Source organism: Lissotriton helveticus, chromosome 7, assembly GCF_964261635.1.
Source record: "Lissotriton helveticus chromosome 7, aLisHel1.1, whole genome shotgun sequence".
In the NCBI taxonomy this organism is placed as follows: domain Eukaryota; kingdom Metazoa; phylum Chordata; class Amphibia; order Caudata; family Salamandridae; genus Lissotriton; species Lissotriton helveticus.
In genome coordinates, this window is record NC_136068.1 from 72,667,977 (window position 1) to 72,795,700 (window position 127,724).

Sequence of the window (127,724 nt, forward strand, 5' to 3'; positions counted from 1 at the left end):
TAACACGAATTTGCAAAACCTGCTCAGCGTGAGCCATTTATTGTGCTTGCTATATTTTGGCATATTGCCGTATTTGTTCTAGCTGGATCCGATTTAGAGCCCTTCAGTGTGATAGCGGACAGTCAGACAACAGAGTCATCCATTGTTCATAATAAAACCAGAAGTCTATATTTTAATGCCTAAATTGGTTATAAGTTGGAAACATGGTTTACGGATGTCATTGATTTAAAATCGTAAATCATAAAATGTTTGTAAATTAGCACAGTTGTTAATCCATCTTTATTTATTTTTACGGCGCTCTACAAACAGTTTGCCTCTAGGCGCCGATGGTAAAAGGAGTAATTATTCTAGGCCATAACCATCACAACAACCAGGCTCACCACCTTGCTTCGATTACACTAATTTATCATATGTGCTTTTCTATTTCCCCGCTGGGGGACTTTCTGCAAAGGGGCCATTTTGGTGTACTATTCCTGTGATGTCCTCTTCTCGACATGCTACAAAACGCGCTCTCTCATAGTGCCAATATCGGCAACACTCCCCACCCCTCCCACAGCAATACCCTGGAGAAATAATCAGACACAACACATTTTTAGTGGAGAAAACTGCTGCAGGTTTATTTGCATAACAAATATGCCAACATGGTGGGTTATCTTACGGGTGATCCCAGGGCAGGCCGCCCCTCGCCGCCTGCCCACCTGATGAGCCAAAATACCCGGTGGCCCTCGCCAACCGGTGTTTGTCGATTTGGGGGAGGGGATAGCCCCTCCGACCGGCGGACCGCCAGTCCACCCCCTTACTCATGCCCCTCCCAGCTCAGGGGGGCGGTGCGTTGCAGGCAACTCCCGGTTGCTCAGCTCCACAACCGCCCAAAGGACTAACGGGGCGCAGTCGCTCCTCCGGGGTGCAACGTGAGGACCTCCCTGGGGATTTTTGGCTTTCACACCCTTACTGTGATCCTGCAGAGGGTACCCTTCTGTACCTTACAGCCTCGGGATCGCCTTGTAACTCCGCCACAGCACTGGGTGTGGCCACCGTCACCCCAGGGACCCCACCACTATAGACCTAGTTACCTACACCCTGCTGATTCCAAGGCCACCCTCAGATCAAGCAAAAACAGGTCCTTTCCCACTCTGGACAGCTGTGCTGCACAGCAACCACAAGCCCCTATCAGTTCTGCCGCTCGACAGGCCTGTGATCTTGTATCCCCGGTCTGGCTTCTGGCCTCCTTACCCTTACTTAGACAAAAGACCATATATACATAGTGACTGTCCCTGCTCAGAACAGCGCTAGTGGCCAGGAGTAATGGATGTCTATGGTCATGAAAACATCATACACCCCGCAATGAACCATAGACCTACCTAAATGTCTGAGGTGAAGCCATTAGATGACCCTGGAGAGGCAACATGCCCGAGACATCGGATGCCCCAAGCAGCCCTCAAGTTTCAAAAGGCCCATCAGCTCCAAAAACTGCACCTGAGAGGCAAACCAAGCTGGCCCCAAAATCAGCTTCTACCTGGTCCTGAACTGAAACGGCTGCATCCCCTTTGGGATTACGATCTAAGTGTTTCAAATTTGCCGCTTTACTCTAAGTGTGCCCAGTTCGTACACTGGCCCTTCTTTACATTTTCATTTCTTCCTGACTGCAAAATGTCAGAGATTGGAAGCACCAGTCCCAAAGTTCAAACTAAAATGAAAGAAGATCTTATCCAGGGACCTAGCCTCACATTCAAACCCCCTTCTTAGAGTTAAAAGCCCCTTCGTTTAACTTGAGCTTAGATGCACCAGTACTAACTGCTCCTATTACCTGGAAATGTATGGTGCGCCCCCTAGCTGGAATGATTCTGGGTGTGCACAGACACAATGCCTGAAACATATATAGAGCCTAAGCTGTTTTAGCAGTTCTTCCTGCATAACCCAGACAAGAAGTCCTGCCAGAACGCTCTGTGTCCCTTTACATGGTTTCTGAATAGCCCTGCCACTTACGGATAATCAGTGGCCAATTCGGTCTCTGAACTTAACCCATGTTGCACTGGCTTGGTTGCGACCCCTCAAGATCCCTTCCATAGCCCTAAACCACTTCTCACTCTAAGGACAAACACTGGTGGCCCATAGAAGGGCACTGGTGGGTGCTGCCTACCCATTCTAAACAAGGTTGAACACAAGTCCCTAACATTTCTGCCACTCCACAGGCCTGTGAACATTGTATCCCAGGGCTGACTTTTGGCACCTGACCCTTACTTGGACATGCCCGAGCTAGAAACCTACATCTAGAAGGCCTGCCAGCCGGCTGACCACCTCCAACCCCAGAGTGTCACGCCGCCCGTCCGTAGCCCGGAGCTAAACCATATATAGATGTATCGGAAGACCCAACTCTTGGCGCATGCCTGCCACACACACATTTCACTGCGTATCCTAGTCTGTTAAAACCAGGGTGCAAGGTGGCCTGCAGAGCTAAGCCCTCAAAGAAATCATCTGCCCCTGCGTGCAGACCAAGGATCCCTTACTCACCAGCCAGACTTAACAGCCTCCAATCCCCATCCTACTGAGGGTTATGACTGATGATGCGTACCTGTACTGGTGCACACCCTGGTTATGCTGAGGGACGATCCCGTTAACTGGCCACAGGTTGGCCCCTCCCCTGGATTGTTGCTACAACTGCTGCAGCAATGTTGCTACATGGTCCGGTACCCATGAAGAATTGTCTTTTGTGCCTGCCCAAGTCAGTCCCCTGCCTGTTTGACCCTGATCCAATACTTGTACTATTACCTACTAATTGGGATGATCGTTAGATAGGCCCGACAGGGAGCGATCCAGTGAAAAGAGGTAGGGACCACCCCCACCAGGTGAATCGGTCCAGGTTACTTTGCCAAGACCCCTCCTATGCCCTTAGGAATCACCATAAACAGCCTGCAAGTGGTCATGTGGCAGGCACCCAGCGGGACCTGCTAGTCCTTTTCCCTCATCTCCTTGCCGCATAGCGGCAATCACTGCTGCAGGTGTTTAGTTGCAAACCAATCTTTCACCGTAAAGTTAAAAGTTGCTTAAGATTTTGTCCGCAGCTGCCCAACTACTGGTGCGTCCACCTTAGTGAAAACCTGTCACAATTAAAGTCAGAGGTGCAGAAAATTTACGTCGGAATCTAACCTGTGCAGTTTCATGTCCTGGTGCAATCCCCAAATATGGGATTCCACCGGATACCTATGCCTGCTGTGTGTGACCTAGGTACCTAGTCCAGCTCGGAGATGGCCTGCTTGTACTACAATCACTTACTATATCCTAGCGTACTGCAACCGTCTCCTGGTGCCCGGCTGGATGGCCCGCACTTCTATGTGAATCCCGTACCCATTGTGCAATCCCTACGTCTAGCCTAGGGTGAATACGCAGGAGAGCTAAACTCCCAGGAGTTAAAAGAAGGCTTAGGTTGATTCCTTCAAGTAGCGCCAGACAGAAAGCTTGGTGCACTGTAGCTGCCCCAAACCCCTGATTTGATGACATGACGTGGTTGCCAGGCACTTGAAAAGGGTCCCCCAACAGATCTTTCCTAGGTATAGGCAACCGATGGGGAACTGTACCCAAAAGCCCAAACATCTATGTTCCACCTCCGGCCATCTTGCAACTTCACTTGCGTGGTTAATGAGGGCTGGAGGACGGAAGAGACCCAGAGCACCTAATAGATGAGATAAAAGCATGTCTCTACAACTGGCTACCTGCCGGTAAGAGATCGTCCTGACATGGCCCTCGTGGTCTGATGATTCTGACCCCCCAAACATCTGCTCTGTCTTGGTCCTTGAATATAGAGCCACTGTGCTCAAATCTTATGTGTGACCCATGTACTAGCATTCTATGTAATGTAACTGGTCATATATCACTGCTCTTGACACCCACCGGTGGGGTTTGCATTAAATGGAAGCGCAAAAATGACCGATGGTTGGATTACCTACCCAGTACGGTAATGCCATGTGAAAGTTCCCCGCCTGACGCCCAACCACAGAGCTGCTCGAATACGTCCCACACTGTAGGGCACCCGGACGTCTACCACGCTGTCCAACAGGCGCTGCAATGCGTCCTGCTGTTCTTACACTATGTTACACTTTCTGGAGGGTGCTAAAGTGGCGTGTACTCTGAGTTCTTAGCTTGTCCCCTCTGCGGACATTGCCTCAAGCTCCCTACTACAAGGAACTCACTGGGAACATCCTTTACAATGCAACTTTTACAACGAAGTGCCTTTAAAACGCAACCATTACAACGCAACTTTTACAACGACTTGCGCTGGGGGGCGCTCTAGGATAGGGAATAGTTTCCAACACCTTCCCTACTATCCACGGGGACTGGAGTTGGAATAGTAAATTATACTATTCACTATCCAGCGCCCCCCAACGCAAGTCGTTGCAACGACTTGCGTTGTAAAACTTCCGTCGTAAAGGCATGCGTTGTAATAGCATGCGTTGTAACATCATACATCCGGAACTCACACCTGCATGCCAGCCTTAATGGGTGATTATTGCTCAAGCCAATAATACCTACTGACTCCTGAGGCTCAAAAATGTGCATAGCTCCCTGTGCTGCCCACAGGCGATATGCGGCCTCTGACCTGGCACACGCTACATACTTCAATTGCTTTTTAGCACGTCTGTGCACCAAGCGTAGATGACTTACAGAAGCAAAAACATTCAAGCAATAGCCCCCCGTCGCAACTGCCTGGCCCGGCCGACAATAGTGATTGTCCCGATATATTCAAACGTAACATTACACCAACAGCAAGCCAGGACTATTCTCATTGTCAATGGTTGTTCGAGCAGGAGTTAAATAAGTACTATGGCTTTGTTGTGAGAATATTTAAAAGGCTTCCAAGACAGATTTCAAGCACCAAACCAGTGACAAGCACCAGGCGGGTAAATCACCGGCTCAGAGCTCGCCTCAAAAACACCGAAGCTTTCAGCAGACACCCGAGCGTAACGCGATGCAACACAAGCCAAAGCCCTGGACAACGCGTACTACATTCTCAATATATCAGCAGGCAACCACAATCCCGCGCACATCCTCGACCGCGCAATGGCGAAAACATCATAGGGACGCAAATAGTGTTCCCGCGCAAGCTCCCTGGCATACGTCACACTCCTCGCCCTGGGGACGGGGATTGGAAGCTGGGGGTGTCAGAACATGCAATCAACACAACACGACCGCCGAGGAGGAGCACAATAAAGGCCATGCCACAAGTACGCCATCCCGTCCAACAGCACAACCTGCCCCATGAGGCCAGCGGCTCCCGGGGGGAGGAGGGGTCAAAGTGGCCAGCATGATCTGCCTGCCACAAGGAGCGCTGATATTGGAAAACAAGGGAACCCGAAGGTAATGCACTAGGGACCTTGGGCGTTAACTTTTTACAAAAAACAGTGGGCCCTAGTATTTGAGAGATTAGCGAAAAAATAGACATATACTAGATAGTTAGTATACTGTCCAGCCGGACAGGAATTTATTTTGGAAAATACATATAATTAGCAGTAAATCTTAAGGTAATGTCAAGTGGGCACAGCCGAAAACTTAGATACATGGCATCATCTTCAGGCTGAAGATAATGCCATGTATCTAAGTTCGTTGACACATTAGTACCATATGTTTCTCAAATGTCCTCTATTGTTCTGTACAATGGTACCTTAAACGAAATCAAGTCTGTTCACTGATTACTAGCACACAGACCGCTTTGTTCGCTCTTGCCTGAAATCTTTTGTTCTGTCTTGTTCCTTGTGAGTCACAGGCTGTGCCCACTTGACATTACCTTAAGATTAACTGCTAATTATATGTATTTTCCAAAATAAATTCCTGTCCGGCTGGACAAAGGACATACTAACTATCTAGTATATGTCTATTTTTTCGCTAATAAAGCCCCAAGGGGCCGAGATTAAGCGCGTCGCAAGGCACGCTGCCACCACAAATCCAAAACCCCTTCCCATCGGCTGCATCGCCTCTTCCATGCCCTCAAGGCATACAAGCATGCCAAGATATGGGTTGTGATCCATTCGGTGATTGTACCTCACAAATTGGCTTTGCTAGCACCATTTGCTAAGCAACTGGCCTGACCCTCTCCGATACGTTCATCCCAGGGCACCAGCTGACTCCACAGGCCGCCCTGGTCTCCCGCAAACCTGTTGGTCCCGGGCCTTGCCAAGCCACGGACCCACAATAAACAGCTCTCCTGTCCTCCGCATAAACCAGGAAATCAGGCAGCACACTGACGCCCCAACTGCCGGATTGGCCCAGTATCTCTCAACAAACGGGTCAGGGAACCCAGGCACCCACAACAAGGAGACTAATCGGCCCAAATTTAGGCCCCTCTTGGCCCGCATTCACTGCCCAAGACTACTGAGTGCTCCTTCCCCATAGCGCATGGCGAGGCACAACCCCACGGTGCCCGGAGGCAGGAGTCACTGGCCACGTTGGCGCTGCACAGGTCCTACAGCAAGAAACAACACTACACAACCCACAACAAAGTGCGACCTCCCGCCGACCCGTGTGCCTTTTCGACGACCGGAGGCATATTAGGTCACACACCCAATGCACGGTAAAGTTTTTAATAAGCAAAATCACACCTCCGTTAGACCTCATTGGCTACACTTCTGCCACTGTGTATAGCTACCTTCAAATCGCCATAGTGGGGTCTCCGTCGCACTGAAGCTGCAACCACCCCAGAGCAGTTAGACTTTACCATTCATAATCACGGGAGGGGCAAAAGTTGCGAACTTCTGAAAGGTGGGTATTAGATTGCACACCCGAAGAGAAAAGAATGCCAAGGCTGCCCGGGGGGCCCCGTAGGGGACCCTCCAACAGGGCGACCGCTTTGGTGCCACAGGAAGGCACAGAAGTTGGCTGCCCAGGCTCCCTGGGCGTGAGGCCAAAGGGGCCTGCTGGCCGCGTCACTTGTGGGAGGGGGACAGGGGTACAAAACGTTTCCCCCGCCCACTGGGCACTCTCTTGTTGGCATTTTGGTTATGCAAATAAACCTGCAGCAAATTTCTCCACTAAGAAGGTGTTGTGTGGTTTATTTATGTATGTTGCTGTATGAGAACGGATGAATGTTGCCGATATTGGCATTAGAACACATTGGGCTTGCAGTAACTTCATGGTGACAAATGGTGTTAAAGGTGGTTGGAGGCACCAAAGACTGAGTGCTCCGAGATGCTCCGCATGGAATCGGAGGATAGTACAGCCTCCACCGCACATTCTCGGTGTGCGGCCACAGACCAGGCAACCGACGACTGGGAAACTGCTACTTTAAATGTCAAAACGAAACCTATCAGCTACTGCAAATAGTCTTAATGAGCACTGCACTGGATGCAGACCCTTCCTGTCGCCCCCTCCTGGACAATAACCCAGCACCCAAACCTACGGACCATTTGCTAGACTGATCCCAATTGAGGAAGGTGGGTGCCCCAAACAACTGCCCCCCCCCATGTGCCGATCCGCAAATCCACTCAATCCCGGAACCAAAACAGACCCCACGCAGCAATGCCCCGAAAAGTGACTGCATGTGCCACAAGACAACTCCTAGGATGGGAACAACCTCAGTCTACCATGCCCTGCATACCACGGGACGATATGAGGCCCACGACCCAATGAAGGATAAGGGCCAGTCACAAAACAAGCATTTGCAATGCAATAGGTCTCGCATTAGGAAAGTTTGATCTTTTGGTATTGTAAATGATCTTTTTTTTATTTTTGTTTTTTAATTGTGAAAATATAGAAATTAATAGCTTTGTCTTTTACAATGCCAATAGTTTTAATTTTTTCAAATGTGACACCTTTTGCAATTGTAATACAATATGTGTTGTTTGTACGTGACTTAGATGTATTGATATTTCAAATAACAATGGTTTTTAATGAAATGTAATAATTAATTTTTCAATAAAAGTTATTGTAATGTATAATGGCAATTGGTAAAACTTTTGCAAATAACTTGTGTGAAGAATATGTTTAGTGTATTTTATTTTCACGAAAATCCAAGAACATAATGGAAATATTAACACTTTTTTTGACATTTGTAATAAAGTTTGCAACATTGAGAGAACATATTTGAACCAGTTGTTGTCGGATTGTTGCACAGATTTCTGCTGTGGTGTCGCTGAGTGATGTTGTGGTGGCGCCAAGTGATGCTGTGGTGTTCAGTGATGGTGTTGTAGGGCATAGTTATGTTGTGGTGCCCCTTAGTGATGCTGTTGTGCCCCTGAGTGATGCTGTTGTTGTGCGATAGATAGAGTGAGTGCGATAGATAGCTAGAGGGTGGGCGATAGATTTCTAGAGTGAGGGTGATAGATTTATAGAGTGAGGGTGATAGATAGAGTGAGGGCGATAAAGTGAGGGCGATAGACAGATTTAGGGCTATAGATAGTTGAGGGCGATAGAGTGAGTGCGATAGATAGAGTGAGTGCGATAGATAGAGTGAGTGCGATAGATGGAGTGAGGGCGAAAGATAGAGTGAGGGCGATAGATAGACTGAGGGCGATAGATAGATTGAGTGCGATAGATAGAGTGAGTGCGATAGATAGAGTGAGGGAGATAGATACTGGACGATAGATAGAGTGAGTGCGACAGATAGATAGAGTGAGTGCGATATTTTAATAGACTGAGGGTGCTAGATCGATCGAGTGATGGCGATGTGTGTGTAGTTGTATGTGTGTTGTTGTTTGTGTGTATTTGTGTTGTTGTATGTATGTGCGTGGTGGTGCTGAGTGATGCTGTGGTGGTGCTGAGTGATGCTGGGGTGGCGCTGAGTGATGCTGTGGTGGTGCTGAGTGGTGCTGTGGTGGTGCTGAGTGGTGCTGTGGTGGTGCTGAGTGGTGCTGTGGTGGTGCTGAGTGGTGCTGTGGTGGTCCTGAGTGATGCTGTGGTGGTGCTGGGTGGTGCTGTGATGGTGCTGAGTGATGCTGTTGTGCTGAGTGAAGCTGTGGTGGTCATGAGTGATGCAGTGGTGGTGCTGTGGTGGTGCTGGGTGGTGTTGAGTGATGCTGGGCATTTGCTGAGTGGTGCTGTGGTGGTGCTGAGCGATAATGTGGTGGTGCTGAGGGATACTGTGGTGGTGCTGAGTGGTGCTGAGTGTTGCTGTGGTGGTGCTGAGTGATGCTGTGGTGGTGCTTAGTGATGCGGTGGTGGTGCCGAGTGGTGCTGTGGTGGTACTGAGTGATAATGTGGTGGTGCTGATTGATAATGTGGTGGTGCTGATTGATAATGTGGTGGTGTTGAGTGATGCTGAGGTAGCGCTGAGTGATGATGTGGTGATGCTTGTAGCGATGAGTGATGATGTGGTGATGCTGAGTGGTGCTGTGGTGGTGCTGAGTGGTGCGGTGGTGGTGCTGAGTGATAATGTGGTGGTGCTGATTGATAATGTGGTGGTGCTGAGTGATGCTGGAGTAGCGCTGAGTGATGATGTGGTGATGCTGAGTGGTGCTATGGTGGTACTGAGTGATGCTGGGGTGGCGCTGAGTGGTGCTGTGGTGGCGCTGAGTGATGCTGTGGTGGTGCTGAGTGGTGCTGTGGTGGTGCTGAGTGGTGCCGAGGTGGTGCTGAGTGGTGCTGTGGTGGTGCTGAGTGATAATGTGGTGGTGCTGAGTGATAATGTGGTGGGTGGTGCTGTGGTGGTGCTGAGTGATGCTGGGGTTGCGCTGAGTGATGCTGGGGTTGCGCTGAGTGATGCAGGGGTTGCGCTGAGTGATGCAGGGGTTGCACTGAGTGATGCAGGGGTTGCGCTGAGTGATGCTGGGGTTGCGCTGAGTGATGCTGGGGTTGCAAGGGGCAGGGGGGAAGCACAGGGACAAAAATGAGAGCAACTTGTAGTCCTTTCAGTCATGCTTCACCGTAGCTGTACAACATAACCTGGCTAATACACATTAACGGAGCCAATAACTATTTTGCGCTGATTCACTGCCCATCTAACAAAAAGACATTTCAACAGTCTTCAAAATTTCCTGCTTTTCCACTGTTTAGTAAAGTGTAGTAGGGAGCTCTGTTTCATCACCAATTGTGATAAACAGCATGGAGCGTCTTGGAGCTCTAATACTACATGAAAAGATCGAGAATTTCAGCATGAGTGTGCGCAGAGAAGCGCACATTGCCACTCGATTAATTCCTGACATCACTTGACAAGCATACATATTCAGCACTGGGCTCCTTCAAAAAGGTTACCAGGTTACCTGGCTAGCAAGAACCACAAGCTTTAATACTGGGTTTTCGTTAAACAACTTAATGGATTCTCTGAGTATGGCTCACTTCAGTGAAGGGTAGCTGAACTGACCCACCTGAAAATAGTGATTTAATTTTTCTTAATTAAAAAAAATAATAATAATAGTTATAGCGGAGTTAAGAAAGGCAAATCAAGAAAAGATACCAAGCGATACAGTATGCCACCTCGAGGTAAGAAGAAAAGAAGCCATGTACACGAAATTACAAAACAAGCGACACAGAGTGCGGCAGGGGGAAGGACTCGGAGGGTGTGGGGGTGGATTTCTGAGGGCCTGGGTGGGGGAGGTACGGGGGGACAAACAGATGTGAGAGCACAACCTGGAACTGGGCAAGAGCGAAAGAAGAACACTGGCAAATAGGCAATGGGGATAGGCATACAAGGACATCATTGAGGAGGGTGGTAGGCAGCGTGGAAGAGGGGGAGAATTACACGAGGGAGACTAATGGAAAACAAATGGTTCTAGTATGCTTAACAAAAAGCAAAAATGCGAGACACGGCCTGGCTGCCGTGAAAGTGAAAGTACCGCAGGCCGTGGGCCGTGAATAATTAGGGGAGGAGAATCCCTTTGCACCTGAAAATAGCGATTTAATTTTTCTTGTTTAAAAAAAAAATGAATAATTATAGCGGAGTTAAGAAAGGAAAATCAATAAAAGATACCAAGCGATACAGTATGCCTCCTCGAGGTAAGAAGAAAAGAAGCCATGTACACGAAATTACAAAACAAGCGACACAGAGTGCGGCGGGGGAAGGACTCGGAGGGGGTGGGGGAAAGGAACAAAGAGAACGAGGAAACTGGGGGGAGGGGTGCGGGGGGACAAACAGATGTGAGAGCACAACCTGGAACTGGGCAAGAGCGAAAGAAGAACACGGGCAAATAGGCAATGGGGATAGGCATACAAGGACATCATTGAGGAGGGTGGTAGGCAGCGTGGAAGAGGGGGAGAATTACACGAGGGAGACTAATGGAAAACATCAGGGTTGCAAGGGGCAGCGGGGGAAGCACACGGACAAAAATGAGAGCAACTTGTAGTCCTTTTAGTCATGCTTCACCGTAGCTGTACAACATAACCTGGCTAAAACACATTAACGGAGCCAATAACTATTTTGCGCTGATTAACTGCCCATCTAACAAGAAGACATTCCAACAGTCTTCAAAATTCCCTGCTTTTCCACTGTTTAGTAAAGTGTAGTAGGGAGCTCTGTTTCATCACCAATTGTGATAAACAGCATGGAGCGTCTTGGAGCTCTAATACTACATGAAAAGATCGAGAATTTCAGCATGAGTGTGCACAGAGAAGCGCACATTGCCACTCGATTAATTCCTGACATCACTTGACAAGCATACATATTCAGCACTGGGCTCCTTCAATAAGGTTACCAGGTTACCTGGCTAGCAAGAACCACAAGCTTTAATACTGGGTTTTCATTAAACAACTTAATGGATTCTCTGAGTATGGCTCACTTCAGTGAAGGGTAACTAAACTGACCCACCTGAAAATAGCGATTTAATTTTTCTTGTTTTAAAAAAAAATGAATAATTATAGCGGAGTTAAGAAAGGCAAATCAAGAAAAGATACCAAGCGATACAGTATGCCACCTCGAGGTAAGAAGAAAAGAAGCCATGTACATGAAATTACAAAACAAGCGACACAGAGTGCGGCAGGGGGAAGGACTCGGAGGTGTGGAAGTGGATTTCTGAGGGCCTGGGTGGGGGAAAGGAAGACAGAGAACGAGGAAACTGGGGGGGGTGCGGGGGGGACAAACAGATGGCTGCCTGTGGGAGGGAGGCTGATGATGTGATGACAGTCAGAAATGAGAAGCGGCCGTGAAGCAGGGGGCGGGGCAGCGAAACCCTTTGATGTAGCTCACAGCCTGGTGGCCGTGAAAGTGCAAGCAATTAGGGGGGAGGAGAAGTGAGGCCAGCGCACACTGCACACGCTGGGGAAGCCTGTGGGAGGGAGGCTGATGGCTTTGATGTGGGGAAATGCACGTGCTTGTGTTCACGTGAACTGTTTGAAATCCGCCCGATGGTTTTAGAACTTTTTTGCCCACTAAAATTCTCCCCTATCCATTCCTGTGGAATGGGATAGGCTCGACCTAAAAAAGGCCCAAGGGGCTATCCCATAACCCACCACGACACACACCAGTCGTTTGAGACCGGGGATGTAACCGGCACACCCCCGGCGCCAAACCAGAAATGCGTGCCATGATCTGCCCGCGTGGTAAAGGTTTGTAAAAAACCTCCATCGCATTATTACCAAGTTGCAGTTAGCACCCGTCCCTGAAAGAGCAGTACTGCTCCATTCCTGCAGGACAAACCGCATAACTCAATCAGCCCGAAAAACAATCAAAGCCCATCTAAACAGGGCACCCGCCTCTAGGGATGGGCAAGGGGAGAACCCCAAGGGGCGCTCACCTCGCCACCCCCAACACTGCAACCACAAGCAAAAGAACTGCCCTGACTCACCGTACAAACACCGACTCGACCTGAGGCACGATGCTATCCGACCCTGGAGCCTACCTATCGCACGACCAAATGGCGTCAGGGTAGCAAGAGAAAGAGGGTGATCAGTGGGCTGGAGAGGTATAAGTACCTCTCCCCCCGCCCTCTCCTACCTGGAAGTGACACAGGCCTGGGGGACCTTCGAGAGTCCCCCAACACTGGGATGCTAACAGTGTGCCATACTGAGGCACTAAGGGGGCAGGGGCAGCCCTGCAGTGTCTCCATAAAGTGTTACTGAGACCATGTTATTTTGAAATCATCACAGACCTAAGAAGGCCTTTTAAAGCATTTGTCCAAAACGATTAAAATCAGGAGCCAGAATATTCCAGTTCTAAAGATAAATGTTGTTCAAGAATCAAACTGACCATGACCATGAGGCAGCTGCATATGAAACAAGTGGTATTGTGTATTTTGAAAGGTGGGGAGCACAGAAAAACAAATCATTTTTTGAAATGAGAAGTCGCTTCCATACTTTCTCAAGGTGCACTCAGTGCAAATGTTCAGAGTGACCTGCAGGTGAAACAAGGTTTGTGTTCTTTCAAATGCCTGAGCTACAGTAACAGGGAATGTGAAAGCAAACAAGCATGCATTCACAGCATCATTTCCCCATACTTGTCTGTAGCCTCCTAGCTGCTTGCCTCAGAGGTCGCTCTCCGGTCCGGTGGTGTGGAATGTGGCTGCAAAGCAGCCCCGCCCACTTCAGGGGAGTGGAACCTTGGCTTTGGGAAACATCCTTTACAACGCAACTTTTACCACGCAGTGCCTTTACGACGCAACTTTTACAACGCAAACCATTACAACGCATTGCGCTGGGGGGCGCTCTAGGATAGGGAATAGATTTAATTTACTATCCAACACCTTCCCTACTATCCACGGGGACTGGAGTTGGAATAGTAAATTAAACTATTCACTATCCAGCGCCCCAATACACTATGCGTTGTAAAGGTATTCGTTGTAAATACCACATTGTAAAGGCATGCGTGGTAAAAGCATGCGTTGTAATGTCATACATCCTTGGATTTAGCAGACAGAAGCAGCAGCGCATCGAGCCACTGCTAGGAATGTGCCCATCGCTCTGGGCACGGGGACACTCTGAAAGGGTCTGAATAAAGTGCTTAACTTTTCCATTTGAATGCACAGTTATGAACAATAATAATGAAGTTGCCAAAAGTTGCACATGAGCACGTTCTGAGTTGCACAACTTAAAACAAGCAGTAACTAAAAAAAGCAGCCGATGTCTGCACAGGTGGGGGGGGGGGGTTTGCGTAATGAAGGAGGGGGAGGAAGGTAATGGAGAAGGGCAGGGACTAAAGACGTAAAGAACGGATGATGTAGGAGGACAGATTGGCTACGTGCTCTACATGAAACGTGGCTACCGAAGTGATAAAGCGCGGCAGCAGTCAAGCTGATTAGACTAAAAATGTACTCCTTTGAAAATGCAAACATGGCATCCCTGAACCGAGCGCCATGCTAATACACAAGCCCGAGGCAGACCCCCCCCCCAAAAAAAATAGTGCACGGAGGAAGGTAAACTACAAAAAGTGTAAGACCACATGTAGCAGGGGCAGTCTGTTGGGTGGGTCTGAAATGCCAAAAGGCAGGACCGATTAAGCATGATGTCCAAACACAAGCAGGCATTTATGAAGGGCAGCAACAAATGGAAAAGATGGGAGGTGCTTCAAGCCACAGTGTAGATTACAAACCAACAAAATGTGCCCCCTCACTCAATCACTTAAATATTATTTCAGGACCAAATAGACATGGACGTTAAATCTGGTCCGGTATCTTTATTTATACCTTTTATGACTAATTATTTCAAAAAATATTTCATATGGCAACAGGAGAATACAACAAACACAATTATTTACAAATAACGCTAGAACTACATTAACACGATACTACTGACACACTCTGTGAACAATATTTAAATGTGACATCCCAATGACAATACTGAACTATAACCATCACCACTAGACAGTTTTATACAGCCAAATCAAAATTACAGACAAATCAAAAAACATGGAAAGAGCCAATTCAATACAAGAGAAAAAGCGTGAGGCAGGTATAATTCATAATACACAATCAATGGATATCATTAACTCTTGCTGGATTGCCGACGCGTTTCAAGTTTGGGCTTGAAGTTTCCAAAACTATCATCAGGGCTCTTGTGATTTTTCTGTTGGAATGTAAAAAACAACCTGTTTTAATACAACCAAATGGCCTCTTCTGTGAAAGAAGAACCGTTTGAATGGGATTAAAAGTACCTGAACGTTAGTGATCGGTTGGCCTGTATGGGTTTCTATAAAACCATACAGGCCTGTATGGGTTTCTATAAAACCATACAGGCCAACCGATCACTAACGTTCAGGTACTTTTAATCCCATTCAAACGGTTCTTCTTTCACAGAAGAGGCCATTTGGTTGTATTAAAACAGGTTGTTTTTTACATTCCAACAGAAAAATCACAAGAGCCCTGATGATAGTTTGGAAACTTCACGCCCAAACTTGAAACGCGTCGGCAATCCAGCAAGAGTTAATGATATACATTGATTGTGTATTATGAATTATACCTGCCTCACGCTTTTTCTCTTGTATTGTATTGAATTGGCTCTTTCCATGTTTTTTGATTTGTCTGTAATTTTGATTTGGCTGTATAAAACTGTCTAGTGGTGATGGTTATAGTTCAGTATTGTCATTGGGATGTCACATTTAAATATTGTTCACAGAGTGTGTCAGTAGTATCGTGTTAATGTAGTTCTAGCGTTATTTGTAAATAATTGTGTTTGTTGTATTCTCCTGTTGCCATATGAAAATATTTTTTGAAATAATTAGTCATAAAAGGTATAAATAAAGATACCGGACCAGATTTAACGTCCATGTCTATTTGGTCCTGAAATAATATTTAAGTGATTGAGTGAGGGGGCAAATTTTGATGGTTTGCAATATATAGGGTCCAGCCCTCCCTCAGCCCCGCAAAGGACCTAACTCCTTTCTGTTCACAGTGTAGATTACAGCATGCATCACAGAGCAGCGCATGCGGTACTCAGGCTCGATCTAAAAAAAAATTATGAATAGGAGCCCTGCTATCTGGCCACTGGATTGACTGCATTACTTCAGGTACTTTTCAGGCCCCAAAATTTGAAGCACGGCTGTTCCATCTGTTGGGTTTTCCGCATTTTACAAGGTGGCCAAACATCCAGGATTTGTTGGGCCAATTTTGTGTTTTTGCTATATATACTATTACATTTCAGTACGTTTAGCAAGTTCCAGCCTTGAGAGAGGGTGGACTGAACGGAGAGGGGGAGAATATACATATGTCCTAGTGCAGAATTGGCTCAGTTTTCTTTATCAATACAGAATTTCAGTTCTACTTCTCTGTTTGTAGAATGTCCCATACTTTGGATTTCAATATCTGGTCACACTAGCAATCAATCAATCAATCAGAGTACTTGTAAAGCACGCTACTTACCCGTGAGGGTCTCAAGGCGCTATGGGGAGGGGGGGGGGGGTACTGCTACTGCTCGAAGAGCCAGGTCTTGAGGAGTCTTCTGAAGGCGAGGAGGTCTTGGGTCTGCCGTATGTGGGACAGGGAGGGTGTTCCAGGTCTTGGCGGCCAGGTAGGAGAAGGATCTATCCTAAGCACCCCACACGCTTTGTTCACAAGCTTGTGTAGTACAGTAAGATATGACGCATATGATTATTTTCCCATTCATCTTGAGGGTGTGAGAATGGTATGAGTCATGCTTGGAACACAAACCAAAATTACAACATCTGCCTTCATGCTGATTATGCAAACTCACAGGAAGTCAGATGGGAGCAGACACGCCTCCAGGGCTCTGGAGCAGGGAGGAGGCCTGCAGCACTGCTTACTGTCCCACATGAACATTTTGTACCTAGAGAGAACCACTGAAATATTTGCTTGCCCAGCCCACAAACCGCAGATAAAGGAGGGATGGAGACACACAGCTTCCCTCTGTTTTTGGGTCAATCAGGTTGAGAAGAACGATCCTTGTCACTCACGAGGATGAGGCCAATCCCCCGTCGGAGATATTGTCATATTTATAGCCACGGCGGTACAAAATGGGGTGGTGATGGACAGAGCATCTGACCCAATCAAGCACTCACACCCAGTCAACAGATCTGGGTTTAATCCATCACCGTTCTTTAGCCCACTCTGCCACCCCAGTTCAGACATGGCCATATGCAAATCAGTCTGACCCTGTGCCTCATGGGAACAGTCCAGCCCGAACTGCCAAGCCATGCCTTCCCTGGACGGAAACAAGCTTCCTAGGACCGGTTTCTGGCATTTCAGCCGTCTTCAGCCGGGCTTTCTTGATTCCAGTGGGAAAGTGTTTATAGCCACATCATCCGGCAGGACAACAATTAAAGTGCTTGGATTCGCAACCACCCCCCACGTCATTTTAACTTTACCTTCCTTGTCCTCTATGCGGAGGCAGGCCTGTGTTTGAAAGAGAATACAGCAAATCTGTAGAGCGCTAAGTACTAATGAAAAAGAAACTATTAATGAACGGAATGCTGGACAATGCAAACATTCACCCCCAGTCACAAGGATCTGGGTTTAATCCATCATTCTTTTGCTCACCACCCCAGTTTGGACCCAGCAATATGCAAATCTGTCTTGACCTTGTTCCTTGTGTGAACAGTCCAGCCCGAACTGCCAAGCCAGGGCCTCCCTTGACTGGAAACAAGCATCCTAGGACCGGTTTCAGGGCAGAGTGGGACGGGTATGCTCAGACGTGGGTCCTGTGCTCTCCATGCCACTGGAGTCAAGCTATCCTGGCTGAAGAGGGGTGAAACCCCGAAACCGGTCCTAGGATGCTTGTTTCCGGTCCAGGGAAGACCTGGCTTGGCAGTTCGGGCTGGACTGTTCCCATGGGGCACAGGGTCAAGACTGATTTGCATGGTCATGAGCACACATGGTCGCGTCATAAGCACACAAGGGGTTAAACAAAAGCGGGTACAGTAAAAGGGATTTTTCACTGCAAACAATGACCTTATCACCGGCTTTCCAACCAAATAATCACAGTGTAAAGAAGAGGTGCTAGTGTGCACAGTCGTCTTATAAAACAAGCAGCTGAGCAGGCTCCATGCCGCCATTCGCAAGTGAAATGTAAACATTCAGAGAAGCGTTACCTATGTGCCTCAGGCACGCTCGCTCCGGTTCTCGCTCCTACAAAAAAAAATATTTGCAATGCCATAGGTCTCACATTTAAATGCGAGATCTATGGCATTGTAAACAAGCGGCCGCCATTTTCCCACGCCTAATGTAAGCAAAGCACGTCGTCGTGCCTGAAGTAGGAGAAACTCAATAAAGAAAACAGGACTAAATAACAAATGCCGTGTAACAACCGAAGTAAAGGGGCCAGTCGCCATGGAAGTACAAATGAAGACAAGGCGGTACTAAGGAGGACTAACAAGCCTATTAACGAATCAGTAGCCAGCATTTATGAAGGACAATGGCACAAGCCAATTACAAATATGGGCGGTGAGTGGGCGGGACTTCTATTCCATACTACACTAGAACAAGTCTCGCAGAGTAACGTATGTGCACTGACTCTAGGCTCGACCTAAAAATGTGGGTGAGCTGACATACAATCTGACTCCTCCTTTTTCAAATCTTCCTTCAATTATATAAAAAAACTTTTTGGTTTCTGGCCCCCAAACTTGGCTATGATCAGGACATAAACTGAATCAAAGCATTTCCACTGCTCTTGTGATATATTTTATCTACAGTACTGATTGTGATCACCAATAACACCTCAAGGAGATATTTCTACGTATCTGTCTTGAGGGTGTTCTCCTTGATACTTCATCCAGCAAGAACAGGGATGTCCCTCAAGTTGATTGCCCGCTAAACAAGGGAGTTGAAAGAAAACCCAGTCACAGGTTCCAGGGACACTTATATTATCTCCCATCATAAGTCTGATTAAAGAAGCCATGCTGAACCCTGGTGATCCTGTGGACTCTGCACCCACCTCCCTTCTTTCATCTCCTGCAGTAGCACAGTGCAATTTTATTCCAATTAGGGTACTAAAAACTGCCCTTATGCGTGCACAACAAAGAAAGAAAACTGAAAAAAGATAACAATTTTCTGCTACAACACTACTCCATCGCCCTGGCGTTAGCACCTAAATGTAGGTTAGGCAGTCTTCAATGACTTCAGAATCGCTTTAGGTGGCGGTGGTGTCAGAGCTCGGGTACTTTCTTAACCAATTGGTAGCATTCAAGACCTTGGGCGCTCCTTTTCATCTCCAGGTTACAATCAGGAGCGAATCGATTTGGGATGGATAAAATCATTTCTGATTCATCGTACCAGGTCAGTTATTTTAACCAGTGCTAAATTTGTAAAAGCAGAAGTGCCAGGGCCTTCCTCAGGAGGTCACTTCAGCTTGCACCACCCACTGCCCCTGCCAGCGCGGACAATGATTGTACCAACACAACTACTATCCATCACACTCCTACAAGTGTAACAATTCAGACTATTCCAGGCCCCCAAAGCTATAAGAAAGGTTTGGGCGAAGGTATTGGTCATTTTTAGGGTGTCTTGAATAAATAATCAACTATTGTTGTGATCAACTCTACATAAGGCAAACAGCACCACCATGTGGCAGACAGTCATAGGTGCCGGTGTTGACAATTAAGTGCCAGTGCCAAGCACCGGAAACCACAGGCTCAAATTAAGCACTCATTTCAACGCATTTTTGTCCTCTACTAACTATATGGATTGAGGTGTCCCCCAAGGGTCAGCACTTTTTTGTCTTCTTTTTAATTGTTTCTAGTTCTGATTCTCTGTATACCACAACATTTCTTCATGCAGCCTGATGGTGAATTTGTACACCTTTTAATAAGTTTGAAAGATTTCCCTCTCTAGGAGACCAGACAAAGACCATTTTCCATGGGAATCTGACTTGTTCCAGAACTAATGATCCAAAATCTAGGTATTCTATGCAATGAGGATGTATCTTTAAGACCACTGGTCTCCCTTTTAATCATCCCACCTTTTGGGTGTCTCTAGGAATGAAACGTGACCTTTAGAAATAAATGTGGACCCTTCACTGTCAGGAGGTCTGTCCTTGCCTTTACTAGGCACAGTTCCAAATGTTTGCACTGACTTTGCACAAACATGTCTGGGGCTCTTTTACTTGACGTGTGCTACGTGGCATGGCTGTGGAGATTCATGACAAGAGGGCCTCTTGGGGACACCTTTATCCTTTTCGATGTGTCGGACGGCCCCCGGCCGTCTGACGTCACAGTGGGCGTGTGCGTCGTTGGCCAGGGGCTATCCGAGCTGCGCACGCGTAAGATTCGGTCGCACCCCGGCGGAATGTCCGCCGCGGCGAAGAGGTTAAATGACTTTTATATGTGCCATTAGGGAAGTCAAAGAGTTAACATAACACACCATTGCTAAGACATTTTGACCCCCTTTATTGCACCTTTCTCTGTGCCATTATCTAGAACTAGATCTCAGAAGCATATTTTCCATTGATCCGAATTAGTCTTCGGGCGAAACTTGCAGGGCTGTGATAGACCCACCTCACCCGCGAACTCGTCTTAATCTCCGTTCATAATTGATTATCGGTCCTGAGGTCAGGGAAAGGGGAATGTCTACACCAGGTAATTTCCTTTCATGGCTGAACCTGAAAGAAAATAGATGAATCACTTTAGTGAAACATCTATGAACAATAACAGCTCTATGAGGTAAAATGAATCACAAATCAATCCTGGCCAATCTTTGAGTTTGAAAGGATCAGGCTATGTTGTTGCTGTTGATGGGCAGGGTTTTCTTATGAGAGTCCAGCCTCCAGGGTAGACACACACCAACATTCTATTACATCACTTGGGGGCATATGTAGGTAATTTCCATTTTGCGATTCTCAAATTGCGATTTTTAAGGAATCACTATTTGAGAATTGCAAAATGGAATGTATGTAATAAATCGCAATTATTTTGCGAATCTCTAAAATTCCTTAATTGTAATTAGCAAACTGCGAATCGCAATTAAGGAATGAGTGTCCCATTCATTCCTATGGACCAAGAGGCCCGTAGGAATGAATGGGGATTCATTCTCAAATTGCGATTTTCTATGAGAAAATTGCAATTTGAGAATCGCAATTCCAAGGGTGCCAGGGTGTCCAAAGGACACCTGTTGCACCCCTGGAATGTGCCTGTAAGTACATGTGGCGCACATACATGCCCTAAGGGCATGTCTGTGCGCCACATGGCACTTTGAATTTTTTTAAATAATGCATTTTGACAGGAAATCGCAAAATACCATCTACTTGGAGTAGGTGGTATTTTGTGATTCCTTAAGCCAAAATCGCAATTTTCAAGTCACCCCTACATAGCATTTACAGAATCGTAAAATTGCGATTCCTTAAATGCTTGAGCAAAATAAGGAATCGCAAATTTTGCGATTCCTTATTTTGCTATGTGGCCCATACATACCAAAACGCCGTTAGCGATTCGCAAACGCCGGAATTTTGCAAATTCCGGCATTTGCGAATCGCAAACAGCTTCCTACATATGCCCCTTAATCTTTGCGTTCCAGGTCCCAGCTCATACATGGAACGGGGAGAACCATGAGACTACGTATGTTCTTCTCAATTGTATAGGACATACGATGAATCTCCTAGTGACTACCCTACAAGAGGAGGTCAAAGGATTAATAACTAATCTCCTCACACTGTTAAACTTCTCAACTTACAAGTTCATGTTTGATATTTCCCCTTTCAAACTACTGAGATGATCATCAAATCTTCACCGTAGTAAATTCCATTGAACTACCAACCCAAAAATACCTTATCCTAAGGTACACGCAAAAGAAGAATAACTCCTTAAGGTCCAATTTGACACAACAAGTCACCACACTAAAAAATGGAAATAAACTGAGGATTAACTTTAGCTAAGTTACCCAGTATGAATATCTTGCATGAGAAGGCTAAAAAGTATGGCAAAATATACCTTTCTCTGCTTGTTACCCAATTTGCACAGGTCGCTGCAGAGCGGCTAAAACTACCACAGAAAATCAGTGATTCATCTCAGGAACCCAAGCATCACTGCGGCAGTCAAAGCAGAAATCTGGCCACAACACCGGTAGGAACAAATCGCAAGCGAATCCTACATCTGTAAACATGAGTTTTACAGATCTTTGCACAATATGATTTCCAATTGGTATTTTGAGTTGAACACAAGAGGTAACAAGCAAAGAATCAACATTTGTGTATGAAAGTAACTTCTAAATGCTGTCGAGAAGCACCAAAATACACAAAGGTTAGTTGGGGACAGTACGCGACCAAACCGTCTACTACCGTCAGGTCTAATTTGCAGTGCCCCGGGGGGCACCTGTGCTAGACTGAAGAAAGAAGAAACCCTCAGAAGAAAGTACAGAGTGTGACATTGTACAAAAAAAAATCCACCAGACAGTCTGAGGGAAGAAAGACTTCACAGTGGTGAGTTTAGTGAGTGAGACAATATATATTTTAAGATTATGGTCTGGTGCCAAACTTGGACCTTCATGAATTAATGCATTTTCCCATAGACATAGATTGGGTAAGATACGCCAGGTCGTGGTAACTTGGCAGAGCACAAAAACTACATTTTAAAGGTGTGCCATGCTATCTCATAAAAATGTGAGGAGAAAGAGGAGTCTTTTGGGGCACGCCGCCACCCAAACAAGAGGTTAGCAGGCAAGGGAAAAGTAAGGAGGAGCATAAGGAAGAAGAAGAAAGTAGCTGCATCAAGCAACTAAAAAATAAGCAAAAGAGAAGAAAGGGAAAGGGGCTTGGAGAGTAAAATACCCACCTCGCAAAACTAAACAAGCATTGGCATAGGCAATAGGTCTCGCATTTGGGGCCTTATAAGTGTTTAGCCATGCAACAGTTGGTGTTGTTGCACCAAGGATATTCTGCTGCATAACTAAATACTTATGGGGTCCAAAAAGCGAGACCTATTGGCTATGCCAATACTTGTTTTTATTTTTTTGATGTTTTGTTTAAGTTGCCAGATCTACAATACCTGGACATGGTTTTTGTTAACAGTTCTTTGCATCAAATGAACTAGTTTCCATTGCTCTGAATGTTGTTTCCATTCTGGTTGTAGAAAGCAGTCATTACCGGGGGTGTGGGGGCTGCCTAGCTGTGCGCACGCGCCGAACTTTGCAAATGAGAAAAAGACTGGTGCAGGTGCAATTTACAAGTGTGGAGTGAGTGAGCCCCAGGCAGCATGACTCACTCACACAGGAGTTCATGCACTGCACCTGTATACTCAGCATGGTTTAAGGAAACCCGACCCACTCCCTCCCAGGCATCAAACACATATTTACCAAGAAACTCTGAGAAAAGCCTGTCTGCTGCCCTGACGGCTGGTGGTGTGTGTGACTGGTGAAAGTGTGCACTGACAGCTGGTGGTGTGTGTGCCCAGTGGAAGCATGCACTGACGGTTGGTGGTGTGTGTGCCTGGTGGAAGCATGCACCGACGGCTGGTAGTGTGTGACAGCTGGTAGTGTGTGTGCCTGGTGAAAGTGTGCACTAACGGCTGGTGGTGTGTGTGCCTGGTGGAAGTGTGCATTGACGGCTGGTGGTGTATGTGCCTGGTGAAAGTGTGCACTGACAGCTGGTGGTGTGTGTGCCCGGTGGAAGCATGCACTGACGGTTGGTGGTGTGTGTACCTGGTGGAAGCGTGCACTGACGACTGGTGGTGTGTGTGCCTGGTGGAAGCGTGAACTGACGGCTGGTGGTGTGTGTGCCTGGTGGAGGCGTGGACTGACGGCAGGGGGTGTGTGCCTGGTGAAAGTGTGCACTGATGGCTGGTGGTGTGTGTGTGACCGGTGAAAGCGTTGACCGGCGGCTGGTGGTGTGTGTGTGCCCGGTGAAAGCGTGCACTGATGGCTGGGGGTGTGTGTGCCTGGTGGAAGCATGCACCGACGGCTGGCAGTGTGTGACAGCTGGTAGTGTGTGTGCCTGGTGAAAGTGTGCACTAACGGCTGGTGGTGTGTGTGCCTGGTGGAAGCGTGCACTGACGGCTGGTGGTGTGTGTGCCTCGTGGAAGTGTGCACTGATGGCTGGTGGTGTGTGCCCGGTGAAAGCGTGCACTGACGGCTGGTGGTGTGTGTGCCCGGTAAAAGCGTGCACTGACAGCTGGTGGTGTGTGTGCATGGAGGAAGCGTGCACTGACGGCTGGTGGTGTGTGTGTGCCCGGTGGAAGCGTGCACTGACGGCTGGTGGTGTGTGTGCCTGGTGGAAGCGTGCACTGACGACTGTTGGTGTGTGTGCCTGGTGGAAGCAGGTTGGTGCAAAAAGGGGTGGTGATGGACGGAGCATCTGAACCAATCAAACACTCACACCCAGTCAACAGATCAGTCTGACCCTGTGCCTCATGGGAACAGTCTAGCCCGAACTGCCAAGCCATGCCTTCCCTGGACCGGAAACAAGCTTCCGAGGACTGGTTTCTGGCATTACTGCCGTCTTCAGCCCGGCTTGCTTGACTCCAGTGGCAAAGTGAGCAAGGGACTCATGTCTGAGCATACCCTGCCAACTTATGGTGAACAAAGTGGTACAAAAGGGGGTGGTGATGAACGGAGCATCTGAACCAATCAAACACCCATGAGGCTCAGGGTCAGACTGATTTGCATATGGCCATGTCTGAACTGGGGTGGCAGAGTGGGCTAAAGAACAGTGATGCATTAAACCCAGATCTGTTGACTGGGTGTGAGTGTTTGATTGGTTCAGATTCGCCGTCCATCACCACCCCCTGTTGCACCCTGGTGGAAGCAGGAGCATTCACAGTGCTAGAAGACACAAATGAAACTGTCGAAGAGGAGGGGGAGGAGGGGGAAAAGGGAGGGTGAGTGCGAGCAGAGGAGTTTGATTACAGCAATAAAAACACAGATGGCAGCTGTGCACGTGCACAAGTTCGTATACGCAAGCTGTAGGACAGCAAAAGCCTCTGGTGGCACTTTTAAAAGCTACTTACTATATGTCTCGAAAAGACAGCACAAAAGGCGAGTTTGAGGAAGATGGGCAGAACTAACAGTGTGGTGCTGAAAAAGAGACATGAAATAGAGCATTTGTCACTAACATTTTAAAAAAATTGAAGGAAAGGTTTAGATGAAATGGTTTAGTCAAAACAGAGTTTATCCGTTTTGATTTTCACCAAAATCACATACGACTATGTGCAGGATTACACATTCACCAGCCAGTGGTCCATGACTGCAAATAGCAGGGCGCAGGCACAACAACAGACCATTGGCCCCATTGGACCTGGTATTCAACTAGGAGGCTAACACCTCTAGCCCTAGTAGCAAGCAATATTCCAGCACAAACTCCAGCAGAAGGCATCAAAAAATTCCAAATATAGCACATCTTTAACAAGGGTAGGTGAATAGTCTTCTCCAAAACTTGAACAAGGCGTGTGGATCCATGAAAGCATTTAACTGGTCTTAGGCTGGGGGCAACTAAAGAAATCCATAGCTGCTCTGATGAGAATCACAACTTTACCACATTGTAGTGCCAGTCTGTGAGAGTTGACTTCAATTTTGGGACATAGATTGACTACTTTATCCCTCATCCAACATGGAAGAGTACTCTCTTGGAGCGCAGAACCACTGTCTTCAATCGATGACTGTTCCAACTCATCACTTGTGTCTTCCACCATTCACGAGAACAGAAATCCCATTTAGGCCTGGGTAACGCCAAGCCCCTCAAGAGCCAGGGAAGATAAAGAAGACTTCACAGAACACTTCTTCTGCTAGCAGAATGTGACAGGAGGTGTGAAGTGCACTTGCACTTAAAGACAACCCCAGGGCAGGAAAGCTGTTTCAAGAAGAAAGGTAGGTGCCTTCCATGGGGCACATCTGCTTTGATAATTCAATTTTCACTCCCAACATTGCATTGATATTACGGGCTTGGTTTAGAGTTTGGCAGAGAGGGTACTCTGTTGCAAAGGTGTAGGAAAGAAAACGTTTAAAAGGCCTTGAAATGCATATGTCTGCTTTCAATTAATTAAACTCGATTCAAATATAATGCATCATATCAAACATTTATAATAAGTAAAAAATAGTAATGTTTCAGCAATGTTTTATTTTACACAAAACTAATTAATGTTAACAATGGCCTAGAGCCACAATTTTCAACATCCAGATATGTAAATTACTCCTAAAAATCATTTTGTGTTTCTTGCGGTCTGTGATCATTATGGTCTGTACTATCACATTTGTAAGTTTCAGCTTCCTAACTAATTTTATCGCGTAATTCCACAGTAATCTGTTCATGGTGCATTTCAATGAAAGGCACTAGAAATGCTAAGCCAAGTCATTAAAAATCAGTCTCATTAGTAAATGAATTATAAAGCATCATTTCATAAGTAATCTTGCTACGAAAGCCTATTAGTAAACATTATAACCAGTTAGCAATACATTTCTTTTTTTCTAACACTTTTCAAGCACGCTTTTAGGGTGCTGTTACGTATCTCAAAGTGCTGTCTAACTTCATTTAATCAGATCCCGAGGATATTGCGGCATAGATTTTCAAATTTAGCGGCACAAAAATTGAAATTGAAATTTAGCGGCATTATTGCGGCACTTTGTTTGACTCGTAATCATTCCTTTTCAGTATTACAATGGAAACTATTTTAGCAGAGTATTCCACTTTCAAATAGGCAAGTTTACAGTGTCTGAGAGTATTTGTTTGCTTTTCTATGTCTCAGAGTTAATTTTTCTTATGTTACTGGCAGCCAATCAGAGAACCTGTGGGACTCTGACTTCCACAGGAGTGATATGGCCCAAGATAAATAAAGATCCCAGGGCCAATCATAACTCTCTACTTCTAAATTGGTGTGCCTGCAAAGAGTCTAAGGCACTCTTGCAAGCCTAAATGCACCCCTGCTTGGTTCCGAAACAAGAAGACAGGGGATGCGTTGGTGCCCAATGCTGCGCCCCTCTTCCTGTCTAATCTCGCACCCAAAACAGAATATAATACATTCCAGGCTAGATGGGATCAACACCCTCTAAGTATCTTCCCAAGTTTTCATAAATTTCAAAAGTATGTTCACATTCACTAAAACCTACAAAAATCATGTTAATAATTGATCTTTTTTATATATACAAAGTTTATCTTTATGTTGCCAGTCTAAAGCTAATCAAGCCATTCCTTATAATATTTTATTCTCTTCTTGCAGTAGTTTGAAAGGAGTTAAAATAGCCAATGCATTAGTATTTATTGTTATATTATCTACTTTAGAGCTTTGCAGAGAGGTTACTCTGTTGCAGAGGCAACGGAGTACCCTCTCTGCTAAACTGAAGGTCTGCCTGCCTCATTTAGAGTTGGGCAGACGTGCACGTTGTCGACAGCGGGGACTAGTCCATCTCTGCCACCAACACACCTTATACAGTTGGAGGGTGGGCCATTTGTCCACCCACCGTAGTTAGAATGGGCAAACAAATGGCAAGGTTTTACTTTCACTTATTGCCATCCAAAACGTGCCCATAACTGAAAGTAAAAAACATTTTAATAACCCTAACACAATGGGAGATACCTCCCATGGTGAGGAGGCAATTTTTTTTTAATTTTAAAAACGAAATGACTTATCTGGAATTTGTTTTTGAAAATAAAATAAAAACATTGAAAGTGTGCCATACAGGTGCACCATGTTGCTAGAGCCTTCTATCAAACTTCCAATGCATTGGCAGGAACCAACATCACAGCAATCAATCAATCAATCAATCAATCAGTCATTTATAAAGCGCAGTACATACCTGCGAGGGTCTCAAGGCGCTGGGGGAGTTGGGGGCCGCTACTGATCAAACAGCCAGGTCTTGAGTGTCCTCCTGAAGGTCAGCAGATCTTGAGTCTGTAGTAGGCTCGGTGGGAGGGAGTTCCATTTCTTGGCGGCGAGGTGGGAGAAGGATCTCCCGCCGGTGGTTGTTCTTCGGATGCGCGGGACGGTGGCGAGTGAGAGGTCGGCGGACCGTAGCTGGCGGTTGGGGGTGGAGAAGGAAAGTCATCTGTTGAGGTAGGCTGGGTCGGTCTTGTGAAGTGTCTTGTGTGCGTGGATGAGGAGTTTGAAAGATATCCTCTTGTTGACGGGGAGCCAGTGAAGGTTTCTCAGGTGGGGGGTGATGTGGCCGTGGCTTGGTACGTCGAGGATCAGTCGTGCCGAGGCGTTTTGGATGCGTTGTAGTCGTTTGATGAGCTTGGTCGGGGCTCCCACGTAGAGGGTGTTTCCGTAGTCGAGTCTGCTGCTGACGAGGGCCAGGGTGACAGTCTTTCTTGTATCTGTCGGGATCAATCTGTAGATCTTGCGGAGCATGCGGAGGGTGTTGAAGCAGGAGGAGGAGACTGCGTTGACTTGCTTGGTCATTGAGAGTGTGGAGTCGAGGATGATTCCCAGGTTGCGTGCAAGACATAGCCGCTGTGCCAGTGGACATCCCTAAATTTGGCGGTCAGTACTCCCTCTGGGCAGCAGAGTACCTTATTCTGTTGCTTTGATGAAGTAAATCCCATCTGTCAAAGTTTATATCAGGCCCTTTGTCTTTTCAGCCAGTGGATGGCTACAATACTAAACACATTTAACCTCTTAAACCGAAATTTGCAAATCAGATATTTTACTTATGGTTTATTTATTCAGAGTTTGAGTACAAAATAGGTGCTGCTTCAGAAACGGGAGGTAATAACTAACAGGCTTCAGCAGTTATACATTATAGGCAATATTCTTTTTTGAGAGTCTTATCTGTGGTTCTGTCTGTCCAACAGCCTTGAGACTGGCTAAATAACACAAAAACAATTTACACCATGAGGAAAATTGTAGCCATCAAGTTTCACAGCACCAGTGGCATAATGCAAAAGGATGGCTCCGCCTACCTTCATCGATGTGATGTGGCCCCTAAGCTTCCCATATCTCACAAATACTCATTGGCTTTGGGCTGGATGGGCCCCCGAGGGATTAGGGCCCCGCTAAACTAGAGGGGCTGCTTTGGTCTGCGTTAAGCCCATGGACGTGGATTCACCAACCACGTGAATTGAATTGAAATCAAATATCCTTTGACCTTAAAGATTACAGGAAGTGACATCGTATGACCTTTGACCCTAAATGTTTAGAGGAAGTGGTGTCATAGAAACCACTTTATTAAGGTGCTGACATGATCTTTGAAATGTGAGAGATGTAACACTTACCCTCAATTGTAGTAAGCCAGCCGCCCTCGGGGTGGGCTCAGGTGTGCCGGAGATTTCCCTCGAGAATATTTTTTTAACAATGGCAGCAAATAGCGTATTTAAAAGCACAAGTTTCCCCTAAATTGCTAAAAAAGGCATAGACATATTCAAGTCCTTTCTTCGAGGTGAACAAGCGAATGAAACCTGAAACTCTCAAGAAGTTCACACAATTGTATTCTACAATGTTCTATGCCAGGGATACCTCCTTTTGCCAAAAATGCCCTCCATTGGGCCAGGTAAGCATTTGTCATGGGTGTCTGTAGGAAGCTGGCTCTTTATGGGCTATATCAATAATCTGATACACCATGTCAAGAGTCCAAGGGTTCTCTTACTAGTGGACGGGGGATTGCTAAGCAATCCAAAGTGCTCTAATAAGGGGTAGTGTGGTCGAACAACCTTAGGCTTAACACAGAGGAATGCAAGACATTTGCAAAATGCAAATATTGACTAATAAATAACAACATGACTCAAGAAGGAGATCCACACCATTTTATAAAAAATATCACATATATTTATATATGTTTAGGCACCAGAGAAAAATCGTTCAGGTAAGTACATTTTCACTTTATAAAGTGGACACAGTGCAATTTCTGAGTTCTCCAATCTTATCCTATGGATTGAAGAACAAGTTCTGCAAACGGGTACAGTACTTCAACTTACAGGACCAATCTCCAGAAGTTAGGTTTGAGTGGTGGGCAAGGTCCAAAGCAGCACCAGCAGTACACCACCAGTGGCATGAGGCCGGCCGGGTGCAGGGTGCACAACAGCGTTGGATGCCAAATAGGTTTCAATGGAGATCAGTCACTTCAAAAAGTGACTGCAGAATCTGGCTAGGAAGTCAGTTGGGCTGAACCAGCAAGTTGGTTCAGGCCTTGCAATGCTCGGGGGCACTTTTGGTCCTCTGCTCCAAGGCGCAGGGGCGACGGGTGCAGAATTGTCTTTAGGCGTTTGGTTTTCCTTACCGGAGCATTTACGGTAGAGGGGGCCTGGGTGCAGGGGCTGCAGGCAACGTCGGGGAGTCTTGGAGGGGTGAACCCATGATGGACTCAGGCTCTGAAGGGCTGGAGAACCACTGGCACTCATCAGTTCGGGCCGGAGGCGACAAGGGCAGTGGTTGCTCCAGGTGTCAAGTTTTTTCGGTCGCATAGGCCCCAGAGTCTTCTCCTTTGGAGTTCTACAGTACACGTTGGTTGTTCATGGGAGGTCTTAAGCCTTTTTTCAAGGCAGGCAGTCCTCCCACTGTTGTGTAGTCTCAGCTGCAGACAAGACGACTTTAGCGCAATTTTTGACAAGGGATGCAGACAGGCCAGCAGGGGTGGTACCACGTCAGCTGCTTCTTCTCTCTTCTTGGCTTTTGTGGCTCTTCAATGTCCTCTCTCTTAGGTCATCAGGGTCTCCTTCTCTGGTGCCAGGGGCTCCCCTAAATACTGAATTTAGGGGCAGTAGGGGAGTGCAGGGTATTAGCCAATGGGCTCCCGACACTTGCAGTCCCTACGCCCCCTATATGACCACTTCCTGTGAGAAGTGGGCATAACCCTGTCCCAGAATTACTAGGTATGCTTTCACAAAGATGGCTACTTTTGAAAAAGTGTGTACACCTTGCAGTAGCCCATTGTAGGGGTGGTACTAGGCCAGAGGTAACATGCCTACCTGACTAGCTCATTTTTCAGCCTGTCCTGGTGCCAAGGGGGTTCTGGACGGCGGTGGGGGGGCTGTCTTCCTCTTTTGTGAGGGAAGCCAGATTCGCTTTTCAAAGGCAGCAGCTGCTTTGAAGTTCGCCAGCTACAGGAGGCTAATCAGCAGGTGATCCTTTGGGAGGGAGTGTTACACCCTCCTCCGAGACAGGCCTTTGTCTAGGCCTCCTAAGAGCAAAGGCTCTCCCCCTAGATCAGAACAGTGTCTGGTGTTTGGCAGGCTGGCAGAATCCAGTCAGCAAGCACACCAGAGGCTGGTAGATTTTCAGGGGGCACCTCTAATGTGCCCTCTGGGTGCATGTATTGATAAATCCAGCACCGGCATCACTGTGGATTTACTAATACGAGGTGCTTGATACCAAGCATTCCTATTTTCAGTGAAGCCATCATGTAGCTGGGGAACCTATTTTCACCAGTGTCCAGCACATGTTTTAAAATGTTTTCCCTGGTCACTTGTACTGGCAGTAATAGGACTCATGCAGGTATGTCCTCACATGTATTGTTAAGTACTATGGCTTAGGGCGGTCAGGCCTTCTGTAGGCATGACTTACAAATATTCCATGCAGTGTTAGGGACATGGCACACAGGGATATGTGACATGTTGTATTTTCCCATTTTTCTGCATCAAGACTCGCAGCCTGCAATGGTGGCCTTGCATGTGCTTGGTGAGGGGTCCTTTAGGGTGCACAAGTCATGCTGCCGACCTTAGCGGCCCTCGTCAGTACCTTAGACCCTAGGTACCAGGGTACCATTTACTAGGGACTTACAGAGGGCGTTAAAGGTTTTGCCAATTGTGGGAACACTTGTACAGTTTTGGGAAAGAGCTGTGGCACTGGGGACCCAGTCAGCAGGAACCCAGTGCACTTTCAGTCTAAATCATACCATGTAGCAGGCAAAAAGTGGGGTTAACCATGTCAAAAAGGGGCACTTTCCTACAGTGTCCATCACATGTCATGGGTGCCCCCTTATGCCAGAAATTATCTTCAATATCCCAGAGTCCGAATCTTAAAGTTAATGCTTTTATATACCTTGGGTTACCTGTATATCAAATTACCTCTTGTACAACAGGGTCAGTATTTTATCATAGTTGCCCCCTCCCATATGACGGAGTTCTCCTCCATAATGCCAAGAAATAGCTCCATTGAGCTAGCTCCTGAATTCTGGCAACGGTGCCCAATGCCAACAATTTCCTTATTTGTGCCAGTGGCAGCATTTTTCCATGGGTACCCATTATGCCAAGAATTACCTCTAGCATACCAGTACCAGTATTTTTCACAGGTTTGTGTCATGCGAATAATTGCTCCAGTATGCCAATGGCAGTATTTTTCAATGGGTATTTCTATCAGCCACAAATTGCGTTCAGAATACCAGGGCTGATGGCAGATTAGCAATCATAACCACACATTCTCACCCATGCTCACTTACATTCACTCACTCACACTCCATCACTCATTCTCACATGCACTCATATATTATATTTTATTGTAATTTCATTTATATAGCGCTTACTACCCCTGACAAGGTGTTGAAGCGCTTTATCAGCGAGTAGCATGATACTCCGGAACCAAAAAAAGGATTAGTGGTGAACTAGTGTAGTGAAATATGAAATTAATTTGAGGCGTGGATATGTTAGACTGTTATTTGGATTGAAAAGGATGGGTGGAGGGATGGAAGGGTTTGCAATTATATAGCGCTTGCTCCCCTGATGATCTGCTGTTGCACTTTCTGTGAGTAGCATGCTACTCTGGACCCCAAAAAGGATTAGTGGGGAATTAGTGTAGGGAAATATGAAATTATTTTGAGCGGTGGACATGTCAGTCTGTTATTTGGATTGTAAAAGGAATAGTGAAGAGATAGAAAAAGGAAGGGTCTAGAAAGTTTTGTTTTTTTGTTCATGGCAATAGGAGGGGGTTTGGGAGGAGTAAAGGGGAGGGGGAGGAGTCAGAGGGAAGGGTTTAGAAAGGCTTGATTGGGAGATTTGAATAGTAAAAGAGGTATGAGATGATGCGAGGAGGGAAGAGTCTAGAAAGCGTTATTTTGGGGATCACAGTAGTGGCATGGGGTTTGGAATAAATGGGAGAGTTGAGGAAGAGGATATATTGATAGAGGTATAGGGTGAGAAATAGGGTAGTGCATTGGAATGAGTAGTGGAATGAGGTTTGAGATGAGTCAGAGTGGAGGTAGAAGATATATTGTGAGAGACAAAGAGTGAGCTATAGGGGAGTGCACTGGATATGCTGAATTAGAAGCAAAGTAGCGCATGTAAAGATACACAAGTACATGGAAGGTATATCATAAGTACATGGAAGGTATGTATACATGAATGAGAAGGTAATATATGTAGAATATATGTAGAATAATGCTGCATTTAATAAAGTCAGAATTTCAAGTGTACTTTAAATTAATTTATTTGCATTTTTTGTAATTCATTAGTGAAGAAATTGTAGATAAATAGTTATTTATTATGCAGTCACGTACACATGTTGAACATAGAATAATATAACTATAAGTAATATGTACATATGTTAAGCAGAACTAGCAAATATATCTACATTTATAAACATAATTATTATACACGTTTATACAAAGCAATACACATACATATGTAGGTACACATCTATATTTCAAATAAATGCTTATATACTGAGGGATATGCTGTATATTTATGTTTGAGTACAATGGTTATGTGGGGAATAGCCAATTCTTGCGTAGTCTTCTGAAGATAAGGTGGTCATCCTTGGATCTTATGTTTCGAGGTAAAGAGCTCCATAGTTTGGCTGCTTGAACAGAGAAGGGTGTGGCATCCATGTTTTTTTTTCGTATCTTGGGATTTTGAGGGGAGGTGCCACTCTAGAGCAGAGGTTCCTTTGTAGAATGTATTTGGTGATTTTATTCCTGATGAAGAGCGGTCCTCTTTGTGGGTGATACAAAGCTGCTTGAATGTGGATCTTCAGGCAACAGGTAGCCACTCACAGCCTTGCACTCACTAACATTCATTCTTACTCTCAATCATACTTATACTCACTTGCAGTCGCTATGTACTTCTCACTTACACCCACTTATTCTAACACACCCTTACTCATTCCCTCTCCTTCATTCATGCTCACTCTCACTTTCACTCACTCATACTTTCTCAGACATTCAATATCACTTCTGTTGTCACTCATTCGGACTCACTGCACAGCACAAGTGTACAGACAGGGTTGGACTAAGGGCTGTGCTACTGGTGAAGTCACACATACCTCTGACTTTAGGGGGAGGTTGCGGGGGGAGGTGCTGTGTTTAAAAATAACATGATTTTAAAAGCAGGTGCTGCAGAGTTCCTTGTGTGTCCAGCAGTTGTTTAAGCCACAATTAAAAGGTTAAGCTAACTCTGGTGATTAATGTTCCTACTGCAGAGAGATCGGGGTTTCGTTTAGTGGCAGTTTTGACTTATCTAAAAGTAGGTTAATGTACTGTGAGTGAACTATGAGTAGTGCTATAATAAATGAAATGCATTTGATGGAGACGCTATTGAGAGACGAGGGGCACTTTTTTTTAACCCCTTGTGTGCTGTTGACGAGCTCAGCTGGTCATGAGGGACGGTTGAGCTGCCCTCATGACGAGCTGAGCTCGTCACAGCCGTTGGAACGTTCGCACGCGGGGATAATTTCCCCGCTGTGCTGAACGTTCTAAAAACGGGTGTGGTGTGACGAGCTCAGCTCGTCACGAGGGCAGCTCTGCTGTGCCTCATGACGAGTCAAGCTCGTCAACAGCACAGCGGCGCCGCGCGCGGCCCCCTTCCCCCTGCACAGCGGGGGTAGGAGGGGGGGAACACCCCACAGCCAAGGGGTTAAGGGAGGCAGTGAGGGAATTCGTCATTGGGGGTGGGTGCCAAAAAAGACCGTTGCATCGGGCGCCACCAGCCTAAAGCCGGCTCTGTGTACAAATTACCACACATGACAACCTCACACAAGGGTTATCAACATTTCACAGTGCAGTGCAAATTAATAACTGCACCTCACAGTCACAGGCTTGTCGCGTGTCAGGCCTGTCCCGCAGGGCTTTAAGTGGGCCGGATCTCACCGGGTCTGAGCACCAGCAGTTTTTTTAAGGGGGCCACGAAACAGGTCTCCATCGGGCTCTATTTTGTGCGCGTGGTGAGCATTGTAGGGGAAGGGAAATCCTTTAAAGAGAGTCATTTTCTCTGGATTTCCCTTCTCTTTTTGAATCTCAGAAGCAGCAACATTGTCGTGGTGTCACCCATACTTTAAGTGGAAGTTTTTTCAATATTATATACAAGCCACAGTTGCTGCTTATTTATCTTCTGCAACTATCAACCATTGACAAAGCCAATAGTCCTGACTTATATCATATATCTGGACGTAATGACAGGAACAGCAAAATGCAAGTTGGGCGGCACTCTGTGCTAAACACAGATATGTTATGCTTGCGTGTTTCGAAGCCACGCCCTTAATTACATTGGCCACGCCCCTTTGAGAGACCCCCTCGGTTTTTTTCATCACACTTAAATCCCTGCTGTCCGGTCTTAATAAGGATTGCCCCAGACGGAAGGTTAAACCTTTTTAAAACAAGTCTATATGGTCTGAGGGCGCCCTACAGGATTTATACCAAAGTGGTCCAATGGCAGATGACGTACAGAAGCAATGAATCCGAGAAGAATCCACTGGGAGGCACAGAGAGACAGGGAGCGAGAGAGAACGAGACAAGAGAGAGGATCCAGTCTATTGGAACTTTTCAATTGGCAAATTGAATCAAGAGGAACACAACTGTTTTTTGGAAACCTATTTCACACCGATCTTCAGTCGCTAACGCCACAAAGCCCCTCTCTACATTTCAGACCGTGCATTTTATATAGTGGGTATCAAGCGCCACCTGCAGGCTAAAACATAACTAAGGAAAACGTAAAAAAGAACAAGAGAAAGAAAGGTGTAGAATGGAAATTAGGAAATCACGAGTTCACAAGGTACAAAAAGATGGCAAGGAAAGGAAAAACCAGAAAAGGCAGAAGAAGTAAAATAAACAGAATTTTAAAAAAAAACGTCAAAGGGAGAGGAAAGGAAAAGAGTGGGGACAAAAAGATAAAGAAAATAAAAAAAACTGAGCAAGGAAAGATGCAAAAAATTATTGATAGGACGAGAAATAAAGAAGGCAAGAAAGAAGTTATTGGGACGACAGTGCTATGTGTGGCTTGTCAAGCGGAAGATGAAGGGCTACAATGACAGAATATTCAACAAACTGAAGGTAGGCAACACGGAGAAAGAGAAACATTGGAATGTTGGCACAGACAGACTATATCAGCCATTTTTGCCCCAGGGCCACTCCATTTTCTTTAAGGGGTCATTCAGTAGACCAATGTTCTAACAGAGAGAAATAGGCATTGGTGTGCATAGTTCATGGCAAATAGTCTTTGCAGAGGAGAAAGAAAAAGGCACCATGGCCGCATTACAATAAGTGCCCCGGGGGCACGACAGGCTTTTGCGCCTGGTTTGCACACCCCCGGGGCACTCTGGTATTACAAAAGGGGGCGCAGACGCTTGTGCATCCCCTTCATAAATACCGATACCGCTGACGCACTTCAAAAGCGCCAGCGCTACCATCAGGGGGCGTTCCCTCAAGTCCTTAGGGGCGTGCCCTATGCTAATGAGGGAATTCCTTTGCCTCCTTGCCTGCACCATATTACAGATGCAGGCGCAGAGGCAAAGAAGCTCTCAGTGAGCGCACGGACAGTGCCCCACCTTCTAGGTGGTGCACTGTGAGTGCGCCTCTTGAGAGCAGCCCTCTGGAGGGGAGAAAGGGGGTCCTAGGGGCCACCCAGACATATCCTTGCAGGAGGGTGCATCTCTAATCCCTATTAAAATTGCAGGCGGATTGCCGCCTGCACTGTGAAAACACACAGCGGCTGTCCTGGGTGCAGCGCATTCAAAATATTGGGCGCATTGTCATTGTTTGCACCTGCCGTACTTTTAACCCCTTTACTGCGCTGAACGTTCCGCGCTAGTGCGGAACGTTCTATTGTGCGGGCAGGGCCGCGACATCCAACGGACGTGCACAGCACTACCGAGGTAGTGCATGCGACGTGCGCTGGACGTCGCCAGCAGCAATGAGGTTAAAAGGTACGCTAGGCACAAAGAAGGCCCATGAGTAACGAGGGCCCTTGTCAGCGTGTTACCAGCTGAAGCGATGTCAATCATCGGGCGTGCTTAGATTGGACCCGCTGAGTTGCACTCCTAAATGATGCCAACTCCTGAGAGGATAGTGGAGAAGTCCACCCTATCTCATGGCTGGAAGCAGAGGGACACCCAAAATATTCAACTATGTAATTGTGGAGAAGCTTTCCAATCAGATCAGGTTTCGTAAATCCGTATTTGTAAAGCGCGAACTGCTCACCCTTACGGGTCTCAAGGTGCTTGGGGCCGTTGTGGAAATAAAGTGAGTTATTGCCTAGAGTCACATGGTGCTGAGCTGAGCTGCCGCCGGAGCCAGGAATCGAACCGTGAGCCTTGTGCTCCGAAGTCAGCTGCACCACACCTTCGGGTGTTCTCCTTTCTCAGGCTTGCCATTCTTTCCTAACATTGTATATACTAAGGAGAATCCCAAAGCTTAGAGCGACAGTTCCTTGATTTGAGGGTTATCTCCGACACAAGTATACCTGTCAACGGATGGTCATTGGTGTTAAAGTGGTCTAGCTGTACATCTTCTATTTGGTATTTCCCTCTGTAGAAAAACTCGGCCTAAGGCATCTAGACTAGTTAAATGACTTTTCGGGACTTTATTCTTTTTATCGATGGCCAAAGTTCTCATAGCATTTGATTATGAGAACATTTTGCTTTTAATTGATTTAGAATAAAATAAAACATTTTACCCACTACCACTATCCAGAATCTCACCTATGTCTATGTAATGAGAGTGTCTATCCTTTAACTGGAGACTTAGGCTCATTAAGTAAAGAATATCACTTTTATCTTCTTTGAATCATAATTTACCATTTTCTGTATCACGACAGGATGCAGACAAGTGCATTTTTAGAGAAACAATTTCTTTAATTTTTATAAAGTATATATGCAGTTTTCACACATACCTCTTTACTTCCTAAATGCACAATTTTCTCCAGGCGTTGGTCCTCTTTTCAGAAAGATCTTTTGAGGGACATAGTCACTCTTTTCCCCTCTGTCCCATTTGTTCTCAATCTCAATGTTGTTTTCCCTTGGGTTATGGCCTATGTACACCACTAGGAACTTCCTAGAACCCTTGCCTGATCCCAGACCATTGCTATTACTCTATGCACCACTGATCACTGATTCTGACAATGTCTGGATCTGATAGACTAGTCTAGGTTTCCATAGGGGCCAAGCTTTAAACTTTCTCTTGCATACACAGTTCAAACTATTTGCACATTGTGCGGGATGCATGTAGGTTTTCAAGGTTCGCTCCTCGATAAACTGCGAGCGAGTTACCAACATGATCCGTAATCTACTTTCGCCAACTATGGGAACCTTCTCAGGGGGACAATATTGTCTGTATGGATGCGTGCATGAATTAACTATAGTTATCACAAATGACAAATTCTGAGATTCTATAGGGTAGGAGGAATATTCGGTCAACAGGACTTTATCCCTCTAGCCTTCGTACTAGTATGAATCAAGCTTGCGGACCATTGGAGTCAGAAGTTCTTACTCGCCTAGTTGACCATCACCAAGGCGTGTATTGATCGTTGAGAACTATCATCACCCTCATTCCAGTCTAGCAGCTGACACCACGCGCTAGAGAAAATAGTCAGGAAACTGCAGAGTATTAACCCTGCTTTACTCCGTAGCTCTTTTTTACTACTTCTTAAATTTGATTTATGCTAAATATCTTATCTATTAAAGGCTTTTTTTAACACGTTGTGAGTGGAGAGTTGGATTAGAAATGGAAATAATTCACTCAATCAATAGAATGTTTTTTTAATTAAGTCTAGGCATTTTTAACATACTTTTTTGGTGTTTGAGCCTGTGTTTGTTGGAATAGGTATGCGTTAACTGCCCTCTCCTTCGGCATATCTATAGTACATACTTTTCCTATTATCAGAGAGCGATTAGACGCACTTCAGAACTTACTACAACTGCTGATTGCACAAGATATCCTTTTAGCTCACAGTGGACGATGAAGAGCTACACACAGCCTAGAAAACTTCCAGCACTCCAATAAGGAAGTCACTCAAAGGCAACTACATTCAAGTTGTGACTATATTTTAGGACAAAACCACAGCCTATATTCCAGAAAGAAAAAATTAAACCATTTGTTCAAGCTTACAAATTAACAGGAGTACCTTGTACTTGGTCAACATTTAGACTTCGGTTACTGGTGTGGTCCCTCAGCGGGTTGTCAATAATGTAGATGATCTTTGTGTGTTGACACAACACATCACGGCACGCATACGTGTTGCGGGCAACCTTCAACAGTCTTGAAACTTCGCGACTGCACACAGGTGCTGTCTTCACCCCGCTCTTTTGCCGGTAGGTAGAGAGGCACAGTCCACACACTGATACATTTCACAACTCAACAAAGTACAGTGTGGGTTTCTTGGAAGTGCCCCAGCAGAGGGCATGCATTTAGGCACTTTTGGGCCCCTTCATCCACCCCAAGGTGTTGGATGCTGGCCTCCTCTCCAGCTGCTTCCCAAAGGTCCACTCACCTGGATCCTGCGGAGACAAGTCTCCTTGGTGACATCAGGTACAGGTGCCTCCATTGACCTAGTCTGAAGTCCAGGTGGTGAGATGTACCCACATAGAGTGGAGTGGAGGGGATGAAGTACCACTGTGCCTATCTGCCCTTAGTTTCCACTTTCTGGGTGACCTAACCCTGCATTTTCCTCCACTGGACTCAACAGATGTGTCATCTGGGTTACTCCAAGAGGTTTGTGTTGTTCAGCTGTGAGCACAGGGCTTTACTGGATAGCTAAAGTGAACCCACATTCATTGTAGAGGGAGGCTGAGGGCTATGGGAATAGTCTACGGACCCTGCCCCGTTAAAATGAAAGCAGCCGTCTATAACTGGGTGAGGTCCCCCTCTTCCACACGTGTGCATTTTGTGTTTGGACAGATGTGTTGTGTGCACGGAGATTGAGTAGTAGGGGAAGGTGCCCTCTGTGAAGAACAGGGTCGGCCCTAGGGTTAGCTGCCCTAGGTGAAGGTTTCCAATAACTCCAGACTCCCCCCCCCCTTTTTTCAGACCCTTGACTTGTTGGAGGTCCAATCCATCTCTTGCACTCATCCCTGGACTACCCCCATCCCCCATTCTGATCCACTAAAGATTGTCTGGAAATGTTATGTTTGGTAGATCATTTACAAAGAGTTTATTCACCCACAATCCATCCAATATAAAGGCCAGGTGTACGACCCATTTTGCGAGTCACAAATTGCGTCATTTTGGCGACTCGCAAAATAGAATGTACAACAGTGTCTCAGACACGGTTTGTGATTCCCAATGGGGTCGTAAACAACCTGCCTCATTAATATTCATTAGGCAGGTCGCAATTTGCAACCCTAGTGGGAATGGCCAGCACTCACAGGGACGGCCGCCTGCTGGGGTCAGCAGACCACCATGTCTGCGACTGCTTTATAAATAAAGCATTTTTTTTTAAATGCAGCCCGTTTGCCTTAAAGGGAAATGGGATGCATTAAAAAAGAAAAATGAAACTTTTTTTTACATTTTTTTTTAAAAGAGTAGGCAATAGTCAGTGGGACAGTTGCCTGCTCTTAAAAAATATTTTCACTTCCTGTCACAAAGGGGGAAGGGGTCCCCGGGCGACCCCTTTTCGTTTGCAAGTGGCTCCCCACCTTTTTGAAATAGGTGGTAAACTGCGAGTGTTTTGCGACCGCAATCGCAAAACAATTGTACATTGAAGTGTGACTCGATATTAGGAAGGGACGCCTTTGGCACACCCCTTCCAAATAGCTAGTCGTAAACCCTATTTTGAGTCAGTAATAGGTTACTGACTCGCAAAATAGGGTTTGTAGATTTCACAGACCTTTTTTGTGGGTGCAAACAGGCCGATTTCCCGTTTGCGCCCGCAAAAAATGGTTGTACGTCTGGCCCTAAATGTTTTCTTACTTTTTCATTGACCCTTGCTACAAAGGGTTTACATTTCACTAAGTTTGAGTCCGAGCAGCTGAAAACCTGATAAAAGAAAAAATTTTCAAGTATCCGGAAAACTTACCAGCGCTAAATCGAACTTAGTGACCAGTTAAAGGGGGTACTGGCCTCCTGCAATCAGCGATCAAGTACTCCTCCAGCTTATCCTGAAAGTCTCAAACAGAGGCACTAATGGTGATGGAAATGGCTACCCACAGTAGTTCACCTTGGGATACCAAAGTTCTAGGACCTGTGCCACCTACACAGATGCTCTTGGCTAAAAATGTCATGTGGTGGTGTGGGCCGCCTTTGTATCCATCAACCTCATCGTCCTAGTAAATTATCTTCAGACTATAGGGATAAGGCTACTGCGCTTCTTTTTATGTGACAGAGTCCCAACAGTTGCATTGTCCCTTTTGAACAACCAATCCAAACTCTCTGATGTGGAGGGTTCCCCATTCTCCTCCCAGTACCCCAACCATCTCAAGATATACATCAAGCCCCTGGCTTACATCTTCGAGTCCCACAGCCTCCACTTTGCTACCTACACCGCCCTCCAAACTGGACAGGAACCTGGAGCTCAAACTTTCAATAATGCACAGTGGAGCCCAAGGACTGGGCGGGAAGTCTGCGGTTAAAGCTAAACTGCGGATAGAGTTGTTGATAGCGAGGATAAAGGGCTCTCACCAGAAAAAGACATTTTGACTATTAAAATTTTGAGTTTGCAACAATCTAGTAACAGTAAAGTGGATTCTTTGCTATACGTCACCTCTCAAATCTCAGCGTTAACCTTTTCCTGATGCTTTATCCTAAAGCTGTGAAGAATTTTGCCTGGCCTGATTAGTTATGGCCATAGTGCACAGCTGTGGTGCAATGTTTGACTTTCACCTAGATTATATCTATGGATGACCTTGGCTCTTCCTGGCCTTTGCATGTTACACAGAACGCGTCAGCTCACCTCTGACCGGTATAGAGCAAGTGACCCCTGAAAGTACTTTTTCTAAGCAAACTCAGTGTTACCTGGTTGGTCAATGATTACCTTTAATTCAATGTGTAGGTTTCATCACCCTCTCTACAGCCTCTTACCAGAGTTTCTTGTGTGCAACGTGGCCACGTAAATCCTCGCCAGGTGCAAAGGTTGACAAAGCATGCATGGATATAAACCCTCTGCTTGAAGAAAACGCAGGTGGACAGCAAGGCGTGCACAGTAGTGGCTGCAGAGATCCGGTTTGGCAAGTTGTCACTGGCACAAGACAGTAAAAAAAGCTAGAGGCATGAGAACTGAGACCTGAGTGCTTCAGAATACAACCATGGACTCCTGATCCTGTCCTAGATAGGATGATATTGTGCATAAGCCCTAAATCTTAAGCGGAGTATAGCGCCTTCAATACTATGTGCAATAAACAGGTCTAGAGTGTTATCTTAGAGCTAGATACGTCTAGTTTGTTTTTGCAGATCACATGTGTAACTGCCCACAGCACTATAATCTACTTCAAGATCAACTATTTTAAAAAGTTGCATCTCGAAATGAACAGTAAGTTTACTGTATAGGTTAACAGAGTTATATTGTATTAGAACATTGGAATGTTGGGAGCTCCATTGAAAACAATGGAGTGCTCTGGGCTTATAATGGCTGGTATAAGCCTGGAGCTCCGACATTCCAATGTTTCTTTGTTCACAGCTCTGGCTGTGAACAAAGGCTTCAGGGAGCCTGAGGGGATTCCAATCCCCTCGCGCTCCCTTAAGGCTTTGTTTTCGGCGAGGGCCTTTAACAAGGGAGAGGGACTTTAATAGCGGTATAGCCCAGCTACGAAGGGCTATAAGGCTATATTAGAGTTTCAAACCTCCGACTAAGGTTAAGCCTTTTATGCTTAACCTAGCATCTTTTGGAGTTGAGTGTACAAAAGAATACAAAATCCATTGAATTTCAACAGTACCAAAGGTCCCAAGGTTGAACCTACTTCATCATATCCTGGGGGATCCCGTGGGGTACTTAACATCTATAGAGTTGAGGGGTCCGTGAGGCTGCGACCAACGGTCTCTGCAGGACATGCTTCATTTTGTTCTGTTGTGCCCCTACTATGCGCACCCCAGGAAGTTATTCTTAAAACGCATCCTAAAAAATGCTAGGTTTAAACAGGCAAAGGTGGTCCTATTGTTTCTAAAACTGTCCGCAGAGGTTTTGACACTTTTTTGTACTGTCAATTTTTTAAGGACGGCTGCGAGACTTAGAAACACAAAAGGTGATGGATGAATGGACTTGACGTAATCTCCCTCGCGTTAGCATTTATGCTGATTTAAATAATGAATTATGGGGGAGGTGGGTTCACCCCCCAGCATGTCTGAATTATACACTTGTGCCCCAATCCCGACAGATCTTAAATGTAACTGTTCTTAAATCTCTGATGTTCCATTGTAATTGAGGTTAATTTATATAAGTCTAAAGATAAATTTTATAGACATTTGTTCAATATTTCTGAATCGTTTGTATATGTATTCTGAATTAGGCCCTAATCTTTGTTGTCTTTTAATTTTATTGTACTTTTATGGTATTGTTGTATACCGAATAAAGTAATTTTGGTGATGATAGTACCCAAGGTCAGAGGATCTAATTGTAAAGGAAAATGTATAAAGATACCACTGGCTGCCCCCATGGCCCAGAAAAGACCTGCCTGATGTTATGCTGCGTCGGCTCAAGAGACAAGTGTAGGAACAGTGCGACCCGCATGCCTTGGAGCGGAGTGTACCTTGGCACATGATTGGCATGCTGGGGTGTGTGTGCCAATGCCACCTGCCCTCCAGCTGATTTATTTTCATCTGTGTCAAAAATGAAATCCTGTGCCAGCCGCTTAAAAGGCGTTTGCCGCTCAAACGCAGGGAATCCACCAGGGCAGAAAACACTGGTTTCTCAGAGGAGACACAAACTGCACCCCAAGTGTGGGCCTGTGCACCAGAATAGCACTTTGTACATAGTCATTCTATGCCACCTGTACTACCACCGATTCTCAGAATCCAAAGCACAAAAGTCTTCAGTACCCAGGCGCAGTTTCATCTGAGGACATTAGGTCGCTCTTTTTTTAACCCCTTCGCTGCAGCGGTTAATTTCCCGCTGTGCTGGGGGGTGGGGGGTGCGCACGTCGCCCGCATGCTCATGACGAGCTCAGCATATCATGAGCCACGCACTCCGGTGCTTATGACGAGCACAGCTCGTCACAGGTGCATTACCTGCCGTGGAACGCTCAGCACAGCAGGGGATTTATCCCCGCATGCGAGCATTCCACGGCTCATGACGAGCTGAGCTCGTCATGAGCACCAAAGCACCGTGGCTCATGATGAGCTCAGCTCGTCATGAGCATGGAAGAGGTTAAGGTTGGTGAATTGGGAAATCGCCAATGTTTCTCGAGGTCTTGCAGTGTTTTTCTGTCTTGATCGCTATTTGCTTCTGAACTCGATGGTGGAAAATAGAAGCGGGCGAAGGAGGGTACGTTGTGAGTTACCTCGGGTTTCTGGTAGACATCAGCAGGAGGTATGCTCTAAATGCTTGCATTATTATCAAGAAGATATATTTCCTAGCCTGACTAGTAGACGGCAGGTCAATGCACAACTGTGGAATCCAGAATAAGTTCACAATGACAAACAAGATACAATCACACAAGCCCATGTTTTCTGAATTAGGCCCTAATCTTTGTTGTCTTTTAATTTTATTGTACTTTTATGGTATTGTTGTATACCGAATAAAGTAATTTTGATGATGATAGTGCCCAAGGTCAGAGGATCTAATTGCAAAGGAAAATGTATAAAGATACCACTCGTTGCCCCCATGGCCCAGAAAAGACCTGCCTGATGTTATGCTGAGTCGGCTCAAGCGTCAATAGCAGGAACAGTGTGAGCCGCATGCCTTGGAGAGGAGTGTACCTTGGCACATGATTGGCATGCTGGGGTGTGTGTGCCAATGCCACCTGCCCTCCAGCTGATTTATTTTCATCTGTGTCAAAAATGAAATCCTGTGCCAGCCGCTTACAAGGCGTTTGCCGCTCAAACGCAGGGAATCCACCAAGGCAGAAAACACTTGTTTCTCAGAGGAGACACAAACTGCACCCCAAGTGTGGACCTGTGCACCAGAATAGCACTGTGTGCATAGTCATTCTGTGCCACCTGTACTACCACCGATTTTCAGAATCCAAAGCACAAATGTCTCCAGGACCCAGGCGCAGCTTCATCCGAGGACATTAGGTCGCTCTTTTTTTAAGGTTGGAGAATTGGGAAATCGCCAATGTTTCTCGAGGTCTTGCAGTGTTTTTCTGTCTTGGTCGCGATTTGCTTCTGAACTCGATGGTGGAAAATAGAAGCGGGCGAAGGAGGGTACGTTGTGAGTTACCTCGGGTTTCTGGTAGACATCAGCAAGAGGCATGCTCTAAATGCTTGCATTATTATCAAGAAGATATATTTCCTAGTCTGACTACTAGCCGCATCGATGCGGCGCATTTTCCCGCTGTGCGCTAAGCGCAAACGGAAACCTATGCGTTCATGACGAGAGCGTACGAGAGGTGTACCTCATGACGAGCTGAGCTCGTCATCAGCGTCGAAGAGGTTAAATGGCAGGTCAATGCACACCATGGGAATCCATAATAAGTTATCAATGACAAACAAGGGACAATCACACAATCCCACTATCACATTTACTTCTGGCCCAACAGGTCTGAAATCAGACACTTCACTTTCCTGATGTTCCTGCCAACCTGCTGGAGACTGTGGTGCCTCAAGTATCCCTGGCACGTTTTAGGTGCCGGGGGGTCTTGTCTAGTCCCCCAAGGTCTTGACCAGTTCTATCGACCCCTGGACAGGAACCCACGACTTGGCATCCAGCTGTGAGCCAACCCCATGGAGAAGAGTCTTTTATGTGCCATCTCTCACCCAAATTCATTGATAGGACAAAAAGGGTGACTCGACATGTGTCGCTCACTTAGTCCCTACTGAGAGTCTAGTGGGTCTGTGCTCCAGGATCCTGTCGGCTGCTCTTCGCGCAGAGATTGCCCTATGCTACCAAGATGGGGTCAGAGATGTCCTCCAGGAACCTGCTAGTCAGGGGCTCCAAACAGTCTAGTGTTTGCCCTTTCTGTCCATGGTTTCAGAGCGTACTTACTGTCCCTTCTCCTAGAGACATAGCTCCAAGGTTCAGGACCATCAGGAGAAACCATTCTCCCCCCCCCCCTACAAAAGTGGTGCAAGGCTGAACCCCCGCGCCTTTCCATATGCCATGTTCACTAGAACTTTGGCTCTAAAGCTCCCCGTGGAACATTCTGACATCATCCAGACACAGCAGACAGACAACCAATCAAACCCTAGAGGTGCTTCACTCACACTCCCTCTCAGAAGCACAGTAGCTGCAGCACACCCTAAAAGACCTGAGCATCACACTCCCAAAGACCAGACCAAACAGAAGACCTACTCCAGAAACTCTTTCTGACCTCCCGAGGCAAGAGAAATCTACACCACATGCAAACAATACAGGCAGCCAGCTTTCAAAACCCGTTTAAAGCAGACTCACCAATGGCGAGGGGATTTAGACTAGTGAGAAAATAAGCAGAATTCCTCTTCAGCTATTTTTATTCACAATTTAGGATCTATCATTTCAACTTTTGGCTCCTCAATTACAAATCGTTGCTTAGATATCAACATTTTATTAGGTGGGAATTTACTTCTAGGGAAAAACTAATTTTTAGTCTGATTAAAATTCACATTTTCGAATTTTAGCTTTGTGAGACAGAAGTTTTTGAACTTTGAAATTGGGATTTTATATTTCCAAACGTGAAAATACCGAGTGCTCCTATAGTTGAAATTAGCTGACAAAAGTAATTGTGCTATTGCGCGTTTCTGAAGTGCCTCGACCGGCGTTGGTCCTGGTGGTTTTCTTATGAAGGCCTGCCTTCAGATCTAAAGGCTACTGGGAAGGTGAGCATTCATGAAGGCTGCACTCCTGTTTTTACTAAGAGTCCTTGGCACTTCTACCCAGATTGCTGTGCCTTCTCACCACAAAGGCTGCAGTTGCAAATATACAATTTTATTTTGATGCAATTCTTTGGATTCCTAAACTATTTTCCCAACAATTTTGGTTTCATTTATTTTCAAGTCAGGTAAGTTTTAACTCCCCCATTCCCAAATAACACATTACTCTGTCGGCCAACTTGGAATGGGAACAAATGTGGAAACCATCTTGAAAGCGGTTATTTTCTTTAGTGTATATACCCACTGCACAATCTTTTGAAAATCTTCTGGTAATTTTAGAGCAAAGGCGGAAGGCAGGGGGTCAAGGATAGGCATCGATCTTAAGACCCCTGCACTTTATATGAGTCTCCAGCATTCTAAGGGAGTCTTCGGCCTCCTTGGAGGGTGAGTATCCTACAAACTGGTAGCGCTTAGCAATACTGTCCCTTAACACTACTATGCAGATTGTCATAAGCCAAACATGTACTAATTGAATTCCAATGAATTTCATGAAGACAGTACTCAAATAAATCCACTTGTGAACAGTTGCCAGAAGCATTTCTCAAACTCGTGCACAAGCCACACAACATAGCTAAACTTGCGCAAATATACACAACACATAAGCGAGCACGACAACATACGAGATATCACTGAGCTTGTGCTTCGCCAAACAAAACATGTCCTATTTACCTTCTCAATTTTGTTTTCTTTGTATCCAGAAGCAGGAATAATGGCTCACAAGTTCAGGGTTGGGCAGGATATCTCTCCACCACTGTAAGTCAAGACACCCAAGCAGCAGGTGGGAGAAGACAAGCAATAGATCTAGACACCAGAGCAGTGGTGAAAGAACAAGGAGGAGACATGGGGCAAAGAAGCGGCTGGACTAGAAGAAAAGAGGTGGGGCTGTGGTGAGCAAATATAGGTCATGATAGTAAGGAGGATCATGGTATAGCAAGGTGGGTCACGACAGAATAGTTGCGGAGAGGAGAGACAGAAGGGGAAAAAAAGTAGAGTAAGAGAGAGGGGAAGGAGGAAGGAAAAGGGAGATGTGTTCCAGGACAGAGAAGAAGGGAAAGAGAAGCCGGAAGGGGCGAGGTGGAGTAGAAGAGAGGCCACAAAAATAGGAAGGGTGAACCAGGTCATAGGAGATGTGGTTGAGAAGGAACACTAGGTGGGCAATACATCACAAGAGGCAGGCCAAGTAAAAAGCAGCAAGAGAGAATAGAAGTGAGCCACCTGACAAAGGAGGAGAGAAGAAAGATGAGTCAAGAGAATGGATGTTTGTTGCAGCTTAGAGCACCCTGGGAAAAGCTGATAAAAGAGCAACATATGGTCTTAAAAGATGGTGCAACTGCAAAAGGCAAACATCCAGCAAAGTTCCTTGATCTTGGCATCTCTGCAGAGGCCATCTCGAAATCGGTGCAAATGCGAAGATCAAGCAGTTGCTTTTACTGTGCCAGTCTCCTTCGGCTCTTCTGTCATGTGAAAATATAGCAGCCATCTTGTACACGAATGAAACATGGAGGCCTTCTTAGAAAACGCAACTTTTTATTGGACCTCCCTATATATATATATATGGATTTCTGAGGCTATCTTGGAAGTGCCAGGCAACTGGAGGACATATCTGGCAAACGGACTCTCTACCAGCACGAACGACAGCACGGACACCATCCAGGGAGGGTTCTTGCCACAGGAGGACAGCCTGAAAACAGGGGGTTTTGACTATGGTGCTTACAGGAGTGTATTAAGCCTGCCTTGGAATGACAGTAAATATGTTATATTGGGAATGGGCACATTTTACTGTACTTTTGGTGCAGGATTCACTGCAGTTTAAGCAAAAGTACCTAGCAGCCATCGGAGAAGGGAATAAACGAGGAGTGATCGATCAGCTTGAGAACTTAAGTCCTTCCTATTCATTGCGGTTTTCTCCCTTACAGTCGTACGGATATAGAAACACAGTTGCATTATTAACATGGGTGTCGTTCACAATTACAGCATGGGATTTTTAAAAAACTGAAGCAAAAAAACCTTTTTTTTTTAATAAAAAAATAGCTTCATCAATTGATGTTTTTTAAATTAACTCACAACCAGAGGTACATAAAATGTTGTCACAGAAAAGAAGCTCCAGGCCAAACTAAAAGTGTATTCAATTCAACATCACAAAGCTTAGTTGGCCACCATGTTTAACATTCTTTTTTTTCTAAACGCAAAGCCTGCCTTTAAGGCTACTGCATGGCCTCGAGTCTCCCTGGCGCCGCCCTGGGCCTACCCTGACTTTGTCAAGGCAGAGGCGGAAGCTGCGGTTTGAACCCTTGAGGGCGTATACTCGCGGATAAGAGGCCCAAAGGAACTAATTGATGTAGGTTTGGAAAGCTTGCCTCTTTGGATAGAGATCTTGACCTCCTCACCGGTGAGTAGGCTGAGTTATCCTTTTTGGTTCCGATACTGAAATGCGCCTTCTGGGGTTCGATGAGACCTCGATCATGCAGAAGGCTAGCACCATTTGCATCTTCACTTACCCTGAGCATCTGCTTAGACAATGAGGCTGCACGATGCCTCACTGAGGCACTACTAGTAAACAGATCTGTAGAGAAGAAAACGCAGGCGTTGACCCTCATCTCCTTGAGGAACACGGCCTACAGTTGTTGTGGCATGGGTTGCCACAAGGATGCTCTCTGCAGAGGAATCTGCCAACTTGGCTCTTTGAGGACCACATGTCTAGGAGTCTTTGGAGTCCACCATTTTGCAAGATCCTGCAGAAGGACAGTAGCAAAGGCAGTGCTGTGTCTGTTGCAGCCCAGAGCACACTGCCTGCAAAGTCCAAGTGCCTTCAGACAAGAGAACACAGTCCCGGCTCTTTCACCTCGGTGGTTCATTCGGTCCTGGTAGGATGCGTCACACTTTGGCAGCAGCATGGACAATGAGTTCATATGTGGCCATCATGATGGCTGTGTTGGGGATCTGTCGGATCATCTGGGCCTGGAGTCCACGATAGAAAGTGCGGGGGCCCTCTTCGCGGTATATGAGCCGTGCGGCTTGCACAAAAGACTTGTAGGGGGAGTGTTCCTGACGCAGCCGGGTCCGTATCACCTCTGAAAGAGAGCATCAAATTGTCAATGTCGAGAACTTATCAGCATCCTCTCAAAATTTAAGATCAACATTTCCAAATCTAAATCAAAGTATTATCCCTAGCAAACAGGAACAAAGTCCAAAAAGCATATTTAGGCTGAACTCACCGTGTGGATACGCGACGAGGCTTGCGCTGATTTTCGACAATCCAGCTGCTACCATCAGCCATGCAAAGTCGAGCTGCTGCTGTTGCGCACCCATTCCAGCCTGCAGTGGATGTTGGAATCCTGTCCCACGTGCCATAAGCCGCTGCTTCAGATCCTCATAGATCACAAAATGGATCACAGTCTCAGAGATGCCGACGTAGGAGGCGCTCATCCCGCGGTAGAATCCCCGCAAACCTTCCTTCTGATAGATGTACTTCACGCATCCGGCTGTGCTTGTCTGGCGCCGCCCCTGAAGGCTGGGAGAGAGAGAGAAGGAGAGTAAGGCAGGAAACATTAGCTCAAGCAAAAGGACATTTGTGTGTCGCGAGACCCTCACCACAGATGGCACCAAATAAAGGAACTCAAAGTGAGGTCAAGGACTGATCAGGGCATGAAGAATGCAAACCATAGTATTATAAGTACAGAAGCCCCTTCTTTATCCCAAATGCCCAGCAAGCTACACCAACCCACAATACCCCCACCAGACCTCACCAAATCGCAACAGGTACAAGCTAGGGGACACAGGCTGCAAGCCTATCTGTACGCCGCCACGCTCCAGCCTGGTACAAAGCTTCATGGATGTAGGGTGGCTTCCACGTTTGTTTTTTTCCTTGCACAACATTAGCTAACTAATGCTTTTCCACAGCAAACAGGATGCTCAAAAGAAACCATTTTGTAAGTGTCTTGTTTGCCGAGTCAGTATTCCAAGCTCCCGCGCTTCCACCACATACTGCACCCCGCTGATGGCCACGCGGTCTCATGCCAGATATACCAGCAAACCTGTGCTTGAGATTGGAGAATCATTTGAATCTCATTTTGTAGGCCTCAATACTATGGCAGTCAATGATGCTTCAAAAGCATGGAGCCCCCGAAGAGGCAATGCTCTCTTGATCGATTGCTACAAGCGAAGAAGATTGAGTAGCATTTCTCCCTGGAGATCTGCTTCAAACACTGAGAACCCTTGGTTGCCTCCAGCGGGAAATATCGTTTACAACGTGGTGTTTACACCGCACTACCTTTACAACGATGCCATTACAACGCAAGTCGTTACTACGACTTGCGCTGGATGGCGCTGTTGGATAAGGAATATTGTAATTTTGTATTCCAACACCTTCCCTGCTGTTACGTGGACTGGTGTTGGAATATAAAATTATAATAATCCTCAATCCGTGCACACCACCGCAAGTCGTTGTAACGACTTGCGTTGTAATGGCAGCCTTGTAAAGTACCGCGATCTAAAAGATCGCTTTGTACTGACGTACATCTCCTCCAGCTGAATCTTCCAATGTTACAGTCACCCTGTCATAGACATTTGTGCATCTCACATGAAAAGAGAGACATCAGACTACTGGGTGCTGCAGTCTATATAAGTACAACTCACTGAGCGCTGTTGGTCAAAATTAGACTTCAGAAGCCAGTGAGATGCTGCTTGGGCAGCAAGTACGGAGGGTGCAGGTAGGCGTAGCAGGACACAAGGGACTCTGATCGTATAAGAAAGAGCCACAGAAGTGGGGTGAGTTGCAGAGGCATGCACGACAGACGGGCCATGTAGACGCTGGGTACCAGAGACGAGGAGGACTATTATACGGAAAGCAGGCTTCCTAGGGTATCCTTCATGTGGTTACTTCCTCCAAACCTTTATACCTAAACTTTCTAAGACTGGAATTAGTATAGTAATCACTCCAGCAATACTGCAGCACTCCACTTCCTTTCAGCAATGTTTGCATTATACAAATAGCACACACATACATACATATTTTTTACATGGCCTCCTCCTACTGCTAAGACCTAAAAAAAAAAATCCTTCACTCTTTGATCCCTCCACTATCCTTTTCAATCAAGATTAACAGACTAACATGTTCACTTTTCAAATTCCAATGTCAACTATACTAATTCACCACTAATCCTTTATTGGGTTCCGGAGTAGCGTGCTACTCGCCAATAAAGAGTCTCAACACCCCATCAGGGTTACAAGTGCTATATAAATGCAAACCTTTTTTTCTTTTCTACCCCTCCCCAACCCTTCTCAATACAAATAACTGACTAACATATCCATCACTAAAATTATTCTCCTGTTTCACCATACTAATTCAACACTAATCCTGATGGGTTACAGAGTAGCGTGCTACTTGCGCTTCAAAACCCCATCAGGGGTAGCAAGCGCTATATGAACACAGACCTCTTTCCCTCTTCTATCCCGCCACCTACCCTTCTCTACCCAAATAACGGAACAACATATCGACTACTCAAATTACTTAATATTTTACTATACTAATTTTCAACACTAATCCTTTATGGGTTCCAGTTTGGCGTGCTACTCGCCAGAAAAGCACATCAACACCCATCAGGGGTAACAAGTGCGATATGAATGCAAACCTTTCTTCCCCTTTTATCCCTCCGCTATTCTTCTCACTTCAAATAACTGACTAAATATCCACCACGGAAATTACTTCATATTTCACCATATTAATTCACCACTAATGCTTTATGGGCTTCCTGAATAGCGTGCGTCAACAAGCGCTATATAAAAACAAACCTTTGTCCTCCTCTATCCTTCTGCTATCATTCCAAATCCATATAACTGACTAACCTATCCACCACTTAAAATGTACTTGCATGTTTCACTATACTAATTTAACACTAATCCTCTATGGGTCCCGCAGTAGCGGGCTACTCGCCGAAAAAGCGATTCAACGCCTCATCAGGGGTAGTAAGCGCTATATAAATGCAATAACAATACAATACATTCACTAGAAGTATTAGCAATGCATCCTCACAACTTAGTTCTTTTCAGATACCCACTTTTACTGCTCTGTAGTTCACCTTGGTATGTTTATCAATATTTCACCATCATCTGTACACTACAAAGGATGCATTATCATTAGAAGTTTTAATTTGTATCTTTTCGCCCGGACATGCTATTTTACGATCCTTGCACAAATGCACACCCTTGTTTTTACCAGCGATAATTTATCAATTAGTTATGCAATAGTTTAGGGTGCCAGCCACTTCAGCCCAAAATTTTGTAGTCCTTAATTGCACTTAGTCACTTTGGCATCCTGCCTCTACTGCACAGTTGTGTAAGCAGCACGTGCTTGGAGCTTATCAACAGAACATTAATTAAAAAGGTCTGACATGTAATCCGTGAGTAATATACATGTGCGTTCTTACATCATTCAATCACCTGGAACATTCACAATAATTCAAAGCCCCGCCCTGACATGTCACATGGCCACATTCGCTTACGTAACTGGAACTCTGTTGCTCATCGCACCGCGGAGTGCACAAAGCATGCTGACTTGGGCTGTACTTTTTGGTTTCGCGATTTACTCTGACGATTGAATCCTCGCCTTGGTTCCACTTCAGATGGTGGGTGCCACTGTAACCTCGGACGTCATTAAATGTAAACGTACAGGAATTTATATAGCGCAAATCACCGAGCGGTTTCTAAGCGCTTGCTTAGGGAACCCGTCCTGGTATTCCCCTGTGAGATAACCCCGGCAGGGTATCCGCAAGGTGAAAGCCAGGCATCCCGCCGCGAGGGGCCGTTGTGAAGATTCAGCAAGCTATTGCCCAGAGTCGCAGAGTGTGAACCCATGAATCGAGTAGGCACCGGAGCGAGAATTGTCGAGTCCATGGACATTTTAGGACTCAAGACCCCGCCGAGCCGGGAATTGAACCCTGGTCCCGGGCTGACCTCTGCTTCCAGGTCTGCCTCCTCTAACCAGTGAGCCACACTTCTCCATGGAAGGTCACTCAAGATCTGTCCAGCTATCTTCAGATACTTTTCACACTTGGAATCAGAAGTGGTAGTGCCAACAATGGACATTTGCTTCCACTAGGGATCCTCTAATTTAACTTCCTCCCGCCCCCCAAAAGTGCCAGACTGCACACAGGAACCACAAAGCAAAGAAGGTAATTTATCAATTACAAGCAAAATCTTAAAGCCATCATTCTCAAAGTGTGCTGAAAACGCTGATTAGTGGTTACGCTCCAATCAGGATTAAAATGTATGCAGAATTACTGGACTACAGGGTTGTTTTCACACCAGTTCAACAATAAAGTATCCCGCCAAGGGTTATGGGGAGTATGGTATATAACATACCAAATACGACTGGAGGGGTTGGTCACCCCGCGTGGGTATGCTACTCTGCAGGACTAGTGCAGGAAAGGAAAAATTTCTTTTTTATATATAAGCCTCACACATTCTAGTAGTGGCATGCTTCATCATCGGGTTCACCCCGACTCCTAAAGGTCATGTTGGGCTCAACCATGTTCCAGGGAACTCTTAGAAATAGAGGGTGACCAGGGGGCTTAACTAGCGATTAAAAATCCCTCACCTTCTCCTAGGTATCCCTTTATTTGTGGGGAAGATGGAGAAGACTAAAATAAGGTAAGTGCATAATGTGGACTAGTATGGTCCTATGACCCTAGATTTTTAGACCAACATGTTTCAGCCCTGCTCTAAGGCCTGACAAGGTCTGGGGCTTCATCAGGGTATCAAATCAGTACCTCCATGGTAGTCAGGTCAAAGTTGTAACTGGCAGAGTAATATCATGCACTAGTACAAGGGCAGTGCTAATACTTGCCCGTCAATTGTCTTTGTGTTGCGCCACCTGCAATAAAGAATCCATGGCAGGACTTAGAGGACCCATCCATCCAACAGCCCCTGGGGAACCACCGCTTACAAAATCATCTTTACAATCTTGTTAGTTTCTACCCAATTTTGAATCTGGCTGATGGCTAAAGGAAAGCACGGTCTTTACATGGCCAACAGCATCTAAAGCAGTTTATTGCATGTAGAATACTAGAACCCCGACATGTAGACTTTAGGGCAGCAAGAAGCACTAACTTTTGAGTTTCAGAATATGACAGTTTTCGCTGGGGTGGTGGACGGCAGCAGTACGTCGGTGTCCTCATTAAATGATCCTCAACGGTGGCTTTGGTCAGTCAAGCAGACATTAGCACAACCTAGGTCATTAACATGACTCCCTTATACACCAACTGCAAACTTGTCGCTACATTTTAGGGGCATCATTAAGGCGCCACTGTTTTCACTCTCAGTATGAAATGTCACTTTCGACAAAGTCAAATGAGGACTCTATTAAAATTAGGGACACTAATGTACCACTCTTCATAGCACAAGGAATAAGTGAGATAACGCAGGATTTTGCCGGTCTAACGGAAACATAAACGGATGCCGCAAGCTACAGCCTGCCCCCACCCTCTTAATTTGGTAACTGCCTACACATGAGTAATTATTTCCGCAGTGTAAACCGGATACTGTGCATATACTTGGGGACATGAGATCTAAATTGGATTACTAAGTTTGTAAAGGGTTTTTGTTAGTAAGTAATTCTGGGTAATGTGGTCCATGTGCTTGTCGTGACCTGCCTCCTGGTGTTTCTCTGAGACAGAATGCACTGTTCTGCTGCGAGCGCATATTATTAAGTTATTTATTTTAGATGCCTAAATTCTTACTGGAAGATAATTAAATATAGTGTGTTTTTCAGTTATCTACTTGTCTTTTTTTAAACTTACAGTTGCTTTGCTGATATGGTATCTTTTTTGTAGCTCATGTTCCAAGTTGTTTTTATTCTAGTCCCTGAAACATACTGCATACTTCTAAATTCTTATTCAACAACAGAAGAAGTTCACAGCGACAAAACTTCTGCATGAATAGGAAAATATGCAATGGAAATCTGACCTAAAAAGGTGGAGTATACTCTTTACGGTAAGGTGGAACAAAAAATATCTGTAGAAAGTAAACTGCTCAGGAGTGGACATTTGTGCCACATGTATCTGCAGATATTTTGGTGATGCCACTGGAACTTCTCACAAGAACTGCCTAAAACACCATAAACTTTTGTAGGACTTCTACAGAGACCAGGTTGTGACACCTTGGAATTATAACCGGGCCTACAGTCTGGACTTTGGTATCTTAAGAACTAATAAAAGTAGGATAGATTAGCTCTAAAACTCTGGGCCATGTTGATTTCATCAGTGTGTACTGCTCAAACACACTCCATATTTGGGGCACGAAAAGAATGGCAGTGTGCCCAAGATAAGAGACTTGAACGTGAAAAGTTTTATAAACTTTATCGCGACTAATTCTAACCACCAAAGGTGTTAAGGGCAGCACCGCTTTTCTGAGATTCACTGTAATAATCTTCATGAGAGTGAGGTATTCCAATGACAACATTCTGTCGGCATCACAAACGCAGATTAAAAAATTGTGTTGCGTTCTGAAGAAAGACCAAGAACTAAGGAAAGGAGTCTGAAAGATGTCGACTTCCTGCTTTTGTTTCGTAAAATGTAACAATTAGGATATCGCTATCTACTGAGGCGTGTAGCTGTTCATTGCACAACCTCCATTATTGTAAGAGATTTGTGGATAGTGTGGTACTAACAGAGTGAATGAGGGGGCCTTTATTTCAAATTAGGTGTATGAAACCAAATTTAGGGGGTAATTAGGATCGCGGACGGACTCAAGTCCGTCAGCGACCCCTGAGGAGGAGGGAACGTCCGCAGGGGCTGCGGCGTTCCCTCCGTGCTGATTAGGATGTGACCGCCAGGGTGGCGGTCACATCCTCTATGTTTAACAATGCGGCGGGTGCAGCTTCAAGCTGCACCCGCCGCAATGTTAAAAATGCATGCATCGCATTTGCGTGCACAAAGCGGCAGGCACCACGCGGTGCCTGCTGCTTTGTGCACGCAAATGCAGGGGGGTACCATAGGTACCCCCCATGTGCACCCCCCACCGCCCCTTCACCCAGGGGGCCTGCAACGGGCCGCGGGCCCCCAAAGTGAATGTCCGTATGCTTTTTCATGGCGGAAAAGCCACCATGGAAAAGCATGTATTCACCACCATCATAATATGGCGGACGGTGTCTCATAGACACCGCCTGCCAGGTTATAGCTTTTCCGCCGCGGTCGGTAGGCGACCGCGGCGGAAAAGCGGCGGACGGTCTTCCTGACCCCCCAGCCATCCTAATCTGGCGGGGGGTCTTTGAAGGCTCCGCCGCGGTTTTTCCGCATCCTCCGGGCCGGCGGACACTTCCGCCGGCCCGGAGGATGCGGAAAAACCGCAATCTTAATGAGGCCCTATATATGTTCAACTTTATTAGTCAAATTGCCTCATGACTTTTTAAACGATGGATCCGGTATGAAGACATATGTCTTGATTTGTTGCTTCCAAAGATAATATTGTTAGAGGAATTCAATCTATTAATTTTTCCGAATAAATTTAGTTGCACTCTTAAGGAAATTTCAATCCGAAGGTTGCTTCACCCTATACTATTGCTTCTAGATCTGATGAGGTAAGTCTGTGTTACATGATATTCTATCCTCAAGGACAAGTTATGTATGAACATTTAAAAAAAGCCGGCTTCCGTTCACAAGCATGGCACGAGGGAAAACTTGATCAACCATCGCATAAAGGAGAACATTGAGCCTCCTTTCAAAGAATAAATAAGCCACCATCAGCCTTGAATTAAGACCAGGAAGAGGCCAGCATTAAATTAGCTCTCCAAAGAAAGACCTCCTTCAATACACGATACATTCCGGAAAGATGCGACATGAGGTCAATTATTTCAGGAAAATCGCTTTCCGGATGTGGGCTAAATGCGTCAACTATATCCGGACTGACTTTGAGACTTTGCAAATTCTGGAATGCAGTGAAAAAAATCTGACATGCCTTTTCAATTTTCATGAATAGTAGTTAGCTGAAATGCCTACATTTGGTAACTATGGCCTTTATTCACTGATGGGTGCAAAGTGGTGCAGTAATTGTCAACACAGTGGGTTGCAAACATTTATAGGTGCACAATTACCGCATGATTCTGAGTTTCGGACCTTGGCCTGTGGATAATATGCCAATTATGCATGGTTCTGTAAGTTCCAAGATAGGCAAACCCTAACTTTTACATTATCTGCCTTTAGGATTTATGTCCCACTTTACTGGTCAGAAAATTGTGCAGGCGAATACGCAGCAGGGGCACAATTATGGTCCGGCTTAAAAACGCGATTCAGTCGCAAAGACCATATGTATCAGTAACTGATTAGCGCCCGACAAAGACTAAGAAGAATAAGAAGAATGCGATCCCAAGACGTGTCTGACATTTTTTGGGACATCAGTTCCTGTGATATCTTTTATACTTCAATAGTTGCTGCTCCAACTTTAGAAGCATTACTAGTTCCAACTAATGCATCCTACAATTGCCCCTTTTTAAAACCCCAACATTCACAGAAATCAGTTCAAGCCCTAAAGGCCTGGTCTGTCAGAAAAGTGCCTCAGAGAAGCCAGTTATCTCCCCACTTTCTCTGAGGCACTGTAAACCAGTAGCACCAGGGTGTCTTTCTTACCTTTCCTCCAGTTGCATCCTGGTCTTCACCATCCAGATGGGGTTGGTCAACGTGATGGACGTGAACCCTGGCAGAGGGAGAGGTGAAAGGTTAAAGAATTGAAAGTCCACAGCAGAAACTTGAAGCTGAATTACTCAGCAGCTAGAATGCAAGGGGGAGGGTGTAATTATATATAGCAAAAAAGCAAAATATTTAACTAAGAATTAAAAAAAAACGAACAAATGATTTTAATGCAACTCTGCCTGCCAGTAGTTTACATTTGGACATTGTTATGGGCCCTTTGGGCGTGGTTTTACATTTCTGACGTTGCAGTTTTGCATTCCCCTGGCAGAATATGATGCTGAAGTGAAGAAATGCCCACAATGCATTGCACCGTGGGAAGCAGGCTTCACATTACACAATGTCAGTGGGGCAGCTATCTTGTCTTTCAGTATGCTGAAAAAAAAAAACAGACTTTCATAAAGAGCGGTAAGAAGCAGCTCAAGTGGTGGTGCCAAACTACTGAAAAAATGATCCAGAAGTGGCCTTTGTAGGACAAGTCTACCAAGCAGCACAAGCATTCTGGTTGCGGAAGACATATTGTGGGTTTTCCAAATACATACAGGGGCTTGCAGCTCTCCCACTGTAAACCACTACTTGGCCCTATGGCCACTTTTATTTCCTTGCTTTCTATTTGAGTACTTTCCTTGTTTCCGTCTATCCATCTTTGGGTTTGTCCCTCACCTGGAGCATAGACTGCTTGGCTGGCTCTGGTCGCTTTTAGGGAGAGTGCATGTGTTTCCAGCTGTCTCCCTCGTGTGCTTTTCTCCCACCTCTAAATTGCTCTCTTGCCCATAAGCTTCTCACCACCCAACCACACTTGTGTTGCACTCGGATTGCTTTTCCACCCGTGTTCTTGTATTGCTTCTCCCGCGTCTGCGGTTTTGCTTAGCCACCCACACCCTGTTGCTTAACTCTCACCCGCTGTGTTGATTAAATCCCGCTTGCAGTGTTGCTTAGACCCTGGCCGATGTGTTGCTTCAGCCCACCCTCTCAACCCAATCCCATTCAGGAGTTTAATAATTTTTTTTTAGAAGTGCTCTCACACTACATTTTAGAAGGACACTTTTGAGCTTGGTTGGTCAATAAAGTGAACTTCTGTAGGCATCCGCATGGCAGTTCAACACACACGCAAAGGGCTCCATAATGGCACAGCGGCATCTTCATTGTTTTTTTTAAAAAAATTGCCATGCTGCACAGCAGCTGTGATGCTTTCCAGCATGGTTAAAAAATGTGGTTAAGCCAATCGTTTTTATAGGCGATATCAATTGGCTTTGCCAATGTTTGTTCAGTGAGTAGGAATGTTCAAGAGAATGTCGTCAACAGCAGAGCACAGGAGGAAACCTGAGTATTCCACCTACTGCATCCCATAATACGTCATCATGCTCCTGCCAGCTGCTCTTTCACATTTAGATTAGAGAATGATTAGTTGACAATTGCTGTGGTGAAAATATGTACAAGGCTGGCTACGCATAGACCTATGCAACAGGTGCTTTAAGGGAAGGGACACCCTACGTGCTGTTTGGGCACCGAATGGTCCAAAATACAAAGTCCCAGAATCACACCCCCTTTTACTTTTGCAGGGTAACTTCAGTGACTATTTTTCCCAGATGTGGACTACTCATGTCAGAATAGCCATATAAACAAAATCACACACAAAGTAATGTGCCTCTCTTCCACTTGGAAATGTGTCCGAGAATAGTGACACGTTGTAAAAGTTTGAAAAAAGTAAATATTTATATGGGAAAAAGATAAAATGACTGGATGAATCTTTGATTTTAAATTGCGTAGAACTCAATGATCGAAAAGGCGCGCCGAGTGGTACTTTCTCTTTCATTCACCGCGATATCTTAGTGAGATTGTAAACTGTGGCCCAAAACATACTCAAATAACCCAGCAGCAGTCTGTTGGGGGGATGTAGTTTCATATGCATAGTCATTTCTTTTATTTGCTCGTTTTACAAAAAGAAAAGTCGATTGCCTTCTGGCTGATGTAATGTTTGATACTGCAGTTGTCTCTGGAGTGCAGAGCCCTGCATCATATGTGCAGTCTGACAATAAAATATGTTTCCACAAAAAAAAGAACCCAGCAGCAGGTTCAAGATCCCCCTAGACTGCCTGACTCACCTGCGAAGGAGGCAGAGAGGATGTGCACGGTTTTGGACTCTGGTGCCAGGCGGGTGTTGCAGAACTCCTTGGCAGTCGAATAGGCCCAGAAATAGATGGCCCTGGGAGGGAGGAAGGAAATGAAAACACCGGTTAGAGTGCAATGCCCCTGAGAAACCCCAAGCTCCACTCTTCCCATTCCCAGCCTACTTCACTACTGCAGGAAAGGTGCACGAGGTCACCTGTGTGATGTGGGACTCCCCTGAGGGGCTAGCAGCTGTGGTTATCACCTGGGAGTGAAGTGGTATTCTTCTAAAGGAGAAGGCAAACATGGCTGCCTCCAGTGAGTGACACAGTATCCAAAGGGCTGCACTAGATGTCTGCTCTGAGAGGTGTGCTGTCCTCTATGAAAGAAGAGACGAGTAAGCATCTCTTCTCAGCAATGTGCAATACTACAGTGCAGGCATTCAAATTAATATTAAACAAAGCTGCAAGGTTCCACTCAATATTGATCGATAAAGAACATTTTCGCACAAGAAGTCACTCATGGACACTGATCAACACCTATAAAACCTTGAAGCAAGCGGCCTATTTGGACTCTACTTATTCCATCTATGTAAAGAGGAAATTAATAATGTTAAGGTTCGGACAGTTCCCTACTCTTGCGGAAGCGCCCCATTGGGAACTAAAAGAAAACGAAAATTGTCAGCATTGTGGTTATAAAAAAAGAAGATTTGATCCATCTTGTATGTCATTGTAAGACATTGCAACCAGCTCGAACCAAAATATTGCGGCGAGCATTTCAGGACAGAGGCAGAAGATCGTGTAGATCAACCATCATATGTGGACTAGACTCTAATGACCCCCAAATGAACTGCAAATTGATAAAAAAAATTACGAATCCATGAGCACGAACTGAATGTTAAATCACAGTAATAATACGAAAAGCATTTTATAATTATATAACTCTAGAATTTTATGTTTTTATAGAGATGTCATTTTAATATGACGTAGACTTTTAAAATTGGGATTTGGTATATTGTTATGGTTTTAACTAACTGAACAATAAACACAAATTTCAATTTCAGTGCAGGTGTGCTCTGTGGCTGTGGTCTGAGATGTCCTCACAGGTGAGAGCTGCAGGGATGGTTTCCTCTGAGGTGGACCCATCACCAACCTGTGGGGACAGATGTGTGCAACTAGGAGTTCAGAGCCCAATCTTACACCAGGAACCTACTAAGGTGCCCCGGTTCATCAGGAGTATCCCGACAGGGGGATATTCCGCACACTGCCCTGTTCAACCAGTTTCAATGATCAAATGGACCGGTTGCAGTTCTGCTACAGACAAACCAATGGGGAACGTAGATATGGATTCTATGTCCAGTTATTTCTGTCTCAAGATCACTGCTTGTGCATATCAAGTTTACATAACAAATTATATCAACATGGCCGCCTTTTCATCCCAAGCAGGTACAAGAATCTGTAATTCACAAGCATACCACCCTCTGCGTCTACTGCATGCAATGCTCGTGTATGGAGGTAGACAGGCGCGCACTTACCTGGATGGCGCCACTCCCACCAAATTCGGCCCCAGACCCTTGAAGAGGGAGCGGGCACCCTCATTCTGCAAGATAGATCTGTATGGAAGAGAAAATACAGGCCAGGGGGACAAATTACTCAGAGGTCTTCTGGAAATAGACATTGTACATTTTCACACTGATTTTTGTTTGGATTTGTAAGTGCTACAGATGTTTTTCTGGCATACTTTACTGAATCCCATGAAATGTGAATGGTCTACCTCATGCGCCCCAGCCCAGATCTGTACCTTAACATGCAGTCAATGCCAAACCAGCTTCCCTGTTGTGGAGGGGGCTTTGGGGTTGAGGTGGGAACAAGTGAATGTGGGCTCTTTCCCTTCCCAGAAATTTTTGGGCAAGTGTTTGGGCAAGTGGTGCAGACCAAAGGACTACTGTGATGCCTACTGGCCAGGGGACACTGTGGGCTGAGTTTGGGGTAAGTAAATACCGGGGCGCAGGAAGTCAGGGTCCTCTTCCTACTAAGGTGGGGCACGTCGGTCGCCAGCAAACCAGGGACAGTTTTTTGGGGTTCATGACCACAAAAAGGTGCAAGGGTGTGGTGCCTATTAGCGGCAGCAAGGTGGCGCTGTCACGCAGCAAGCATTTGGCCCAGGCTGATGCACCGCGCAGGGTGACGTCAATGCGGGGGTAAAGAAGTTAGAAATGAATGAGGGACTCTGGTACCGCTCCGAAGGGATGCTGCAGGAGAGAGTGCACCAATTAGTGAAGGAGCATAGATTAAGAGGGCTCCAGCAGGGGGAGTCGAGAAGAGAGTGAGGCTGAATTTCTTCAGGGGGACACAGTTATGAGGTAAAAGCAGTCAAGACTGGACGGGAAAGAGGGGAGAAACAACAGAGTGATGAATAAAGCGAATAAGGGGAGGAGGACGTAAGGTAAGCGCAACTGAATGAAGAACAAGGCAAGCAGTAGTAAAACATCACTGAGGCCAGGGCACAATGTTACAGAAGAGACGGTGCCAGGCGGGGCCACAAGTCCTTAAAAAAGAAGTGGGGGAAGTAACCAAGTAGCAGTATGCAAGTAGGATCACTGCGCATGACATTGTCTGTGGCATCACAGGAAGTGACGGATCTCTGACATAATATCGTTCCTACAAATATCGATATATACATATATCAGAATTTTAATATTTTTTTTTGAAAACTTTTTATTGATTTTAAAACAAGAAAACAAAAGAACAATACAAAACAAGGCAGTACATTAAAACAGGTCATCATGTGGTCCGTGGGGGGGGGGGTACATAGAGGAATCAAGCGGTAGTGCAATCAATAATTGGGGGGGGGGGGAAAGGAGACCAAAATTTATACAAAACAACTATATTCCTGCGGAGGAAACGTCAGGTTGGGAGGAAGACAAATCAGCATCAAATTCAGACATTGGGGGAGTACATATATCTCCACGGTATGCGTTCCATTGGGTCCACACTTTCCCCCACTTGCCTGGTCTGCAACGGGAAACATACACAGTTTTTTCTCGAAACATGCACCAATCCATGTTTTGTGTCCACCCCAGAAGTGTCGGAGGCTTCTGAGCGCCCCACAATTGGGCAATATCACGCTTGGCTACCATGTTGCCCAAGGTCGCCCAACGGAGCTGCGCTTGATTGTAGTCATTCGGCTCCCAGACATTCAACAAGCATCTTCGCGCTTCAGGCATTAATCGCACTCCCGTGACCTCACTCATTACTTCATGCACGCGGTTCCAATAACGTATCACAGCAGGGCATTCCCAGATAATATGAAGGAACGTAGCCACCATACCGCATCCGCGCCTGCACAATCCATCCATCGAAAATCCCATTCGAACCAGACGTGGGCCAGTCACATACACACTATGCAAAATTTTCCGTTGGACGAACCGAAGACGTGCCGGGATAGCCACTTCCTTCGGGGAAGAAATAGCGGACTGCCAGTCCTCATCATCGAGTTCTAGACCATCTCTGGTCCACAACCCTCGAAGACTATCTAGTAGATCAGTCCTGGTATTGATCAACTTTTTATAAATTAGCGAGATCGTGCTATCAGGAACGTGACCATCCAGAATCCGATCCTCGAGCGGGGATGCCTCCGGCACGTCTGAGCCTAGTGGAAAAACAGACAAGACCGCATGCCGGACTTGCGCATATCTGAAGAATTCCTTATCATTCAGCCCATACTCAACTTTCAATTCCTCAAACGTCTTGACCCTGCCCTTGATCCATACGTCATCTACCCTACTGATCCCGATCATGTCCCACCGATCAAATCCCTTCGATTGCCAAAGGGAGCCCAGTTTATCCGAAGCATATAGGGGGGTAGCCCGGGTCGGCCTGTCGGCCCATCCCGTGGCCGCCGTAGCTCTACGCCACACCTGCACTGCTGTTTTGGTGTGGCCCGTAAGAGTTTTGCCAGCTGATTTCGCATATAGAGCCCTATTATAGTCCCCACCGGGTAGCAACCATCTGCCCATCGCAAAAGCCGGGTTTAGTGGGGGAGTGTAGGTGCCATGGTTGATGGCCCCCAATTGAGAGGCCCAGTAATAGCGACGAATGTCCGGGAGAGCGATGCCGCCATCGTACCAAGGGAGTGTAAGCTTCGAGAGGGCGATGCGAGGACGGCCGCCCCATAACAATTGCCGCTGTAGACTCTCAATCTCACGAAAATATTACGCTGGCACTACATCAAGCGTGTTTTGAAGCGCATAAAGGAATCGGGGGAGCGACATCATCTTAAACAACGCAGCTCGTCCCAAGGGAGAAAGGGGGAGTCTGCTCCAAGTCCCGACATCCGCCCGAAGGCGTCTGAGAGGGGGCAGCAGATTGCACACATACCGAAGTGTGGGGTCCAAGGTGACAAAGATTCCCAGATATTTGAAACCATCTAGTACCACCGGAATAGGACAATCACGGGGCAGGAGAGGAGTATCACCGGAGAGAACATAAACGCAAGATTTAGACCAATTTATAACTAAGCCGGAATTTTTACGGAAAGAAGTCAAAACGTCGAAAAGGACGATTAACGACTTTCGGGGCGATGTGAGGTACAAAAGGATATCATCTGCATACAGAGATACTCGGTCTTCAAATTCCGGAGACCATCGAATGCCCTTCATGGATGGTTCCCATCGCAGCCAAGCCGCCAGTGGCTCTAAAGCAAGGGCAAACAAGAGTGGGGACAGCGGACAGCCCTGGCGCGTACCTCTACCGAGAGCAAAGGAGGCCGAGACACGTCCATTCACCACTACCTGGGCTAAGGGATCAGCATAAAGCAATCGAACCCAACGGATAAAGGTGGGCCCAAACCCGAATTTGGAAAGGACCGCCCAAAGATAGGGCCATTCAATCGTGTCAAACGCCATGGTGGCGTCCAAAGACGCCAGGATGGCCGACTCTCTCAATGTCCCCGCTCGCGCGAGGACTCCATGCAAGCGCCGAAGATTAAGTGCCGTATTGCGATGTGGTATAAATCCGGACTGGTCCGGATGAACCAGATCGCCTATAACAGCCACCAGATGATTAGCAAGAACTTTGGCCAGGATCTTGGGTTCAGCATTTATTAGGGAAATAGGCCTGTATGATTCGCAGCGGTCACGTGGCTTACCCTCTTTATGAATAACCACTATGGAAGCCAATCTCTGGTCAGGAGGAAGAAACCCTTCCGCCAGTGATTCCAAAAACATAGATCGCATATATGGTGCCAGCACATCCGGACGGAGCTTGTAGAGTTCTATAGGGAGTCCATTAGGGCCCGAGGCCTTCCCGGAGCGGATCGAACGGATAGCGGTCGCAACTTCATCCGCCGTGGGCGGAGCTTCCAGCAGGTCCCTCTCAGAATCAGACAAGCATGGTAGCGAAATATCGCGTAAAAGCATGTGGGAGTCCTGCTCCGGTCTATCGGACACAGGGGAGTACACTACCCGAAAAATAATCGGCGAACCTCTCAACAATCCCAGCAGGGTCCGTGATACTTTCACCATTCGCGTCAACTAGAACAGGAACCACTCGACTCGCGCATTCTCTCCTATCCAACCAAGCAAGCAACTTCCCAGCCTTATCTCCCACATCATACAGACGTCCCTGCTGTTCACGACTCAACTCCTTCGCTGCATCAGTCACCAGAGCTCTGTACTCATGTTGTTTTAGGTCCAACAGATGAAGCCTCTCAGGGGAGACCCCAGCATCAAACTCTCCCTCAAGAACGGTAATTTCAGTCTCAAGACGAACAACCTCCTCTCGTCTACATCTCTTAACATTGCCAATCGACGAGAGGGCCTGCCCGCGAATTACAGTTTTGTACGCCTCCCACAAGGAGACAGAAGAGGATACTGACCCCACATTTTCGGCAAAGTATTGATCAATTGTCTTAAGTAGTTCCGCTCTAATCTTAGGATCACGGAGGTACCATGGGTTGAACGGGGCCACTCGACCCTCCGATCCCCCATGTGCGTTCACAACCAACCACAGTGGGGAATGATCCGAAATACCCCTGGCAAGATGTTTCACCTCCCCTATACGGGAAGTCTGGGAGGAGGGCATCAAAACATAATCCAATCTCGAAAGGCTGCCGTGGGCCCCAGAGTGAAAGGTATACTGTTGTTGCCCAGGATGATGTAAGCGCCAACAATCGGTCAGCCCCAGCGCCTCCATGAAGTCCCCAAGCCAGGATTGGAACTTGGCGAGAACTCGGGGAGGGTAACGATCACACATCCCAGATACTACTGAATTAAAGTCCCCCCCGACTACAAGCAAACCCTCGGGGACTCCCAGAATCACTCTTCCCAGATCTGCATAGGTCGTAGTTTGAAGACCTGGGGGTATGTAAACAGAAAATAATGTAACCACCCTACCCTCCCAACGCCCCACAATGGCGGCATACCGCCCTCTATCGTCAAGTATAATGTCGTCAACAGCGAGGGGGAGGGAGGTCCGGATTAGAATGCCCACCCCTCTGGAGCCAGAAGTGAAACCTGAGTGTGCAATGAGACGATAGCCACGCCTATTCATGGCGTGGCACGTATTACCCAGCAAGTGCGTTTCCTGAAGCAAAACCACATCAGGGGACAAGCGTCTCAGTAACTGCAAGACCACTCCCCGTTTAATTCTGTCTCCCAGACCATTTACGTTCCAACACAGTATCCGTAGTCCCCTACCCCCATCCCAGAGTCCACCCCAAGTCCCCCCCCACACCAGCCGCGACACCACAACACAGAAGATCATCAGCATTATGCCTTGAAAAAAACAAAGAAACACATCCCTGAACTTCTCAACCCCCCAGAACAACGTCATACCCCCCACCTCGCACCCCTGCGTTAGACTCAAAAGCCACCCCAACTCGCAGCGTGCCTGTCGCCCTAACATACAACTAATCTACGAAAAGAACCCCAGAGGAGGAAGTCTCACCCGCCCCTCACCCACACCCCAGTAAGACAATGGAGTAGCAATCATTATCAGTATAGCATCGAACCACTGCCGAAAGTCAAAACGTTGGTCCGGGGGCCGATGTCGCTCCCTATTCCTGCTCCGTCGGGCCGCCCTCCGCTCCACCGGAAGGTTCCGATTGTTCAAATCGCCCTCGTCCCGTAGGCAGCGAGTCCAACCAGTCATTAGCCGCTGCAGGATGGTCAAAGAAAAATGTTCTATCGTCATGGACGATACGCAATCGAGCCGGGAAAAGCATGGCATATTTCATGTCCCTGTCTCTCAGTCTCTTCTTCACTCCTTGAAATCCCAGCCGCTGCTTCTGGACTTGTTGGGTGAAGTCCGGGTAAAAGCTGACCGCAGCGTTCTCATATTCCGTGGGGCCTGATGTGCGGGAAGCCTGCAGTATCACATCTCTGTCACGAAAGTTGAAAATCCGCGCAATGATGGGGCGCGGAGAGGCACCCAGCTTGGGCGGGCCACCCGGGACACGGTGGGCCCGTTCTACTGCAAAAAACTTGCTCAGGCCCTTGGGCGCTAAATGATTTAGGACAAGGTCCTCCACCAGTAGGTCCACAGCTGACGATTCCGTCTTCTCCGGGACACCGACCAGTCGGACGTTGTTCTGTCGTGCTCGGCCCTCAAAATCGTCCAAGCGACGGGAGAGATAGTCACGGGCGGATCTCAGATTACCGACCTCCGTCTGTAGGTCAGAGACGTCGGTGATAAGACTAGTAGTCTTCAGGTCGAGAGACTTGACCTTTTCGTTGGTTTTTGCAAGATCCGCCCTGATCAGATTGACATCTATGGCAACAGTGTCCAGCTTGTGGGTTAGGGCCTCATACTGTTGTCCCATCGCGGCCTTCATCCCAGCAATGGCGCACATGATGTCTTTCAACGACGGGTCATCACCCAGCAGGGATTCGTCCTCAATGCCGGCCGGGGGTTTAGCCATTCCGCTCGGAGAGCTCTTAGTGAGGGTATATCGGTCCATGACGTTGGATTGGACAGAACCTCCTCGAGCTGCCGGTCTGGTCTTGCGCCTCTCTGCTTCAGGCTTGGTGGCCATCTTAGGTCGTGTGCCCCGGAGGGTATTCTGAGACCTAGTGAAAATGGCTACACTCGATGTGCCCGCAGAAGCTCAGAGAATAAAGTGAGGACCAATCACTAGGCAAAGAGAAAGAAAGTCCGGATCTCCGAGCGATGTTGCGAATAGTTGAGTGAAGCAAGCAACCAGGGCGACCAAGGCAAGGTCAATGACGTAGGATCGTCAGAATCGAAACCGAAAGTAGAAGACCGGGCAAGGGAGGTTAGCGCAGGCCGTTGTCATTCAATTACTACCCGGCTGGCAGAGTAGGCAAGCCCGGGGCAGTGCCATGGAGCAGGCCGCAAATATTCAAAAATCCATATCTTCGGTTCCCGGAGACCAAATCGAAATTCGCAAACGGATAAGTGATCAGCAGGTTCTCGACCACAAAAGCCCGTCGTCCAAATCAGGATTAGTTGCAGGATAGTCGATGGAGGTGGCGAAGGTCCGGGAGCTCTGAGCTCACGAGACCATCTTGGGTGCGCGCTAAGCTCCTCCTCTCAGAATTTTAATATTGATTACAAAAATATCGCCTCCCTATACTTAACTATTAAAATCACTAATATCGAAAACAAATATCACTTAGAATAATATCGATTTTTACAAATATTGATAAAAAAAAACTACTAATATCGTTACCTTCAAACATGACATATGAAAAAGATCAACAAACACAATATCGATCTCAATACTAGCGCGAACATAACTAATAAATCCTTACAAATACACCCATATTGACAAATTAAAAAATGTTACTACAAATAAACCCAAAACTTATTAAAAAAAACACCTATGATAAAAAAGTATATATACTAACCAAAAATTCAACAAATACCCCAAAAAAATCGTAAACCTAAAACACATACATTTAAAGGTTTCCTTAACAATTAACTATAAACATATAAATACATGTATTAATACAAATATATATATATATATATATATATATATATACACACACACACACACACACACACACACATACACATACACATACGATATAATTCAATAACTAAAATTATATATTATACAACAAAAATAAACCAGAAATTAGTGTTAACCAAACGAGGGATCAACTATTAAATACAATTCAAACGTAATAAACCAACCGATAAAATAAAACTATAAACAGCTTTAACCAATAAAATCAAACAAACAATTAAGCAAACAATATAAAAGACACACTAATAATGAAATACTCCAACAAGCATTGGCATTGGCAATGTGAACGTCTTTTAGCCATGTTGTCTAGCAGCACATCTGCTGTTCAGCATGGCTGAAAGTCACTCAAAGCCCAGAATCACAGAATGTTGACCCAAATCAGTCTCTTCGCCACCCCCCCATGTTGAGTTTATTATCCTGCCCCTCCTAACACAAAAAAGCGCTAGGACGTGGCATGCCATAGCCACATCAGAGCACCTTTTTCAGTGACTTTCGACCATGCTAAACAGCAGATGTGCTGCTAGACAACATTGCTAAAAGACATTCACATTGATAAAGCCAATAGCTCGGGCATTGCCAAGATCTTTTAGCTTTACCAATGCTTGTTCGGTGTTGACGGTGTCTTGCTGATCAAATGTGGAAGTGATAGAGAGAAACAGTTGAGGAGCTTTGAATTGAAGCGAGGATGTGGCGCAACAGCCAGAGCTGCCGACAGGGGAACTGGTGCTAATGGAAAGCACTTCAAAACCTTCAAGTGGTGTTAGCGCTATATAAAACTGCACAAAATAAAGTAACTGGTACAGATGTAAAGCGCACCAATACCTTCAGATGGTGTTTGAGCTACAAAAAACTGCACACAAAAAAAAATGCAAAAAAACAGAGTTAGTGGAGTTCAGCAGGGGCAAGCAGAGACTGGCGGGAGGTGGACGGGACACAAACAGTAAATGCGGGCAGCCACGGGCAGATTAAGTGTTTTGCCCGTAATTACAAAATGTGGAACTGAGTCCGAGGCTACGGAGATGAAAAGGTGTCCTCTTGGGAGAGGATGTGGCATAAGGGCCATAGCTGCCGACTACAGAGCTGGGAAACCAGGTTTTAGTTTTGCCATTGCTCCGAGCCACGGTTCTTGTGTGCTCATGACAAGCTGAGCTCGTCATGACCACACCCGTTTCCGTGGATCGCTCAGCACAGCAGGGGAATTATCCCCGCATGCGAGCGTTCCACGGCTCATGACGAGCTGAGCTCATCATGAGCGCCGGAGCACTGACGAACTGGTGCTAATGTAAAGCTCTCTAATACCTTTTGGGTGGTGTTTTACGCTACATAAAACTGCACACAAAAAACAAATGTGTAAAGCAGAGTCGGGGAGGAGGGGAACTGGAGGAAGATGGGATCTATGCAATGGAGTTCAGCATCGGCAAGCAGTGGCGAGCGGGGCTGGCCGCGTAACCAACAGCAAATGCGGGCAGCCACAGGGAGATTAAGTGATTTGCCTAAGTTTACGGTGTCCTCATAGAAAGAAACTGGTGTTAATGTAAAGTAATCCAATACCTTCGGGTGGTGTTGTTACACTGCACACAAAAAAGCATAGTTCGGGAGGAGGGGATCTGCTCACAGGAGTTTAGCGGGGCAAGCAGCAACAAGCGGGAGGTGGACAGGCTACCAACAGCAAATGCGGACTGCCATGGGGAGATTAAGTCATTTGGCCATAACCATAAAATGTGGAACTGAGGCCGAGGCTAGGAAGATGATGAGAGAGGATGTGGCATAAGGGCCATAGCTGCTGACTACTGAGCTGGGAAACCAGCTTTGAGTTTTGGCGTTGGCTTAACATCCTTCAATCTCTGCAAATCACGTAATCTCCCTGTGCCTACATGAATGAATGTGTCCTTGTATAAAGGAACTGGTGCTAATGTAAAGCGCTTCAATACCTTTGGGTGGTGTTGGTGCTATATAAAACTACACAAACAAAATCAGAAAGAATCAGTGTACGGCTGCTTTGCAGTAGTGAACATGAGGAAATTTATTGCATCGGCAACTACATTAAAAGGGCTACTTTTGGCATGGACACTCAGGGGCAGACTGTCCTCGATGACATCAAGACTCAGCCTGGCGCCTTTGAAGAGAATTAAGCAACAATGGTGCCTGGGAATGTAATAAAAGCCAGGTAAACAAGAGCAGGGAGAAGTGGCTTTATTCACGCAACCACCGACAGGTTGGAGGTCCTCACAGCAGCAAGTCCAAAACCAGAATGTTGCACGACAGTCCATGAGGTAATGACATTCTAACATTCCTCAACTCAGCTCGAGCTGATTAATTACAACACTTCCCCTTTACAAAATCATGGAGAAAAATCAAACAAAAAAAACAAGATAGCACAATACAATGACAGGCATGGAAAAATGTAAAGAAACTGGAATACTAATACAGAGCACGTTATTAGCCTTAACTCGTTGGACGCTCTTGACGAGCTCAGCTCGTCATAAGGCACAGTGGAGCTGTGCTCATGACGAGCTGAGCTAGTCATAACCGCCGCTTAACGCCCACGCTGGGATAATTCCCCTCCTGTGCGGGGCGTTCCATTGAGTGGGCGGAGCCGTGACGATCTCAGCTCGTCATGAGCACAGCTCCACTGTGCGCGGCCCCCTCTCCCCCCGCACCGCGGGGGAATTAGAACCACGGGGAAGGAGTTAACAAGTGCAGAAATAGTAAGAGAAATTAAACCTGGGCAAAAGAATAAGAACACATTTTAATACAGAATACAATCCTTACATTTCACAGGAAGTTGTCTGTGCCTGCTTGAACAACTAGTGTTCATATCTCCCTCTACGGAGGTAGGACCAGGTTTAACAGCAATGTGGTGGGACGTCTCGGTGAATTTAGCAATCCTGGACATACTCCAAGTAAAGCCATTTTCCAGGATTACAAAATTTTTCCTTATGGCAGTGATGGTAAAAGGGCCTAGGAAATTAGACAATCCTTTGTGACCATGTCTTGCCCTCTTTACTAGGACACGGTCACCCACCTTTCACTTCTTCACTCTGACTGACATTTTGTTATCGTACCGCAGTTTGTATCTCTGCTGCTAGTCAGCCAACCTGATCTTTCTCAAATCATCAGACACAACTCTCTCCTTCCGAATAGGAAGCCATAGTGGATTAAGCTTAGAATTGGCTACTCTGCCTCTCAAGGCTTCAAAAGGAGATTTTTGAGAAATAGCATTGGGAACTGTGCGGTGCGCCCACCAGGTTTCCGTCAAAACACTGCTGAGAGAAATCTTGGAATCCAATGCCCGCTGGGCACAGCTTTTGACAACCCTATTCATCCTTTTTGTGAGACCATTGGCCTGTGGAGAATATAAGGCTGTCTCTTGATGAAAAAATCCAAGATCTTTTAGGAAAGCATAAACCTCATTGGAGGTAAACTGCACACCGTTGTCACTAACCAAGTATTTGGGAATTCCTTCCGACACAAACACATCATTCAAGAACTCGATTACTGACCTAGAGTTAACAACACTCGTACACTTGGAGATCACCCATTTAGAGGTGTAATCAACTAAGAGGGTAATGTATCTTTCATGAGAGGGCATTAACTCAAATGCACCAATTATGTTGAATCCCAACTTGGTCCATACGGCATCAGGGACCTCAGCGGGGGACAGGGGAGCTTGAGTGGCGGTATGAGGCTGGTCATTAATAGCACGCTGATGGCAGTCCTTGCCCACACTCTCTATCACTCAGTCCATTCCAGGCCACCAATACCTTGCTCTGACACGTGCCTTGGTAAGACTCCTACCTAAATACCCATCATGAGCTATATTCACCACTTTCCCTTTCAGCTCATCAGGAGGAACCACTCTGTCGCCCCTCGTGAGGTATCCTTGGCAAAAGCTAAGAACATCTTTTACCCAGAAAGGCTTCAAAACAGAGTTAAGATCGTTGTTCCCCGGCGGTGAACAACCGTTACACCGAAACTTTTACAACGCACTACCATTACAACGCGGTCATTACAACGCAAACCATTACAACGCATTGCGCTGGGGGGACGCTATAGGATAGGGAATAAGTTTAATTTACTATCCAACACCTTCACTAGTGTCCACGGGGACTGGTGTTGGAATAGTAAATTAAACTTTTCACTATCCAACACCCCAAAGCGCTTTGCGTTGTAATGGATTGCGATGTAAAAACCGCGTTGTAAAGGCAGGCGTTGTAATAGCCTGCGTTGTAACATCATACATCCTTCCCCGGCCATCCCTTAGAGATGACAACTTTAAGGGAGGTAAAAACTTTACCATTACTAGTACAAGATATCCATTCTTCCTTTATTAGCGAGGGTTCAGACAGCCAATTCAAACACTCGAACTCCTCAACGACTTGATCGCTGCTTAAAGGCAGACGAGACAAGCAGTCAGCAGACTTATTACTTTGGCCTGAGATATATTGCACATGGAAATTAAACTCTTGTAGACCTTTACTCCATCTTTTCAGCCTATGGGACATGTGTTCACTGTGATGACACAAAAAAACTTTGACAAGGGGGCGATGATCGGAGTCAACAGTGAACGGAATTCCCCAAAGATAAAATTTGCAGTGTTGTACTGCCCAGGACACACTTAATGCTTCTGTTTCAATACAAGAGTCGTCGCCAGTAATATAAGCCAGGTAAACAGGCGCAGGGAGAAGTGGCTTTATTCACGCAACCACCGACAGGTTGGAGGTCTTCACAGCAGCAAGTCCAAAACCAGAATGTTACACGACAGTCCATGACGCAATGACATTCTAACATTCCTCAACTCAGCTCGAGCTGATTAATTACAACACAACCCTTTACCAGTGAATGCGGAAATAGTAAAAAAGTGCCCTGAGAAGCAACATAGCGAGACAAGAACAGATCAATCATTTTGCACATGAGAAACGTGGTTGTGCAATTACAGCAGCAGACACAGGTACTTTAGAAGCTCTGACATGCCCTGTGATAACGCATACCTGATTCACATGAGGTCTGATTTCCCAGCTATAAACACCACTGCTGAACAACCACATATGGTGTAAACATGCATACACACCTAGTAACCACATGTACTGAACATAAACCGAGCACACGTTTGCCAAGTAATAGCAACTGTGCACACATGCTCCAATCTGCACGTCAGCTATACACTAACAGGACATTAAAATGCAGAACACCACCACTCACTAGAACGAATCAGACTACAATCGGGGTTTAAAGAAGTGACGGGGTCAATGGAGGGGGTGATTTGTGAAAGGGGCACGCACCGAGAGATTCGAGGAAGTAAGCAGAGACATGACGGAGGAGGTGGGGAAACCAAAAGCAGCAATGAAGGGAAAAGCAGTGACGGAGGAGGGGGTCATCTGTGGATGTGGCAAACAGAAGGAGGTGCGAAGGAGCAAGCAGCTACAAAAGGAGGAATTTGGGGAAATGTAAAGCAGCAATGAAAGAAAAAGTAGTGATGAGGGAGGGGGTCATCTGTGGATGGGGCATGAAGGTGGGTGAGTGACAGAGCTGGTAAAAGAACAAGCACGGTGTAGAGTGCTGAAAAAGAAAGAAAAAGGAAGGTCCTAGAATGGTCGTAAAACAGGGGCAGTGGATGTTTACAAGTACTTGGTCTATATTCTGGGGGAGGGATAAACACAAGAAGATGCATGACCATGCATGCCAGGGACAAATGGTGACCAAGAATATGAGACAGGCGATGAATGGAGCAAATGGGAAGTCTGGGGTAGTTCTGAAGCCTACAGATTAAATACAACATGTCTCTTCTAGACAGGGCATGCGCTGTCTAGTCGAGACCTAAAAATGATAAACGCTGCAAGAGAAGGAAACTCAGCCAGATTCTCGCAAGAAACGATAAATAGAGAAATAAATTGTCTCAACTGAAATTTCAAGTAATACATAGATGTAAACTAAAAATTAACAAATAAATTGTAACACACTGTAACTTATCTTTTTACATAAACTACCTAAAGTGAAAAAAAACTACTTCCAAACCAACAAACTGCCCGAAACAAAGCACCAAGAATATATAATTAAGTATGCATATATATTAATTCTCCCAACCAACAATAAACATAACTCCTTAAAGCTTGACAAACTTTCAAAAAAATACCATATATTAATGGTCCACGTTAAAATGAGATAAAATAAATTCAAAAACATTCAAAACATCCCAACAAAACACACAAGTAAATAAATGACAAGTAACTGCATTTTTGTCAAGATTAATAAAGAAACAACAAAAATGTATAATATATTTATACTGTTAGACTATTTACAGATACAATGACAGGCTAGACTATAACTTCACAGAAAGGGAAACCATTATTAACCCCTTCGGTGCTGATGACGGCTCCCGGTCGTCATCAGTTACGGTGGGCGTGTGCTGATGACGGCCGGGAGCCGTCATGACCACGCCCGCGATCGGAATGCACCGCACAGGCGCAGAATTCCGACCGCAGCCAGGGGGTTAAACCATATGTGCTACACCTACAGCCAAGAAATTGCATCAACATAAACCATAAACTGGAAATGTACTAAATATTATTCGAATGCATGCCATGGGAGGGCAACTATAAAAGATAATTTTGTAATAAATGTATAAGAGCACAACCCCCCCGCCAAATGTTACAGAAATAGTAGTATGATAAATCTTACAAGATACAAGAGAGGCAAGCACTAGCTCCCAGGAACCTACAGGCAAAATCCCAAGAGGCATACTACCCAAAGTCCCCATTCATGTAACAAGCCAACCACCACCTAGCAAACACAACAAGATGATGAACAGAGTGCTAAAACTTTTCAACCACTCACCCCCAGTCACAGATCTGGGTTTAATCCATTAGTTCTTTTGCGCACTGCGCCCAGTCATATGCAAATTAGTCTTGTCCCTGCTTCTCGTGGGAACACTCAAGCCAGAGCTGTCAGGCCAGGTCCTCCCTGGACTCGAAAAAAGCATCCTGGTACCAGTTTCGGGGTAACACCCCTCATCAGCTAGGCTAGCATGAATCTAATGGCACAGCGAACAAGGGACTTATGCCTGGGCATACCCTTAGCTACTTAGGGCGAACATAGCAAACACAACAAGATGATGGACAGAGTGCTGAAACTTTTCAACCACTCACCCCGAGTCACAGGTCTGGGTCTAATCTATAGTTCTATCCCCACTTTAAAATGACTAATTGAATGCAATTAAAAGCCACCAGTGATACCCACCTGCCCCCAGAACATACCAAGACATAGATATCCTTGGCCAATTAAAACTAACACATAATGAGGAACCCTTCCTTTTACAAGGCAATTTAAATGAAAAACAAAATCTTAATTTTCTCTAAAGCAAACAAATGAATGTAACTTACCCAATGCCAAACCTGGTTGATGGTCGAGACCTTCAGTATGCGTCCCAAACCATTCACACAAACATACACCATACATGGTGAATATGAAAACACCAATGTCCCTTTTGTATATGCTTTACTACCAAACGAACAAAGCAGCACCTACTATGAACTTCTAAAGGATATAAGAACAGCATACAAACAACTACAACCCCTAAAAAGAATAACAACCTTTGAGCAAGCTATGATTTTAAAGATTCTAAAAATATACCCTCACACAGCCATACAAGGCTGTCATCGCTTTAATCAAAGTATATGCAGACACCTCCAAAAATCTTATCTGTAAATAAACGCACCCAGGCAGACAAACGAAATTTAGGCACACATTAATTGGCAAAAAACAACCAGAATAATAAAAAGTTAAACAACTGTTTTAGCATATAAAATACATTTTAATTTGATAAGAACAAAGCATGTGATAAAATCATTAATTCAATAATAGAACTCTGTAAAGACCATTCTGCATTAGTCCATATAGATTCATTGATAAAAGGAATACAAAAGTATTCTATAGATCATAGATGGTTTCAAATTAAAATGTATTTTATGCGTTACTTTACAGATATTATTTACCCTGACCCAGGAGTACGATCCATATCAGGGGGTCCTTGTTGTTTACATATAGACACCTCCAAAAATCTACATTAAGTGTAGAATACTCCACTAACAGCGAATCCGCTTTCGAAATCGAGACAATTATAGCACTAGCCTACATCGCTGTCACAGCAGTAGTCAACCACTATAACTTAATTATAGAAAGCCTGTTCTACCAACAAATATGAAGACAAACTTAGTCTCCTAATGGACTATTTCAAAGACGCATCGTTCAGGACACAGACAGCGAGCCAAGTACCAGATACCAGGGTTGAATGTCTATGACAGCACCTTGGCACAGGAACCAAAACCAACATCACAGTGGAAGGACTGCACTAGGCCTTCCAATGCACACTAAGCAGAACTCAACCTATAATATAGAGTTTTTTTTTGTTTAATGGTCAACTTTATTGAGTTTTAGAACAATAACACGACAATGCATAGTACAGCTATATACATTGTAACCAACGCCGGTCATCCAGAATTTAGCAGGCAGCTCCCCCCTTTCTGTACATCATAACAAATGAAACCAAGTGCAAGAAGACAGTAGAGCCAGTTGTACAGTTTTAACCCACGAGACCCAGCCATTTACCCCATACACGAGTGTACTTGGACGGACATCCTCTCGCTTCTCCTACATCGCGCACCAGACAAACCCTCTGCGCATTGCGACACCATGGGGGGGGGGGCGGCAGGGCGGCAGGTTTCTTCCACTTGGTCGCTATGTCTCATTTGGCCACTATGATGGACGTACCTAAAAAAGCTTTGTCCGCCCGAGATCCTGATATACTCCAAAACCCCTAAAATAAGGACCAGGGGAGTAAATGGGACCTGCAGCCCAGGACCATGTTGAGCTCACTCGCTACAGCTGAGCAGTGTTTGCTTAAGATGGTGAAGGGACAACTCATGTGGAGAAGTGTGGCTCACTGGTTAGAGGCGGCAGACCCTGAAGCAGAGGTCAGACCCGGGACCAGGGTTCAATTCCCGACGCGGCAGGGTCTTGAGCCCAAATATCCACGGACTCGATAATTCTCGTTTCGGTGCCTACTCGAGTCACAGGTTCACACTCTGCAGCTCTGGGCATTAGCTTGCTTAATCTCCACTACGGCCCCCCCCCCCCGTGGCGGGATGCCTGGCTTTCACCTTGGGGATGCCCAGTACGGGTATCTCACAGGGAAAAACCAGGATGGGTTCCCAAGGCAAGCGCCGAGATGCCTACGGGTAATCGAGCGCTATATAAGAACTCTTAATAATAATAATAATAATAATAATAATGTGATAAAAATCAGCCGGAGCTTCTGCACATTGAGGGCAACTGGGGGTCGTAAGGAGGCCTGCATGGTGTAGTCTGACCGGGATATTATACAAATGTATCAAAGCATTACAAAAATACCAAAGCTACTAAAAATAGAGAAATCGGTTTCCCAAATTGGCCCTAAACTAAGCAAACAAACTAAAAGAATGTATGACATGTTACAATTTAAAGTCAAACTCTTAATAAATAACAATGGGCTACATTACTTAGAAATGGCTTAGGCCACATTCTAAAATATCTTATGGGGTTAACCTCTTCGACGCTGATGACGGCTCCTGGCCGTCATGAGTCACGGTGGACGTGTGCTGATGACGGCCGGGTGCCGTCACGACCACGCCCGCGATTGGATTGCTCAGCACTGCGGTGGAATTCGCACCGCAGTGATGAGGATAAAACACCTGCTGCAGAGATCTTTGTGTGCCCAGTAAATCTAAAGGAATAATAGTGATGGTAAAATTGCAATGGTGTTTAAAGGATATACTAGAGATATCTGTGTTTTCTGCGGTAAAAGTTTTGACTCAAAGCAGCATTGATGGCTAAAGTGTCTACTGCAAACCACATCATGTAACATGCAAATAACAGATTTTTATTTAGCGTAAATAAGTGGGTTTTAACATAAACTAAGTGTTTTATCATATAGATTATATTGTCCCTTGCAGTTCATAAACAGCAATCGTTCTAATCTCGCATAGTGAGCTATGAAGGAAGATGTGTGACTCCTATACATTTTAACCCTCATTAAGGTGCACTGGAATGATGCGATGTTACAGTTGTGGCTTTTTCCACATAATTATAGATTTGCCGCATTTGCCACATAATCCATCATTTGACGGCATAATCTGCAGATTTAAAAAAATATATATTTCTGGCTCAAACTGATTAAAAGTTACTAAAAGCATAGTGAAACATGTTGCTGTGCAGTGGAAGGCCCTTTGCCAAAGATGTCTAGTCACCTTTCAGTTGCTTAGTACTGTATTTGGGTATCAAAGTGGTACCAATGAGATGAAGCCTTTGCCCACATAATGTCGACATGTTTATAAATGCCAAAATAATGAGGTAATACTAGCACTAAATGTACTGCATTACGCTACATAATTTTCCTTCTCTTGCCAAATAATTTGTCTTTTTTTGCCACATATTTAGTCAACCCGGCTGCACAATTTGGTCTGTCCCTGCCTCATAAATCCACTGGCCCCGTCATCATTGGGTTATGAAATACATCCTGTATATTGATTTACACACTTGTATGATTTATTGTCAATGTAAAATGCGTGCATGTGATGTAAAGCGCTTTGCCACCCTACATTAGAAGTAGCACTATGAAAGAATTGAATTTTTAAAAATGCGGCATTCAAATGATTAGTCATGTAAATACTCGTATATAACAATACATCTGAAATTCCAGTGCATTCATATCTGTTTGTTATATGATTGAACAAAGGCAACAGGCTGGGTCGAAATCCTAGTTTCTCTTAAACACTTGCGTGAGGAATAACAAGCTGTGCGCATTTGTTTCCCATCCTGAGCTCTGGCAGCTAGGTGATGGGGTCAAGATAGTGCACAATCAGGATGCTACTCGAACAGACGGAGGGAATGTAGCCCTTTAAATTACGCCTTTGTATGTAGCCCAGCTGGAGGTGAAAGTAAGAAAGCCTCGCCACCGCCTGCATGTTGCTGCTGGGAAGGGAAAGCAGGCAATGTGCAGGCTATGCGGACTGTGTCCCGGTGACGGAAATTTACACCAGGACGACTCAGCTTCTACACCCCCACCCGCCAGTTCCGCTCCGCCGACCTCGCCCTCGCTACAGTCCCCCGCTTCCGAAGAGCAACCTCAGGCGGCAGAAAGTTCTCTCACCTCGCCGCCAAGACCTGGAACACCCTCCCCATCCACCTACGGCAGACCCAAGACCTGCTGACCTTCAGAAAACTCCTCAAGACCTGGCTTTTCGAACAGTAGCAGCATTCCCCACCCCAGCGCCTTGAGACCCTCACGGGTGAGTAGTGCGCTTTACAAATGATATGATTGATTGATTGATTGATTGATTGATTGACATGTTCAGCATATTACAAAGGGCCCAGCTTCTTGGCAGGATAGACAGTGTCCACCCAAAGAAAATAGTGGATGGACGCTGTCCACCCGTGTGCGTCCCCGACTTGTGCGTTGGGGCCAGGCAAGGAACACAGGTGGAGAAAGGAAATGAGGGAAGTGGGTGTGGGTGGAGAGCGGTTTAGAGGAGGAGGACCAGTGAGAGTAGAACAGAGATGGTGATCAGTTGGCTTATTGGGATGGGGTCACGGTAGTGACCGGTGTCAAGAGACATCAAGAGGTATATCCAAGATAGGGTGACCAGATTTTGAAAACAACAAACCAGGACACCGTATGATGGGAGACAAAAAGACATACAATGGATGAAAACGACAGATGATCCAGTATCTGTAAAATATAAAACAGAATGTGATATGAACAAACCAGAATGCACGCAATCGAATAGACGGTATAGTCCGTATGCTGAAACTGTTGTTTCATGATGTATTCCAATATGTGTAAAAGTGCAAAATGCCAATAAACCAAATTAAAATTTTAAAAAAGAACATTGCTAAACATGGATGAAGGACTAGAACTTTACATCGCCATGGAATATCAAATTGCTGAGCTCATCAACACAGAAAAACAAATGAGAGACTAAGGGACTAAATAAAATGCTACTTTTAAACCCAGTTAGAAATTAAATGAAATCGAGATTCCTAAAGCGCACTACTACCCTTAGGTGTCTAGGCGCTGAGCTCCCAGGTGGCAAGAGAGGTAGTGAGTAAAAGCCAAAATGACATGTGGAATAAGGTAGGTGATGTACTAAATATTAAACAGCCAAGCTTTAAGTGCTTTAGGAAAGATATTCAGATTTCTGTGGATTTTAGTGTAAGAGGCATCAAGTTCCAGAGTTTGGAAGCGGCCACCGCAAAACTATTGCCTCCCCAAGTGGCTCTCTTCATTTTAGGTACAACCAGATTGGCCTGGAAGGATGATCTTAAAATCATAGGACGGGTGCATCGATTACAGCGGTCTGATGGATTCTGGGTCATCAAAATGAAGGGCCTTAAAAGCTATACATAGAGACTTGAACATTACCCGCTTCCTCACCGAGAGTCAGTGAAGTAAGAGGAGTGATTGGGAGACCCACTGATGTTTTGGTATCCCTAAAAGCAACTGGCCGCTGAATTTTAGACCATCTGCAGCCTATGTAGAGCTTTTTTTTTTTTTTTTTTTTTTGCCGAGTTTTATATAGCGCGAACTAGAACCGAACCGAATCAGTTATCAGAGCGCTTTACATAGCACCAGTTACGTTACATGAGGACACACTTTCGTTTTTTTTTTTTTGGTTTTTTTTAGGCACGGGAGATTAAGTGATTTGCCCAGAATCACAGGGGGTTTTTGGTGTCGTTACCGAGACTTGAACCCAGATCCCCAGGTCCGAGGTCGAGCGCCTTAGCCGTTAGGCCAACCCCTCTCGTGGGCGGTCAAGAAAAGCCCATTACAGTAGTGTAATTTAGACAGAACTAGTGCAGTAATCACTCATTTGCGAAAGTCCAAAGGAATGAAGCGAAAAACCTTCCTAAGTGATTGAAACATAAAGAAACACGAAGAGGTGATGGCATTAGCATGTCCCACAAAGGAAAGCTTTTCATCGAATTGGACTCCCTGATTTTTAGGTCGAGTTATTTATAACTCGAAACCTATTGGGGCTAAACTAAGAGCTAAACTAAGCTCTCAAAAAATGTGGATTTCCAGAAGTGCATGTGTCCCGTGCACGCGCTTCTATCCGCCCGCCTGCCTGCCTCACATCACCACATCAAAGCCAGCCATCTGCTGCTTCCCCAGCGTGGTGCCGCCAGCAGCTTGACTTCAAAGGGATCCGCTCTGCCCCCGGCTGAATCAAAGGCTTTCATTTAGCGGCCGCGTTTATTTACTTTCATTTTGCGGCCGCGTTTTTTTCTGCCCCTGTTAGACCGGCATTCATCATACCTGTCTGTCTCTCCAACAAGTGAGCTTTCCAACTTTAGGGATTTCTGCCAACCTTCCCCTGTGTAGAGCTTTCCCTGCACCATTGTTGCATACTGCACGTAGAAGTAGAAGCACTGTTTTCACTTATAATGAGCGCTCTTCTTCTTATCTTTCTTCATAGACACCTCGTGACTCTGTGGAGCGGTTGTTTAGATTTTTTATGTGCATCGTATCCATTTCTTCAGTATTGCTGTGTTAATTACTATCTCCTGTCCTTCTTTACCAAAAAAACATTACCTGCACCTTGCGGTAAGATGTTGTTTGCATGCACCTTTTTTCTCATGATTCCCCTTATTGTTGAATCCTTTAAGTATTTGCAATCGTTTTTTTAGTAGGCCCCTGTCTGGATCTCTTATTCCATTAGGAAAGCTGTTTGATTGTTGTTTGTTGTGTGATTCCCATCCCCTACCCCCCAACTCCCTCCTCAGCTCTTCATTTCCCTTTCACGCGGCCGCCGAACCCCTCCCCCTCTCCATCATGCAGCATGAGAGCCCGGTCTACCAAGGCTCCCCTAAAGGGCGGGCCCCCGTCTGTCCTCAGTAACTCCCCTCGCTTCTTCAGTCACTGTTTCTGGGCATCTCGCCACGACCCCCACACTCCCTGCAATATCTACAAGGGGACGCAAAGAATTAGCCTCACTGGGAGTGCCACTTCGGGTGTCCGTAGCTGTGGTCCTTGGAGCGGGGTTTTGCAAAGGATAAGCAAAATGTGCAATATTAGGTCATAGTAACTATTGATGTATGGTGAATTGGTCTGGTTTTGGATATTATTTTGAATGTATTGGCAAACTTTTAAATAGTGTATGTGGTAAAGTTTTAAAATATTATGTGATGTGAAGAGGTTTTGATTGCAACATTTTTTATTGATCAAGCCATAAAGATTTATATACATAAAAAAAGGATAAGCGTGGTCTCCAGAGACTACTGGATGAATTGCTACCCTATACGACAAGAAACCATCTAGAGCTGAACTTGTCAAAAACTAAAACCATCTCTGTTGGGAAGCAAAAAAGGTAAACAGAAACAAAACAAAGTTAGATCCAACTCCCAGTTACAAATACCTGGGCATCTTTCTGGATAGAAGAGGCTCCTTTATCAAGCAAAAAGAAGCATTAAAAATCAAAGCTCTGTCGTTAGACGTGGCTGCTGCAAAGTTGGCAAAACAGCTACTAGGTCCCAGCTTAACACCCATGTTGAAAGTCATGAAAGACAAAGTAAACAACTCCCTGACGTATGGTCGCGGGATCACCAAAGGTACAACTAGTATACTAATAAACAAGTTAACAACAAAAATCTTTAAAAGAGCCTTTGGGTTGTCAAAATCTGCCTCGCCAGCTCAAGTGAGACTTGAATTGGGTCTCCAAGATCAGCATGGAGTGTAAATGTAAATGTAAATGTATTTGAGCTTGTAAAGCGCACTGCTACCCGTCCATAGGTCTCCTGGCGCTGTATAACTCTGGGGAACCCGTCCTGGCTTTCCCTGTGGGATGGTCCCTGCTGGGAGTCCCCAAGGTGGAGCCAGGCATCCCCGGAATTGATGGGGCCGTTGTGGAGATTAGGCAAGCTAATGCCCAGAGTTGCCGAGTGGAACCCCTGATTAGAGTAAGCACCGAAGCGAGAATTATCGAGTCCGCTGACCAAGGTCCACGACCCTGCCGCGTCAGGAATTGAACCCTGGTCCCGGGCCGACTTCTGCTCTCGGGTCTGCCGCCTCTAACCAGTGAGCCACACTACTCCACGTGGAGGCAGGTACATTCATTAAACTGTCAGAGTGCGCCTTGCCCAGGAGGGTTCCTTGGAGGCCCGACTTTGGCAGGAAATACAGCAAAAACAGACCAGCCACAAGCATCGGCAACTCCTGGATTACAGCCTACAGTTACTAGGCGCAAAAGACCTCTGGGATATAAATCCATCACTCCCGGTGCTAAAGTCCGCCATCAAAAAATCCTTTAGATTGTGGTCTTTTCACTCGGACAGGGCGATACTCTCAAAAAGGAGACACGCCTGGGCTGTAATCGCCAATTTTAAAGTGGGTGTTCAGCCACTCTACTTGTCAAGCACATACGCACTTTATTGGAAACGCAAGTTTATAGCCCTGAGGATGGGAGAATGGCCCTTTCTGAAGAACCTCCCGGGAATGGCGGCGGCCGGGTAGTAGCACGGTTTGCAGATTGTGTGGCTACCATTCAGAGTCAATGGAACGTATCGTCTGTGCATGCCCTGCACTGCTCACAGCCAGATGGTCACTGTTGCGAGGCCAATGTATTATGTTGGGAGTTCGATCCTGCCGCCAAGCAATAATGGCCGCTCTCGACCCTGACAACACCAAGCTAAACATTGGGCTTTCAATATGTGTCCATAAAGCGTTAAAACTCCTTGAAGCCACACTCCAATCCAAAGTCTCCCCATCATAGCAGAACGGTTGAGTTAACAGACACAACATCCAAATCAGAGACTACAAGAAACCCAGATGTATGTACTGTATCAGAACATTATCAGATCTTATTGGCCCCCCGAATCTTAAGTTATTTTAAACTAATTGTTTTAAAACTTTATCACAGTCATTTCTATAAATTTTTGTCATGTCGTAAATTGTAAATGTTTTTTTTAACCAATCAATAAAGAACATTATTATCACGATAAGCGTGGATGAGGGCAAGGTAGGTCTGCAGCAACTTCCTTGTTCAAGATGACAAGATTGTATTCCTTGGAGGGTGGCGATGCTGGGACAGTTGACGGTAAGTTGCCTGATCCCAGTGCAGTAGTTTGGGGCGGTTTCAGTCATGGGAGGATAAATAATCTGGTGTTAAATTATGAGGTGGGGGGTGGTGAGCTGGAAGTGGGGAGATCTTTGAACGTATGATGGGGCAAAATAGAGCAATCAAGAGGAATGGCGTAAATGCCTACTCCTATAAGATGGTGGTAAAACAGATTTTTTTTATCAACTTGTTTTTTATTAACCCGTTTGCTGCTTTGAACGTTCCGCGGCCGTGTGGAATATTCTATTAAGCAGGCGGGGCCGCGTCGGCCAACGGACGTGCGCAGCACTACCGAGGTAGTGCTCGCGACTGCCATTGGCCGACAGCAGCAGCAAACGAATTAAGGAAAACGACGTGCCCAAAAATAATAATAACATTGCTTTATCTAAAAGCAGTCACAAACACAGTGGACTGCTGCTCCATTGGGCCACAATTTATGTGATGGTAGTGACTCGTAAAGGTCATAATTTGAGACCTTGCTCATTAATATTCATGAGGTACGTTGAATTAGGTCTCACCACAATTTGGTTTTCTATAAACCAACCTATTAGTACAAAGGTCGGTTCGCAAAGTACCAATTAATTCAGTAAATGTTGATGCGGAGTTTGCAACCACTTTTACTAAAATCATTTTTAGTACAGGACAGTGGGGTCTCCTCCGCTAAGGCCAGAGGGGCGTCGCCCCACTGCGATGCAGCAGTGAAATAAAGTAAACACAAAATGATAACTTGATTTTATTATCATTTTATGTTCTCCTGCTGTAGCATGCTTTGCGGGTGGGGCCGGGCTGCTCACAGGGGAGCAGGTGGAGGAGTGGTTTGCCCACTCCAAGTGCGCATGAATGTTTGGCTGGCCGTCTCGGGTGGACATTGCATGTCCTCCACCTAGGCTGCATTATAGAGAGGGTGGTGAGCATGCCCAAGGCTCCCATTGCCTGTCTGAGCGCCGAACCACAGCGCTCAGACTAATCCCAACGCTGCATTGCAGCGTAGTGATTGGCTATGGGGAGCCTGGTGCTTCCTGTTCAGGCCGGTTAACCGCAACGCTGCGGCGGCTTTTCCCGCTGTGTGCGGCAATTTACGATTTACCGCGTTACATGACGAGCTCAGCTCGTCATCCACGTACGGCAGGTAACGCGGATGACGAGCTCAGCTCGTCATCAGCATGGAAGGGGTTAAGATGACAAGGGACGTGGAGGAGAGACTCTGCAAGCATGTAAGTTTTTTTCAATTTTTTATTTTATTTTTTAACCCCCTCACCCTCCACCCTTGCCCCCCTGGCTGACACTAGTACAGGATGGCATCAGTTTTCTAGAAGTGTGTCTTAAAAATGCACAGTTGGGACTCCTACCTCCACTATCAATATTAAAAAGTGCGGCATTACGGGGAGAAGATGTAGCCTAACGGCTAGAGCGGTCGACCTCGAAGCTGGGGAACCGGGTTCGAGTCTCGGCAACGACGCTCAACATCCTGTGATTCTGGGCAAATCACTTAATCTCCCCTTGCCCAACATAAAACAAATGAATGTGTTAATCATTAACGAAATTGGCGCTCATGTAAAGCGCTCTGATACCCGATGTCTCGGGTCTAGTTCGCGCTATATAAAACTCTAAAAAAAAAAATTAAAAAAATTATAGAGGGTGGGGGCTAAAAAACTGCTGTCATCCTGTGGATTTCAGGGCTGAGTTGTTGTTCCTGTGAAGTCACGTGGCATGTCACTACACCGCTCTCCTTTCGGCGGAATCCGGGCCAGCTGGTTGGGCCAGTTGACACCCTGGAGCGAGGGAAGACGAACGCGGGAAATTGGTCTAAATTTGCAATTTTAAAAATGTAAACCATTTCGGCCTTTGCTAGGAGAGAGATTTAGTAAAAGATTCGTCAGTAATAAACATGGCGGGTAATGTGGAAAACGGAAACCACCCCCTTCGAGTGTTACAAGGCCTCAACTGTAACCACGTGAGTGAGAAACAGTTTGGGGGAGGGGGGGGAGTTTTGATAGCGCGAACTGGACCCGAAGGTATCAGAGCGCTTTACACATGAGCACCAGTTGCTCTACAGTCGACATATTTTTTTTGTATTTACTATTATTTTTTTTTTAGGTATTGGAGAACCTAGTGCGCCCTGCATGAAACCCGGGGAGGGGTGGAACGTGTCCAATGTAGACTCAGATTTTTTTTTTGTAGGAAAAGCACAAGTGCATTCTGGGATTTCACACGTCTCCATCCAGCTATGGACTACAATTCCCAGGATGCTCCGGTGCCACTGCTGGCGAAGGGCCTTTGATGACGCACGTGGCATGGAGCCAGCTGGCAGCGGTGCGCCGAGCGAGCCCCTGAGGCCTTCAGTGAACTTTGTACAGAGATCCAGAGAGGGAGCGCCCTGGGTCTGCGCAGCCTCCGCCGTGCCCTGGAGTCAGCCAGGCGGCACCGTGCCATCTGTGCCCTGCGCTGCTAGGATCCCTGGAACCTGTAAAGTGCTCCTGTCAAGAACTCCCTGTACTCGGGTAGCTGACTGCCGGAGGGAGGCCTGGGTAACCTGGGAGATAGCTCTGCTGTACAGCCGCTGAGCCTGCTAAGCATGTGAAACCCAAAGTAAAGTGATGGGAGAGCTGTGCCTGTCTCCTCTGTGCAAACTGGAGATTAGCTCAGGTGGCATGGGGGGTGGGGGGGTGGGGAGGAGGCTGCGAGGGTACCTTCTGTATACCCCGAGGCTACCGCATAACTTTACTTTCTGCAGCCGGAGCTGGTGAGGGCCTTGCAGCCTGAGAGAGACCTGTGAGCCCTGGAACGCCCGTCCAGGGCTTTAAGTGGGATGAAAAAAGTGGGGAGTCTGTCAAGGGGGCGTGGCCAATGTAATTCAGGGCGTGGCTTAAATACACGTAAGCTAAAAGTTTGTGCTTAGCACAGTGTGCCGCCGACTGGTATTCTGTCGTTTCTGTCATTGCATCCAGATATACAGTACAACAAGTAACATCATACTTACAAGTCAGGACTATTGGCTTTGTCAATGGTTGTTGTTAGTTGCATAAGATAAATAAGCAGCAACTATGGCTTGTATATAATTTTGAAAAAGCTTCCACTTAAAGCCCTGGTGACACCACGGCAATGTTTCTGCTCCTGAGTTCCGATAATAGAAGAGAAACCCAGAGAGAAAAGGACTCTCTAACCCGTTCCGTGTTAGTGACGGAAACACTCCGTCACGAGCCACGGCCGCGCTGTGCTCATGAAGGAGTGGTTCCGTCACGCCGCGGCCGCTCCGCCCACGCGGCATCAATTCCCCGCCTGCGCGGGTGAATTAATGAGCGGGCGGGGCCGTGACGGAACCACTCTCTCATGAGCACAGCGCGCCTGTGGTTCGTGACGGAGTGGTTCCGTAACAAGCATGGCGGCGCCGCGCGACCCCCCCTCCCTCCCTCCCAGCGCCGCGCGCGGCAGTATTACCGCCGCAGCCAAGGGGTTAAAGGATTTCCCTTCCCCTATAACGCTCGGAAAAAAACGGACCTCCTGTGCCAGGGCACAAAACAGAGCCCGATAGAGACCCGTTTCGAGGCCTCCTTAAAAAAACTGCCGGTGCTCACACCCGGTGAGACCCGGCCCACTTAAAGCCCCGTGCGTGCTTCTATGAATATCTGTAAAATGAGAGGCAGCACTGCCACCCCCCGCACTTACCGCAGGAGCTGCAGCACCCCCGTGGTGTAGGCACGCGCCGGGGTGAAGGTGCCGCCGGTCACGGTCTGCAGGTGGAACTCCCGGATGCAGATCGGCCGGAAGCTGAGCTGCGAGGCCTGCAGCCGGGTCTTCACCACCTCCAGCGGGCAGGTGAGGATGGCCCCCACCGTGCCGCCGCACCTGGGGGGAGAGAAGGGGAGAGGGGGTTACCACAGGCATCAGCAAGCGCACAGGTCACATGTACCTCACTCCCGGCCCACAGCACCCCTGTCCCAGATTCACAGCACCCTGCCCCAAATTCAAAGCACCCCTGTCCCAAATTCACAGCAGCCTTGCCCCAAATTCACAGCACCCCTGCCCCAAATTCACAGCACCCCTGCCCCAAATTCACAGCACCCCTGCCCCAAATTCACAGCACCCCTGCCCCAAATTCAAAGCACCCCTGCCCCAAATTCAAAGCAACCCTGCCCCAAATTCAAAGCAACCCTGCCCCAAATTCAAAGCAACCCTGTCCCAAATTCAAAGCAACCCTGTCACAAATTCACAGCGCCTCTGTCCCAAATTCACAGCGCCCATGTCCCAAATTTACAGGGCCCTGTCCCAAATTCACAGCACCCTGTCCCAAATTCAAAGCAACCCTCTCCCAAATTCAAAGCAACCCTGCCCCACATTCACAGCACCCTGGTCCCAAATTCACAGCACCCCGGTCCCAAATTACCAGCACCCCTGTCCCAAATTCAAAGCAACCCTGTCCCAAATTCAAAGCAACCCTGTCCCAAATTCAAAGCAACCCTGTCCCAAATTCAAAGCAACCCTGTCCCAAATTCAAAGCAACCCTGTCCCAAATTCAAAGCAACCCTGTCCCAAATTCAAAGCAACCCTGTCCAAAATTCAAAGCAACCCTGTCCAAAATTCAAAGCAACCCTGTCCCAAATTCACAGCAGCCCTGCCCTAAATTCACAGCACCCCGGTCCCAAATTCACAGCACCCCGGTCCCAAATTCACAGCACCCCGGTCCCAAATTCACAGCACCCCGGTCCCAAATTCAGAGCACCCCTGCCCCAAATTCAGAGCACCCCTGCCCCAAATTCAGAGCACCCCTGCCCCAAATTCAGAGCACCCCTGCCCCAAATTCATAGCACCCCTGCCCCAAATTCACAGCAGCCCTGCCCCAAATTCACAGCAGCCCTGCCCCAAATTCACAGCAGCCCTGCCCCAAATTCACAGCAGCCCTGCCCCAAATTCACAGCAGCCCTGCCACAAATTCACAGCAGCCCTGCCACAAATTCACAGCAGCCCTGTCCTAAATTCAAAGCACACCCTGTCCAAAATCACAGCACACCCTGTCCCAAATTCAAAGCAACCCTGTCCCAGATTCAAAGCACCCCTCTCCCAAATTCACAGTACCCCTGCCCCAAATTCAAAGCAACCCCTGTCCCAAATTCACAGCAACCCTGCCCCAAATTCACAGCAGCCCTGCCCCAAATTACCAGCACCAAGAAGAACCAGACAAAGCTCTAGCAGTGCGCCTCGTTCCTATAGCCAGGCTCTTCTACAGTGCCACGAAGCTGCTCTGAGACTCTTGGCGCAGGAGGGGCGCCTTATCCACCATAAAGGGGGGGGGGGGTTGAAGACACCGTGGTGGGGTCAGAAAGGGCTTCTGGACTACATGAACTCAAGACTAGATTGGGGAACCAGAAGCAGCCATGCCAAAAAAGTTCAATCCAGCCTGGCGACCCACCTCCTGGCACACACCCATTCCACCCACTCTCTCGCCCTCCTTCTCTCCTCTCACTCTCACTCTCCCTCCTTCTCTCCTCTCCCTCCCTCCTTCTCTCCTCTCTCTCTCCCTCCTTCTCTCATCTCTCTCTCTCTCTCTCTCCCTCCCTCCTCTTTCGCTTCCCTCTCTCGGCTCGTGTTCTCTCCATCTCTTGAAGCCTCCCTGTGCCTGCAGCGATTAACCTCGGGTGCTAGAGCAGGGACAGAGGCAGCAGGAGGGCCCTGGGCTTTCAAAAGCACCTCCAAGGGCCCCAGCCCACCGGGGAAATGCCCAGTGGAATAAGAGGCCTATCCGGCCCGGAGTGAGTCAATGGACATTAAAACAAGGAGCGCTTGCTTCCAGCCGGCCCATGCCCCTACCTTCAGCAGCACTACAGACTCGGCCTTGTTTCCAATTTTGAATTACAAAATGTCTCTCGGCACCTAGTGCTGCTTGCAGGACCATCTACACGCAGCACTAGATGAGCCAGGAGACAAAATGGGTGCTGCAAAGGGATGGAACAACCCCCCAGATCCACTGTTTTCAGAGTGAAGGAATGGCGACCTGTGGAATATGGAAAACAACAAGAAATGGTCCTAGGAGACTACTTCAATTAGGCCTGGGCGGTAAATTCCGTTCCGCTCGCGGAATTTGGGTAATTTCGCGTTCCGCAGAGAATGCGAAATTGCCCAAAATTCTGCGTTGCGCGACTTTGCGAAATTTTTTGCTTGTTCGAGTTCTCAAATGCATGTTCGTGAAATATTTCTCCCCGAGCACGCAGAGATTGCGAATATAAAAAAGCATCGCGAACAAACAATTCAGCGTGTTTGTGGAATTTCTGCATGTTCGCAGAGATTTTTTACCGTTTCGCGGAGATTTGCGTAACGCGATGAAGCAAATTCCGCCCACCCCTAACTTCAATGCCCTTTATCCATCCTCATTCGCTCAGAATCACATACACACAATCTTGAGGGCTGCTGTACTGACCAAAAACAGTGCGTTGACACAAAAAAGTTTATGTAAATTAAAAACAATTTACTAAAAAGATTTTGTGGCCAATTTAAAAATACAGTTTATATAAAATACAAAAATGTGTACTGGTGTCAATATCAAAAGACGGAACGCATAAGAAAACAACAACAATCACGGTGATCAAAACGAAATAACAACAATACGAGAGTAACAAGAAGAGACACTAGTTTTTGTCATTGAAAGCCAAATCCATATCATAAATCTAAAGATGGACCCTAGGGTATTACAATCCGTCAATATTACGAGTAACATCCAGATTGAATGGATTAGTGGTGTAAAGGCGTCAACGCGTTTCGGTGGTTTCCTGATTTAGACCATCTTTTTCAAGACTTAACGTAGCTACTCTCGATAAAAATATCTATAGAGTGTACTGGAAAACCACTCGGTGGCTTTATTTAACGGGGGGATGATTGGTCCTGCTCCCGACGTCGGCGTATATGTCCTTAATTCGTTCGACCTTCACTTGAAAGGAATTATTTTTGTATATATCTGGGCCAGGACTCTTCCAATAGAGAGCCTTGGAACAATAATCTCTTTCAAATTGTAGAGCTTGTGTTTGTTCATGGCGTCATACAGTAGTTCTTGTCATTGCAATTAATTGCAATCGGCTTCTTTTAATGGCCTTCCATTAGAGTTTAGCTCAATGCTGGCGCCTTCCTACGCCCGTGGCATCACACTCCCCATCGGTTCTCATAATATAATACAAGCATTGGCATAGCCAATAGGTCTCGCAATAGAAGAGTTTTACATTTTTCGTTTTGCAAATGGATGAGTGGCGTTGGTAATCACGATCTATATGTTGTGCTGACAGTGCAGCCAGAAAATGTACTGTGTAGAAGCGATATAGTCCGTGTGTGCGCACCAAAAGGTTACAGAGTCAAAGAGACCCTTGTTGTGCTTTTATAAAAATCCATTCTGTTAATGATAACCGTGAGTTTTACATGCGCTTGCGATAGTCAGTGCCAAAACTGTGTGTGTTTTTGTGTGTGTGTTCATGCTATCACAAATATATACAAAATGGAAAAAAAAACATGCCAGTGATGCTCTAAGCAGGGTGATAAACCCATGCTAAACCCATGCTTACAGTGAATAGTGGACACGTATGACGTGTTTGATAGCTGCCGCCCAGCAGCACTGTTTGAAAGTGGAAGTGTTTACCACTGTGCAGGATTAAAACCTATTAGCCCACCGTGAGCCACATGCAGGCATCATAGTGAAAAGCCAGAAATATTTAAAAGTCCCTTGACCCAACCATGTAAATTCTGTGAGAAGCGCTACAAGGCTTTTATTTTGATCCGCTGTGCGAGTGCTTGCTATTAAAAGGTGCGCAGACTTCTATTAAAAATAATTGCCCAAACTCTGAAAGCATACAGCTACCTCCTCTTGTAAAGTGAAACTAATTACAGTAATCTTACTGCATGATAACCGCCAAGTCTATTGAACGGCCGGGGGGAGTTTGAAATCTGCAGGCAGTCAGCGAGCTTTGTGCAGGGGTAATTTAAAGCGGCAGCACCCTGTGTATAACTGTGCGCATTGTTGAAAGTATCGACAGAGGGGGAAAAGTTTAACAGACCTGACATACCACCGCCATAAGTAAACCGAGGCAGGCAAAGGGCAGGTGGGGGCAGAGGGAGATACGGCATCCCACGTTTATTTATTTATTTTTTATCTGCAGTGGAGTGCATGTTAAAAAGCACGCATCCTTCGAATAACAAGCAGGGGGGAGGAGTAGGGAGCCGCATCTGAGGAGACAGAACAAGTGACGGTATCAGGGGAGCACGAGAGAGTAGGGGGGAGGAGAACAAGAGAGGGAACCGGTGTAGCGTCGCCTTTGGGATCCACCAAACACATGCCAGGCGGAAGGCAGCAGATGGGGTGCCTGGGGCTTTGAAGTAGGGTGTCCAGAATTTCAAAGCCAAACAAGACGGAGGGCATTGCTGTGGGGAGGGGGTGGAGGAGAAATGCACACGGCGGGCAGGGGAGGGGGCGGAGCGGGGAGAGCGGCATGTCGGTGTCAAGAAGCCGGGGCCTTTGAAGTGAAGCTAAGCTTCACTTCAAAAGGTGTCGGAGGAATGCGGCTGAGGGAGATTGTGGCTGTGCACGCGCTTTTAAGCTCAATGCACATGCGCATTGAGCTTAAAAGTCACGGGCACTGCAAGGAATCGCCACGATTCCTTGCTTCTTACTTAAAAGTTGTTTAAGCTGCAATAGGCTCGCAAGCTCGATGCGCATGCGCATCGACAGGCGAGACCTAATAAACTGCTGAAACATACCAAAATATTTACAACAAGGGGTGGTGAGGGACAGAGTCTCTGAATTAAGCAGAATACTCTCACCCAGTCAAGAGATCAGGGCTAGATCCAACACCGTTTTTTAGCTCACTGCACCATCCCAGTTTCAGAACCTGGCTGTATGCAAATTAGGCTGTTCCTGTCCCAGTGCATGATGGGAACAGGGCAAACCAAACTACAAAAGCCAATTCTTACACTGGGAAGGAAACAAGCTTCAGGGGTTTGGTTTGCCCTGTTCCCATCATGCACTGGGGCAGGATCAGACTAATTTGCATACAGCCAGGTTCTGAAACTGGGATGGTGCAATGAGCTAAAAAACGGTGTTGGATCTAGCCCTGATCTCTTGACTGGGTGAGAGTATTCTGCTTAATTCAGAGACTCTGTCCCTCACCACCCCTTGTTGTAAATAATTTTGTCCACCCTAAGCGTGGAAGGGTATACTCAGACATGAGTCCCTTGCTCATTGCACCATCAGGATTCAAGCAAGCCGGGCCGAAGACGGCTGAAATGCCCGGAAGCTTGTTTCCTTCCCAGTGTAAGAATTGGCTTTTGTAGTCTGGTCTGCCCTGTTCCCATGATGCACTGGGCCAGGGACAGACTAATTTGCATACAGCCAGGTTCTGAAACTGGGATGGTGCAATGAGCTAAAAAACGGTGTTGGATCTAGCCCTGATCTCTTGACTGGGTGAGAGTATTCTGCTTAATTCAGAGACTCTGTCCATCACCACCCCTTGTTGTAAATATTTTTGTCCACCCTAAGCGTGGAAGGGTATACTCAGATGTGAGTCCCTTGCTCTTGCACCATCAGGATTCAAGCAAGCCGGGCCGAAGACGGCTGAAATGCCAGAAACCGGTCCCCGGAAGCTTGTTTCCTTCCCAGTGTAAGAATTGGCTTTTGTAGTCTGGTCTGCCCTGTTCCCATGATGCACTGGGCCAGGGACAGACTAATTTGCGTACAGCCAGGTTCTGAAACTGGGATGGTGCAATGAGCTAAAAAACGGTGTTGGATCTAGCCCTGATCTCTTGACTGGGTGAGAGTATTCTGCTTAATTCAGAGACTCTGTCCATCACCACCCCTTGTTGTAAATAGAAACATACCAAAAGGCAGGATTTTTTTTTCACTCCCCGCAGGACACAGACAGAGGAGTGTGGAATTCCGGTTTAAAGTGGATTGCTTTAGACAAGGCACAATTTCACCAAAGCTCAGACCAGTATGGAGTTATGGCCTACCACTAATTCTAGGGTTCATGCCTTTATCGAAAGTACCCAACCTACACGTAATCCAATCCGGAGGTTCAACAGCAGCCAGGGGCTGCAGTTCACATTTATTTATTTACCTGTGTTTTATATAGCGCTGGCCAGACCCGGAGGTATCAGAGCGCTTTACATGAGGAGAGTTACATAGGTTACAAGTTACACATTGTTACAGAAGGTACATCAGTTACAGGTTACATCCGTTGGTTCAAGGCGTGTAGAAGAGTAGGGGGGTAATGTAAAGGGGTAACGGGGAGAGAGATCAGGTATAAGGATAAACAAAGCAGGCAGGGGGAGAGAAATTCAGAGGAGAGAGGAAAGGAATAGGGAAGGTAGGCAAAGATGAAGGAGGGAAGAGGTGGGGAGGGGGTAGGAGACACAGAGTGGAGACGAGGAAGTAACGGTGTCTGACGTCCGGCACATGTGGGTCCCGTGCTCACTCTGCCAAAGGATGCAGGCTACACCCTACGGGTGAGCTCCAAGTAGGGCGTGACCGGTCGGGGTTGCTTGTAGTCCCTCCTGGAGGTGGGGCGGTCACCTGGCAGTTCGAAACATACTTCTCACGAGGAGCCGGGTCAGTAGTTATTTTCAGAAGGCGGACCTTTGTCTAGAGTTGCATGGCGAGCGAAAAACAATGGACTGGAATGCGCCCAGAGAGAACGCCAGTGGCTGAGATTTATTCAAGCATTCCATCCATCACCTTGTGGCGGCTGCAGATCACACAGGAGCTAAAGGATGCAGAAGCACGTGCTGGGACTGAGATGGTAAGCCAAGGATAAACAGGGCAGGGCAGGCTGGTTCCCACCCACATGCACCAGCAGGTAGAGCTTGAAACAGGCAGCTGCCAGAACTGAAGGACAACTTTCAAGGGCATAAGTTCTAAGCTTGAATCAGCCAAAATGATCAGACCAGACAAGGGAGAGCACAGGAGGGTTGGACCTGAAGAAGGCCGGGAGTGGGGAAGTGAAACTGTGCATCCGGACATCAGGGATTCAAACAGGCAGGTGCTATCTGGAACTGAGTACTTGCGTGCAGGGCTTTAAGTAGGCCGGATCCTGTCGGTGCTCAGCACCAGCAGTTCTAAAAAGCAGGTTCCGAGACGCGTCCTTTTCAGGCTCTCCATTTTTGCTCTCAGGTTGGAAAAAAAATCTCAACTCTGCAGCAATATCACCCTTCATTGCCATTGATGTAACTTTAGAGAGACTCGTTATAGCTACTTTACAGTGTCATCATTTCAACAGTGAAGCATTTTCAATTTTATATACAACGAAGCCATGGTTGTTGCTCATTTATCTTATGCAACTAACAACCATTGAAAAAGCCAATAGTCCTGGCTTGTTGGTGGTGTAATGTTACTTTCTGTATTTGCAATGACAGAAGCAGCAAAATCCCAGTTGGGTGGCGCACTAGGCTAAGCACAGGTTTTTAGCTTATGTGTTAGGCCACGCCCTTAATTACACCGGCCACGCCCCTTTGAGAGACCCCCTCATTTTTTCATTCCACTTAAAGCCCTGCTTGCATAACTTTAATTTTAACGAGAGCTACGTGTAATAGGAGAAAACCTGCACTTTTAAGCAAAGAGGTGGCACTTGTAATAAGAGATTACCCGCACCAAACGGGTACACCGGGCAGGGTCGGTCAGGCTTAGAGGGCAATTTGGCAATGCCAGGGGGGGTGGTCTGACAGGTCAGAGTGTGGGCTTTTCTTTGGCTGTTTGTGGGCCTGTTCTATGGTATTCTGGATATTTTTTACTGTTGCTATCTCTGATATTATCACAAACATTGCCTGCAGCAATATCAAAGGCATGGCGTCTTCCTCACCTTGCAAAACACATTTTCAGTGTCTCTACTTTCAAAACTGTGCAAATTTGCAATTATAAGACATTTTTTAGCTATCTGATCCACTAATTGGAAGGTCACTATATTTTTCATGCCCCGGCCTATTTTCTGTCCCAATCCACTGAGACAGTGAGGAGCTGCACTTTTAGATTTCCATTTGCATCGCTTTGCGACATGGTGGCGAAGGAGGGACAAAAAAAGAACTGCGCATCACGTGGAAGGTATTCGAGAAGCGAGGTAGGGCGGGGAGAGATGGTCTACCCCGGCAGCCTCAAAACCTTCGATGGTGGTCAGCTCTGGGCAGGGATGGCAGCTAATCTAGTATGTCGGGTGCTCGTCTATAATGCCAGTCAAATTTCAATAAGTCCTGGCTGCTTTTGTATTATACCTGCAGCGGACATGCCACAAACATATCCATGCTTCCATTGGACACAGACCGGATATCCAGTGGCAGTAGCTGTCTCAGTCACTGCAGAACAAGGACTATTTACAAAGCCACCTTCTTTGGTATGAAAAAATGCTATGGGTGTTGCACTACTGTCGCCTTACAAACACGTGGCAACGCTGGCGACACCATGGACCACGATCTCTACTCTACAAAATCTAAACCTGTAGACCAACCTCTAGCACCTTACACAACTCCACATCCAGCCCCTAGACTCCACACCATCGCTTCTACATACATGAGCATGCGGCATCCCTTCACCGTCCTCTGCCACCACCACCTCTACCCTCCACCACAGTCTGCATCCTATTCCACCCAAACATCTAGTGTTCAGGCCAAATCACAATGTACACCAACACCTACATGTGGTCACCAGCTGCACCGTATAAATACATATACAAATGGCTATCTCCATCACAACCTACAGCAACCATGCACTACTACACATATACACTCCACCACTACCTAAGCTGTAAGCCAAGGGCACTCTTCGCCCTACGCTGCCACCTGCACACACAAAATCTACGACCTACAAACCACCATAAGGGCACGTATACCACCTAGCATCTCTAATATCTACACACCATCTACCACAATGACATCAAGAACTACATGAAGCATATACTATGCATACATTACACCCCCACATACTAACAGCACCATATTCACCTAATTGTTTATAATGTGTAATGAAATTAATAGCCTTATTGATTCACTTTCTAAATACCTACATCTTAAAAGTATTTTGAAAGAAAACAGTATCTATAAAAGTTTGTTTGAAGTTCGCCTTTGCACTGTGCTGATGAAAGGAAGAAGATAAAATGCTTGCTGGTCAGCAGACCAGTGCTACCAAGTTTAGCTTGGATAGGCCAATTCGTTGATCCATTCAAGTCCTTCTTCTATCTCAGCTACGCCAAGTTGATCTGTCCCGCTTTGTGCACTGGGGCTCCTTTTAGCAGTATATCCGCTCTGACAGCCTATTAAGATGTGCTCGTGATCCAGTCACTGCCTCCTCGTGGTTCTCCATCACTGGCCATCTTCAAACCCATCAATGAACCCAAAATATGATTTCCTCCCCCAAACCATAGCACATAACCATTTTTCCAGATTCGTGTTTTTTTTCTATTTTAAGGCCAGGCACGAGGGAGCGTTTCTTGTCTGCAAACCTCATGCATTCACAAAAAAAAGAAAAGAATTAAAAAGCAATAAAGATGGAAAGGCTTTGGCTTCAACCTTTGTTGGCCATATTTTTTTAGGGACATTTGTTCAATAAGCGGTTGCTTTAAACCACCTTTGATGTAGTGCAATTACCCCTAACCAATAGACATTTTTAACATCAACCCCGTATCAAATTACGCAGGAAGTGTTTTTACCTGAGCAGCCCAGTGACAAATACAGGAAGAAGGAGGTTTACATCGTAAACTTTGATAAACGCAGTAGGAGTGGGTTTCACATTATGAACTCAGTGGCAGACATCACAGGAAAGAGGTTTGCATTATTTCCCACAGATTTTCTCACATAGATTAGTAGTTTAGGATGGGCTAATGGAGGTCTGGTTTGGATTGTGTACATTTGTAATGTATTTAGTACTGTGTGTAATTTGAAGTAGCTTTTTGTTTATGAAGCAAACTTTATTAAGTGTTAGGGGGTGCTTTTGCGTAGTTCTGAATTTGTACCCCACACAACCTCCCTGAATTACTCTTGGAGTGATCTGCCTCGCTACCCTAAGGGTTATGTGCTAAGGCGGTGCATTTTATGCTCTGTTTGGGCCCGGTGTAGGGAAACATCCAATTGATAAAACTGGATCCCAGTAACCCCTGACCTCTCTGAGACACATGCTTTAAGAACGACCACAACCTCATGTGAACTGCAATAGAGATACGTTACTATTGCCCACTGTCCTAGAAGAAACCAGCCCTGCTACTGTCCATCTCCCTAAGTGTGCCCTTCTGTACCATCCCAAACTCGAGCAGACGCAGTAATGTAAATGTGTGTGTATTTATATAGCGCCTTCTACCCTGAGGTCTCGTAGCGCTGTATTCATACCGCTGTGGAACCCTTCCTGGCTTTCCAGTGAAATGTCCACTCCTGGGCACCCCCAAGGTGAAGCCAGGCATCCAAGCGCTGCTGGGGCCGTTGTGGAGATTAAGCAAGCTATTGCCCAGAGTCACAGAGTGGGACCCATGATTAGAATAGGCACCGAGGCGAGAATTATCAGGTACGGGGAAATTGAGCCCAAGACCCGCCGAGGCAGGAATTGAACCCTGGTCCCGGACCAGAGCTCTGCATCAGGGTCTGCCGCTCTAACCAATGAGCCACGCTTCTCCAGTAGAGTGCCCTGCTGCATTAGCCAGCAGTAGCAGGGCCAGTAAAACATGGCATCTGTTCCTTGCAGACTCACTAAGATAGCATCAGGTCTCCCCATGTTCATGCAGCAGGTTATAGAGTGGGCTGTGCTTGTTGCAGTAAACAAACAGCTGAGCTGTTATGGTGTGCCTGCTGCCTCATCCGTGGCTGTGATCACATTATCTTTTATTCTGACAACTGCCGGGCTTCCCTCAGAGCGGCTGTTCCTCCATCCAACTGGGTGATGACAGCAGCGGTGGTGTCTCTGCTGCACTATACTAATTCATCTACTGTGCAATTAATGTTAGCCTCTGTGTCTTTAATGAAATCCAGAATCTCTGGTCATGGTAATAGGAGAATCGCAATTCTTCGGTGCAGGTGCAAGAATGTGCTTTTCCGCATATGCCCTGTACAGTGATCCTGCCTGGTTGAGAACAAACTTCTTCCATTTAACTCAATGTACCGTACATGTGCCGGGGGCGTGGAGGCCACTGTGCTGCACATATGCACAATGTGTGTTCACAGTACTGGTAGCTGGATTGAATTCTGGGTTGATGCTCTGGGACAAGGATCAGCCAGGGAGAGCAGCTGCGGAAACTGTTATAGACCTCTGCCTGGAGGCAGGGTACCAGAGCAGAGGGCAATTCTATGCACTAATGAGTCCGGTGAAGGGGTTTGAGACTGCTCACCATTCTAACTGATGCCTCACATTCTGGACAACTAGTTCAGATGCTCCGTCCATCACCACCCCCTTTTGTACTGCTTCATTCGCCGTAAGTTATCAGGGTATGCTCAGACGTTGAGTCCCTTGCTCACTTTGCCACTGGATTCAAGCAAGCCGGGCTGAAGCTGGCTGTAATGCCAGAAACCGGTCCTAGGAAGCTTGTTTCCGGTCCGGGGAAGGCATGGCTTGGCAGTTCAGGCTGGACTGTTCCCATGAGGCACAGGGTCAGACTGATTTGCATATGGCCATGTCTGAACTGGGGGGGCAGAGTGGGCTAAAGAACGGTGATGGATTAAACCCAGATCTGTTGATTGGGTGTGAGTGTTTGATTGGTTCAGATGCTCCGTCCATCACCACCCCCCTTTTGGACAACTGGTTGAGGCACAGGATGTGAAGGTCACTGATTAGTAAGGTGGATTTAGTGGTGAGGATGGATGTAATACAGCCAGTTGGTAAGGGTTCTTGAAAGTAAATAAATAGGCAGCCAGGATCATTAATGGTTGCGGGTCCTTCCTTAAGGACTACAGGCCATCAGGATCATATGAAGAGAATTAACTACACGTAGGAATGATTGCTGCAGCGTCGTCTCAAGAGTGACACTGTTTTATCAGTAAATAAAAGCACAGCTTGACTTCAGCCACTGACCACCAAGAAGACAAGAAAGGAACTTCTCAAGACATTCAGGTAAAAAAAGAAAACACCCAAATTACTAATACACAAAATCTCGCAACCTTCACATATTAGCGGTCAGGCTCTACCAGAAGCAGTATCACACCTCTAACAGAGTACCAGTAAAACACTACCAGAAGCAGTCTTATAACCTTCACAGATTAGTAGTCACACCTCCGACAGCACCCAAGGTCCTCAGATTAAAAGTCTTACATTCTTGCAGGACTCCGACGCCTCTCTCAAAATACCAGCCACGCAGTACTTTTTACATCCTTCACAGGGTACAAGTCTTGCACCACTGACAGCATTCACAAACTAGCAGTTACTCAATACTGGAAGCACATTAACAACCCTCACATATGAGCAGAAAAAAAATACATGGATGGGAGTGTGAAAGTCGCTCCCCGAACCTGCACACGTTCAGGAAGAACCTCACAACCTGGCTCTTCCACTGATCCAGAGCCGCCTCCCCTGCACCTTGAGACTCTCACGGGTGAATAGCGCGCTATATAAACCTCTGATTGATTGATTGAAAGAATGAGTCAATTAGTGGATAAAAAGATATAGGAGTAAATGGGTGAGTGATTCAGTGACTGGGCAATGAGTAGCTGAATACAAGGACAGATGAATGAGATTTGTAACAGTGTAATCCCCAACCTTATGGCCTCACATTACACTTGTAGTATTATTTGAGAGCTTATGTTCTTTGCATTTATTTTGAGACTCCCTGCCTGTTTGTACAATGTTTCAACTCAAAGTCTTTTTTTAAAAGAAGCGGTTACTGTATGTTTTATTCTTTATAAGTCGTAGCCCTGGTGAAGCTCTATTTCGGGCGAAACGTGTTGGCTGCACATTTGTTCTTTTATGAAGGCAATAAAGAATGTAAACAATAAGAAAACCGTATCAACATTGTGAATTTTACTTGATTTTTTGCACATTTTATCTTGTGTTAGCTCTCTAATATATAAAAACTTCTCTCCATGTTGGGTCATCTGGTAGCTGACCTGTAGAGATGGACAACAAGTGAACGTATTTTGTGGAACTTTAAGGGTGCAGTATAGTAGTCCCTAGCTAATGTTTGTTCCTTTGTACCCAAGAGCAGATGGATGAGTAACTGCACAGATGGAAGCATCCAGGCATTTTCATTTGAAAGTTAGGCCTCTTGGATTAGCCAGTGGTTAGTTCGAACAGTTTGTGCACCAATCATCTTTTTTTGAACCAATCCTTCTTTTAAAGGGCCTCTTTTGGCACTCTAAGGGGTGCTTGCTGCTCTGTTGCCCATAAGTGAGGGAAGCTTGCACTTGCTGCTGCTTTGATGTGCCTGTTCTTTGTGTGAGAGGGCTTGTGCCTCAAATTCTTTGTGCTGTACCAGTTATGTGTGTCTTACTTGAGAAAACAGTTGCACTGTACAAAAGTCAATATGTTTGCCTTTGTCAGTACTTGCTGTACGTCTTGGTCTCAATGAGGCAAATGGGTTATATGTTCAGGGTAGATGTGTGTTGCACCAGGAAAGTAACTCTAAGCAGTACAATCCAATCACCCAAAAAAAAAATACTGTAATAAAAAAAGAAGGTATACTTTATGAATTCATTAAACTGTTCTGAAAAGCGAGGAATCATTTGTGTTGTGAGAGGCTGCTTCCTCATCAACACAACAAAGCTGAACCCAGACAACTGATTTGTGGAAAGATGTGACCTTCAGTCCTCAGTGCACCACAAACTACTGTTCCTTTTCAAACAACCTCAACAATGGTGACCTTTTTGGAACAGAACTACTATACACAATCAGAATCTTACACAAAACAAGCATCTCCGTGGTCATCACACGACAGGTTTTCACTGAACACAAAGCTGAACCTGTGGGCTTCGTTTAACAGAGTTTCATGAACCAGGAAGTGCCCAGGCTATGGAAGAGGAAGACAGACTGCTGTTTATGATTGTTATCATGTGTCCTGGAGAAACCTTCGGGTCTCTCATACCAGAGACTTAATGGGAAACTTAAAATAGCAGGGTTGAGTATATTTTTACCAGGCCAGCTCATGCAGCAAAGAACAGACTGTTCAGCAAGGCAGTGCAATGGTGCAGAAACAGTGGGGCAGCAGGAGGACTCCATGTGCCAGTGTACGGAAACTATGCGACCTCTGTTATGCTACGTAAATCAAGAGTAGAAGTCCCCTAGCTAAGCATACACAAACAACGTGGCCTCAACAGTGCTACTCATACAAAGAGTACAGAAACAAGGTGGCAGCATTGAGTGCAAGCCATACAATATGTACAGATATGATGTGTCAGCAGTGCAACCTGTGCTAAGTGCACAAAACAAGGCGGCTGCAGCAGTGCAACCCATGCTAAGCGTAAAAAGACAAAAGTGGTTGAGGCAGTGTTACCTGTACCAAGCACACAGAAGCAATGTGGCAATAGTGCAACCTGTGCTAAGTATCATTAACCCCTTTAATGCTGCGCACGTTCAGCGGACGTCGTGTGCACTACCTCGGTAGTGCTGCGCATGTCCGCTGGACGTCGCGGCCCCGCCCGTTCAGTAGAACGTTCCGCACCAGCGCGGAACGTTCAGCGCAGCGGAGGGGTTAAAAAATCTGGCAGCAGTACTACCAGTACCAAACAGACATAAACAATGTTCCTGCACTTCAACCCTAGCTAAGCATAATAAAACAATCTGGCAGCAGTACTACCAAGTAGACAGAACCAATGTTACAGTTGTGCAACCTGTGCTATGTATCACACAAACAAATGTGGCAGGAACACTACCAGTACCAAGCAGACAGCAACAATTTCGCAGCAGTGCAACCCATGCTAAATGTACAAAAAATGGAGTCGGTGAAAACAGTTCGTGCAAGCAGTGATAACTATACCAAATGTATCGTCTAGTACATTCTTCGTTCACCCAGGTGTATAAATGATCTGTTAGATGTTCAACATTTGATTCAATGCCTTTTAAACTCCTCATTTAACTCTTCTTTCGATTATTGTTTTGGGTACTGGTTATTATTGCTGCATATGATTACCGTATCTCTCTATGCTCCATCGCATAGCCCATTCCTACTCGTGCACTCCGGTTATATTGAGCTGTTATGTTTGTACTAGTTGATTAAATGCCATTTAGATTCTCCATGTTAGACTAATGTTCTGATTTGTTACCTTTCCCTCAAATTGTAAATCGCTCTGATACCCTTCGGGATAAAGTTTGCGCTATATAAAACTTTATAAATAAAATAAATAAATGCACAGGAAAATGTGGCAGCAGTACTACCCACATAAGTGCACAAAAACAATGTGGCGCAAAAAAAGTTACCAGGGGTCTTACAACCCCCAACAACTTGCACAGATGTCATAAAACAGCAACAGTGCAACTCTTGCCAAGTGGACAGAAGAAACAAAGTGAGGCAGAAGAAGTGCTAACCGTACCAAACGTACAAAAACAATGTGGAAGCAGCAGCATTACCCAATTCAAGTGTACAGAAAAATGTGGCAGCAGCTGTGCCGGAAGCAGTACAACAAAAAAGAGGTAATCCTGGTACACGCGGTACATAAACAGGACTACTCCAAACCAACTGTCACCGCATGTACAAAGTGTGACAGCAGCACTACTTGCCAGGTGGACATAGGCATGTAGCAGCAAAACATACTTTCTGCATGTGCTTCATGTTTTAAAAAGGGTCTAAAAACATCAGTGTTTATTTATTTTTTATTTTAAAAGTTTTATATAGCTCTAGCTTGACCCGTAGGTATCAGAGCGCTTTACATACACCCTGTAAAAAAACAGACGGAAATTGCATTATATAGTAGGCAGGCAGTAAGGAAGCACACCGGTGATAAAAAAAAATACAGCATGAAAAATAAGGTGGTTAACACAGTCCGGTCACCAACTATCCTTGAGTGTCAAGAGAGAGGAGTAAACTCGGATATTGAAGTCTAGGTTAGTTGACGTTGTTCAGGAAAGTAGTTGTTAAGGAGATGGAGTTTCAGGTCCCTTTTGAAACAGGAGAAGGAGGGGTTGCATCTGAGGACTCTAGGGAGAGCGTTCCACATCCTGGGAGCGTTGCCAGAAAACGATCGGTACTGTGTGGTTTTCTTTTTCAGTTTCGGAGGAATAAGAAGGAGTGAGTTGGAGCTTCTCAAGAGTTCTGGATTGTCCTGCTCTTACCAGTTTGTTATTCAGGTAGTTAGGGGTCGGAGAGTGAAGGGTTTTGTGTGTGATGCAGGCCAGCTTGTAAATACACCTCCCTTCCATGGGAAGCCAGTTGAGGGAGTTGAGAGCTGGAGTGATGGGTTCAAATCTTTTTACTCCAGATACGAGTCGAGCGGCCATGTTCAACACTGCCCTTAGAGGGGCTAGGTGAGCTTTTGGAGTCCATGTTAGGATGGCGTTCCCGTAGTCAATTTTAGAGAGAACTAGGGATTGGACTACTGTCTTGAGGTCATCATGAGTAAGAAAAGGTTTCAATTTCTTGGTGTGTTTTAGAGAGAAAAGGGCACTTTTTACAGAGTTTTTGATGTGGGCCTCCATAGATAAGTTTTTGTCAAGGGTGATGCCTAGAGACTTAACTGAGTCGAATAGGACGATGGGGCAGTTTAGGGCGACCAGATTCTTGAGCCACTCTTGGATTGGACGATGGTTGCTTTTTGGAGAGAATAGGATTAGGTCTGTTTTATCTGGGTTGAGCTTTAAGTGGTTAGCGTTGAACCAAGTTTGGATCTTGGTTAGAGTGGCATTGAGGTGTCGGATGTCGCTGGGAGACTTGATTTTGAAATAGATTTGGGTGTCATCAGCGTAAAGGTGGTAATTCACTCCAGCTTTTTTCAAGATGATTGCGAGGGGCTCCATGAAGAGATTGAACACTGCAGTATGCATGTGTTTGGGCCTCTCTAAATATCATTCCACTAGACATGCACTTCGTACGGTCCACTGTATTGCACACAAAGCACTCCTCGGAAAAGGCCCAGAGTTCCTACAAAAAAGCTTTAAGTGGTACCACCTATCCACACAACTGCGCTCCGCTGGTTCTAAAAATCTGGTGATTCCAAACTGCAAACTTGCTTCCTGGGGAGGACGAGTCTTTGTATTAAATGCCTCGTAACTCTGGAATTCACTTCCAACACATATCAAATATATTCCCGACCTCTCGCCCTTCAGAAAAGCTTTAAAACCCTTGCTTTTCAACAACTAATTTCCCAAGATTTCTTTTTAAATTAAGTCAATTCACCCCTAATGCTGAAGCAGCACCAACATACCTTTGGGTTGCAGTTTATAGGTAAATTTGACATAACATTTAACATAGCATAACTGATGAGCCCGAATACATTAAAAACCGGTCTTGGGATACTAGTGTTCCAGTTTAGGGAGGATTGGGCCGGGGCAGATGGGCCGATCTGTTCAGATTGGAGCAGGGTCGACTGAGGTGGCATGGTGTGCGAAATAACGATGGACTGGAATGTGGCCGGACTGCCAGTGGGTGAAATTAATTTAACCATACCTCCATCATTTTTTCTATACTTCATTGTGACTGGTGCTATGGCACCTATATGATGATGCATGTTCCTATTTTACTCACTTCCGCCAAGCTTTTATTTGACTTAGGGTCCGGCACAGACACATGGTTCTCAGTCACTCACCCCAAACATTCCCAATAGGTTAGATCCAGCAAAGTCCAGGGTAAAGAATTGATAGCTTAGTAAATGGCACAGGGTTCTTTCAACCAAACACCCATCTTTCAGCAAAAAAAAATTACAAGTGCTGCACAGGGTTGCCTCAACAGCCACTCAAACATGTGGTCAGATGTAATAGAGGGTTTTACCCATTCGGTGTGTATGGGAATGTTAGTTTGTACATATTGATGGCACAATCGTTCACAGGTAATGCGGTGAGAATCTGGAACTCGCTTCCGCCATCGCTCCATGTCACTACCTCCATCCGGATCTTCAAAGCGGACCTCAAATCTCTTTTATTCCAAAGACACTTTCAGAACTAATTCCCTCCTTCTCAGACCCCGCCAGGAAGTTCTTTAGTCATTGTATATTTGCCACATATATTTATATTTTTGTTTGTACATCCTGTGCTTGCATCATTTGATATTGTGTTCCTTTTGCCAGTGTTGTTTTGATTTTATGGCCTGCTATTTTTCGCCAGGAAGTTCTTTAGTCATTGTAAAATGTGTCATATGTATTCTTATTTTTGCTTGCACAGTCTGTTCATGCTGTGCTTGAGATGGTGTGCCTTTTGCCTGCGTTGCTTCGACTCTATGGCATGCTATTTTTATGTGTTCCATTCCTGTAACAGTTCTCTCATGTAACGTAACTGGTTCTATTGTGAAGCGCTCTGACACTTTCGGGTAAAGTCCACGCTTTATAAAAATGCATTAAATAAATAAAATAAATTAAAACTCCCTGGGGAGTGTTCGGAGGCCCCTCCAACCAGAACCAGGGCCTTCATACGCGTGTGTGACAAGAAATTGAGACTGGCCAGTAACTCATCCCTGCTTGTTTTCCTCTTGTCAGAACTAGGAGATGGCTCACTGGAGGCTTGGCCGATGTGCCATATTGCTTAAGTAGAAAGCCCATCTGGAGTTCTTCTGATGGCAACGACAACAGGTCATAGATAGTAAAAGTATAATACTCCCAGTCTGTCTGTAAGACTCTAACAAGACCCAGCCACTAGCGAGGCACTGGATACTCAGGGCGGCATGTTTGATTTAAAGAAGTTGTGCACTAAACCCACCCTCCCTGAAGCAGAAACTGCACAATTCAGTAAGTAAGAGAAACTCCCGGAGGAAAAAGTTGATGGTTCAAAGTCCTGAAATACAATTAGCACAAACCAACCAATCTTTCTCTGGGGCATCACCCAAAAAAAACAACAAAAAAACACAGAACAGCCATCCCAAAGAGCAGTCCCTTATACAACAGCTTTGAATGAAGTGTCAACTATTGCATTTTTGTTTTTAACAGAAAATAGCAGCCCTTCAACAAAACAAAGCGATACCAAAGGGGATGATGGACGGAGCGTTTGAGCAAATCAAACACTCATCCCCAGTCAACTGATCTGGGTTTAATCCATCACCATTCTTTAGCTCACTCCACCACCCCAGTTCAGACATGGCCATATGCAAATCAGTCTGACCCTGTGCCTCATGGGAACAGTCCAGCCCGAACTGCCAAGCCATGTCTTCCCTGGACCGGAAACAAGCATCCTGGGACCGGTTTCGGGTTCATAACCCTCATCAGCCAGGCTATCTTGAATCCAATGGTAGAGTGAGGAAGGGACCCACATCTGGGCATACCCTGCCAACTTAGGGCGAACAAAGCAATACCAAAGGGGATGATGATGGCCTCGACAACAGGTCATAGATAGTAAAAGTATAATACTCCCTGTCTGTCTCTAAGACGCCAACTGACCCAGCCACTAACGAAGCATGTGTTTAGTCAGGGCGGCATGTTTGATTTATAGAAGCTGTGCCCTGTACCCACCCTTCCTGTTGCAAAAAGTGAACATCTCAGGAAGTAAGATTAATTCCGGGAGGAAAGAATTGATGGTCCAAACTCCTGGAATACAATTAGCACAAACCAATCAATCCTTCTCTGGGGCATCCGTCATAAAAAAATAAAAATAGAACAGCTTTCCTCAAGAGCAGTCCCTTATACAACAGCTTTGAATGAAGTGTCAACGATTGTATTTTTGTTTTTAACCCGTTCCACGCTATTGACGGAACCGTTCCGTCATGCCCCTCGGGTGGGCTGTGCTCATGACGGAACCGTTCCGTCACGGCCCGGCCGCCGCGCCTGCGCGGCGGGTTTCATTAAGCGGGCGGGGCCGTGACGGAACCGTTCCGTCACAAGCACAGCTCACCCGCGAGCCGTGGCGGAACGGTTCTGTCACCAGCGCAGGAGCGCCGCGCGCCCCCCCCGCGACCGTTAGCGCTGCGGCGGAATAGCCGCCGCAGCAGCGAAGGTGTTAACAGAAAATAGCGGCCCTGCAACAAAACAAGCAGATCAACATTCAGTTCGTAAGCATGAAGATCGAAGTTTGTTTTGCATGACGTTTTCTTCTTAGGTGTGTCCGGTGCATTTGTGAATGTGTCCTCAACTCATGTATGCTAGCAACAAAATGTAAGCAAGCCTTTGTTTTGAACATTGCGTTCTTTTTTTGTCTCATAAATCAGAGTTGGATGGACTTTTCAGAAAAGGTCTTGTACTACCCAACCCCCCCCCCTTCCCATTTATAGTGCATGCTTCGTCACCAGGAAGCCCATTCTCCCTCACTTTATATCCTGCAAGAAGGCACACCTTGGCCTCTATCAGTAGTGAGTCTTAAAAAGTATGCTTCTAGGTGCACTGGTGCTTTCTTGTTATGTTATGTTAAAATTTATTTGTAGAGCGCACGTACACCAGGTTGGTTTCTTGGCGCTGCTCTAAGGGAATTGTAGTAAGGTGTTACTAGTATGCCAGTTTGAATAGCCAAGTTTTCAGGAGTCTGCGGAAACTCATGAGGTCAGTGCAGGATCTGATCTCCAGAGGCAGGGAGTTCCAGAATTTGGGGCCTATGGTGGCAAACCTCGTCCCCCCGCACGTTTAAGCCTGAAGGGGGGTATGAGCAGGAGATGCAGGTGGGCAGATCGCAGGTTACGGGCAGGGATGTATCTACTGATCAGGCTGTTGATGAACTTTGGGTTTTACTATTTAGGGATTTAAAGATGATACATCCCATCTTAAAAGCACATCTCTGGGTTATTGGGAGCCAGTGCAGTTTTTTTCAGCAGAGGGGTGATGTGTTGGCGCCTGTTACCTTGGAGAATCAATCTTGCCGCCTGGTTTTGAACCATTTGAAGGCGGTTGGTGAAGTAGGCCGGAATGCCAAGATAGAGGGAGTTGGCATAGTCGATGTGGGATATTAGCATCGCGAGGACTGCCTGTGTTTTTGCTTCCTGATTAAGGAACCTGCTAATTTTCCTTATTTTGCTTAACCGGAAACAGCAGGTTGAGATCACAGATCCGATTTGATTTTTCATGGTTGTTGATTACGACCCCCAATGTTTTGGCAGGTGTAGAGGGGACAGGGATTGTTATCGCCTTTGGTCATGGAGTCTCTTTAACTTTAGGTCTAAGCTCCCAACCCTTGCATTTGGCAACCCACCCCCGAGGAAAATAATCAAATAAACTAAAAAAACTCCCTGCAGCCCTGGCCTGAGAAGCTGCTGGACGGATGCCCCTGACCCCGGGGACAGCGCGCGCGTGACGCACGATGGCGCGTGCCAGGGGCTGGAGGTGTGTGAGGGGCCGGGCCCCCCAGGCACCACACAGACCTCTCCCACCCTCAGGCGATGACGCAAGGCGCCCTGGAGGCTGGCACCCACCCCGGCCGCTGGCACCGAGGCGCTCACCCTGGAGGCTGGCACTGAGGCGCTCACCCTGGAGGCTGGCACCGAGGCCTCACCCTGGAGGTGTGTGAGGGGCCGGGCCCCCCTGGCACCACACAGACCTCCCCATCCTCAGGCGCCCTGGAGGCTGGCACCCACCCTGGCCGCTGGCACCGAGGCCTCACCCTGGAACCAGACATGTTTACAGTGTGAACTCCAGGCCCCGTGGAGGGGGCAGAGGGGCGGCCACTGAGCGCGCGCCCGCGCCACACACCCCCAGGGGACCCACTGCAAACACGTCAGAGGCAGCTGGCGGGAAGAGCGGCCTGCCAGGGGTGGCGCAACCCCTGGCGGCCCGAGCACTGACAGCAGTGACGCGCTGGGGGACTCTCTCTGCAGCACGGCTGTCCGTCTGTCTCCAGGCCCTCAGCCAGTGCACTCTACTGACTGACACTCATGACTGGGTACGCTGCAGCACGGCTGTCCGTCTGTCTGTCTGCAGGCCCCCTGCCAGTGCACTGTACTGATTGGCACAGGTGCCGGACTGTCACTCATGACAGGTGACGCAGCAGCAGGTCTGCCTGTCCCCAGTCCCTCAGCCAATGCACTGTGCTGGCTGGCACCTGGCTGCAGCATGTATGCCTGTGTCTCTCAAGGCCCTCTGCCGATGCACGGACTGCCCCCAGTGCTGTGCTGTCACTCACCATGAGTGACGCAGCAGCACGCCTTTCTGTCTCCAGGCCCCCAGTCAATGCACTGCACTGACCTGGACCCGTGCCGTGCTGCACCATTGCACTGTTCTGACTGACACCCGTGCCGTGCTGCAACTGGGTGAGGCTGCAGCATGTATGCCTGTGTCCTGGCCCTCTGCCGATGCACTGCACTGACTGACCCCCGTGCCGTGCTGCCACTCACCATGAGAGACGCAGCAGCAGGTCTACCTGTCTCCAGGCCCCCAGCCAATACACTGCACTGACAGGTGCCTCACTACGCGTGCCCACGGGTGACGCTGCAGCACCCCTTGATGCCTGCACCGTGTAATGCCCACGCCTCAGGCCCCCTGACCGAGGGGTGCCACGGCCGCCCTCAGCCCAATCAGGGCCATATGCTTGTGCCTGGCTGCAGTGGCGGCTGCTCCACCTGTGCCCTCCCACTGAACGCAGCACATGACGCGTCACGGGTGCATCGCCGCGTCTGTGCCCCACGCAGGAGTGAGTGCACTGACTCAATGTCACGGCTGGACTGCAGCACGCAACAGAGACGAGCATTGCGACCCCTGCTCCTCTGCATGCAGCGATGAAAGAAAAGTCTCATCTTTGCCTGATTCGGTGCCGCAAACAATCTCACTCTTTTAATTCCAATAAAATAATGTCACAACCGCGTAGGTGCACTCTGCTACACACATAGAAGGCGTGCACTTCTAATGCAAACCAAAGAACAGTGGGCTGGCCGAAAAAGCTTAAGTTTCACCCTAGGGCCTGTTTGTGCTAGAAACCGCCCGCCTCGGCCAGCTACATACACATACAATACACGCCTGGTCCTACAATGCAAAGGACTAATCCTTTCACCGGTTGCCCTCAGGAAATTGGATTAGGGGTGATGCACGGGGTTTCCTGGGCGCTGAATCAATCACCCAATGGGTGACATGGTACATCAGTCGGGGACAGGGTGCCCTGGGTGCAACTGGCCATTGGGTGGACGGTGGACCGCCATGCAGCACCTGGTACGAGTATGAATGAAAGAACAACAAAAACAACCCAACAATGACATTGCAAAGCAAAACTCACCCTCCTGCGAAGAGGTGCAGCAGCTGGGAGTGGTGGGCCATGCTTTCTTCAGACGAAGCAGCCAGGGTCGCGCAGGTGGCGGGCAGGAATCCACTCTTGGGTTGGGTCGCCCTGGCAGACACCACATCAGCCTCGATCGGAAGCACACTTGGCTTTGACCTTTGACACAAAAGCTAAACAAGCCTTGAACTTCAGCACTGGCCCAATCTTGAGTTTCAGCAGCAGCGCCACTCCAGGAGTCCTTGTTTTCTGAGGCACATCCAAATTTCAAGGCAGAGTGAGTCCTGGGCTCTAGCAGCGGGGGTCACTCATCCTTGACCCCCAGGGTCACTGCAGAGATGATGATTCTGACCCACGTCTTCTATCCCAGCACCGCTTGGATCCCGGTTCCACTGCACCCGCTGCACAGACCCAAGGTGACACCTCTGACCTCCAGCAGTGGTGCGTTCTTGATTTTAACTCCAGTGACGATGGCTCCTAAACTCAGCCGTGACCTCTGACCCCGATCTCAGGTGACCTTTGCTCAGGATCCACAGATAGGCGTCACCTGTGGCAACAGTCGGTTTTTTATTTCAGAATGGAGGCACATTTAGCCTTGAACTTTGAGCCTGCAATCACCTCGGTGTCCAGGAGCACGCGGTGCGCCCTGGGACCGACGACTCCTTCAGATCTGCTGCTGATGCAAGTTGTGATCCTGGTGCAGACTTCCGAAGACTGCTTCCTTGGCGCCGGTGTGGCTCATCTCAGGCAGATGTGGGCGGGGACTGCTGCTCTAGGCCCCGCCCCTCGCACTCTCCCCTCTTCTCTATGTGTCTCTTTTACCTTCTATATTTCCTCTCTCCCTTTCATGTCTTCACGCACTCTGGCGCAGTCTCTTACGAGTTGTTTCCTCTACCTTCCTGATGTCTCTTTTTATCGCTCTCTTTAGATCATCTAGTTTCTGCTCTGCACGCCTCTCCTCAGTCTGTTCTCCATATATTGTTTTCTTTTTTTGCTCTCTCCCTTCTAGGCTTGTTTTCACCCTCTCTCAGGTCTGTCTGCTTTTCATTCTCCCCTCTCTGCCTCTTTGTTTTCCTGGTCGCTTGGATCTGTCTCTTGCCTCAGTTTCCCCCTTCTCCTGCCCTAGGGCTTCTATGGATCTGCTCCCTGTCTGTCTGTCCCCAGCCCCTTCCCTGTCTGTGCTTTGCTTCTCCTCTCTCGCCCTGTCTCTTGCCTCTCTCGCCCTGTCTCTTCCTCTCTCTCTCTGTTGCTTCCTCCTCTCGCCTGTGTTTTTCCGCTTGCCTCTCTCTCTCTCTCTCTCGCCCGGTGTCGAGCTCCCCCTCCCTCCTCGGCTCCTCTGACGCCTCCCTGTCCCCGTGATCTCCCAGCCCTGCAGTCTCGCTCTGTCGTGCACTCCCTCGGTCGCACTCTCACCCCTGGACTCCAGCAATCTCTTCCGGTGCAGCCCCTGCCCGTCTCGTGGTGCGCCCGGGGACGGAGCTTCGAAAACAACTCGCCTGGGAGCGAAGGAGGGGCTGAGGGGGGGGAGGAGTGAGGATGAGGAGGAGGAGGAGTGAGGGTGAGGGGGAGGCCCAAGCCAGGTCCCACCCCCACTGTCCAGCCTCAGCCCTCACACCCCTCCGGTTTCTCCTGTCAGGGGCGGCTGATGCCGGATTATTTGCAAATCCCAACTGCCCAGTGCACCTTCGACGTGGTAGCACTCCCGCCATAGTTTTCGTACCTTGCATCTGGTACATATAACCATATATGTTTTAAGTCATGGGCATAGTTCGCTCTGGGCCAGGGCTCCAGCCTTTCAGGGGAGCCCTTTCCTCTTGTAACACACTGTTTGCTACCTCTTACATTTTGTTTGCTCTCGATACTTGCACAAGTGTCACCATTGTCTACGTAACGTTTGTTCTTGTGCTTGAGTCTGCCATTTATTGCAGTATTACACCTCTACTTGTACTTTGTCCCCTTTGTAACTTGCACACATGCCACTTTTTCCTGCTGTAATGCACCGTTTGCTACCTCTTACATTTTGTTTGCTCTCGATACTTGCACAAGTGTCACCATTGTCTACGTAACGTTTGTTCTTGTGCTTGAGTCTGCCATTTATTGCAGTATTACACCTCTACTTGTACTTTGTCCTCTTTGTAACTTGCACACATGCCACTTTTTCCTGCTGTAATGCATCGTTTGCCACCTCTTGTATTTTGTTTGCTCACAATTGTCACTTTTGCCTCATGAATTTAACGTTTGCTTTTGTGTAATTTGTTCTCACGTAATTCACTCTCTTATGTATCATTACTTTTCCTATTGTGAAGCGCTCTCACACCTTCGGGTAAAGTCCGCGCTATATAAACAAGCATTTACAATGCAATGGTTTCGCCTTTTGAAAAGTTTGAGCTATTGGCATTGTAAATGACAACATTTGTATTTATGTGTTGGTTTTGAAAACAGATAAATAAATGGCATTGTCATTTACAATGCCAATAGTTTAATCTCTGGCAAATGCCACACAAAAACACACAGACCCACACACACACCCACACACACACACACAGACCCACACACAGACCCACACACACACACACAGACCCACACACAGACCCACACACACAGAGCCCCACATACACACACACACACACACACAGAGAGTTTGATCCTTATTGGCCTAGAACCACAGCATAAAGTGAGTGGATCTGCTCCAGAAATCAAACGCTTGCTCTCTAATGCAGTGTGTCACTTTTCTAACACTATAACGGATAGAGCTTCCAAGGCATTTGGGGTTAGGTGTACCATTAATGGTACACACATTAAATTAGCTGATTTGTGTCTTCAGGTATGTATTCAGCTGCAACGGTATTGGCAGACACTACTACAAACCTAGGCAAAGCCAGTCATGCCAGTTACAAGGTTTAAATTTAGGACATTAAATATCAACAGCTCTTTCTCCAAAAAACATTCAGATTTAAAGGAAAAGTTATCAAAGTCATTACCTACAACGTGCCCTTTCCCACACAGGAGGGGAAAACAGGGTAGCACTGGACGTGGAAACCTAACAGTGTGCAATTACGACTACTTCAAGCCTGATAAAATGTAATTAAATCTGGCCTTCATCATAACATTGCTCTTGTCGAAAGGGTGTTGCAAGGAGTCAGTTTTCAATCACACCCAAACCAGACTTAAGTTACAGTGAAAAAGCATGTACGCACGTGGTGGCAGGAAAGGTGCGGCTAGAAGTGCGGAGTTTCATGAATATTTGTTTTTTTCATTCCACAGCCTTGGAAGCAGATGATTTTAAAGTGCCAGAAGGCATTGACCATGCACGTTTTTGTGTTTTGATGTCCTGCTAACTTGAATCAAGCAACTAAACTTGAAGCTGCATTGAGCGTGCTCATACATTTGTATGAGCTGTTGCAAGTGATCAATCTGTAAGCCAAACTTTTTAGAAAGTGTTACTGATACTTGCTGAAGCGGCACACGGCTGTAGTAGGTTTGTATTCAACAAGAGTCATCTCAGGCAAAACAGAACCCAATTTTCATTTCCATCTATAACGTTTGTTACTTTAAAATAAAAAAAATCCCGAAACCTACACTTTTATTTATCTTTCGCATTTTTCAGGCACAAGGGAACAAGCTACATCCAAGTCGCCATGACAGCGTCTCGGTCTGAAGCTCGGGGCCTCTTGGAGGTTGGGGCCACTCCTGGCTTAAAATACTGCATCGTTCACCCCCCCACACCCGAAAAGAAAGCAATGAGTAATCCTGTTATCAGAGCAGTGCCCGGGTTCACTGGAAACAAAGCCGGACCCTGCCTCGCTCCGAAGGGGAACTCAAGATACTTCAAATTGAGTGAACATCCTATAATTGATCAAGGGTCTTCCGGAACTGGTGCATGTGGAGTCACAAGACAATTTCTCCGTCAAAATCTTACCCACTCGAGGTATACAGGCATCGGAACCTACCCTGGTTATGCTAAACTTCTCTTCCCCTTCAAAATTAAATACCAGCAACTTGCTGAAAAGCTGGGGCATAAAGGTAGTGCACTTTTAAGAGGATCACTACCCCCCCCCCCCCCCCCACACACAACAGCAACTCCACGCTGTGCTCGTGGCCAGGGGCAGCGGAGTGCTCGAGGAAGCGCCGTGACTAAAGGCAGGCCCAGGCGGTGGGGGAAGGGAGCCTCCGCGAGGAGAGCCGTGCTCCGTGGGTGGTGAGATCTGCACGGTTCTAACGTCTTCCGCTGATCCTTACCTGATCGCTGCTGCCCTCCTCCTTGCTGCCGGTACGGATTTGCGGTGGGGGCGGGCACCACAATGTGCCCCGCGCCCCCTCCGCTCCACCCTCGTCAGGCTCCTCTCCGGTCTCCCTCCAGGCATGGGAGACCGGCAACACCGGCAAAGGCTTCCCCCAGGCAGGGGGAAGCGGCAAACACCAAGGCTTCCCTTTCCCTCCCCCGGGCTGCGGGTGCGGGACTTCCGGCCGGCCGCGAAGGGATTGGCCGGCCGGCCAGGTACTTCCGGGTCGCCGCAGGCAGCGCGGCGGCCCTCGCTAGGCAGGCAGGCGGGCAGAAATCGCGAGGTGGGCACTCGCTGGGGGCGTGAGAGGACACGGACGGCGGGAGGGGGCGGGAGAGGACACGAACGGCGGGAAGGGGGCGGGAGAGGACACGGACGGCGGGAGGGGGCGGGAGAGGACACGGACGGCGGGAGGGGGCGGGAGAGGACACGGACGGCGGGAAACGTGCACAGGACAGCAAGGGGGGCGGAAAGGCACACGGAGGGGCCGGGAATGGACAGCGCATCTGAATTCACTTTCAGTGAAAGGGGAGGGAACGGGAAAAAACGTAACTCCGCCCTGGGAAAAAATCTCCGGAACGCCCCCGAATCTGGTCCAGCCTTGATGGACAGATCCGGCACTCAATGGCTAGCCTCCATTTATGGAGCTAACCAATGAGAGCCGTGGGACGTTCCAGGAGTCCTTATTGACGACATAGGATTTCACCTGCGCTGAAGAGCTGCGCAGAGCGCAGCCTTCGGCAGGCGAAACCCAAAAAGCATAAAATAAAATCTATATATATAAATTCGAAAGTATGTCTGTTTGTCCTTTAAGCATTACTACACCATTCATCCGATCGGCATGAAACTTTGGGAAGTTGTTGAGTACACTCCCGTGAAGGTTTCTGGCAAAAACAAAAAAAATGTAAAAAAAAAATGTTAAAAGTTGTTGAGTACACTCCAGCGAAGGTTCCTGGCAAAAAAAAGACAAATGTGTTAAATATCGGCCCCCCGGGGCCCTCATAATCTTTCCAATACTGAACGTTTTCAGTTTCCGGTGCGACTCGCTTTTGCAATGACCATCAACAAAGCACAAGGACAATCGCTGCAAGTGTGTGGACTAGATTTGGATAATCCGTGCTTCTCACATGGACAACTGTATGTGGCAAGCTCACGGGTCGGAAAACCTTCTCATTTATTCGTGTACGCACCAGACGGAAAAACAAAAAATACCGTGTAGCCACAAGCACTCGAATAAATAAACAGAATCAAAACAACACTTTAAAATGTTTTCCATATTAAAATGAATATGTTTTAATAAATATGACACAATGTAAATTGAATGCTATCATAACAAGTTTCCTTAAATTTCCTTTCTTCTGAGATCGCAGCAACACGCGACGGGTAAGCTAGTAAATAAATAAATATAGAGGCAACTCTGTTCTGCAGAGAATTTTGGCTTGATGACCATGAATAATTGTTCAATAAATTGTTCTAAATACAGTTTCCTTTTATTTATTTTCAATGAGGGTGATCTGTGGGAGCCTAATGCAGAAATGTTGCAGAGAAATGTTGTGTATGTGTTTCGTGCAACATTTGTATAAAACGTTTCTTTTAGAATAAAACAGGACCTCATATAGGAAAAGAGGAGAGGAGGTCACTGAAATATTTTCCAAAAATATTAGTGGGATTCTGCTGTGTTACAATAATAAAAACACACGTCGCTATCCTCAATATTAGATGTAAACACATTTGGAATTTGGACCCAATGTGCCTGTGCACTCTCAGTGACCTGGCCAAAGAGGGCACGACAGAGCTGAAATTGGATCATGAATTCTAAGGTCTTCTGAACAGGGTCCCCCAAAATATATTTGGCCCAGGCCCCCCCAAAATCCTTAAGATGTCCCTGCATATAACCCGTGAACAAGGTCCGTAGGGACCGAAACGTGTTGGGAATTGGTTGCCAGCTTATTAAAAATAAAATGAAGTATCAATCAGGGTTTGTAAAGCGCGGCTACTCACCCGTGAGGGTCTCAAGGTGCAGTGGGCGGGGGGAGGTGGTGCAGCGGATCAGACTAAGTGCTGAGTTCATCTGAAGTGCCACGTCTTGAGGTCCAGCCTGAATAGCATCAGCGAGGGTGATTTCCTGAGGTGGATGGGCAGGGTGTTCCATGTCTTGGAGGCGAGGAAGAAGAAGGACATTCCTCCGGTTCTGGTCTTGCGGATTCGTGGGACAGAAGCCGGGAAAAGCTGGGCGGAACGGAGGTGTCTGTTGGGTACGTGGAATGTGAGGCAGTGTTTCAGGTATGCGGGTCCAGTTTTGTGAAAGGCCTTGTTTGCGTGGGAGAGGAGTTTGAAAGTTATTCTTCTGTCAACTGGGAGCCAGTGGAGGCCGCTATATATTGAGTGATGTGGCTGCCACAGGGGATGTTGAGGATTAGTCTTGCTGCGGCGTTTCGGACATTCTGGAGTCTTTGGAGGAGTTTCTGGGTGACACCATTGTAGAGTGTGTTGCTTTCCATTTATTGGCTTTCTGGTTCATGACACATTCGCGTCCTTTCTGTTTGCTGGTTTTATTTGTTTAAGGATGCCCAGCTTAAGTTCGTCCCTTCCACACCCATATTTTATTTACTGTATCCTTCCACCAGTGTTCGATTTCCAGTGGCGTAGCTAGCCCTCTGGCGCCCATGGCGGTCCCTGCGTTTGCCGTTGTAAAGAGCGGGGATGCTGGTGAGTTTCGGGGCAGCAAACGCATTGAAGCGCAGGAGGGTGCTTACTATTGCCGCCCGAGACGGCAGGTAAGAGCGGGGGGAGGCCACCACCCCTAAAACTCGTGCTGCCCGGGGCAAACTGCCCCCGCATCCTCCCTAGCTATGCTACTGTCGATTTCTATAAGCCGGGCTTTAAATCTGGTTCTTATCTTGTCACATATGCTGTGCATTCAAAGACAGAGGTCAAAAGTCAGGCTCTGTCTTTCAGGGAGCTTTGCGCTTTCTGTTCTTTCTCTGACTTCAAATTGAGAGGATTTATGTGACAGTCTTGCTAGCTACCGGGGGTATGCTGCAGGAAGACTGTGAAGTGTGGTGGAAACAAATATTTTAAAACAATCAAAACAAATCAGTACACTGCTTGTTGACATTTCCACATATTATCGTTTGTGCACTGTATACTTTTATCATTAAAAATGGTAATTTCAATTGAAAATGCATTGTCTGTAATGGCAGTACACTACCACACCATGCATACTCCACTTTACCCCACTCCACTCTATGTCACTTCACTCTACACCTCTCTACTCTGCACCACAGCAGTCTACGCCAATGCACTCTACTCTATACTACTCCACTCTGCGCCTCTGCACTAAATGCCAATCCACTCTGTGCCACTCCATTACACTCTGCTCAACCGCACTGCGCCACTTCACTGTATTCGTACACAGTCTACTTTATGCCACTGCCCTCAGCACCACTGCACTCGGTGCCACATCACTCTGTGCCACCCCAATCTACGCCACTGCAACCTATGCTTCACCACTCCACTCTGCCACTCAGCTCTACTCTGCACCCCTCTACTCTATGTCACTGCACTCTACTCTAACCACTGCACTCTATGCCAATGCACTCTACATCAATCTATTCTGCACCACTGCACTCTATGCCACTATACGTTACCCTGTAACACTCAACACCACTGCACTCTACACCATTGTACCCTGCTTCACAGCACTCTACACCACTCTATTCTAGTCTGCACCACTGTACTCTGCGTCAGTGCTCTCTAAGCCACTTTACTCTGCACCACTCTGCTCTACACCACTGTACTCTACCCCACTCTACTATACACCACTACTATGGCAGTCTAATCTGCCACACTAGACTCTCTGCCACTGAACTCTACACCACTGAACTACTCTACACCACTCCACGCCAATGCACTCCATACCACTATACTCTACGTCACTCTACTCTTCATCACCCCACTCTACGCCACTGCACTCTACCCTGCACCACTGAACTCTGCACCACTCCACTCCGCCACTTCTACTCTGCAAGAATGCACTCTCTACCACTGAACTCTATGCCTCTCTACTCCGCACCATTGTAATCTATGCCAACGCGCTTCACTCCACACCACTCTACGCCAATGCACTATACTTCACTATACTCTACACCACTCTACTCTGCATTGCTCCACTCAATACCACTGTAAAATACGCCAATCCACTCTAATCTACTCTGCACCACTGCACTCTATGATACTTTACTCTTCACTACTGCACTCTACGCCACTTCACTCTACTCTGAAGCAGTCTACTCTATGCCAATGCACTCTACGCCACTCTATTCAACTCTGCACCATTCCACCCTATGACACTCCACTCTACACCACTGCAATCTACCATGCGCCACCCCACTCTGCACCACTCTACTCTATGCCACTGCACTCTATGCCATGCACTCTACACCACTTTACTCAAAATGTATACACTCTATACAATTGCACTCTATGCCAATCTATACTGCACCATTGTACTGTGCGCGTCTATACTCCACGCCACTGCACTCAACACCACTGAACTCTACGCCACTATATTCTACACTGCACCACTGTACTCTACGCAAATTTACTCTGCAACACTGACCTCTACACGCTATGCCTCTCTACTCCACACCACTGCACTCTACTTTTCAACACTGCACTCTTCTCCACTGAACTATACGCCACTCTACTTCGCCATTGCACTATATGCCACTGCACTCTACCCTGCCCCATTCTACTCTACGCTGCTCTACTGACCACTATGCCAATGCACACTACACCACTACACTCTACATCACTACACTGTATGCAAGTCCACTCTACACTACTCTAATCTACTGTGTATCACTGCACTCTACGCCACTACACTCTACGCCTCTCTACTCTACTCTGCACCACTCTACTGTATGCCAATGCACTCTACCCCACTCTACTGTGCACCACTGCACTTTTTGCCACTGCACCGTGCACTCCTCTCAACACTGCACAACTCCACTCTCCTCTGCACCATTCCACTCTCTGCCACTCTAGTATGCAACACTGCACTCTATATCACAGTACTTTGCTCCAATGGCATCTGCTGTGCACCACTCCGCTCTACGCCAGTGCACTCTGCCACAGCACTCTACCCTGCACCACTCCACTCTAGGCCACTTCACTCTACCCTGAAACAATCTACTCTACTGCACACTATGCTACTGCACGCTGCACAACTCTACTCTACACCACTGCACTCTATGCCACTGCAATCTACACAGCACCACTCTACACCACTCTACTCTACTGTGCTCTACACCACTGCACTTTATGCCAGTGCAGACAACACCACATTTCTTCAAAACCAATGCAATCTACGCTACTACACTCTACTCCACTCTAATCTACGCCAGGCTACTCTACACCATTGCCCTCTACGTCACTGCACTTTATGCCACTCTAGTCCACTCTGCATCACTGTACTCAATGCCACTGCACTCTACACCACTCTACTCTGCACCACTGTACACCACTGCACCCTACACCAATGCACTCTACGCCATTCTGCTATACACCACTATTCTTCAACAGTCTCCTCCATGGCAATGCACTCTACTCTGCATCACTGCACTCTATGCCACTGCACTCTACTCTGCATCACTCAACTATATGCCACTCAACTGCACTCTATGCCAATGCACTCTACACCGCTCTACACTGCATCACTCCACTCTACACCACTGGTCTTTAATCTTTGCTACTCTACACCTTTACACTCTAACTGACACCATTCCACTCCACGCCACTTCAGTCTACAATGAAACAATCTACTCTACGCCACTACACCATGCCACTACACTCTACTCTGTGTCACTCCACTCTACGCCATTGCACTGTGCACCACTGCAGTTTATGGGTGCACAGACATAATATCGACTCCAAAATATCGTTTGGACATAATATCGACTCCAAAATATCGTTTGGAGAAAATATCGACAGGACAGAATATAGACAGCCAAAATATCGTTTTTAAGGTAAGTGAAGTAATATCGTTTTTAAGGTAAGTGAAGTAATATCGTTTTTATTTTTAGGGTTCAGGGTCAGTTTTGGGTTTTTGGGTAAAGGGGTATTTTTAGGGTTCAGGGTCAGTTTTCAGTTTTTGGGCAAAGGGGTATTTTTAGGGTTCAGGGTCAGTTTTCAGTTTTTGGGCAAAGGGGTATTTTTAGGGTTCAGGGTCAGTTTTCAGTTTTTGGGTAAAGGGGTATTTTTAGGGTTCAGGGTCAGTTTTCAGTTTTTGGGTAAAGGGGTATTTTTAGGGTTCAGGGTCAGTTTTCAGTTTTTGGGTATTATTTTATTATATTTTATTACTATATATATGTTTAATAAATATGAAATAAAAAAATATTTATTTAACTTTCATTAATTATTTAATTATTATAAGTTAATTTAAGTAATTTTAAGTATATTTTAGTAATTAATTATTAATATTAATTAAATTTAACACTGTTTTTAGTAAATACGATATTTTTTACAACTATATTTTTGTAAACGATATTTTTAACTCGATATTTTTGTACTTACCTGTTTGTAGATAGAAACTCGATATTTTGACTGTCGATAGTTTCTCAACGATATTTTTGATGGTCGATATTCTGTCCGTCGATATTCTTTCAGTGATCCCAGTTTATGCTGCGCCACTCAACTCTACTCTGCCCCACTCCACTCTACGCCATTCCACTCCACTCCACTCTGTCACTGCACTCTATGGCAAAGTATTCTACGCAACTTTGGGGGGGCGCTAGAGGGCGCACAAACGGAATGGCTGCCTAGCTAAGCAGCTCCCGTTCCTTAGACATTAATCCTCCAAATATCTGCTGGCAACGGCGAGTTATCTCGCAAAACAAGCCACCATCTGCTGCAGGAGACGGTCCCTGGCACTCGACCCGAAGCTCGGACCTCTTGAGCGGAGGGTGCCGCTGTTATAGGCATCGGAGGGTTGACCGGCTGAGCCTTCGGAGCATACCCCTTGCGGTGGCCGGCTGCGGGGACCTACGCGAGGCCGGGGCTTGCCACGGGGCGGCGGGCCTGATCGGCGATCTTGTTCCGGCGGCCGGGATGGGATTGATCCTAAACCCCTGAGGCGCTGACATCTACCACTACGTCCGGCTGCGCGCTGCCCAGCCTACCGGCCTGACTCTCAGAGACTGCTTTGGCGCCCGGGGTCGCTGTGACCAGTGCTGCGGCACCTGTGGACACCCGGATTTGCCGGACGGCCGACGCGCCCGCTGCACCCGTGCATGCGGTGAGGTGCTACTGTCCCTGGACCGGTCGTGCTCTCCCCCCTGTCGGGCGGGCTGCTGCGGTGCGCGAGGCGGGGGCACTGGGCACAGGCGGGTATCGCTCCTAAATACTGCAGATCTTCCTGCCGCGCAGGCGTCACTGCAGGCCTCACGGTGCTGGGGCGCTTACCGAGGCCCACTGTTATTGTGCCTTGTGGGAACAATTGACTGTTGCAGAGATTGGGCGGCCCTGGCCGGCACCAGTGGCGGACGTACCCCTTGCTTGGAGACCCAGACCTCTATGCACACCTGCCTACCATAAGCCTACTCACGTGCGGGGGCCCCGCGGGCCGCTCCCTCCGCCGCGGGGGCCCAGTGTCCTGCCTTTCGCGCGTCCTTCATTCCGTCTTGGTGGAGTGGACTGGGGCCGTGGGAGCTGCACCCCCTTTGTAGGATCCTCTGCAGGCGCTGGGTGATCGGGCGCCGGGGCCCCGGCCTGCCTACCTTTGGACGACGACCCCCCCGCGACCTCAGCCTTGCGTGATACTGGTGTGGTGACACACGGGGTAGCGGCGGAGACGCGGTTGGTGGCCAAAATGGTGCGCCCCGAAAATCGCCAAACCAAAATCAGTTTTGATGGCGCCAAGAAGGGTACAAAGATGGCGGCTGCTGAATCGGGGTCCAGTGACGCTACCTGTGAGAAGTTGGCCTGATATATGATGTTTCCAATTCTGGAACCACCTTGTATCAGTCCAAATATCCCCTTATGGTGTCTGGTTGTAAGTCAACCTTATAGACAAGCTATCTTAAGGGTAGCATAGACTAAGCAGCCTTAAAGGCTTAACTCAAGAGGTCGTGTTAAGCGAGCTGTTTTACCAATCACAATCCTGTAATACCAAATGAAAGGACACCACACAAGTATATATTATAAAAATATATGTATTTATTACTAAAAATAATCCCCAGTACTCTTTATGAATAAAGGGGCACAAGCGTTAAATCAAAAGCACTGTATAACATACAAAGTTGCACAATTATGGATGAGGGCGGGGGGCTACTCAAACCATATATTAAGAAAGTGGTATAAGAGATACCAATCGAACAGTGGTTAGGCCTAGGGCCTAGGGAATCGCTGGGAGCAGTCGGGACAAGCAATGCTGAAGTCGGGAAAAGCCAGCGGGATTCGGGTGCAGCGCTGAAAGCGCACGCATGCACCAATGTTAGTCAATGGTGCGTAAAAGTTACACAAATAGAGTTTAAGGACACTTCCGCTGAACCTAGAAAGACAAAACTTAAGACACAGACCCTAGAGGTGTGTACCAGTGTGGGAACACCGGCGTTGCAATGTTACCTCACCCACAGGAAGCGGGTGTACAAGGTCGAAGTAGTGTCGGGTTTCGTCACGCTGGTTCTTGGTGCTTGAAGCTGAAGAGGCTGCAGGCGCTGGGAAGGAGAAGTGTCCGGTGGGATCCAAGGGTGGATCAAAGTCGAAAAGTACCTGAAAGCAGAGGGGACAGAGTCTGGGTCACTCAGCAGTGACCAGGGTGGAACCAGGACGGAACCAGGCAATGTCGGGCGCAATCAGGTGGTTGTCGAGGAGCATCTCTCCGCTGTCACGTGGGCTCTGGGGCATCTGCGACGTCCAGGAGCAGGTTACGATCTGTCCCACGTAGGCTCTCGCCGTCGGCGCTGTCGGCTTCAAGATTGGAGCAAACAACACTTGGCAAAAGCAATCCACGCGGAACTGGAAGATTGCTTCTCACTCGGACCAGGAGGGTCAGAGTGGGGGCTCCTTTTCAGGGGAGCTGGTGCAAATCTGGAGCAACCAGAATCGCAAGTCGTTTTTCAAGTTTCGTCGGCACAGGGGCCACAAGCCGGCTGGCAAGTGACCGGGCCAACGCGTTGAGCCAAAAGTAGCAGAAGGGCCCCACGCAGCACTCATTGAGTGTGGAGGGCTGAACTTCAGTGCAAGAGTGGCTCAGGGTTGGGGCTTCTCAAACCCTGGTGTACAGCTTCGAGGATTACTCGTGGGCTGCACGGTCAGCGTCTCGTGGTCTTTTCAAGATGGCGTGCCCCACGCTTCCGGTCGCCTCCACGGGTCTCAGCTCTGCAGGGACTGTGGATCGGGCTGTTAGAAGGCAGGCAAGCTTGATCTCGTCGATCTCTGTCGCTCGAGTTCCGGCGGGAACTGCAACAAAGCAGACGTCGAGGTGCTGGATGGGGCCTGTTTGCACAGGGTGGTCACTCCTTGACCACAAGGGAGATTCTTCAGTCTTCTACGTCGAGTAGGATGTCGAAGGGTCCAGAGTTTCGTTTCTTATGTTTCATCAGGATAATCTGAAGTGCTTTGGCACTGCTCCCATTCTTATACCAATCTAGGGGGCTGGATTACCTGCTAGGTCCCCTCCTATGGGTGGGACCCAGGAAGGGGATGGATACACCCCTTTCCTTTGATCCAGGCCGCGCTGGGACTGGGGCTGGTGTGCCCCAGAACCGGTTTGACCGGATTATGCAAGGGGCAGCCTTGTGCTCCCCATGCAGTGTCTGGTTTCTTTCAAACCTCCCTGCTACAATCCACTATCTCCTGTCTGGGGGGGTGTGACACCTCCCTGCGACAGGAAACCCTTTGTCCAGGCCCCTTTGGCTGAGTTTCGGTCAGCTTCAGGGGGTCAGACTTGTGTCTGTGGCAGAAGCATCCATTTTGTGGATCTGAGGCACTTTTAGAAATTAACCGCATTTAGGCTAAGTAACATGTCTTCCCCCTCTAGAGGGGTGGAATGCTATCCCCGTCGCCAGAACTGGCGAAGGGATAGTATTCCAAATCGTATGACACCTTACACGACATGTTTTGATAAAGCCAAACCAAAGTTGCTGTATAACCGCGAGGATTATAATGCACTTAAGAGTATATGGTATGGCATTATCCTGAAACAGCTTAGGGATTTGTTCCCGACGGCTGCAGACAGGCTCAGCTCATGCTAGAGCTCCATCTCACATTAAACCACGCACTCTGCCTCCAGGATTGATGAGGCCTTCCATAGGAGTGGCTCGCAGGTTTATATGTGTCCAGATATAGGTTTAGATATAGGTATACTATATCTAAGCAAGGGGTGATTACACCATCTTGCCCCAGCTGAGTGATCAGCCAGTTGTGTCAATTTAAGAACCAGCCAGGGGTGGCAAAAGATATGCTGCAGCCCCTGGTAGGCCTTGGTGGCACCTATGCCCTGAGCATCTATAGTGCATGGTACAGGGGCTGACAAGGAGTCCATTTCCAATTGTGGTATG

At 46.8% G+C, this 127,724-nt stretch overlaps 1 protein-coding gene across 1 annotated transcript; it reads right to left on the reverse strand.

The window, feature by feature from the left end:
• Positions 1-48,776: 48,776 nt before the first annotated feature.
• LOC144768097 (solute carrier family 25 member 36-A-like) lies at positions 48,777-114,071 on the reverse strand. Its single transcript, XM_078651484.1, has 7 exons — positions 112,880-114,071; positions 89,371-89,550; positions 62,100-62,177; positions 60,562-60,662; positions 58,397-58,463; positions 49,994-50,289; positions 48,777-49,849 (listed from the first exon to the last, which is right to left on the reverse strand). Exons 1-7 carry the CDS (start codon positions 112,918-112,920, stop codon positions 49,653-49,655), a joined length of 960 nt encoding a protein of 319 aa, XP_078507610.1. The 5' UTR covers positions 112,921-114,071; the 3' UTR covers positions 48,777-49,652.
• Between the last annotated feature and the right edge of the window lie 13,653 nt (positions 114,072-127,724).

Coding starts and splice junctions, on each gene's coding strand:
- LOC144768097 (XM_078651484.1), bottom strand. CDS start 112,920: ATGGCCCACCACTCCCAGCTGCTGCACCTCTTCGCAGGAGG. Junction 89,551..112,879: donor CTGCACCTCTTCGCAGGAGG/GTGAGTTTTGCT, acceptor CTCTCCCCCCAG/GTGCGGCGGCACGGTGGGGG. Junction 58,464..60,561: donor CCTCTCTGCCTCCTTCGCAG/GTGAGTCAGGCA, acceptor TCCCTCTGCCAG/GGTTCACGTCCATCACGTTG.